General features: G+C 41.9%; 1 protein-coding gene and 1 pseudogene across 2 annotated transcripts; one reads left to right on the top strand and one right to left on the bottom strand.

Annotated features, from left to right (window-relative positions):
* Window positions 1–6,388: 6,388 nt before the first annotated feature.
* LOC103295949 (39S ribosomal protein L50, mitochondrial-like) lies at window positions 6,389–6,896 on the bottom strand (annotated as a pseudogene).
* A 16,089-nt stretch (window positions 6,897–22,985) lies between these two features.
* CAPZA2 (capping actin protein of muscle Z-line subunit alpha 2) lies at window positions 22,986–87,781 on the top strand. Of its 2 annotated transcripts, XM_054726085.1 has the most exons (10): window positions 22,988–23,149; window positions 45,563–45,626; window positions 53,962–54,013; window positions 61,078–61,141; window positions 72,455–72,661; window positions 74,865–74,944; window positions 79,697–79,775; window positions 82,258–82,329; window positions 85,621–85,683; window positions 86,397–87,781. In XM_054726085.1, exons 1-10 carry the CDS (start codon window positions 23,111–23,113, stop codon window positions 86,535–86,537), a joined length of 861 nt encoding a protein of 286 aa, XP_054582060.1. In that variant the 5' UTR covers window positions 22,988–23,110; the 3' UTR covers window positions 86,538–87,781. The 2 variants fall into 2 exon arrangements, with proteins under 2 accessions (XP_054582061.1, XP_054582060.1); XM_054726086.1 differs by lacking the exon at window positions 82,258–82,329 and having other exon boundaries at window positions 22,986–23,149.
* Window positions 87,782–104,145: the final 16,364 nt, after the last annotated feature.

Below are 104,145 nucleotides of genomic sequence, written 5' to 3'. Positions count from 1 at the left end.
TGTCCTGTAAATTTATGAAAATACTAGAGGCCGGGTGCACGAAATTCATGCACAGGTAGGGTCCTTAGGCCTGGCCAGCGATCAGGGCTGATCAGGTTCTCTGCCTCCCCGCCTCCCTGCCTCCTCCTACCCTCACTCCCTCAGCACCCCACCACTGCTGCTGGTCACCTGCCATGTTCTGCACCGCCCCCTGATGGTCAGCGCACATCATAGTGAGTGATCAAACTCCCGAGGGGACACTTTGCATATTAACCATTTATATATATAGATGGTCATCCTTATTAGTAAGTAGGGAAATAAATTAAAACAATGAAATATTCATACCACCATTGGGGTTGGGGGAAAAACAAAACATGGACTATACCAGGTGTTAGCAAGAATGAGGAATGTTGAACAATGGGAATTCACAAACACTCCTGATAGGAGTAAAACTTGTACAATCAATTTGCTTCACTTGTTAGCATTCTCTAAGAAGTCTAAGGATATACATACCCTATGACCCAAGACGTCTATTCTCAGGTTCAAGAATATTCCTAGGAAAATTGTTCATAATAGAAAAAAAAAACTGGAGACACTACAAATGTCTGTCAGCAATAGAATCAGTAACTGAATATTAAACCATTCACACAATGGAATGCTACTTTAAAGGGAAAAAAATAGCTGAGGGAGGGAGCTTAACTAAAGCTATATATATTTTAAGTTTGGGACAAACCTAGAAAAGGATAATGTGGAAGGAAAGGCCAGAGTACCAAAAGGTTGTATAATGGCATTGTTACCAGAGAAGTGAATTCCTGTCGCTCATGGAAGCGAGGTTCTTGGGGTACCACTGAAAGAAGAATGTTCAGAAGCCCCCCACAGGAGAATGAGATTGGGAAAAGGCTTTATTTGTGTGAAGTTACATTCCTTGGGTTCCACAGTCTCATATCCCTTAAGCCGGTCCTGGAAAAGGTGCAGCAGAGGTTCCAGGAGAGCCAAAAAGAAGGCCCGTGTCCAGAGCTTCCGTTCCATGTTACAGGCCAGATGTAGTTCAGCATCGAAGCTAATTCAATTTTGTTAGCCTATTGTGGGGGTCCCACATGGCTGTGAACCATGTAGGCATAGGGGAGCACAGCCCCTGCAACAGGAGTCCCAAGAGCCTGCTGCCTGGAGCCAAGAGAGATGCTTCTTTGTTTAGAAGTTTAAATATTCAGGTTTCTTGTACTTGCAGTGGCCACACCCATTCTGGCCACTGACTCCCTCCCAGGTGTGATTGATGGGCAAGCACCATCCCACATCACTTAGACTTTACTGGACATGCATCTAAACTGCCTTTGACCATTCGCTTCCCCCACCAATCAGCAGGGGATAGTGTTAATTAGCAAAACTATATAAATTGCAAGCCTAGCCCTAGCCAGTTTTGCTCAGTGGATAGAGCGTTGGCCTATGGACTGAAAGGTCCCGGTTCAAGGGCAGGTACCTTGGTTGCAGGCTCAATCCCCAGCCCTGGTCAGGGAGCCTGTGGGAGGCAACCAATCGATGTGTCTCTCTCACATTTCTCTCTCTCTCTCGCTCTCTCTCTCTCTCTCTCCCTCTCTCTCTCCCCCCCCAATCTCTCTCACACAGCGATGTTTCTCTCTCTCTCTTTCTCTCTCTCTCTCAGTCTCTCCCCCCCTGCCACCTTCCACTATCTCTAAAAAATCAATGGAAAAGTATACTCGGGTGAGGATTAAAAAATAATAATCTACACTAATAAAAGAGAAACATGCAAATTGACCATACCTCCGCTATGCCCATAAGACACACCCACCAGCCAATCAGGAGTGAGTATGCAAATTAACCCAACAAAGATGACGGTGGCCACAGAGCTGGAGAGAGCAGGAGGCTAGGGTTGCCCCCGGCGATGGAGGAAGCCAAGCTTTCCACACACCCTGGCCAGCCAAGGCCTCCACTCCAGGCTACAAAGTTTCAATTATAGAAGATAAATAAATCCCAGATACCAGGGCCTCCTCTTGGGTCACCAGGGGGTGTGACCGGCCTGCAAACCACCACAGGCCCCTCGCCCAGGCCTCCCCATGCCCCAAGGGAACCCCCACTCTGATCCGAGACACCCTTCAGGGCAAACCAGCTGGCCCCCACCTCGTGCACCAGGCCTCTATTCTATCTAATAAAAGAGTAATATGCAAATTGACCATCACTCCAACACACAATATGGCTGCCCCCATGTGGACACAAGATGGCCACCACAAGATGGCCAGCAGGGGAGGGCAGTTGTGGGCGATCAGGCCAGCAGGGGAGGGCAGTTGGAAGGGACCAAGCCTGCAAGGGAGGGTAGTTGGGGGCGATCAAGCCTGCAGGGGAGGGCAGTTAGGGGTGACCAGGCCAGTTAGGGGTGACCAGGCTGGCAGAGGAAGGAAGTTGGGGGTGACCGGGCCTGCAGAGAAGGGCCGTTGGGGGGGACCCAGGCCTGCGAGGAGAGCAGTTGGGGGGGGACCAGGCCTGCAGGGGAGGGCAGTTAGGGGCAAACAGGCTGGTAGGGGAGCTGTTAGGCATCAATCAGGATGGCAGGGTAGTGGTTAGGGGGTGATCAGGCTGGCAGGCAGAAGCGGTTAGGGGCAATCAGGAAGGCAGGCAGGTGAACAGTTCGGAGCCAGCAGTCCTGGATTGTGAGAGGGATGTCCGACTGCCCGTTTAGGCCCGATCCTGGTGGTGGGATCGGGCCTAAACAGGCAGTCGGACATCCCTCGAGGGGTCCCAGATTGGAGAGGGTGCAGGCTGGGCTGAGGGACACACACCCCCGTGCACGAATTTCATGCACCGGGCCTCTAGTATATATACATGTATATACTAGAGGCCCGGTGCATGAATTCGTGCATAGGTGGAATCTGACCAGCCTGGCCAGGGGGAGGGAACATGGGTGGTTGGCCAGCCTGTCTGCTGGTCGAACTCCTGGTCAAGGGGACAATTTGCATATTAGCCTTTTATTATATAGGATATACACTGAGTGGCCAGATTATTATGCATTCAGAGATCATAATAATCTGGCCACTCAGTGTAGATACCAGTGGATCTAGGCAGGGTTTCAGCTGGATTTGGCCAGGTTGGGAGGGCTTAGTACTGAGATGCAGACATAGCATCCAGGCATGAGAGCGTGGGGTGATAGACAGCAAGGGCTCTGAGGACTAGAGATAGCCTTACCATGGCTCTCCCTCTGACTCCACAGCAGCCCCCAGGAACTCCACCCTGAGCTCCCAAAATTGATCTATTATCACAATAGTTTCCCATGAGCACAAAAGTGAGGAATAATTAGGATCAAGATCTGAAACTTTTGTCTGCAGGTGTATTTGGAAAGAGTAAGGTGAACAGTATCAGTAGACCAGGAAGGATGTTGAAAAGTTACTCAGTTCCTTGAAGAGGCAGCAGAAGCTAAGTGAAAAAGAAAGAGAAAAGAATTTTTTTCAAAAGCAGAAAATGTCACTACTGGGATGGGAGCTTTCAAGGCTATTCCCATAGCTGAGGGATTCAGAATCAGACCCCTGAGGCAGACTGCCTGGGCTCATGCCTGACTCCACAACGGAGTAACTAGTACATAGACAAGGTACTGACACTCTCTGTGCCTTAAGTACATATAAGATGTCACCCACCTCCTATCCCTGCCAGGAAAAGTGTATAGAACCAAGCCTGACCCTGCTTATTCTAAGTATCTACGTGCTATTATTATCTCTTCCTGGGTAGCAGGACATTGTTTGCCTTGACAATTCCATTCCGGCCTTTCTATTTTTCCAGGAAATCAGGGTGTGGTTCTGGGATCAAAAGCATTCAGAATAACAAATCGACCAACCATTCTGTCTGAAAGAAAGGCAAGTATTGGCGCTAATAGGCTGGCTAATTCTATTTTAATTCTAGAATAAGCAGGCTAGTTGTAATATCTGGAAACACATGTAAATTTATTTATACTTATTTTTATTTTTGTTATCCTCACCCAAGGATATTTTTTCCATTGATTTCTAGAAAGAGTGGGAGGGAAGGAGCAGGGAGAGAGAGAGAAACATCAATGAGAGAGACACATCAATTGGTTGCCTCCTGCACTCGCCCTGACCAGGGCCAGGGAACGAACCTGCAACCCAGATATATGTGCCCTTGACCGAGAATCGAACCCAAGACCCTTTGGTGTATGGGCCAACCCTCTACCACTGAGCCACACTGGCCAGGGTGAAAATTTATTATTTTTTTTTAAAGAAGACACAATCACACTCTCTGGACTTCTGGTTTCTCATATGTAAAGTGTGGTGGGGACTGTGGGTTCAATTGGGGGCTCCAACTGAGTCCCTCATATTCCTGAGGTGTCCTGAGCCTCCAGGGAAGGATGGAGGAGAAGCTGAGCAGGCAGGTTGCCAACCTCCCTTCAACCACAGAGGCCACACTGCATCCGTTTTATATTATTGTAACTGTAAGAACAAAACACCTGGAGATGAAAATGGAGCAGAACTACAGGCCCTTGACTATAAATGTAATTAAGTTCCTCCTGCAGTAAGAGTCTCAAAACTCCTCTTTTTGTAATTAACAGAACTGCTATTAAAATATTATACCCTAGCCCAGCCAGTGTTGATCAGTGGTTGAACCCGGAGGTCATGGGCACATGCCCGGGTTGTGGGCTCAATCCCCAGTAGGGGATATGCAGGAAGCAGCCAATCAATGATTCTTTCTCTTAATTGATGTTTCTCTCTCTCTCTCTCTCTCTCTCTCTCTCTCCTCCCTTCCTCTCTAAAATCAATAAAAAATATTTTTTAATGTTATACCCTTATCTTTAATTCATGACAAATCCAAATGAGCACACAATTTGGAAAGCAGCAGAGAGGGGAATGAACAAATTGAATTAATTCCTGTGCTGGTATCAATGTAGTGCCACAGAAAGAGAGATGCTTTGCAAATTTCAGTCTGTTAAATATTTTTATCTGAATTCCAAGATGGCAGTGGATTAAGTGGAATCTACACTAACATTCTACCAGAACCAAACTAGAATTACAACTAAAATAGAAAAATCATCCTGAATATGCAACTGAAGACAAGCCGGAGAGAACCCTGAGAGCCAAGGACAGAAAGTGGAGAGCACATAGAGACTGACAGGAAGTACGGAGGCACGAAAGGGCTGGCCAGGCCTGATCCCTGGCGGGAGGCAGCCAATCGATGATTCTCTCTCATCATTGATGCTTTTAACTCTCTCTCCCTCTCCCTTCCTCTCTCTGAAATAAATAAAAAATATATATATAAATTGTTTAAAGTACCTTTTTTATCTTTCTTAGGAATTTAGAAAGCTCCATCTCGGAGAAGCTCTTTCTCATGGCAGATGTGTGTAGTTGGTCTAAAAGTCCTATAACTGCAGAGCCAGCTCAAAACAGTCCTGCGCTGTTTGATAGGGTGCCAATTGTTTCCCAGGGACAGCAGCCCAGGACCACAGGTCCTGCAGCAGGAGCCTGGGCAGAGGAGAGAACTTTGGCCTCCAGCTGTACCTGGAACCAAAGTCTCACCCCCCAGTGGACCTGAAGGAACAGATCATAACCAGAACTTGAGCACTGGGACCTTTACAGAAGCCAAGCATCCATTTTCCAGAAAGATCCGGCGTTGATGCCCCGTTACCATAAATGGCCAAGTTCGGAAGTCCTTCAATTAAAGCCTGCCCCAACAGCACTTCTGCATAGATGTTCCCCTTTTTTTTCTTTTTATAGAATCTGGTATATTTGTTACAATAAAAGTCACAGCACTTAATAATTGGCACATATTTTCTTTCATTTATAATACTTACACTAAGGAAATGGCAAGGCAGAAAAACAAATTTCACCTTTAAAAAAATTAAAAACACAACACAATTCAAGAAATCTACTTTAATTTCAATAGAGATTACTTCAGGATGAACAGAATCATTCTCTACTATTTCTAGTAGTGCAGTAAACCAAACAGGGAAACATCTTTCTAAAATATCCCCCGCAGACTTTTATGCTTCTTTTATACGTATCTAATCTGTTTCCTCAACTATATATATACTGCATATAATGCTATCTTAGATTTAAGAGTACTGACAGAATTAAAACATTTTCTTGCCTATGAAGAGTACAGCCACTTCTGAACACACCATAGCCTTATATTTTAAACCCAAGTTAATTAGAGTGTCTGGAGAAGAAAATTTTCGTAAATTATTAATGACCTGATTCTATTTTTTAAAGTTTCAGCAAATGTGAAAAAAAGAAAATCTCATTGTCAATTCATGATGTTATGAGAAAAAAAAAATAATGCGTTCTCCCACAGAAAAAGTGGTTTTAGAGAACAGTTCTGATAGTATTCCAAAGTATCAAAAGGTCTGATAGGTAGCCTCCTTGTTGGGGGGCGGGGGGGAGGTGGAGGGAGGGAATGATTACAATAATTTCAATTCCTCTTCTGAATTGCTCAGTAGCCCCAAGTGATTTTCATATTGGGAGGCAGATTACTGGCCACAAGTTCACCAAATTTAGCTCTATCTTGAACAGGCACATTATAGAACTCAAGAACATCTCTGACCCTGCACAGCTCATGGAACCTGGAGTTAGGCATGGCATGGCCCAAGTCATCAGCTAAACGTGACAAGAAACTGAACTTCAGATGATCATCTTCCAGGGAGATGTCCTGCCAATTGCTAGGAGCAGATGAGCCAAAAATGTCTTTGACGCTAGATTCCACACGACTCTGGAGATCTTCAGGAGGTATGTATGTTCGGCTTTGTAAGGGTGGACACACCAGGATAGGTTCTCTCTTCACCTCCTCTGCTGTCTCAGCTACAACTGGCTTTTTCTGTTCTCTGAATTGAGACCAAAACTCTCGACGTGGGACCCCTGCGATTATCCACATGAGGCCTTTTCTCAAAAACCGGGCACTGAAACCGCCACCATGTCTACAGAGAGCTAGGCAACGGAGCTCCATGTTCCCCTTTACCACTTAAAAACCCTTAACCTAGTCCAGCAAGTAAGATAGATTTGAGGTACCATTACATCTCCTGTCTTCTCAGTTGTCAACTTCTCGATCAATAAACCTTTCCTTACTCCAAACTCTGATGTTTTGAGTACAAAGCGTCAGGCACACAGACTTTGGTTTGGTATCAGACCCACTAAAGTTAACATATTTATTAGACACTAGAGGCCCGGTGCACGAATTCATGCACCAGTGGGGTCCCTCCGCCTGGCCTGCGGGATCAGGCTGAAACCGGCTCTCTGACATCCCCCGAGGGGTCCTGGATTGCAAGAGGGTGCAGGCCAGGCTGAGGGACCCCACCCATGTACGATCAGGGCCAGGGAGGGACATAGGAGGTTGGCCACCTGGGGAGGGACTGCCGGAGGGCTCCAGGGCATGTCTGGACCATCTAGCTCAGTCCCAATTGGCCAAAACGCAGCAGCAAGCTAACATACTGATTGACTGTCTGCCCCCAGGTGTTCAGGGCATGTTATAGCAAGCAGTTGAGCAGCCTTAGCATATCATTAGCATATTACACTTTGATTGGTTGGACTGTCGACCGGATGACCGGACACTTAGCATATTAGGCTATTATTATATAGGATAATAGATACAGTACATAGGGCCCATGATACAGTTATGCCCCATGGAAGTGTTTTAATTTTTGTTTCTTTTAAAATCAGAAGAAAAAAATATTTTTAAATAATAATAATGAATTCAGTTTGGATTATATTCATCTTTGTACCAAAATAGTTGTAAAACATAATTACTTATATTTTTTATGGAGGAAAGAATCCATAAAGGCACCATGCCTATAGCCCCTTAATGCCACAACGCAGCCCTGAAGTTTACAGCTCACAGTAGTGAAAGGCCACAAAGGGTGCTTGATGTGCAGAGCCCCAGCCCAGCTCTGATCCACTTTAAGCGTTAATCATGTCATCAGATTCCACTTTGTGTTAATCAAGTCATTAGCATTCCCTTTTTGTCCTGATGAATCCCTTGCCTAGCACGTTAGAACTTTCCTATTCAAACTGGGGTGGCAGATCAACAGTATGAGCATCGTCTGGGCTTGTTAGAAATGCTAACTTTCAAGCCCCACCCAAGACCTAATGAATCAGAATCTGCTTTCTCATAAGATTTTGAGTAATTAAGCATATTAAAGTTTGTGAAGGGCTGGATGAGACCAAAGGATTTAGATGAGGTGAACTGAGGGCTGTAGAGAGAAAAGGCTGACTGACATTGGGGCAAGATCAATGCCTGAGGGTACCTGGGGATTTCCTAAAAAAAGATGGTAGCAGCACAGGTAAAGAGATGGAATGCTAAGAGAAGAGTCAGGAAGGAAGCGGGGATGGAATTTAAGAGAACCTGTCAGGAAGGTTTTGCCTTTATGGTGCTTTCCCCATTGGACTCTGGAAAAGTCTCTTAAAAAAATTATTTTTAAGTGGTAATGGGGAAAAAATATATATATATTAGAGGCCCAGTGCATGATTGAATCATGCACGTGTAGGCTGTCTGCCCACTGGTCGGGACTGGTGTGGCCGGCAGCTCCGAAGTCCCTGGGCCCCTAGGGCGAGGCGGGGCGGCGGCGTGGTTCTCCGTGGCCAGAGCCCAGGCCAGGGTCTTGCCTTCGCCTCCCGCCCAGGAAGGCTAGGGCCACCACGCCTCCTCTGCCTTCCAGCTCCCTCATGAGCCCTCCCTTGGCCGGCCCGGGCTGCATGGAAACCCGCGTCCTCTGCGGACACCTCTGCACGCTCCTGCGGCCCAACTGCCACCAGACTCCTCCCCCGGGAGCGGCGCCGCCCGCCCACTCTGCCTCGTCAGCCAACCGGGGCCTCCAAACACCCGGCTCGCTGCCCCAGAGGCCCCTTCTATGCCGCAGCACAGCCATGGGGCAGACACTGAGCTCGTGCCTCCACTGGCGACGCGAGCTCAGCGTCCTGCTGGCCCAATCACCAACCCGGCCACCCTGAGTCCCTCCCCCTGCACCTCCCGCTGGCCCAATCATGGGCGTAGTGGAGTGATGGTAATTTACATATTACCTTTTTATTATGTAGGATATATGCCTAAGTGACTGGCCAACCGGTCAGTAGCTATGACATGCACTGACCACCAGGGGGCAAACACTCAATGCAGGAGCTGCTGAGCGACAGCAACTTTGCAGAGTGCCCTCTCACACTCCGGGACCCCTCAGGGGATGTTGGATTACCAGTTTCAGCCCGATCCCCACAGGCCAGGCTGAGGGACCCCACTGGTGCACAAATTCATGCATCAGGCCTCTAGTATATATATAATTGATTTCAGAGAGGAAGAGAGAGACAGAAACATCAATGATGAGAGGGAATCATTGATTGGCTGCCTCCTGTATGCCCCCATCAGGGGATCGAGCCCGAAACCTGAGCATGTGCCCTGACCAGGAATCAAACCCTGACCTCCTGGTTCATGGGTCGATGCTCAACCACTGAGCCACACTGGTTGGGCTGGAAAAGGCTCTTTAACTTCTGCCTGTGTTGCAAGTCTGAACTCCTGACCATACTGCACATTGGCGCTCCAGAGACTGAAGAACACAGTAGAATCCACAATAACCAGCAAGCACCACCATCTCCTGAGCTGGGCCTGGGCAACAGCACCACACCCCCTCAGAGCCTGTGTCCAGAGCTTTGAGGAGGTGACCTGAGCAGCAAAGGGAGCCCTCGTGCATATTGGAACCAGAATCAATGTAGACGAGGAGACACCAAAAAGCAGCTTCCTTTCAACCATCTTAATAGGGATGTAAGACCAAAACGTCTACTTTCCTACTGTGTCCTAGGTAAAACGGAAGCAGGTGCTAGCTCTCAGGTGATGTCTCATCTAAGTTTTCTTCTCCAAGAGGTGGTTGAACAGTAACTCTACATTTAAGGAACTCTCCAGTTACCTCCAGCTGGAATACTTTCAGCCCTATTCCTCCCCGATCTGGGAAGCTTTCAGGGGCACCACTCACAGCCTTCCTCTCTCCAGCTTCTAACCAGTTGAGAAACGCACACAAGAAGCCTGACTGTGACAAAAGGACAATTTCCACCTTAAAACTAGTGAAGCTGTTGAAAAAATAAAAACCAATTTCCACACCCCTAGGAAAAGCCTGATTGTCTTATATATACTGCAACTCACCTCGGTGCAAGGCACTTACAAACCAACCAGTCTCTGTCAGCCTCTTACTCAAAAGTCAGCCAATCACAGACTCATCCCAATAAATATGCCACAGTGACCACCAAATAGCAGCTTTATCTGAGTAACCAGGCTCCTGCAGAAGATGTCTTCACCCCTTAAACTTTCGCAAATCCTCCAGTCCCTGAACTCCATACACCCCCTATACAACCCCATCAGCAGTTTTATTGGCAGTGCGCTCAGAAAAACTGGGCCTTTTTACTATGGTTAGCAATCAATTCGATTTTGTTGTCTTATTTCAAATATTGAGTGAGGGTCACATCATGCTTTGACACCTTGAACATAAGAATATGTATGAATATAACATCCTCAGCCAGTTGCAGGGGGAGAAGTTCTGTTGGCTAACTACATAAAGGGGCCATGGAAAGCCTCGGCATCCTCTTACTAATGTGATATGCAGCAGGAAGGGGAAGAGAGATTATTAGAGGAATCCTGGTTTTCACTGTCCAATTGGCTGTGGAGTGGAATGTCCCCTGGACTCTTTCCATCTGGCCAAGCTTATTACAGTAGTTACTTCTTGGGGCAGTCACCAATGGCCGAGGATTTAATCAATCATGACTAAGTATCGAAGCCTCCATAAAAATCCAAAAGTACAGGGTTCAGAGAGCTTCCAGGTTGGTTAACCAGAACACAACCATGGGCCTCTGTGCTGGGCCTCAAACTCCATGGGGACAGAAATTTCTTGGTTTGAGACTTTACCCTATGCCCCTCTTCCTCTGGCTGTTGATTCATATCCTTTTATGCTTTGCATTAAACCAGTAATCCAGTGAATAAACTGGTTTCCTGAGTTCCATGAATTGCTCTAGCCAATTCATCGAACCTGAGGAGGGAGTTGAGGGAACCTGTGATTTATAGCCAGTCGGTCAGAAGACTGGTAACAAACTGGATTTGTGATTGGCATCTGAAGTGGGGGAGGGGGATAGTCTTGTGGGACTAAGCCCTTTACCTGTGGAATCTGATGCTATCTCTGGGTTGAAGTGTGGGACACTCAGCTAGGATTGAAGAATTGCTTGGTGGTGTGGGGAAAATCACCCACACATTGGAATTGGTGTCAGAATCATGTTTTTTATTGATTTTAGAGAGAGAGGAAGGGAGAGGGAGAGAGAGATAGAAACATCAATGTGAGAGTGCAACATCAATTGACTGCCTCCTGCACCCCCCTAGTGGGGATTGAGCCCAAGACCCAGGCATGTGCCCTGACCAGGAATCAAACCGGCAACATTTTGGTGTATGGGACAACACTCAACCAACTGAGCCACACCAGCCAGGTCTATAGAAGTCCTAATTATACAGAATCTCAGCTTTCTCAACGTTCTGGTTACCTCACAATAGGATTTTATATGTGACGATAAGCACAGTAAAATGTAGTATGATTTTCATGAAATGCAACCTCTGTGACTTATAAGGGTAGAAACACAATCTTTCGTTCCCATCTCAGACCTCAGAAGTTGCCTGCTTGATTTGCATACAATTTTAAGTTACAGTAACTTCTTCTGAGCTAGTCCCCAGATCAGTCCCCATTGCACACCCAAGTTGCAACATGCTTCATCTCAGTGGAGCCGTTGCCTTGATTTACAAAGTTTAGTCTGGCATCAGTATGAGTTTCACAATGTTTAATACAGTCTTTCTTATTTTTTCACTAAAATTAGCAAAAATAAATTTAGCTTAAGCAAAAATAAATTTTGCTTAGGTAAAAGATTGGAACACTCCAGGGTTTGCCTGTCTTAAATTATGTAAGTTTTCAAGTACTTTTCTTTCTTTTGCACTCATTACCACCTCTTCAAGAGAAGCAAAGGTGAAGCCCCAGAGTTCATTGTAGCTCTACAAAAGGATGGCTAGGGGCCATAGAAGATTAAACTTGATTAAAATATGCCTTGCAATTGTATACATTTCTTGGGCTATCTTTACCTCACGTGAGCACTACATTTAATCAGCAGGCTCATCATTCTATTAATTAACAAAATCGTACCAGAAAACAAAAGAATTACTAGATTTACACTTTAAAGAATAGGCCATGGCTGTGACTTCAAAACAAAACAAAACAAAACAAAGGGCTTATATAATTATTATCCAAAATAAAAATCAGTTTTCACTTATCAATAAAAGGGAAATTTTACTGTATGAGTCGGGATTCTCCAGTGAAACAGCACTAATAGAAGGTACCATATATATTTTTTAAACTTATTTACTTATTTATATATATAAATGTATGTATATTTGTACACACACACACACACACACACACATGTATATAGTGAGAGAAACAGAAATAGGCTTATGTGGTTATAAAGGTGGAGAAATACCATGATTTGCCTTCTGCAAGCTAGAGAACCAGGAAAGCCAGTGGTGTGATTCAGTTCCAAGTCCTGAGAAGGACAAGGGGCAAGTCTGAATGCCCAACAATCAGGAGCACCAATGAATGTCCCCAAGGACAGAAGAAGATCGATGTATCGGCTCAATTCACCCTTCCCCTACCTCTTCTTTTATTCTGGCCCATAGGACGGATTGGATGAGGCTCACCTACATTGGCAAGGAAGATCTTCTTTACTCAGCCTACTGATTCAAATGTTAATCTCTTCCACAGAAACTTCACAGACACACCCAGAAGTAATATTTTATCAGCTATCTGGCCAGAGAAAGGCACCTGAGAGTAGAGGTCATAGGGAATGAAATCTTTACCCAGCAGAGATGATAAGTACTGCCAATTAGATTCTCTTTCTTGTAAGCTTCAATTGGAGACAGATACTAGTTAACCGGTGGGATCTTTAGGCAGCAAAATTCTCAGGGACTTGGAGGAGTACCAGTTGAGTAGCACTTACCTTCTTCCAACCACATCCACTCTGGCTTATCTATTTTCTTTTTTAGATACAAAAATTTCTACTTTATTTTATTTTATGTTTTTAATTAAGATATAATTGGCAGATAACAATATATTAGTTTCAGGTGTACAACATAATGATTCAATATCTATATATATAAAGAGGTAATATGCCAATTAGGCTGGGACTCCGTAATGGGTCACGACCAGACAGGAGGAGGTTGCACGCTCAGGTGAGGCCCGGAGCAGAGATGGAGACAGAGCCAAGGAGGCCTGCCCAAGCCATTACAGCGGCTCAGATGGCCCCAGAGCAGACACAGGCAGGGGGGCCGGGGGACGCTGTGAGTCAGGTGCAGGTCCCGGCCCTCCGCGGGGTTCCTCCTCACACGGTGGGAGGTGGGGCTCCCCCTTGCGCTATTTCAATCACGCACAGGGCCTCTAGTTTGTATATATTACAAAATAGTCACCACAATCAGTGTTCATATCCATCACCCACACATAGTTAAAAAATTATTTTTTCTGTGATGAGAATTTTTAAAATTTACTCTCTTAACAACTTTCAAATATACAAACACATATTATTAACTACAGTCATCATGTGGTACATTACATCCCCAGGACTTACTTATTTTATAACTAGAAGTTTGTACCTTTCGACCCCATTGATCCATTTTGCCCACCTTCCACTCCCACCTCTGGCAACCTTCACTCTCTCTAAAAATCGATGGAAAAAATATCCTCTGGTGAGGATTAACAACAACAAAAAAGGAAATAAATACACATCTACCAACAATTATTTTATTTTATTTTTAAATATATTTTTATTGATTTCAGAGAAGAAGGGAGAGAGAGATGGAAATATGTTGAGGACCATGAAGATATAAACTGCCTCCTACATTTATATTGTCTTCATACTCTAAGGGCTGAGCACGGAGGTGAGACTGGCTCAGATCTGTGTCTATACGTCACTTGTTTGGACCATGTATGGATGAAATTCCTGATCTTTCCTCTATGCCTATGGGCAAGGACCATCTTCTTGGACCATCTGAGGACGTCCATCTCACAAAAGTACACTGCTTCAACCTAATCCTGAGCGTGGGTGGTTGGCCATTGAGAACCTAGGGTGAGAACACACAAAGAAGCACCCCTCCCCTCTTTAACTCATTCCCATCGTGTGTCTCAAACCTAGCCCACATTTTGGTACCTACTGTGGTGGCCCAGTGTTTCCAGAACTCAATCATTGCCTTGCTACCTGACTTCCCCTGACAGAGCACTTGTAAATTCACACAAATGCTGACACTAGATTATTTCCCAGAAGCCTTTGTTATCATTGGCAATATTATCCTGTCCTTACACAGTGAAATATGTACTTGGGTACCAAGGTTCTTAATTTCCTTGTACATCCATTTACATGTAAATTGTTGTTGATAAAATAATATATTTTATTGAAGAAATAAGCAGCAGCCTCTGGCCAAGATGGCAGTGTAGAGAGGTACTCTCTGCCTCCCACAACCACATCAAAATTTACACCTAACATGCAGAACTACCATCATTCTGAACCAACTGAAATCTAGTTGAAAGGAAGTCCTACAACTAGGGAATTAAAGAAGAACCACAATGAGACTGGTAGCAGGGGCAGAGATGTAAGGTGGAATCATGGAACTGGCCACTTGTGGTGGTTTAAAATCAAGAGGGATATTTTGGCTGTGGAAGTTTCCCTGAGGAGTAAAGAGTCCCTTCCCCACACCAGGTCCCAGTGCTGGGAAAAGTCCCCATAACTTTGGGCTGTAAAAACCAGTGGAGATTGTGGCTGAATGGCACAGAGGCTGCAGGAGTCCTAGGCAGTTCCTCTTAAAGGGCTTACACATGGACTTACTCGGACTCACTTCCTCTGAGCTCAGCACCAGGATAGCAGCTTGACAGGAACCTGGGACATTCAAGGAGGAACTAACTTATCTGGGCAAGAGCTAGAGGAGAAGCTTTCTTCCAGACAGAAGTGCTGGCAGTGGTCAGTGTTCATTTGCTGAGCACTCTCAGCCACAGAGCTGACAGACTGCATCATATTGAATCTCCATCAGCCTGGCTCACACTTTTTGCACCCCCCCTCCCCCCACTGGTGATTCCCTGAGATCCCACCCCACCCTACTTGCAGGCTCATCCAAGCCATTTCCAGTTGCTTTTCCATACACCCAGCCTCTCTTGCCTCATGCTTTGGACTTTGCTAAAATCTCCCAAATAAGCAGCAGCTGGAATCAGCATGCCCCATAACTCTCAGTAAGTGGAGCCAGGCCTGGCACTAGTGGCAGCCCACTCTGGTTCACAGCTTGGCCTCTCCTGGGCACCTCTAAGCTCAACACAAGTAGCAGCCATTGCATATTGCTTTGTAGCTCATGCTGGGTGGCCCTGGGTAGGGCACAGGCAGAGGCTGACATTGTACCTCCTGGGAGGCCCCAGAACCAGTGCACCTGGTGGTCAACTTCGACCATGCCAGATTACAACCCTACAACTCATGAGTGACAGACTCAAGGTGTGGACTCGTTGAGCACCAGAGTCCCAATGAAGCAAGTCCTGCTCCATAGAGTCAGCTTCTGCACAGCAGCTCTCAGCTGTAGTTGCAGCTGATCCTCACAGCTGACTGGCCTATGACACAAACAAATCAAGGCTCAACTACAGCAGGACAGTGCACATAGCTCACACAGGGGTGCACCTGGAGTGCCAAGCTCAGGTGACTGGGGAGGCTGAGCCGCTGGGTCCTTCAGGAGACCACTATACAAAGCAACTCTGGCAAGTCCAGGAGACATAGCAGACATACTTAATAGTACATAGAAACAAACACAGGGAAGCAGCCAAAATGCAGAGACAAAGAAACATGTTACAAATGAAAAAACAGAAGAAATATCCAGAAAAATAAATAAATTTAATGGAAACAAGCAATCTACTGGATGCAGAGTTCAAAATAATGGCTATAATGTTGCTTAAGGATCTTTATGAAAGCTTCACAGGACTCAAGAGAGCTTCAAGGGACTCAATGAGAATTTTAAGGGACTTAATGAGGCTGTCAAGGATCTCAGTGAGAATTTCAAAGACATGAAAAAGGACCAGTCAGAAATTAAGCATATACTGACTGAAATAAAGAATAATTTACAGGGATTCAACAGTAGAGGATTCTAAGAATCAAATCAATGATTTGGAATATTGAGGAAGCAAAAAACACCCAAACAGAAGAGCAAAAAGAAAAAAGTCCAAAAATATGAAAATAGTTTGAGGAGCCTCTGAGACAACTTCAAGAGCACCAACATTCGGATTATGGGGTGCTGAAAAAGATAGAGCAAGATATTGAAAACCTATTTGAAGAAATAATGATAGAAAACTTTCCCGACCCGATGAAATAAATAGACTTACAAGTCCAGGAAGTGCAAATAGTCCCAAGCAATAGGAACCCAAAGAGGCCCACACCAAGACACATCATTATTAAAATGCCAAGGGTTAAAGACAAAGAGAGAATCTTAAAAGCAGCAAGAGAAAATCAGTTAGTTACCAACAAGGGAGCACCCATACGACTGTCTGCTGATTTCTCAACAGAAACTTTGCAGGCCAGAAGGGAGTGGCAAGAAATATTTGAAGTGATAAATAGCAAGGACCTGCAACCAAGATTATTCTACCCAGTAAGGCTATTGTTTAAAATTGAAGGTCAGATAAAGAACTTTGTCTAGCCAGCATGGCTCAGTGTTTGAGCATTGACCAAGAACCAGGAGGTCATGGTTCGATTCCCAGTCAGGGCACATACCTGAGTTGGGGGTTCGATTCTCAGTGTGGGGTGTGCAGGAGGCAGCCAGTCAATGATTCTCTCTCATCATTCATGTTTCTATCTCTCTCTCACTCTCACTTCCTCTCTGAAATCAACAAAAATATTTTTAATTTAAAAAAGAGCTTAACACCAATCAGAAAGGATATATGCACCCCTATGTTCATAGCAGCACAATTTACAATACCTAAGATTTGGAAACAGCCTAAGTGCCCATCAGCAGATGAGTGGATTAAAAAACTGTGGTACATCTACACAATGGAATACTACGCTGCTATAAAAAAAGGAACTTGTACCATTTTCAACAGCATGGATGGAACTGGAGAGCATTATGCTAAGTGAAATAAGCCAGTTGGAGAAAGATAAATATCACATGATCTCATTCATATGTGGGATATAATAATCAACATAAACTGATGAATAAAAATAGATCCAGAGACAAGGGGCAGGGGAGAGGGGGGTTTAGAGATCAACCAAGGGACTTGTATGCATGCATATTAGCTTAAGCAATGGACACAGGCACTGGGGCAGTGGGGGCTTGCCCTCAGGGGTTGGAGTGGCTGGGGGGTGGGGTCAATTGGGGAAAAGGAGACATATGTAATACTTTAAACAATTAAAAAACATGATTTCAGCCCTGGATGGTGTGCTCAGTGGTTAGAGCATTGTCCTGAGCACCAAAGGTCGTAGGGTTGCAGGTTTGATTCCACATCAAGGGCAGGTACCTGCATTTCAGGGTGAGTCCCCAGCAACCAATTGATATGTCTCTCTCACATTGATGTTCCTCTCTATCCGCCTCTTTTCTCTCTCTAAAATCAATAAACATATCCTTGGGTGAGGATTAAAAATAAATAAATAAATAAACAAACAAATAAATAAAATGATTTCACAGGTGTGAATAGGATCCTTAATCAGTTGATTTTGAATTAATCAAAAGAGGTATTATATAGGTGGGACTGAACTAATCAGGTGAGCCCTCTCAAAGAGGGTCTTGAGGTAAGAAATAAGAAGCAGCAAGACTCTCTCCTGTTTGCCTTGAAGCAAATCGCTGTGGTGTGGAGAGGCTCATGTGGTAGCCAATGGGCCTCAGTCCTCACAGCTGCAAACAACTGAATTCTGCTAACAACTAGTGAGTTTGTAGGAGGACTCCAAGATAACATGATTATACCTTCAGCCAACAGGTTGAAGGGTTGATGTAAGTCTTGTGAGACCCTGAGCAAAGGAGCCAGCTAAACCAGGCTCAGACTCCAGATCAACAAAAAGAGTAAAATAATAAATGGTTAATGTGTGTTGTTTAAACTACTAAAAAAAAAAAAAAAAAAAAAAAAACTTCACAAACAAGGAAAAGCTAAAGAAGTTCATTACCACCAAACTATTATTAAATGAAATGTTGAAGGGTATTCTTTAAGAGGAAGAAGGAGGAGGAGGAGAAGAAGAAGAAATATATGAACAATAAAATGGCAATAAATACATATCTATCAACAATTCATTCTAAAAAATCAAAATAAATGAACAAGGATTCTAATGAACAAAATAAACTGATAATAAAATAGAACCAGAGGCATGGAAACATAGTAAAACAGACTGGTGAATCTCAGAGGGAAGGGGAGATGGGGGTAGAAAGAGATTAACCAAAGATCTTATATGCATATATGCATTACCTATGGACACAGACAACAGGGTGGTGAAGGCCTGAGATGGGGTGGAAACCAGGTGGAGGGGAACAACAGGGGGAAATTAGGGGACACCTGTAATACTCTCAACAATAAAAGGTGTTTTTTTTTTTAAAAAAAAAGAACAATAAAATGACAATAAATGCATATCTATCAACAATTGAATCTAGCCCTAGCTGGTTTGGCAGTAGATAGAGTGTCAGTGTGCAGACTGAAGGGTCCTGGGTTCAATTCTGGTCAAGGACATATGCCCAGGTTGTGGGCTCAATCCCCAGTAGGGGATGTGCAGGAGGCAGATGATCAATGATTCTCTCTCATCATTGATGTTTCTATCTCTCCCTCTCCCTTCCTCTCTGAAATCAATAAAGATATATTTAAAAAACACCAAAAAAACCCTCAAACAATTGAATCTAAAAATAAAAATAAATGAATAAGGAATCTAATGAACAAAATAAACTGATAAAATAGAACCAGAGGCATGCATGAAACATGGAACAGACTGATGAATATCAGAGGGAAGGGGGAAGGAGGACTGGGAAGAGATTAACCAAATAACTTATATGCATACTAAACACCCGATGCACGAAGATTCGTGCAGAATGGGCCTTCCTTATCCTGGCTGCTGGCACAGCCTTCACTCCACCCGGAGCCGCCTTTCAGCCTTCCCACGCTGCCCAGAGGCCCAGAGTGGCTGGGGGATGCAAAGTGTCCCACCTCCAGCCACTGGGCACCTGTGTATGCAAATTAACCCGCCATCTTTGTTGGGTTAATTTGCATACTCACTCCTGATTGGCTGGTGGGCATCACAAAGGTACAGTCAATTTGCATATTTCTCTTTTATTAGTGTAGATATGCATTACCTATGGACACACACAATAGGGTGTTGAAGGCCTGGGAAGGGGCAGGAACTGGATGGAGAGGATAATGAGGGGAAAAGGAGGATAGCTGTAATACTCTCAACAATAAAAGTTTTTTTTAAAAAAAGACTATCAGTCCCAAATTTCTACTTCCATTCATATAATGATCATTATATATTTCTACCTATTTTGTGTGACACCTTATAATCTTCCCAGAATTCCTAAGTTACATGAATTCTATTATTCTATGTAACTATAGAGTTACCAAACTCAACGTGTTCACTACTTGGGGTGCTCTATTCACGAACTAGATGTGGTTGTTGCAAGGTAATTTTATTTAAGTTGCCATAAGTAAAGGAGACTGGAGATTCATATCCAAAGCTCCTCCTGAAGGGAGGCTTAACCATTGCTTATATACATTATTTTGTTGATTTCTTCTTTGCAGTTGGCTAAATTTATCCTGTCAGGTTCCTGTCAGGCTCATCCTGTTTCCAGCTGCATCTGCAAAATACCATGCTACATTTTCACATTTAGGAAGAATAACATTTAGGAACAACATTTAGAATTGCCCAGACCATGAGACCTTGGTCCTATCTAACAATATCAAGAGAATGGTATTGGGGAAATTTTGAAAGGATTATCAGAATTGTATATAATTGCTTGTTGTATCACTATGGGAAACCACATGTAAAGTATCAACAAGGTTACAAGCAAATTCTGACTCAAATTATTGCAAAACATTAGTAGATTTGGGTGAGGTTTCTAGAGGAAGAGTGCAGCTGGTTAGTCAAGCAACAACATTTACTGAGAACCCACTGTATACAGATTATTGGTATGTGCTGCTGAGGAAACAAAAACCAAAAAGCAGAAGAAAACAAGAAGAAAGGAAGTACTGTTGATGCAGCATGTTATGGTGAATAGAAATGGTGGTTTTAGTTGGTGGAGAGGGCCTAGAATTTAGAGAGAAGATCTCAAAGTGGAAAGAACATAGGATATAGAGTTAGATGCCTGGGTTCCATTTCCAATTCAGTCATTTTGGCGCTAAGCAACCTTGGACAAATATTTAGTCTTAGTTTTGTCTCCTGTAAAATGTGTATAGTAATGCAGATCAGTCCTTCATGAGGTTGCAATGAGAACAATGAAACAATGACTTGTAAACTGTAAAAGGGTGGAGTGAAGCCTTAACAGGAGCAGAGCCTAACAGGAGCCATCCTGGCAGCAAGAAGCCCTCAGTTTGCTGAAGAACCCTCCCATCTGCCTTCATCATCCTCACCTTTTGGAGACTGACAACATCAGCAGGAGTTCTTTAAGAGAATAAGCTGTAGTTCAAGAAAGGATCTCATCAAGTTGCAGTCTGTTTTAAAGACCATAGGTGGGGCAACCTTGGCTAAGGAGGCTACTGAAGAGACGTCTGTCATTTTTTTTCTATTAAAAGGAACATGGGGGGAGAGGGGAGGAGAATGTCTGCTAAAAGATAATCCATTTTTTTTATCCACACAAGGGTTGCATTTTCGATCAAAGTAAATGTCTAGTATCTAGGAAAGAAAATATACTAAGTGCTTAGAAGATGAAGGACCAAAGGGTAAACAGCAGTGAAACTTAGCCATTGTTCTTGAGGACTTCTGCCTGGAGCTTTCTCCCTCTTTTAAGGTAAGTTGTAGGGTTCTACTTTTCATTCTTGAATACTTCAGCTAATGCCGAGCACTCCGCTTTGTAGTTAAGGCTCTCCTCTCCCTTGAAGTGAACTGTGTGTGAGAATTGTGCAGAGTCAGCATGGATTCTTCACAATAGCTGCTTAATGGGTTGAAGGCTAAGGTCAAATTCTTTCCCTTGTTTGGAAAGGAAAATATACTATTTCTTGGTTTTAAGGATGTCAGATTCAAAACTATCTACCTTCGAGGCTTTTGACACCTCCCCAGAAACAGCTTCCTTCCAACACCCAGTCCTGCGTGAGGAGACTTCATGAGGGCCTAGTCACACTGGAAGCTTGGTGTTTATTGTCTCTTGAAAATAAAATAGATGCTGTTTTTAATGTGGAAAAAAAAATAGGACCCCTGCTTTTTCCTGCATGTACCAGCAAGTTTTCCCTTCCTGCTCTCTCCTCTAATGGACTATGAGCTCTTCAATAGCATGTTTTCTGTTCACTTTCCATTTGCAAGCAACAATGATTCACACTCTATGAACATGTAGCACATTACTTAATAATGGTGCATGGGAAGTTATTTAAACCCTCACATGTGTCATTTACATGCAGCTGTCAGATTCATTTTGTAGACATATTTCTTTTTATTTCTTTTTTCTTTTTTTGTTAATCCTCACCCGAGGATATTTTTCCATTGATTTTTAGAGAGAGTGGAAGGGATGGGGAGAGATGCAGAGAGAGAAACTACGATGTGAAAGAGACACATCAATTGGTTACCTCCTGCCCACGCCCTGACCAGAGCCTGCAACCAAGGTACATGCTCTGACCAGGATGGAACCCAGGGCTCTTCATTCCATGGGCCAATGCTCTATCCACTGAGCCAAACAGGCTAGGACTGTAGACATATTTCTGATGATGGCATATCACTGCTCAAAAGTTTAGTAGAAAAGTCAATTTTCTACTAAACAAAGTCTTTTAAAATATGTATCTATGCATTTTCATTGACACATAACATTGCATTATTTTTAGTGTACAACTTGCTACTCAATATGTGATGTTCAGACCAATAATAGCATTGGCATCACCTGGTAGTTTGCTATAAATGCAGATTCTCCAGCCCCATTCTAGACCTACTCAATCAGCAAGAATCCTAGCCAAGTCATACAAGTATATACAGTTTTGACTGCATCATAATAGCTCTCTTGCTAAACTTGAAGCTTCAGATATAGGGTTGCCAGATTTAGCAAATAAAAATAGTAGATGCCCAATACAATTGGAAAACAATGGGTGATTTTTTAGTGTAAATATATCTCAAATGCTTCATGGGATATAATTATGCTTAAAATATATATTCATTGTGTGAAATTCAAATTTTACAAGGCTCTTGTATTTAATCTGGCAACCCTATTTAGAAGAATAGGGTCCATGTCTAACATAACTTTGTATTCCCCTGCAATAGTACAGTGCCTTTCCCAACTGTTCAATGTATGTTCGGAAACAGGTTTCTCTGGTTTTTGCTTAACGTTGTATATCCCCAGAGACGAACACATTATCTGGCACACAAAAAAGGCCCAATAAATATTTCTTTAATGACAGGCAGGATGAATGGTGATGGGGGAAAAAGAAACTAAAGATAATTATTTCTTCAATGAGTAAATGAATATATATCTAGAGCAATCTTCTACGGACTGGGTCGTGCGTGCATTGTAATGAAAGCTGAATATTTTCCTGGTGTTTAAAAAAAACAATGTTTAAAAAGCTTCTATTCGTACACTTTTTCAGACTGGCAGAGTTCAGGACCAATGAGAACATAATCAAGGGCTCAGAATGTACTTGTCGCGGACTGTGTCCATACGGTCCACGGTGGGAAAGCATCCCATCCTCAGGATGCCCACCAGCCCGCAGCAGGAGCGCGTTGGCACCTCCTCCCCGGCTCCGGCCCGGGCCCCGCGAGGCCCCCGCGCACGCGCACAGCGGCGCTCGGCCGACGGGCCTCGGGGGAGGGAGGCGGGGCTTCCGGGGCGCGTGCGCAGCGGCCTAGGCGGCGGGCCCCTCCCTTGGCGGGGGCGCGCGGCGCGGAGGACCGCACAGAGAGGGGAAGTCAGGTGGCCGTCGCCGCCGCCGCCGCCTCCTCTGCCGCCTCGGTTAGTAGCCAGGAGGAAAATGGCGGATCTGGAGGAGCAGTTGTCTGATGAGGAGAAGGTAAGAGCTGTGCGGGCGGCGGAGCCCGTCGGACCCGGAGCCAGCCGAGCCCGGCCTGTCCGCCCGGAGTCCGGCCGCCGGGGGAGGCATTGCTGTGCGCCCTCGCTGCCCTCCCTCCCCTTCTCTCCTCCCAAGTGCCTGCCCCTGTCAGTCACCCGCGGCCTCGGGGGCAGGGCTCTGCCGGCCTGCTCGCCCCGCTCCTTATAGGGCGTGTGCTCTGAAAACGGGGGCGGGAGCGCGCGGCGGCGGCGGCGGCGCGGGGACCCTCTCCCCCGGCGGGGGCCGCGTCGTGGGCGGCGGGGGTGCGGGGGGCCTGCCATGGGTGTGGGTGCCGGCCTGCGGGCGGCCCAAGGGCAGTGCCCGGCCCACGGCCTGGCCCGACTGTGGCCGGGGGAGGGTTAAGGGGAAATCGTTTAGGAAGCACATCTTCCCTGGGCTCTTCCAATCCCGCCTTCCAGAAGCGGAGGCTTCCTTTCCCGTGGAAGCCTCTCTTCTCTCTCCTCTCTCTCTTCCCCCTCCCCCGTCTTCTTCTTCTTCTTCTTCTTTTTTTTTTTTTTTTTTGGTCTTTTTTCGTCTTTAGCTGTAGGCTTTGCGCCTCCCGTGTTCAGCGGGAATTGCTCCCGAGAAATAGGATCCTACCCCGTCGTTGCTTCCTGCCCAGGTAGGCAGCAGTCCCCCCGCCCCCCGGGGGCTGATTTGCTGGCGCCCCGTCGTCCTGCCGGGAATTTTTCCGAAGAGGGGAGGTTGTGCAACTCCCTTTTACTGTACCTTCAATGCTGTGACAGCATTGGAACCAGATGAGCGACTCAAGTTCTCAGGCTTTTGAAACAAGAAAACTGATTATCGAACTAGTTCTCACGCGCCGTTTCCTTGGGCTGCCCGCTCCCCAGCGTCGTCTGGGGGAACTGCTGATTTTGAGTTATTTCCTGAAAGGACCTTGGTGTGGCCCAGGCTCAGAAGACACTGACATGGACACGATGGTTTCCGTTTTCAGTGTCCACTCTTAATGTAGCGGTCTTTATTTATTTTTTTGCGTTCCAAAGCAGTACAGCTGTGTAGGAATTAGGAAACACAAACTCGTCGTGGTGTTTTCAGAAGTCCTAACATAAGCCTAAGGATACTTTCAGTTGAAACTCTCATCTCCAACTATTTTTATATCCTGTGTTCTTGTATCAAAGTGTAATGTTCCATCTCCTTCCTCACGTCAGTGTGCACATCAGCCTCATCTTCAGTTTTGGGAATCTTTTTCCTCGGGGCTTTTTGGTGAAAGTGATAAACAACAAAATGGGGACAACAAGATTCTCCATAACCCAGAGACCTGGTAGGCAGATAGGTAGGTCCCTTTATACACAGAGTTGCTGTGCAGTTTTCACATGTTAATAGTGGTAAGTAACTGTAAGCTGGTAACTGAAAATGTGTGCTCCTACGCACACACATTTAAAATTAAGTAAAAGTTTGTTAAAGAGATTATCATGTTTCTAGTCCACGTTTCGTCAGTGGTGATCAGTAATTAAAGTGGCAGGAAATCTAGCTGAGGAGAGTACTCAGTGTGGGAGTTAATACAGACCTGACATGTGTTGGCAAAGCCGAAAATAGCCAAGCTTTTTCAAAGTTCCATGACAAGATTCCTTATTATCAGGCACTCTCAGGGCACATCCATAAAGGAGGTGGGGAGTATCTTATTCTCTAAGCTTGTTCAACACAGTGTTTTAAGAGTAAATGAATGACTGGAGGGTTGGGTAGGGCCCAGGGAAGGAGGGGAAATGGGAGATAATCTGTAATACTATCAACAATAAAAAAATATATTTAAAAAAAGTAAGAACAATCATTAAAAAAAATAAATGAATGAAAATTCTAATTTGAAGGACTTTGGTGTTTCTGGGTTTTTTTTGTGTGTTTTTTATATGCATGTTTTTCAGTTTTATTTCAAGAAAAACGATTTTAAATATAATGTTTCATGCAATAAACCTTAATATTTCAAGAAAAACTAAAATATAATGTTACATGTAATAAACATTAATATCTCAAGAAAAACTATTTTAAATATAATAATGTTACATGCAATAAACACCAATTATTCAAGAAAGATGATCAGTCTCTATGTGGTCTCTACCTTCGGTCCTTGGGTATCAGGGTTCTTTCCTGTGAGTTTTCTGTTGATTATTCAGGAAGTCTTTCCATATTTCAGTTGTAATTCCAGCTTGTTCCTCATGTTTTTGTTTCTAGTTTTGTAAGACTATTTTGTACGTATTTTACATGTAGATTTCACTGCTGAATTTAGTAATTTAAGGCAAATACTGACCAGACTTTTGAATTAAATTCACATAACTAGTTAAGTGAAATTCTTACACTCTTGTCATTTTAGTTATCTAAATGTTCTTTTAATCTTTTGGGAGTAGGACGTTTAGTATGGAATCATAAATAGAATTTAAAGGTGACATTTTTAAACTAATATTTAAATCATGTTACTATTCTGCTACCTTTTTTTTGTAATTTTCAAAATATGCTTTTAATACTTTTAAACTCTTGGAATTCCCATTATTGATTACAGATCTAAGGAAAGGAAGTTGTTAAGACTTATGTAGTACCACTGGAGGCCGAGCGCAAGAAATGCATGCACGGGTATGGTCCCCAGGCCTGGCCTGTGATCAGGGCCATCTTCCCTGGCTGCTGGCAGCCAGCCCTGCCCCCACCAACACCCACCCCCAGTTCCCCTTTCGCCATTGGATCCAGTCAGCCGGAGGGAAGGGACTGAGAGGTTGGCCGGTAGGCCCTGATCGGGCAATTGGGGCCTGCGGGCTGGGGCAGCTCCTGCGTTGAGCGTCTGCCCCCTGGTGGTCAGTGCGCGCATAGCGTCCGGTCATTCTGCTGTTTGGTCTATTTGCATATTACCCTCTAATTATATAGGACTTAGTGGCCCGGTGCACGAAATTCGTACACATTAAAAGGGGGACCCAGAGTCAAGTCCCCGCTCACCCACATGCACCTCAAAATCACGTGAGACCCAGACCCGGCCACCCCGCCCCCCATTGGGCTAGATCCAGACCCGGCCAGTCCCACCCTTGTCAAGCCCTGCCGGGCAGGGGGCGTAGCCTCAAATCCCCTGGCCTGGTGCCAGGATGGGGGGCGTGGCCTGAGGTCCCTCAGATGGGGCAGGGGGCATGCCTGAGGTCCCCTGTCAAGCCCTGCCAGGTGGGGGGCGTGGCCTGAGGTTCCCTGGCCTGGTGCCAAGGCAGGAGGTGCGGCCTGAGGTCCCCTGTCAAGCCCCACGGGGGCGGGGGAGGGCGTAGCCTCAGGTCCCTGCTGATTGCTGGTTAAGGCTCCTTAAGGGAACTTGGCCTCAGCTGTGGCTGCAGCCATCTTTGTGATGGAGTGATGGTCAATTAGCATATTCCCTCTTTATTAGATAGGATAGTTGGTATATGCCTGGCTCAGTTAGACAATACATTCATTAATTTGTTGTAAGGTTGAGGTATTTTATTATTACCATTTCACAGATAAGTAAAATAAGGTTTCAAAGGCTTTAAGTAATTCACCCAAGGACATTTAAGAAGGAAGTGGTGAAGGTGTTATTTAATCCTGAATTTGTCTGAATCGAAAGTTGATGCTCTTGTGACATTATGCTCCCTTAAACATTTGATGATAGGGACTCTCTTCTGGGTTTACCTCTTTGTTTTTAATTTGTTGACAGGTTATTATGAAAAAGGACAAACAATAGTTTTTAACAAAAATTATAAATACTAAACATTAAATAGTGTTGGATTATAAATTTTGTGTCTTAATCATTTTAGGACAAAGTTTATTTAACACATTTAAAAGTTTTATATTACTGGTATAGTTTCACACGTGCTCTATGGTAGGAAGCATTTTAGAAATCTGGAATTAAATCTTAGTTTGTTAAAATCATGTAAAATTGTGTTTTGAGGAAACCTCTATGAAATCAAATAACTGTATAAGTTATCTGAAGAAGCACAGTAATGTTCTTTAAAGTTGTTCATTTGCATTAGTGTGTCCCACAGACTTTTTTGCATAGACCTTTGTTTCTTAAGTCAGAAACAGTTATGTTTGTCATTCCTAGGTAAAGTGTATTGTACAGTTAAGCATTTTTGTGAATTTGAAATTATACAAAATTGTGGCTCAAGTGAGAAGAACCATTCCTAAATTTCTCTCCAGGTTAGAAAATCCAGGAAATCACTCCAAGCTCCAGAAGAAAGACAGTTATTGGTTAAAAGGGATTTTTTTTTTTTTCTTAAACCTTCCCACCTTCCTGTAATGATTAGTGATGGATCCACTACCACAGCTTCAACTTTTATATTTTTTGTTGCTGTGTCTCAAGTACATAACTCGGCCCTATACTGCTCTCCTGAGCACTAGTCACACATTTTTATCTGCTAGTCCTGTTCACAGGAGACAGTTAATGAGATGTGTTTAAATGGAACCTGTCTGAAAGTAAATTCATAAACTCCCCTCTCCTTTCCCTCTACCAGGTGTACTGGTTAATAATGCGAATTTTTTTCAATAGATGGAGTTACACATATGTTGATATATATGCGATTTGATATGTATGCTATTTTGTTGTATTGACAACAAGCTTCAAAACTTCATATGTCAAATTTGCTGAAGGCGTTAACATCATAGATATTTTTATACTTAAAAATGTCAAATTTCGTGCCAAAAAAGGAGCATTTGCGGGAAGTTTGAATTCATTACTTTATTTTGAAGAAAAGTGCTGCTGAATACTTTGGGAAGCTTATAGTGAACATGCTCCATCTCAAGATACTTGTGAATTCTGGCTTAAACGCTTTAAAAGTGATGATTTCGATGTGAAAGACAAAGGCGTCCAGGTCAACCGAAAAAGTTGGAAGACCAACAGTTACAAGCATTATTGGATGAAGATGCGTGTCAAATTCAAAAACAACTTGCAGAAAGATTAAACGTTGCTCAGCAAACAATTACCAATCGTTTACAAGCAATGGGGAAGATTTTAAAGGAAGGAAAATGGGTGCCGCTTCAACTGAACGAAAGACAAATGGAAAACTGAAAAGTCATCAGTAAAATATTGCTTCAACAGCACGAAAGAAAGTCTTTTTTGCATAGAATTGTGACTGGCGATGAAAAGTGGATTTATTTTGAGAATCCCAAACGCACAAAATCATGGGTTGATCCAGGTCAACCATCAACATTGATTGCAAGGCCAAATTGCTTCGGAAAGAAGACAATGTTCTGCGTTTGGTGGGATCAGGAAGGTGTGGTGTATTATGAGCTTCTAAAACCAGGTGAAACCGTTAATACTGATTGCTACTGACAACAAATAATCAATTTGAACCACGATTTGATCGTGAAATGACCAGATTGTGCCAGAAGACACGGCAAAATAATTTTGCTTCATGATGACGCACCATCACACACTTCAAAACCAGTTCAAGACACGTTAAAAGATCTTGCCTGGGAAGTATTAACCCACCCGCTGTATTCACCAGACCTTGCTCCTTCAGATAACCACTTGTTCCGATCGATGGCACATGCACTTTCTGGGCAGCACTTCAAAACGTACGAAGAAGTGGAAAATTGGGTTTCTGACTGGTTTGCCTCAAAACAAGAAAAGTTCTATTGGGATGGTATCCACAAATTACCTGAAAGATGGGGAAATGTGTAGCTATCGATGGACATTATTTTGAATAAAGCACTTTTGATGTTTCACTTGAAATTATCGTGTTTTCTTTGATTATAAAATCCACCATTATTATCCGGTACACCTGGTACACAAAAGGGGGCAGAAATCTATCTCCTCCTTTTCATTTTTTTCTTTATTTCTTTATTCCTGTTATTCCAGTCATCCAGGTTTTTAACTTCAGCTTTATTTTAGCTTTTTTTCTTTGTGCTCTGTATCAAAATCAGTTTCTAAATCTTGTCATGCCCCTCATCAAAATGTCTTAGACAAGTAATTTATTTCTTGCTTAAAAATTGATTTATTTATATTAGTTTTTGGTTTATTATCTCTCAGTTGACCAGACTATTAAATTTAACTTGTTATTTATGCTATTAACTATTATTGTTCAGTAACAAAATTTTATTGTACAGAATGCTAGTTGATTGTACCTGTTCTTTTGAGGAAGAAATAAAGCCAAAGGAGGAAAAGTAGGATTAGAAGAATGTCTTATATGTAGTTTTTCCCTTGTTAGTCATTTATTATAAAATTTCTAAACTAATCCCTCTCATTTCCTATATCCAAGCAATGTTTTAATATGTCACTTTTCTATTCCCAAACTTACAGTTGCTGGGTCCTTCATGGATCTCTCAGCCTAGTTTCCTCTGAAGTGTGGGGATATAACAGAAGCACCTTCTCCATTTAGTTGCTGCAAAAATAAATGGTGCCTGGCATGTACTAAATACACGGTAAATTATAGTTCTTTTTCTCTGCTCATGACTTAACCACTTTGACTGTTGGAACTGCTCCCTGGTCTGTCCCCTCAAGATTTAGCTTAGATCACATGGCAAGTGTAATCTCTCTTCTGAAAGCTATAACACATTATTAGTTTTCAACAATAGTTATTTGTTTACTTGTCTTCTCTGTTGGGATTCCTAAGTGCAGAAATAATGTCATCTTTAGCATCTGTCATTAATATTGCATGTGATGAGTAGAGTGATTCAATGAGTGAATGAACAAAGGAATCATGAATTCAGAGAATTAAAAGAAAAAATTGCATGAAAAGTATAAGTAGCATATAAAGGCAAATTTTTTGAGGATACATTTGGTGTACCTGAGTTTTTTTATTTCTAAATAGTGCTATAGATTTTAAAGATTCAGATAGTCAATGAAATTCTTGGTGCACTTTGAGTTATAGGTAATGATAATTTGTTATGGTTCAAATCACTTACACATGCTAAGTATTCTTTATAAGCAGTTTATATGCTTTTTCCTAAGTATGCAACGATAATTTGGCCTCACAAATTTTATTTGTATGTAAAAACAATATAAGCTGCCTTTATATTCCATCATAATTAATGTATGAGTAGTGTTCTTATTAATAAAAAACTAAATTCAATTCGTAAGCTATTAATGTAGAAAATAGTCATTCCTAATTATATTCTGTTGGTGAATGAATTCTGTCATTGCACCAATAAAATGTAAAAATTCCTACAGCAAGCAGAAACTTGATAGCTGCTGTAACATTAGTGGATTTTTGCAGTCTTTGCACATTAAGACAAATTTGTAGTATGTTTTTAGTGCATTTGGAAGCCATTTCTACATAAAATAATAAGGGTAGTTATATATATATATATATATATATATATATATATATATAACATTGCATTTTAGTATGAGAACACAGGATATAAGAGCACTAGAGCAGAGAGTGCAAAGTAATTTTTAAGTTTGAAAGCATGATGGGAAAACTTACCGTTTTCTTATCTGACCTACAGTTCTAATTGCCTGAAGCAGTAATTTGTTGGAAGACATTCATGTATAGAACCCAGCTACAGTTGTCAAAAAAGGAGAATTTTACAAATTTTATTTTGAAGATTAGAAGTACAATTTTTACGTTTTTCCACTTACTACAGATATTTACATATTTTATTGTGAATCTAATGGCTCAGAACTTCTTACACTTTTTAGTTCAGAATGTTTCTGGTGAAAACAAATGAAAATAATCTTTTTAAAATATATTTTTATTCCAGAGAGGAAGGGAGAGGGAGACAGAGACAGAAACATCAATGATGAAAGAGAATCATTGATCGGCTGCCTCCTGCACACACACACACACACGCACACGCACACACCAGGGATCGAGCCCGCAACCTGGGCATGTTCCCCTGACCGGAATCGAACCAGGGACCCCTCAGTTCACAGGCCAACACTCTATCCACTGAGCCAAACCAGCTAAGGCAAAAAAATAATTTTTGAAAATTATCTCCACATTCATTAATTTACTAAATATACCATACTTCATTGATTTTGGTGCTCATAATTTTCCATTTTTTTAAGGTCTTAGTTATAAGGCTGCATTGTACACTCAGTGGCTTATGATACTTAATTGGTAGCATTTTCCCTTTTTTAGTGGTACATAAAATTATGCATCTTACATTGATTATGAATCAGGCTAAACAAGGATATAATCAATAAACAACCTAAAATCTTAGCATGTGGGAGTTGGTGGCGGGAGCTTTGTACAACATCTCTTCACTCATTCTGTAAATGTCTAGTGTAGGTCAGGAGCAGAAGTCACGTAGTGTCAGACTGTTGGAGAGCTTCAATCTAAACTTAGCCTTTTTTCCCCTCAGTCCCCAGAGAAGTGGGAAGGAAATGTAGTGACTAGCACACTGGTTTTTAAAACTCTCCCCACCCCCATCCCACACACACTTAGATTCACTATACTTCTGCTCAGATTTCAATTAACTGAAGCAAGTTACATCTAAAAGCCTAATTTCAGAGGGATCACAGAAGGAAAAGAGAATTGTATTTCTGAATAGCAGTAATGACACCATAGATTAAGTTTTAGTTTCACTGAAGGTTGGTGATTGATCATCTGTTTGGTAGGCGCGATGTAAGACTAGATTCAGAGATTCATTAGATGTAGTAAGTTCATGGGAATTCAGGAGATAGAAAAATTGCTTCTGCCTAGGAGGATGGTAGATATCAATTGAGGTATAAGGTCGTGTGAAAGTGCACAACATTGGAAGAAAAATTAGGGAAATGGAGAAAAGTAGGGAATATAAGCTATGTCTCAGGTACTTTGCAAGTAAGAGATGTAGAGATGAATTATGGTGTTAAACAGCACAGGGTTCCTCTACCTCATCACTGTTGGCATTTGGGACCAAGATAACTCTTTCTTTGGGGCTGTCCTGTGCATTTTAGGATGTTTAATAGCACCCTTGGTCCATGTGATGCCAGTAGCACCCCTGTTATCATAACAATAAAAATATCTCCTATGGGACAAAATTGCCCCTAGTTGAGAAACACAGGTCTAGGACAGATTGGGGCTAGTGAGAACAGTGAGGAAGCTAGGTTAAGTGTTAGGACCCTGCTTAAAGTAGTTTCACATGATTTAAAAAAAAAAAAAAAGATTGCTAACAGATTTCAGAGTTGGAATCGAACAGGACTTGGTAAGTAAATGCAGGGGAAAGGGAAGAATCAGAGATAATGGTTAACGTTGAAATCTGGTTGACTGGAAAGTGGTACTATCACTCACAACTAGAGAACACAAGAAAGGATGCACAGCTGGGAGGAGTAATGGTGAATTTGATTTGGGTTATACTGTGTTTGAGATGATAGCAGGATGTCTACATGAACATGCCTAGCAGATATGGAAATGTAGAAATGGAAATTGGAAAGTGGTCAGGCCCAGAGACTATATCAATTTGGAAATCCCTTTATAGGTTAAAGCTGTTACGGGAAAGGGGACCTGGCCCTTAGCTGGTCTGCCTAGGTCCAACTGGTAGTATGTGGGTTCTTGACTTCATGCAGGAAAAATTTCACAACACCAGTCCAGGTGACTATGAGGGAACATTTAATGCTGGAAATGTAAAATAAGAAAGGGCTTAGCATAGAAGAAGCAATAGGAGAGCCTAGGCTGGGCTGCCCTAGCTCTCTGGGAAGTCAGAGAAAAGGCCTTGAGATCAGATTCAGGGGTTAACCTGGGACGAGCTGCTGCTGCCCATTGCTCCCCTGGTTGCAAGTCTTGTGGGGTCACTTAGAGTTTAGCAGATGCATACCCGTGGGGGAAGAATTTGAAGAAGAGGGGAAAGGGAATGGCAGGGGCTACTTCCGAGAGAGAGCACTCGTTGGGTCCTTTGTCTTGAGCCTTTACCTCTTTTGCAGGTGGAATCTTAGGGGAGGTCTCAGGAGAGTTTCAGCAGAATATTCATCACTTTTCTGGGTGTGCTCCTCCAGGGCCATGGTCTCCGCTGATTGATTGGTCAATGTCAGGGTAGGGGGTCATCAGTCATTACAGCTGGTCCTAGTGTTGCCTATCTGGTTTTGCTGCTTTTCTGGGTCTGGAGCTGAAATACAACTGAGGCCTAGATATTATTTCTAGGGAGGTAGTAACCTACTATATCTGCTGTAAATTGCTGTCTGTCTGCTCAGCTGTCTCAGTTTTCCCTATTTCACTTGTCCAGGCTTACTGTCCTGTCTCAAAGCCACGAGATGGCATAAGCTTTTTAGAAGAACAAGTTTAGACATAGCAAAGACGGCTATGCTTTCATTTATGAATAAGAGAAACAAAAAAGGGGTGGAGGTGACCCTTGACGTAGAAGTGAATACCAGGCACAGAGTAGATGCTCATGTCATAGAACTTGAAGAGAATTTCCAGAAGGAGCAGTGCCAGTGTTACAGAGAGATTAAGAAGGAATATAATATTGGGGAAAGATTTTAGGAGAAAGGGATGACAAATATCTACTACCCTAGATCCAGTATTTACTATATATAATTAATCACAATTAATTGTCAGAGTAGCTTCATTATTATCCCCATTTTACAGATGGAAAAACATACAGATAAGGCCAACTATTTGAGTGGTATACTAGAAATGGTGGCCTTTAAGAGAGCAGTTTTACTAGAGTTTGGAGCAAGGAACAGAGAGAGAAAAGCCAGATTACCGGGGTCTAAAAAATGCATATGCTTTCCCTCTTCCAGAAATGTTCTTTCAGTTTTATTTTTTATTATTATTAATATATTTTTATTGATTTCAAAGAGGAAGGGGGAGAGAGAGAGAGAGAGAGAAATATCAATGATGAAAGAGAATCATTGATCAGCTGCTTCCTGCAGGCCCCCTACTGGGTTTGTGCCCTGACCAGGAATCGATCCGTGAGCTCGGTTCATAGATTAAAGCTTAACTAACTGAGCCATGTTGGCCGGGCTGTTCTTTCCGTCTTGACTGCATTATAAACTACTCATCCTTCATGACCAGACCCAAAGACTTCCCTCATCTTCTTTTGTATCCTTGCCTGTCTTTGATGCCTCAGCAGTTTGTATCTCCTTTGTTAAAACATTTACCAATTTTAATGTGTTTACCTGATGTTCTTATTTCCTGTGTTCTTTAGGGGCAGACTTCTGATTTATTCATCTTTGTAATACCAGTAGAGTGCCTGGCATATATTAGATTAATGAATTTCAACTCTAGCTGCACATTAGAATCAACTGGAGAGTTTATAAATAAACTAGGTGCGTGAAATTTGTGCATGGGTGCAGTCCCTAGGCCTGGCTGATGATGGAAGCGTGAGCATCTGGCGTGGAAGGGCAGGTCCCAGCTGACCTCTGGGCCCTGGGCAGCACCTGGGCCCCCGTGCGCCCCTTCCACCTGAGTCACGGCACCTGAGTCCCCACGCAGAGATGCGGTGAGTGCAGCCCAACGCCGTGGGCCTCTGTGCCACAGGGAAGCCGGGAGGGCAGCATGCTCTCTCCCAGCCTGCCTCACAGGGCGGACTCCTGCTCAAACCCACGGAGAGTTCAACGGGCGGCTGCAGCCCAGGTCACCCGGAAGAGGCTGCGCAGGTGCAGGGCAGGCTCCTCTCGGGCGCCTGGCACTTGAGTGCGGGGCCTTTCCCAGCACGTGAGCCCTGGCATCCCAGGGAGGGTAGGAGGAGTGAGAGTGAGCTCAGCGGACACCCCGCATTCCCACCGCACTGCCATCCTCATCACCCCTGCCCCCAGGTATCAGGTGAGAGGTCGTAGCCCCCCACCCAGGCGCCGCAGGAGGTTGGTTGCCACCACTTACCCCCAGTTCTCTGTCCCAGCCCGGGGCCCAGCCCCGATTGGGCGATCAGGGCCTGTCAGCCCCTGGTCGCTGTCTGTGGGGTAATTGGACCCCACTCACGCCCACCTTGGCCTGGTGTCACCCGCTCACCTGCTCCACCATCCCACCACGGTCCTGCTCTTATTGGGGCCCATTGGGGCCAGCAGCGCCTCCACTGCTGCCCGCTGCCAGTGCCGCATTGTTGACGCCCACCATGGTTCATGCAGCCCCCTGGTGGTCAGCGTACATCATAGCGAGCAGTTGGACTCCTGGTCGAATTCCCAGTCGAGGGGACAATTTGCATACTAGGCTTTTATTATATAGGATTTATTTTATAGGATATGGATGCACATGCTTCATTCATGGGAGAGGCCTGGAATCTCTACTATTTTTATATTTTAAAATAAGCTGCGTAGCCCAGCCAGTGTTGCTCAGTGGTTGAGCATTGACCTATGAACATGGAGGTCACTGTTTGATTCTGGTCAGGGCACATGCCCAGGTTGCGGGCTTAATCCCCAGTGTGGGGAGTGCAGGAGGCAGCTGTTCAATGATTCTCTCTCAGCACTGATGTTTCTATCTCTCTTCCTCTCCCTTCCTCTCTGTAAATCAATAAAAATACACCTTTAAAAAAAAAAGCTTTCTAAATGATGTGAATGTGCCACCAGGATTGAGTCTCACTGTATTGTGCTCAATAAATAGTGACTAAAGGATAAGAAAGGAAAACAGTAAGTATAAATTATTCTTGAAAAAAAATTGATAGGGAAGCAAAATAGGAAAAGTGGGTATATTTCTACTATTAAATTTTTCCTGCTGTTTCATTTTAGGGATACTTCTCTTTTAAGATAGAAAAAATTAGTATTTGTGGGCTGAGAGGAATGATTTAGAGGAGAGAAAGAAAGAAAATGTAATATAAATAATAGCTTATATAACTTTTACAGTGAATAATGCCTTTGGATTCATGGGTTTCTTAATATTTTAAATAAATGATAAAAACATTTAAAGAAAAATTGATGTTGAATTCAGTAGATGACCTAGTTTAACATTAAGTGATATGGGCCCTGTTTTTTTGTGTTGTTTTTTTTTGGGGGGGGGGGGGGGGGAGGAGTTGTTTTTAATTATCATTCAAAAATGATAATTATAAAGAAAAAAATTTCTTTAAACCTTACCAAAACAGATTACCACTCAAATTAAAATAAATTAACACAGACATGCAGTAGTGATCATTTGATCATAAACTATTTAAATATGATAGAGTTTTAAAAAGTGTTTTTCTATTCTTTTTTTTTTTTTATTTTAAGCCATTTCCCTCTGATTTTTTTTTTTTTAATGAATCTTTATTGTTCAGATTACAATTGTTTCTCCTTTTTCCCCACATATCTCCCCACCACCCGGTTCCTACCCCCCCTCTGCCCTTACCTCCCCCCCCCCCCCCGCTGTCCTTATCCATAGGTGTATGATTTTTGTCCAGTCTCTTCTCATACTCCCCACACAGACACCCCTTTCCCCCTGAGAATTATCAATCCACTCCTATTCTATGCCTGATTCTATTAAGTTCACCAGTTTATTCTGTTCCTCAGATTTTTAATTCACTTGACTTTTAGATTCACTTGTTGATAGATATGTATTCGTTGTTCATAATTTTTATCTTTCTTCTTCTTTTTCCTCTTTTTAAAGAATACCTTTCAGCATTTAATATAATGCTGGTTTGGTGGTGATGAACTCCTTTAGCTTTTTCTTATCTGTGAAGCTCTTTATCTGCCCTTCAATTCTGAATGATAACTTTGCTGGGTAGAGTAGTCTTGGTTGTAGGTTCCTGCTATTCATCACTTTGAATATTTCTTGCCACTCCCGTCTGGCCTGCATGGTTTCTGTTGAGAAATTAGCTGATAATCGTATGGGAGCTCCCTTGTAGGTAACTAACTGTTTTTCTCTTGCTGCTTGTAAGATTCTCTCTTTGTCTTTTGCTCTTGGCATTTTAATTATGATGTGTCTTGGTGTGGTCCTCTTTGGATTCCTTTTGTTTGGGGTTCTGTGCGCTTCCTGGACTTGTAAGTCTATTTCTTTCATCAGGTGGGGGAAGTTTTCGTTCATTATTTCTTCAAATAGGTTTTCAGCATCTTGTTCTCTCTCTTCTTCTGGTACCCCCATAATTCTGATGTTGGTTCGCTTGAAGTTGTCCCAGAGGCTTCTTACACTATCTTCAACTTTCTGAATTCTCTTCTCTTCATGCTTCTCTGGAGGAGTGTCCTTGGCCTCTTTGTATTCCAAATCTTTGAGTTGATTCTTGCAATCCTCTAGTCTGCTTTTGGGTCTCTGTATAATATTTTTTATCTCAGTCAGTGTATGTTTAATTTCTAGTTGGTCCTCATTGAATTTATCGGCCTTTTCCATGAAATTCTTGAAAAACCTTATAACCGTGGTTTTGAACTCTATGTCCAGTCGCTTGTTCTCCTCCATTTCTTTGGTTTGTGATCTGTTTCCTTGCCTTCTCATATTCTCTGCTTCCCTAAGTTGGTAGGGTAGTTTTGTGTACAAGGTGTCCTATTGGTTCAATGGGTCAGCCTCCCAGTTACTTGAGGTGGACACTCTTGGTGTACCCTTGTGTACTGTGTGTCCCCCAGCAGGAGCTACAGCAAGGGCTAGTTTTCTCCTCCTTTGCTTGGGCGGTTTTGGAGCAGTCTGACTGGAACTGCAGTTAATTTGGTTGAGCTGCCCCAGAACAGGCCATTTATATGCAAAAGCCGCTGAGTGGAGCCTGGGCGGGTTTGTAGAATGTGCGGGGCGGGGTCTCAGGGCTGGGTGGGGTCTCAGAGCGTCACTAGGCTGGGGCGTGGCCAACGGCGATGGCTGGCGTCAGCCGTCTCTGCCTTTCCCGTTTCCAAGTCCCTGCGCCCCGTGTTCCAGCGCAGTAAAACAATGATTGCTGGGCGCACCTCTGCAAAAAAGTCACTCTCACTTTCCGACCCGATGGCCGAGAGTCCAGCTTCTCCCCGTAGGTGCCTGGGTCCCCCGAGTGTCCCCAGAAACTGGATTTCAGAGTGATCGGGAGCTTGTCTCCCTGCGGGTTGAAGAAAAGCCGCGCACCCAGCCGCCCGCCGCCGGCCCGATTCGCGTGCCTCTGTACCTCAGCTTTTCAGCGATTGTGTTCCTTTCTCTTCTTAGTTGTAAATCTTCCACTCAGCCAGCTTTCCCGTAGTTCTGGGTGGTAGACCTTTTTGTCTTTTAGTTGTATTTTTGAAATTGTTGCGTGAGGCAGCAGATTAGTTGTTTAACTATGCCGCCATCTTGGTTCCTCCGCCCAATCCATTGTGTTTTTCTATTCTTGTAACTCTCAAAAAGGCATAGACAATGTTTAGGAGTTATAGGGAAACGATGTCAAATAATTCTTGTTAAAGTGAAAAATGCTTATTATCTATTTTTATCTTTACTAACCATCTATAAGGTAGTGACCCTTTGGTATCATATTTCTTAGAATCAGGTGAACCCTATGGTTCCTTTCCTTAGAAGTCCAAACACCTCAGGTTTTGCATAGAGTTCCTTATGAGGCAGTGTAATATCTGCCTACCCATCAGAATCACTCTGGGTGGGGAGGATTTCTAGATCTTAATCCTCTGAAGATTGATTCAGTAGGTCTGGAATGGAACATGGGTCTCTGTTGTTGTTTTTCTTGTTTTCTTTTTAAAGCTTTCCACTGAATCCTGATTTGGGAAATCTCTACCCTGACGTCTTCTGCCTTAGTGAAGGAGGAGATAACTATGTGGGATAATGTTCAACATATGGAAATTAGAGGGGTTGTTGGCTGGGTTCTCAGATAAAATATAGGATTCCTGGTTAAATTTGAATTAAGATGAATTACAAATTATTTTTAGTGTATTTTCTGTGCAGTATACTTTGAGGCTACTATAGATTGCAGGACTGTTGGATTCCATATAGCTATTTTTTGTGGTATGTATGTCTGCTTTTTATACTTTCATCTCCCCCTTTTTTCAGTTGCTCAAGGCTTTTTAAAAATTCTTACATTTTTGTCAGGTTACTGTACTTATAGCTTCTTTGGTGAGGACTCCACTTCCTGCTAAAGAATTTAAGTTTTCTTCATACAGTTTTAAAATCTCCTGGAACTATAATTTTACCTTAGTGTTTGTAAAAATCTTGCCAATTTACAGTGTCTATCAAAAGCATCAAAACAATTTGGGGAATTCATGAACACAGGTAGTTGAAATAACATTAATTTTTCCAACAGTTTTTATAAATTGGTGGCAACAATTAATTGGCTGCCCATAGAAAATTCTCCCGCCCTGTTGTTCCTTCATGTTGTAGCTGGCAATCATAAAGTTGAAGTAGCACTGCCAGATGCTTACCTCTTCCAGTAACAGACACATCTTAAAGAGGCAACATAGCCTAATCACTTCTACCTGTGCCATTTCACCATGAAGCTTGGCATTGCTGAGAAAGGTGAATTCTGTAGCACTAATGCAAAGAGTGACAGAATCAAGGATTACAAGGCAGAAAGCTCTATGTGGAGTTCATGTGCATCTTCTTCCCTCGGAAGTTTTTCAGTCTTACTCAGCAGTGTAAGTTTAACATAAGATTTTAAATTTATATACATTTTCAAATTCTGTGGTCCAGGTAACATAGGATAGTAAACACTTGATATTGTGTACTAACTATTATTTCTGGGGGATCACCCAAGACAGAGCAACAATTCAATACCTTATTGATATTTGTCTGGATCATCAATGAATACCATAATGATATTAAGGATTTTGATCACAGCTTCTTATACCAAATGTGCCTTCTCTTCCATTTAAGTCTGTTGCAACACTGAAAGAAAAAATATATTGAAACTTGAGAAAAACAAAGCCTCCACAGGATTTAGCGCCAAGCAGTCATCTTTCTGGGTATTGTATCTAATATCTTCCCATCAATGTGATAAAAGTTTGCCTTGATTCAACATGACATGTCAATGCCACCCAACCTGTCAATATTATTTGCTCATCTGGAGGCACTGATTTTTGTCTGTAGGCTCAGGGTACAGGCATGGTCTGTATAATATGAGAGGCATCCTCCCTCTTGCCTGCAGCACATGAGGAACAATTTGTGGCAGGCAGCATCCCAGCATTAACATAATACTTTTTTCACTGTTTGCAGTCTGAGACATCTCTGATCCTAAATGGCTATTTCCTAGCATTTACAATAAGCAAGTAGTGCTAGTGCTTGGTAGAAAGCAGGAAACAATTCCCTATGAGATTTATCAAAATGAACTTCATCGATAAGGTGACATTCTTTCCTACAGAAAAGATTTGGGGGATTCTCTTTTAAAATAGTGGAATCAACTTCATCTGATATTGAAAAATGAATATCCTTGTTTCCCCCTTGTCTGAATAATTTAATTTACAACTGAATTCTGCCCACGTTTTTTTCTGATGTTTGTGGGAATTCTGATCTAAAGAAGGTTGAAAGAATCACAAACTACCCGGATGTCATTTTTGAGAAAGTCCATTTCACTTCCAGGTCTTCTAATTTGCTCCATCAAAGACCATTTTTCACTACTTAATAAACTAATTTTAATCTTCTAATTTTTGAACTGGCAAGGAGTTCTCTAGAGGGCAGGGAGTAGAGAAGAGTAGAGGAAGTTTGTCTAAAATTGTGGATGGAATTCATTTTCTTCCACTTGACTGGCCACATCACAGATTTTTCCCAGTTATTTTATCACTCAGTAGAGTTGCCAATAAGTCTGAAGGTTTTGAAATGTTTAATCTACATTATCTCATAATTTAAAATCCTGATTATTATTTTCATCTGAAAAGGTTATTGATGTAAGCTTGAACTTATTTTTTTTTAATATATTTTTATTGATTTCAGAGACGGGGAGAGAGATAGAAACACCAATGATGGGAGAACATCATTGATCAGCTTGATGAGAGAGCATCATTGATCAACTGCCTCCTGTACGCCCACCACCATTCAGGCATGTGCCCTGACCAAGAATCGAACTGTAACCTCCTGGTTCATAGGTCGACACTCAACCACTGAGCATCACCAGCTGTGTTTATACTTATTCTTAAACAAAAATTCATTTACTAAAAATTTTAGAGTTCTCTTTTCAAGAGGTTTGCTTAGCTTCTGAATTTCAGGACTTGATTTGTAAGTTTTTCATTCTTATAAAGGAACTTCGTTTTCCACAGTCTTTGTCAAATAGGTTCAGATTCTTCCCTTTTTAAAATGTAATTGTCACCCTAGCCGGTTTGACTCAGTGGATAGAGCATTGGCCTTTGGTCTGAAGGGTCCCGGGTTCAATTCCAGCCAAGGGCACATGCCTGGGTTGTGGACTCAATCCCCATTGGGGGGCATGCAGGAGGCAGCCAATCAATGATTCCTCTCATCATTGATATTTCTATCTCTCCCTCTCCCTTCCTCTCTGAAATCAATAAAAATACATTTTTTAAAAATAAAAATGTTATTTCAACTTTTCCTGTCCTCCCTTCCAATTCATTGGAGAATAGGAAACTAGATAAACACACTTTTATAAATTTATATGTGAAGTAAAAATGAAGATCTATGAAGAACTTTCTCATGCCCTTGTAACATTTATACTATGTATATGTATACTTATACATACACACACACACACACACACACACACACACACACACACACGCACGCAAAACTAGAGGCCCAGTACACGGATTCGTGCACCAGTGGGGTCCCTCGGCCTGGCCTGTGCCCTCTTGCAATCTGGGACCCCTTGGGGGATGTTGGAGAGGCGGTTTCAGCCTGATCCCCACAGGCCAGGCCAAGGGACCCCGCTGATGCCAAATCTGTGCACCAGGACTCTAGTATGCATATAAGATCTTCGGTTAATCTCTTCTGGCCCTCCCTCAGCCCCCTTCCCTCTGAGATTCATCAGTCTGTTTCACGTTTCCATGCCTGTGGTTTCCACTCCTGCGTTGAGTGTCTGCCCCCTGGTGGTCAGTGCACGTCATAGCTACCGGTCGGACGGTTGCTTAGGCTTTTTTATATATAGATAGATATATGTATACATACATACATATTTATTTGCTTGCTTAACTGAGTTCATTGCTTCCTAGTCCCTAGTTACATATCTTAAATTCAAGCTCCCCCTATAAGTAAGTTCTTGTTTTACTTGTCTCCTCTTCACTGTTGGTAAGGGATGTATTCCTGCCATGGGGTTATTGGATGGCTGAACACACAACCACCTGACACTGAATAGATGAGATGAACAGCAGTTTATTAATCACATATGCTTATTAGCCTGGGAGAGGGGGACAAAAGCATGCAATGCAGGGCCACATGGGAGTTGCACTCCAGGACAGAGAGAGGCCATGGGAGGCCAGCTTTGTCATATCAAGAGGCTAGAGTGATCCCTGGTCCCACCAGCTGATGTGATTGGTTTATTTTAATAATTCTGACGGCTGCTATTCAGGCATAAGCAGGAAGTGTGCCTATTCCCTGTGATAAAGAGATTTATTTATCTGGCCGGGGGACCTTACCTGCAGGAGCAGAGTAAGGAGGGGAACTTGGTGTTAGGCCATTCAAGGTCCACACAGTTTTCCCCAGATGTCAACACACAAATAATTTTAGGCCTTTATATCACAGGTCTCAATAGTATTCATCCTTTATAAAAAGTATTTGCTAATGATTGCTATGCTAAATAATACATCAAGAAGTTTTTAATAGCATAATTTGATCTTAGAGTTTTCCTTTCTGTATGAACTTTTCTTCTGATAATTTTCAAACTTTAAGATATTTTGCTGCTCTATAATTTCGCCACAGATAAAAGATGGCCAAATCATATATATACAGTAATATGGACGCTTGAAAGACAAGAGTTCTTGTTTAAGCGATGGAATGAAGTGGTGAGGCTCCAAGTACTGTGATTATGTGGGATGAGAAAAAGAGTAGATAGGTTGTAGGAGCTGAAAAGTGGCAAAAAGGTATAGCTATTATCTGAGTGTTTATCTGTGTTGAGCACTTTCCTAAAGGTCTTATTTACTGCAAATGAGAAAACTGAATTTAGTTTGTTTGTGGTCATACTGGTGATGGGCAGTGGTGCCATAGTCTGAATCCATAGTCTTATTTAAAAGTTTATGTTGTTTAACAGTTACAGTTTGTAGCTTTCAGATATGGGAAATCCTGACATGTCATGCAGTGAGGGACCATTGGATAAATTATTTTAAGCAGAAAAAAGCAAACATGATCAGAATTTACATTGAAAAATACCAATCTAGTGACCAGGTTAGAAAATGAATTTTAGAGAAAGATGTGACTATTGGCAGGGCAACTCTTGTCACAACCTAGGAACAAAGTAACTGAGTCTGAATGGAGTAGAATCAAAGATAATTGGATTTGAGCAGGAGAGCTAGACATCATTGTTCATGTGACTGACTGGGAGAGGGAATTTTATCAAGAACAGGAGTGGGTTTGGGTGAGAACTGTCTGAGAAGTATCTTTGAAGCTTTGTGATGGAGATTTCTAATAGATCAATAATAGTTAGAAAAATGGATCTTAATCTTGAGAGGGTGCGATAGGAGGTGTATAGATTGAAAGCTTTTGTTGTGTGGCAATAATAGAAGCAGAAGCAGTGGAGTTAGATGCATTTACCCAGAGATTTCTTTTGTTCCCGTTCCCATGCTGTGCTGGAAAGCAGCTCTGTGAAAAGCCTTGGACTTCTTTATTCAAATTCCCATTCTGGATCTCTGTTTTCCCTTTCATAAAGTAAGGGTAATAAACAGCTATCTCAGAGAATAATTGTACATAATATTTTATATAACAGAGGCAAGGGTTTGAGGAAGTTAAGAAATTATATATTTTATTTCCATTAGTTTACCTATTAAAAATGGAGATTTGTAGAAGTTAAAAAAAAATTAAGACTTGTATGCAGATTATTTGTTTTGGCTTACTAGTAGATAAAAACCAGATTTTAATTGTACATTGCCACCATGCAGCTAGGAATCTAGCTTTTTCTCCTGCTAAAACTAGTTTTTGAGGTGAGTGGAATCAAGTAGAAAGTGAAGTGATGATTTCCAAGTGAGGGGAAAGGAGATTAATGTGTGTGAAGTGAATGCTCTGCACGAAAAAACTAACATGTAATGTGAAAATGTCTGTGTTTTAGAGCTGTTTTTAAGAATACTGGTTTGGCTCAGTGGATAGAGCGTTGGCCTATGGACTGTAGGGTCTGGGTTCGATTCCAGTCAAAGGCACATGCCTCGATTGCGGGCTCGATCCCCAGTAGGGAGCTTGCAAGAGACAGCTGATCAATTATTCTCTCATCATTTATGTTTCTCTCTCTCTGTTCCTCTCTGAAATCAATAAAAATATATCTAAAAAAGAAAATTTGGTGGAATTTGCCATTGAAGCTGTTTGGTCCTTAATGTTTTTCTTTTGGAAGGTTCTTGATTACTGATTTAAGGTTCAGATTTTCCATTTCATTATGATTTCGTCTTGGCAGGTTGTTTTAGAAATTGCCAATTTCTTCTAAATTGTCCAATTTTTTGTCTTATCAGAGGATCATATCAGACTACTATAAACTACTAATTGTTTATAGTAGTCTGATATGATCCTTTGTTTTTCTGTGGTATCATTTATAACAGTTCCTCTTTCATTTCTGATTTTGTTTATCTGAGTCATTTCTTTTTATTCTTGGTGAGTCTAACTAAAATAAAAAGTCTTGTCAATCTTTTCAAAGAACTAGCTCTTAGTTTTATTGATCTCTATTTTATCTGTATCATTTATTTCTGCTCTAATTTTTGTTATTCTTTCTACTAACTAGGCTTTATTTGTTCTTTTGTAATTTTTTGTAATGTAAAGTTAGGTTGTTATAGAGACTTTCATATATTTTATCTACATTCAGCCTATACATTATGATTATAACTAGAGGCCCAGCGCACAAAATCATGCACGGGTAGGTCCCTACACCTAGCCTGCGATCAGGGCCATCTTCTGTCCACTCTCCAGTCCCCATTCTTGCCCTGCCGCCGCTACCCCAGTTCCCCGTGATTTCCTGTTGGCCATCCAGCAATTGGAGCCTGCAGGCCTGGGGGAGGGACCAAGAGATCTGCCTTTCGCCCACTTGCCAGTCCCGCCCCACCGCCACCCACCCCGGTTCTCCATGATTCCCCGTTGGCCATCCAGCGATCAGAGCCTGCAGGCCAGAGGGGAGGGACCAAGAGATCTGCCTTTCGCCCACTTGCCAGTCCCGCCCCACCGCCACCCACCCCGGTTCCTTGTGGTTCCCTGTTCACCATGATCAGAGCCTGCAGGCCGGGGGGGGGGGGGAGGGACCAAGAGGTCTGCCTTCCGCCTGCTTGCCAGTCCCCAATCCCGCCCTGCAGCCACCCCGGTTCCCCCATGGTTCCCCGTTGGCCATCCAGCAATCGGAGCCTGCGGGATCGGGGGAGGGACCAAGAGGTGGTCAATGCACCTCATAGCGACTGGTCGATCGGTCGGTCGTTCCAGTCGTTACGCCATTATGGTCGTTGGCCTTTTATTATATGGGATAGTAGTAAATGATTAAAACAATAATAAACTTTAGGTGGTTGGGTGAATTTTCTTAAGCCATCTTTAATGGAATTTTAAAATAGTATAATTTTGAATTTTTTGTTTTTGTTTTGATAGAGGCCTATGCTATGGGACATTTATATCTTCATTTCTATTTTAGGTGCGTATAGCAGCAAAATTCATCATTCATGCTCCTCCTGGAGAATTTAATGAGGTGTTTAATGGTAAGTGTTTAATTCATAATATTAAGACTTGATATATTAAGCACTCTTTTTAAAAAGAGTAAATGGCATAACCAAAATAATTACGCTAAGGGGAATATGTAGAGAGCTATTTTTTTCCAGTACAGTGAATATTTTTGTCAGTCTGGATTTTGTTATGGCTAGAATATAATGTTTTTACTAGTAAGCTACACATGATAATTATGTTTGAATAAATTAATCCCCTTAAAAGAAAATTTATTTTAAAAAGCAAGAAAATTTTTATTTTAACTATTTTTTAGAATTGGGAATTTCATTTTTGTACTTCTCTTTTTTTAAAAAAAATGTTTTTATTGATTTCAGAGAGAGGGAGATAGAAATATCAGTGATGAGACTCATTGATAGCTGCCTACTAGTAATCAAACCCACAACCCAGGCATATGCCCTGACCAGGAATTGAACCTTAAGCTCCTGGTTCAGGGGTCAGTGCTCAACCACTGAGCCACACTGACCGGGCCATTTTTTATCTCATAAATTAGTTTACAGTGTGCCTTTTATAAACCTCACTTTTTTATAATTATTCATCTATAAATAAAAAATTGAAACTATTAAATTTACAGGAATTCCTGGTTGCTGTAAAAGCTGTTACGATAGCTTCTCTTTAACACTAAGAATCACATGGTTAAAACAATTGCCAGGAATGTGGCCTGTAGTGATCTTTTTATAAAACTTTCCTTAAGCAGTTTTAAGATTAACCTACCGCAAACATTTTACATGTGTTATTTCTACCTCATCTATTTGGCCTTCACCATGTCTTAACCTTTTGCACTCGGATGTCGAGTGTGACTCGACACGGTAAGCATTAGAATAAAGGAATCGAGAAAAAAGCAAGCGAGTGCAAAGGGTTAAATTAAAATTAATTTACACAGGACTTTTTTATTTCATTTTTTAAAACATTCTACCCCACAGTAAACTATTTAAACATGTTTATTAGGAAGTTTAATCAGTTGCCCTGGCCAGATGATGTCAGTGGTGGTCAAGGGGTTCTCTCTGGCTAGACACAGTACTCTGTGCCCCCAGTTCTCATCTTGCTTGTAGGAATGAATTCAAACAAGAGACAACAAATGGCAGCTAAAACAGGAGAGGATTTATTTGTAGGAAAGAAATACACTCAGATAGAACCTGAGTGGGCCACTCAGCTGGCCGAAACTAAACTGAATGCCCCGATATTTGGGGGTTTACAGGATTTATTACTCCTAGGGGGGAATATCCCTAGTCAAGCAGCAAGTCACCCACTCTCTCACGTCTCAAAAAATGTGCCTTTAAACAATAAGGCTCCTTCATCTAGGTAAGTGGTTCCCAACATGGGGCACATGCCCCACAGGGGGAGCAATTTGATTTTTAAGGGGGGCAATTCAAGAATGAGTTATTATCTGACTTTTTTGCATTTCTTATGGTTCTAGGAGCCTCATATACAGTATATAAATATATATTGTGACATATTTATACATTTCAGTTCTCTATTATATGTTTAAAACTTTACTTGCTATTTTTTCATATCACTTCATATTATTTTTTTTAACAATTTCTTAGTGATTTCTTCCTCAATACTTCAACTGTCCTTTCATTCTTTTATTTTTATAGATGCCATGTTTTTAGGAAGCTTGTTTAGACCAAGTGAATGGCCTTTTAGGCTTCCTCCACGTGAATAGGAGTTCACTTTTTGAATAATAAGAATTATATGTCACAGGGTGGGGGGGGGGGGGGGGACATCAGGATTTTAGAGATGCTTAGGTGGGGCATGGCCAAAAAAAAGTTGGGAACCACTGATCTAATTGCTATGCTACCAGTTAGGCCACATCCTGGAGTGCTCTGAATCTTTCCTGCTCACATAGGGGCCTGCCGCCTCCATTGTCTCTTTGCAGTGTGTCACTTCCAGCACTTACTTCCTCTGAGCCCCAGCTACCTCTCCCAGACTCTCCCTTTCTATCTGCCTATTCTTAACAGAGCTTGTTGTCCCAATAAGCTAAGGTTGTGTGTTTGATCCCCAGTCAGGGCACATACAAGAAAGAGTCAACCAAGAAATACATGAATAGATGGAACGAGTTGATATTTCTCTCTGTGTGCCTGCCTCCCTCCCTCCCTCCCTCCCTCCCTAAAAGTCAATAAATTTAAAAAAAATTTTTTAAAGAAATTTAATCAGTTATTTTCATTCATAGTGTAAGACCAATTTTTAACCAGTGTGCTGCAAGAATTTTTAAAACATGTAATATCTATTTAATCAGGGGCACTAGCCGCTTTTCCCTTAGGTTGTCAAATTAAAAAATGACAACAGCCAACACAATAGCCATCCAGTGTGAATAAATCAAAATTATACCTATTTTTTTGTCTGATTGGCAAAAAGTATAACATTTTTTGGTGTGCCCCAGGATTTTGATAACTACTTTATATGTGCTATGAGATTTAAAAAGTTGAAAGTCATTGGTGTAACAAATAATGAAATCTCACCTCAGAAAAAATTAAGTTTGAGAGGCAAAAATTGTACAAAGTTAAAACTAGTCTTTAAAATTCCTTAAATCATCTACAAACTATAATAACATATGATTTAATGTATACAGTCACATATAGTAATTCTTATGAATTTAAAAATTTAACCACTGAGCAAAAATTAGAGGAAGAATGGAAAGTCTACATCATAAAAATGAATCTGGAAATTAAAATAATTCTGCCTTTTAAGATAATTATAAAATCTACTAGAAGCCCGATGCACGAAGATTCGTGCTAGAATGGGCTTTCTTTTTCCTGGCTGCCGGCACTGCCTTTCCACTCCGGCCCAGCCCCTTTCCGCTCAGGCCCCAGAGCCTCCTCTTTCCACTCCAGCCCTGCCTTCCCACGCTGCCCAGAGGCCCTGAGAGACCAGGGGTGGGGCAGAACGTATGCGTCCCGTGCCCCACCCCCTCGTCATCAGCGCCTGTGTATGCAAATTAACTGCCATCTTTGTTGGGTTAATTTGCATATCACTCCTGATTGGCGGGTAGTGTAGCTGAGGTATGATCAATTTACATGTTTGTCTATTCTTAGGTAAGACTAGAGGCCCGGTGCACAGGATTCACGCACTGATGGGGGACATGGCCTGTGGGGGGATCAGGCCATTGTAGGAGCACCCCTCATCCCAGTCAGCTGAGCAGTTGTGGACCCACCCTCTGAGTAGCTGCTCACTGGTCCAGCATCTTCTGTGGAGCTTGAGCACTCACCTCTCCAGCGGATCCGGTCGGGGCCGGGCCCAGGGACAATAGCACTGAGAAGCAGCAGAGTAGGCCTCAGTCCTGCAGCGGCCACAAACCTGCCTCCCAGCTTCCAGGGTCATTTCTGTGAGCCCAGCAACAGCGCTGCATGGCCTGCAGTCCTCCAGAGGAGGTGGCAGGGAGCGAGGAGGAGGAGGAGCCTAGGGCAGGGAGGCGATGATTGCAGCCCAGGTTCCTTCCTGTCAGCCCAGGGTTTGCAGCAGGAGCAGCCGTTCATCCCAGTCAGCCGAGCTGCATCCCCTCTGTGATAGTGCACTGACCACCAGGGGGCAGCTCCTGTGTTGAGTGTCTGCCCCCTGTTGGTCAGTGCGTGTCATAGCAACTGGTCAACCAGTCATTCTGGTCATTCCACTGTTCAGTCACTGGGCTTTCATTATATAGGACTAGTGGCCGGTGCATGAAATTCATGCATGGGGGGGTGGAGAGGGTGTTCCTCAGCCCGGCCTGCACCCTCTCCGATCTGGGACCCCTCAGGGGATAACCGGCAGTCGGACATCCCTCTCACAATCCAGAACTGCTGGCTCCTAACTGCTCGCCTGCCTGCCTGATTGCCCCTAACTTCTGCCTGCCAGCCTGATTGTCCCTAACTGCTCCCCTGCTGGCTTGATTGCCCCTAACCACCTCTGCCTTGGCCCCGCATCCAGGACCCAGGATTCCCTCCTCCAGCTGACCACAGGCACCCGGAATCCGGGCTTCCCTCCCTCTGGTCAGCCATAGGTGCCCAGGCCGGCTGCAGCCGCAGGGGATGGTGGGCAGGTGGCTTCGCCTGGGCTGCAGCCTCAAGTGCTGGTGCCCGGGACTGCGGGGTGGGCGGCTTCTCCGTCTCCCGGGCCACAGCCAGCTGCAGGTACTGGTGCCAGGGACTGCCGTGTGGGCGGCTTCTCCGTCTACCAGGCTGTAGCCAGCTACAAATGCTGGTGCCTGGACCGCAGGTGGGTGGCTTCTCTGGCTGGCTGCGGCCTGGGATCACGGGGCAGGCGGCTTCTTCGTCTCCTGGGCTGCAGCCAGCCTCAGGCGCTGGTGCCCGACTTCTCCGACCCCCACAGGCATGGAGCAGCGGGGGGGGGGGGGGCTGCCGCCGTGTTTTCAGGTTAATTTGCATACTCACTTTGATTGGCTGGTAGCATAGCGGAGTAACAGTAATTTGCATGTTTCTCTTTTATTAGGGTAGATAGTAGTGAATTTAGAAGTTGAAGAAAATTGAAAAGTATTTCTTCTTCCCTTAGGTTTAATTTCTGTTTTAATATTCAGCCTCTATAAACTAAATATATGTTAATACATTTGATGGTTGGGACATTAAAAAAGATACAGTTTCCTATCCTGAGGTCCAGAAGTTGGTAGATCTGTGCTGAGACTCTGAAATATGTACCTTTTATTTTTTTAAGCCATCCATCCAGTACCCTATGGTTTCATGTGTAGCTTGGCTTAGAACCACAACCTAATTCTCTATTTCACTTGACTCTCCTTATGATAAAAGCATGGGCTTCCCCTCCTCCCCCCAGAATAAAGCTAAGTTGATCAGATAGATTCTGCTTTTAAATTATTTTCCTATTTAAAACTGGTAAAGAGCCCTGGCTGGGTGGCTCAGTTGGTTGGAACATTGTCCCATACACCATAAGGTTTCAGGTTTGATTCCTGGTCAGGGCACATACCTAGGTTACAGGTTCCATCCCAGTCGGCGCGTACAGGAGGCAACAGATTAATGGATGTTTTTCTCTCTCTCTCTTTCCTCTCTCTAAAAATCAATAAAAATCCCTAGCCAGTTTGGTTTAGTGGTTGGAGTGTCGGCAAACTGAAGTCCCTGGTTCGATTCTGGCCAAGGACCATACCTTAGTTGCAGGTTCTATCTCTGGCCCTAATCAGGGTGCGTGTGCGAGTCAACTAACCAATGTGTCTCTCTTAACATCGATATTTCTCTCTCTGTGTCTCTCCCCCTCCCTTCCACTCTCTCTCAAAATCAATGGAAAAAAATATACTCTGGTGAGAATTAACATAAATAAATATTTTAAAAAACTTATCTTTCCGTGAGATTTTATTAAAAATATATTTTTATTGATATCAGAGAGGAAGGGGGAGGGAGATAGAGATAGAAACATCAGTGATGAGAAAGAATCATTGATCAGCTGCCTCCCGCACAGCCCCCACTAGGGATCGAGCCTGAAACGTAGGCATATGCCCCCCAAAGGGTCCCGGATTGCGAGAAGGAGGTTCTCGGGTGACGCACCCCAGAATCGGGCTCCCTTCTCTCTGATTCTGGGGTGCGTCACCCAAGAACCGCCACTGCCAAGTCACCACAGCTCAGTAGCTCCTGCATTGAGTGTCTGCCCCCTGGTGGTTAGTGCGCATCATAGCTACCAGTTAGAGCTTCTGCCCCCTGGTGGTCATTGCGCGTCATAGCTACTGGTCTGATAGTTGGACGGTCGCTTGTCCTTTTATATATATACTAGTGGCCTGATGCATGAAATTCGTGCACCGGGGGGGTTTCCCTCAGCCCAGCCTGCACCCTCTCCAATCGGGGACCCCTTGGGGGATGTCCAACTGCTGGTTTAGGCCCAATCCCATAGGGACCACTGGTTCCTAAACGCTCACCTGCCTGCCTGCCTGATCACCCCTAACTGCCCTCCCCTGCCGGCCTGATCACCCCTAACTGCCCTCCCCTGCTGGCCTGATCTCGCCCCCCCAACTGCCCTCACCTGCCAACCTGATCTCGCCCCCAACGGCCCTCCCCTGCCGGCCTGATTTTGTCCCCAACTGCCCTCCCCTGCCGGCCTGATCTCGCCCCTAACTGCCCTCCCCTGCCGGCCTGATCTTGTCCCCAACTGCCCTCCCCTGCCGGCCTGATCTTGCCCCTAACTGCCCTCCCCTGCTGGCCTGATCGCCCCTGTCTGCCTCTGCCTTGGCCCCACCACCATGGCTATGTCCGGAAGGAAGTTGGACGTCCGAAAGATGGCTGGTCGACCCGGTCTAGTTAGCATATTACCATTTTATTAGTATAGATTATATAGGATACGATTGCTTAAATGGGGGGGGGAGCCCTTTTTCAGCAGGAGGAGATGCTCTTTACAGACAAAAATACATAATCCCTATATCTGGACTGATAGCCAGCCATATGCACTATACTGCCAAACCGGTCATTAAGAAATTGAACCACTTTCTTACACCTTATACCAAACAGTTGTTGCCCTTAAAACCCCTCCTCAGCCCCAACCTTAGGTTCTGCCTTCACAGTTCACCCAGATTAGGTTCTGATTGGTTAGTTTCTATGCCAGTCAGCATCAAAAGCTTCGCCTCCTAGGCAGCCATTGGCTCCTCGCACTTCACCCAGATTTGGTTCTGATTGGTCAGTTTCTATGCCAGTCAGCGTCTCCGGGCCTATCTCCGGGCCTGGTCAGAGAGGCGGGGCTGATCAGCAGCCGCCCCAGGCTGCTGGCGAGCGGGCTGAAATGCTGACCTCTCGGAGAGAGAGAGAGAGATTTGGTTGCTGGCAAGGCCCAGAGAGAGAGAGAGGCAAGGGCTGATCTCCGGGCCTCGCCAGCAGCCTGGGGCAGCTGCTGAGCAGCCCCGCCTTTCTCTCTCTCCAAGAGGTCAGCAGTTCAGCCCGCTCACCAGTCCCCGCCCACCCGAGCCTGCTGCGCGTGCAGCCTGGCGTTCAGTCATCCCTTCGGTCATTTTGGACGTTACGGACCCTGGCTCTTTATATGTATAAATAGATACTGCTTGGATTTTCCAATAAGAAGTATTATTTTTAACTAGAGGCCTGGTGCATGAAAATTCATGCACTGGGGGGGGGTGTCTCTCGGCCCGGCCTGCCCCCTCTTACAGTCCAGATCCCTCAGGGGCAGGAGGCAACCCAGGCGATCAGGGGAAGTCAATGCCCCCATCACACCTCTGCTGCTGCCACTGCCGGCAGCGCAAGCCTTGACCGGCCCTGGTTACCTGAGCCTTGGGCCAGCCCTAGACAGCTGGGCAGCTGTCATCCAAGGCTTGCCTGCACCTCAGGTCAGCCCTGGGAGGCTGGGCAGCCGCCATCAGTGGCTTGCCTGCGCCTCCACCAGCCCTGCTGCCTGAGCCTCAGCCAGTGGGGGATGCAGGACGACCGGAGTCCCCCAGCAGGGCTGAGGAGACTCCGGCGGCCGCTCCACGCACCCGCCACCCCCTGGCAGGGCAGAGGGGACTCCAGCGGCAGGCGCACAGAGTGGCCCGTCCCGGCTGAGGAATGGAGGATACTCTCAATGACATGAGTTATAATTTCCAATTTGTTGGACACCACAGTCAGGCTTCAGCTTCGGAGGAGAGCGGAAGAGAGGGAAGGGCATCTCGTTGGAGGAGCCTGGGTGAGCTGTCAGTCAGTGGGGGGTGCAGGAGGACCCGAGGCCCCTGGCGGGGCTGAGGGGACTCCGGCGGCAGGCGCACGGAGCGGCCAGCCCTGCCCCACTGTGGGCGCTGCCATCTTGTGACAGTCAATTTGCATATTACCTCTTTATTATATAGGATGTTATGTTTTAATGATTAATAGGCTAACGTCTGCATAATAATTGAATATAAAATTAGGACAGAATTAATATTTTGTTTAAAGATACTCTCAAGACAGAAATGCCTACTTCTGCACTCTGCTCACAAATTTCTTGTTTAATCACATTTCTATAGAGCAAATTCATTTGAAACTTATGATAGTATTGTCCAAGTAAAGGCATGGTGCTAAGTCTTTTGCAGATCTTATCACACCGTCTTTTTGGTATAGCCTATCTCCACTTTAGTTCTTTGGAGATACATTACAGTCTGCCTTCATTAACTAATAACTTATATTTGTATTTCATCTCCTCTTCTGTTTCCTAACCAATTTTTAAATTAGTTCCATGATGTGTTTTTGTGGTTATTTTGGCCTTCAGAGTGATGTTTTTTGTTTTTCTGCTTATTTTGGCTGTCAGAGTGATATTTTGATGTTGCTTACATCTTGAGGGGGTGCTGTTAATATGTGACCAAAATAACCATATTTATTGCATAGAAATTTCAAACGGAAAAATAGTAATGTAGAAAACATATTTGTTTTTCAGATGTCCGGTTACTGCTTAATAATGATAATCTTCTCAGGGAAGGAGCAGCCCAGTAAGTATTATCTTCTATATATATAAAAGCCTAAGTGACCGAACTTAGGTCAACCGGTCACTATGATGTGCACTGACCACCAGGGGTCAGACGCTCAATGCAGGAGCTGCCCGCTGGTGGTCAGTGCACTCCCACAGCCAACCTCGCATGGCCAGCCAACTTCCCGCGGTCCCTCCCTCCAGGCAGCCGGCCCCAATCACCGGCCAGGCCAAGGGACACCACCCCTGCATGGATTTGTTGACCCGGCCTCTAGTATATTAACCTAGTAAAAGTGACTTAGAAAAAATGTTTTAAAAGTGGTTTTTAAGCACTAATCACTGAAATAGATATTTATATATCCAGTTCAAGATATATATTATTATACGTATGTACTAGGCTAGAAAAACTTTATCACTGAGAGTCATAAGGACACAATTATAACATGAAATTCTCTATTCATTGTGTGTTTGGAAGTGGCTTATATACTCAAAACTATTTTTGTCTTTTGCAAAGTTGGATAAAATTATTTTAGAATCTTCGACTTTAAAAATTGTGACTGCTTTCATTTTTATGCAGGTATTACTTTTTGTTTTACCGGTATGTTTAACCCTAATAAGGAATTTTGAGGTTTAGGAGATTTTACTCATCCATAAATATCTAACACTAGAGGCCCAATGCATGAAATTCGTGCAAGGGTAAGCCTTCCTTCCCCCGGCTGACGGCACCGGCTTCCCTCTGGCCGCCAGCAGGCACCTGGGACCTTGGCTTCCCTCGCAGCCCCGGCTTTGTCCAGAAGGTCGTCTGGAAGGATGTCCAGTCTAATTAACATGTTACGCTTTTATTATTATAGATAGTACCTGACACATATTTACTTAAAATATTTACTGGATTTGTGAGTGATTCAGAGAACTAGCAATTCTAAATCTCAGTACATCATCTTTGAACTAATTACCAGAAAGATGACGTGGCATCACAATCTTAGGATTTCAAAGAAATAAGATTGACTCTTCCCCACAGCTACCTTCCAAAATAAGGTTGGAAAACCCATATTTTTGGCTAACCAACTCCCATTACTCATTTGAAAATAATGAAATTAAACAGATTTTTATGTGCTCTACAATTTAGTATCCAACTATTTACCTACTTTCATCCTAGTGTACTGTCCAATGTATGAAATCCTAATGAGGGAAATTTGCTCTGAGTTTCTATTTGTAACGTTTGAAGGCTTTATCAAGTAAAACTGCCCTTTACATTTTAATCCTAATGAAGGTAGAGGTTCAACAGACTTCTTGGACTTATCTGATTTTGCTTCTGATTAAATTTGTTATTTTTAATAGCCTTTTTTATCGTAGGAAAAATATAAAAATTTTTACCTTTTTTAATTTTATTTTTCAGTTACAGTTTTATTATAATTTTGCTTTAGTTTCAGGTGTACAGCACATGGTCAAATAATAATATACTGTACTTTAGAAAGTGATCCCCTCGATATTTCAAGTACCCACCTAGCACCGTACATAGTTATTACAATATTATTGAATATATTCTCTATCCTGTACTTTATATCCCCATGACTTTTTGTAACTACCAATAATGTTTATCTTTTTAACCACTTTTAGGTGTACAGTTCTCTGGCATTATGTACATTCACATTGATTGTTGTCTAATCATTACCACCATCTGTCTCCAGAATGTCTTTCATTATCTCAAACCAAAACTCCATACCCTTTAAACAATAATTTCCCATACTTCCCCCAGCCTCTGGCAATCATTGTTCTATTTTCTGTCCCTGTGAATTTGACTTCTCTAGGAGCCTCATATAAGTGGAATCAAACAGTATTTTCCTTTTGTGACTATTTATTCTACTTAGCATAATGTCTTCAAGGTTTATCCATGTTGTAGCGTGTGTCAGAATTTCCTTCCTTTTTAATACTGAAATATATATCACATTTTGTTTATTCATTCATCTGTCAATGGAAACTTGGGTTACTTCCACCCCTATTAATTACTATATTAAAATGCTTTACAGAAATCAGTTTACTCTATACCTTTGACTTTAATTATTTGCTTTTGAGTGAATAGCCACCCTCTCCTAGTTCTTTAAACCTTAAATTATGTGTATATTAGTAAGTTTTTTTTTTTGTTTTCCCCAAGTTAAAAAAAAAAATGAGAAACTTGATTTGTTGAAAGAGAAGAGTTTTTTCCCCTGGCAGAATATGGATTAGGGAGGGTCAGAGAAATATTCATCCTAGATAATAAAGAGCTAATATGCAAATGGTCATCACGCTGTCATGCCATAACGGCTCAGACACTCAACACTGGGGAGAGAGGATGGGGACCAGCCAGGCACAAATGAGCTCATGAGAGAGGAATGGGGACCATCCAGGCAGTGGCCTGGGAGAGGGACAAGCCGCCTGCCCTGTGGTCCCGGCGCCAGCGGCTGCACCTGCGGCCCGGGACAGGGATAAGTCACCCTTCCCACAGTCCCAGGCGCCAGCAGCTGCATCTGCACCTGCAGCTTGGCAGAGGGACAAGCTGCCTACCGCATGGTCCCAGTCTCCTGCAGCTGTGGCTGGCCCAGGGGAAGCCAGCCCAGCTCCTGGGTGCCTGTGCCCGGCCAGAGGGAGGAAAGCCCAGGTCCTGGGTGCCAGAGGAGGGAATCCTGGATCCTGGGTGCAGGGCAAGGCAGAGGCGGTTAAGGGCTATCAGGCCAGCAGGGGAGCAGTTAGGGGCGATCAGGCAAGCAGACAGGCGAGCGGTTAGGAGCCAATGGTCCCCTTGGCGAGAGGCAGTTGGACATCCCCCGAGGGGTCCCAGATTGGAGAGGGTGCAGGCCAGGCTGGGGGAACCCACCCCCCCTTGCACAAATTTCATGCACCGGGCCTCTAGTTATTATATAAGTGGTATGAAGTGGTCATATATTTGATTAAAAAATAATCGAAGTATTAAATTTTATTTGTCCAAAGAAATGACTAACTTGATCATTGTTACATTTAAATTAAATAACTTGGCCTGACAAGTGTTGATCAGTGGTTGAGCATCAGCCTATGAACTGGGAGGTCATGGTTCAGTTCCCGGTCAGGGCACATGCCCAAGTTGTGGGCTCGAGCCCCATTGTGGGGTGTGCAGGAGGCAGGTGATCAATGATTCTCTCTCCCTCTCCCTTCCTCTCTGAAATCAATAAAAAATATATTTTTTAAAAAATAATGAATAACTTGGATTTGTTCTAAAAAAATTGGAATGTGTGTTACATTTTTATTGTGAACCAAATTTCAGGGGCAGTTATGGTCCATATTTCAAAGATATATACATTGAAATGCCTGATAGTCTGATTTTTTTTTTTTTTAAGAAAAGGAGTCTGTGAGGAAATCAATAACTAATGGTAAAGATGTTTATATTATAAACCCAAGGAGAAAAACATTAACATCTTTAGTAGAAACTTTAGATTCTCTTTCATGTGGTTATACTCTCAGTAAATGATTGTTAACCAGTTGAACAAATTGAGAAAATATTGATTCTTTTTGTTGACTTCAGTAGTCTTCTTGGTACAGAATATCTCCAAGTAAATATTTCAGTTTATTTTGTAGACATTTGATAACTGTAAGTGCAGAAATACTCCCTTGAGTCAGCGATTTTCAACCTTTTTCATCTCATGGCACACATAAACTAATTACTAAAATTCTGCAGCACACCACAAAATAATATTTTTGCTGATCTGCTCAGAAAATAGTTATAATTTTGAATCATTCACACCAGTCAACTATTGCTGTATTGGCTGTTGTCATTTTTTTATTTGACAACCTAAGGGAAAAGAGGTGAGTACCCCTGACTAAAAAGCCAGATATTGCATGTTTTAAAAATTATTGCAGCCCACTGGTTGAAAACCACTGTCTTAAATCATTGCTTGACTTTGGAAAAATATTATTCTGGTTCACAGTGTTCTTTCTGTGAAGAAATTTTCAAGCAAAAGTTGTGTTACCTCCATGTCACTGGACTTGGTTCTGAATTACTTTTGAAATAGCTCCAAACCTATTTCACCCTCAAAAGATAATTTATCACTTATGATTGAGGCTGTCCAAAACTACATCAAATAACTATCCAAATTTATTATTTAAATATATCTTTTACTGGAAAATTAATCCTAAATTTTAAGTGATTTAGAATACAGTCATGTGCCACTTAACAACAGGGACATGTTCTGAGAAATGTGTCATTAGGCGATTTTGTCGTACAAAATTGTACTTACACAAACCTAGGTGGTTTAGCCTACTTACACACCCAGACTATATGCTGTAACCTCTTATTCCTAGGCTACATACATGTACAGCATGTTATTACACAAAACAACACGATTAAATCAAGCACAAGAGAAATGATACAATCAAGAGACATGAAAGCAAAATGTCTGAGGCTGCTGGCATAATACAGCACAGTTTTACAGCAAACTTTTTATAAGTAGAAAGAGTACACTCTAAAATAATAAAAGTATAGCATAGTAAGTACATAAATGAATAACAGTTGTTTATTATCATTATAAAGTATTATGTACTGTACTTTACATAACTACATGTTACATTTTTATAAGACTTGAGTGCAGTAGGTTTGTTTTACACCAGCATTACTGCATTGTGCTATGATGTCACTGGGCAATAGGAAATTTTCATCTCCATTTTAATATGGGACCATCATCATATATATGATTCACCATTGACAGAAATATTCTTACATGGTGTATGACTGTACTTTCTGTTTCTTATTATCTTAAACATACTTTTGAGATAAATTCATTTAAGGATTATTACATGATTGGCTGTATTGAGGCTATTTCCAGGAAAATTAGAATTTTAATGAATTAAGAAAGTCAGAAGTGAATAGGTATTTCTTTCACTATCCCTCCCTTCATGTGTTTCTCTATATTTATACCCATCTTCTTTGAACACGCAGTGTCCGAAATTTATAACGGGTAATTTAATTCTACTTTGCTATTTTTACATTTACTAGTCTCTTGTTAACTCATCAGTGTTGCTTTGGTCAACCAAACATTTCTTTCTAGAGGAGACTCAGTAGCTAATACCTGAAAATTCAGTGGATGTCTTGCCATCCAGAGTAATCTGAAAAGCTTCCAAGTAGATTAGATTAGATCTCTCTCATCACCATTTCCTAGTTCTCTGCATTTCTGGCTGTAGTTGCTTCACTGCCCAATTTGTCGTACACACTGCTGCCAAATTAATCTTTTTTAGTAGTTCTAGGTTATCCTTTCTCAAAACACTTCTCTGATTATTCTTTGCCTCCCAAATGAAGTAATTATTCCATCATTCAAGCCTTTTAATTCAGTAAATATAACCAAACACTTGCTATTGTGCTAGGCGTTGAGCTTGGTGCTTTCTGTGATGTTGAACCTAACCTATTGTGTCTTTTGCTCATCTTGGTCCTTGTCATTGAAATACTAGTATTCTTTCCTCCCCGCCCCCCATCCTCCAGTTTCTTTAAGACCAGAGAGCCTACCTATTATTTCAGAGCCATTTCTCAGTATCACATCCATTATAAAGTGACTCCTAATTTTTTTCCCTTCTTACCCTTCAGCAGAATGTAATTTAAAAATATATATTCTCCATAATGCTTTACTGGTCATTGTCTTATGTGCTTTCTATTCTGTCTTACATTTGTTTATCTATTATCTCTCCTATTCAACTGCAAGACATTTTATTATATGATCAGTCCAATTGCTCTTTACTCTCTCACAGCACCTACTTTGTTCCCTGGTATGTTTTATACTAAATATATGCCTGACTAATTGGATATGTATATTATAGAGGGTTAACCTTTATTTTCAGGGTTTTGAATTAAAAAACTAATTACTTTAACTGATTTAATTTTCTTTTGCTAAACATTGAAAGCTGGATATCATTCATCAGTTTTAAAAATATAAGATCATGCACTGGCCTGTTTGGCTCAGTGGATAGAGCATCGACCCATGGACTGAAGGGTCCTGGGTTCAATTCCAGTTAAAAGCATGTACCTTGGTTGCAGACTCTATCTCTGACCCCAGTTGGGCACCTATGGGAGGCAACCAATCATTGTATCTCTCTCACATCTATATTTGTCTGTGTTTCTCCCCCTCCCTTCTATCCTCTCTAAAAATCAATGGGAAAAAGATCCTTTGATGAGGATTAACAAGTATATATATATCTATACTAATAAAAGGGTAATATGCTAATTAGACTAGATAGACCGGACATCTTCTGGACAAAGCCGCAGCGGCTGTGGCTACGAGGTCCAAGGAGGGCCAGCAGCTTTGGCGGCTGGCAGTGTCAGCAACAGGGTGGTGATAGGGTCGGCGTCTTCCCTTGATCGACCCAGTCGCCTCCCGCAGAGGGAGACCAGAGGCAGCAGCAACAGTGGGGTGATGGGGGCGGCGCCTTCCCCTGATCTTCCTTGTTTGCCTCCCACAGATGGAGGCCAGACTGCGGCTTAAGCCTAAGCCGACAGTAAAACATCCCCTGAGGGCTCCCAGACTGTGAGAGGGGACAGGCCAGGCTGAGGGACTCCCCCCCACCCCCCAGTGCACGAATTTTTGTGCACAGGGCCTCTAATATATATATACACTGAGTGGCCAGATTATTATGATCTCTGAACGCATAATAATCTGGCTACTCTGTGTGTGTGTGTGTGTGTGTGTGTGTGTGTGTGTGTGTGTGTGTGTGTTAGAGGCCTGGTGCATGAATTCGTGCATGGGTGGGACCCGGCCAGCCTGGCCAGGGGGAGGGGATATGGGCGGTTGGTCAGCCTGCCTGCTGGTCGAACTCCTGGTCAAAGGGACAATTTGCATATTAGCCTTTTATTATATAGGATATACACTGAGTGTCCAGATTATTATGCGTTCAGAGATCATAATAATTGGCCACTCACTGTGTGTGTGTGTGTGTGTGTGTGTGTGTGTGTTTGTGTGTATACACACACAGTAATGGAGAGTTATAATTTTATTTAACGTGCCATGTGACTTGTTGACAAGTGAATTGTCTGACTGTGATTTTTTAAAGGGGTATTAAATAAGTAATTTTAAGTAATTGGCCTGTTTCTTTTTTTAGTGCATTTGCACAGTATAACTTGGACCAGTTTACTCCAGTAAAAATTGAAGGTTATGAAGATCAGGTATGTTTCATATAAACATGTGATCTGGCTGTTCTTTGTTTCATTTACAATGGTTAATATCCTGTAAGAATTGTGAAGTGACATAAAAAAATGTGTTCTAAGATTTTAGAAAATAATTGCTCTAAATCTACTTTTTTGTTTTTAGAGCAAAAACTTAATCCTATAGTAATCCAAAATCTAGAATATATATTAGTAAGAACTATATATATAAAAGCCAAGCAACCAGAATGACCAGTCGCTATCATGTGCACTGCAGTGGCCAGCCAGCCCAATGGGCCCCCCCAATCTCCTGCAGCCCCTCCCCATGGCCAACCAGGCCCCCAATCACCTCCCCCATCGGGGGCGGGGTTGGTGGCCAACCTCCCACATTCCCTCCCCCCACCGGCTGGGCCCCCTTCGGGGGCCCTATTCGGCCCCCATAGGGGCAGGTGGCCAGACCCCACCTATGCACAAATTCGTGCACTGGGCCTCTAGTTTATATATAATTTGGTTGCTCTAGAATTCTCCAGTTCTTCATGTGAGTAGCATTTAGTAATTATTAAATCTTTTTTCCTGAAGTTCAAGTTAGAATTGCCAAGCTAAGAAAAGACACAAAAGATCACTAGCATTCTTATTTTGTATTTTACTAGAGACCCGGTGCACGAAATTCGTGCACTCGGGAGGGTCCCTCAGCCTGGCCTGCACCCATTCACAGTCCGAGACCCCATGGGATTGTCCAACTGACGGCCCACAGGGAGCAGGCCTAAGCTGGCAGTTGGACATCCTTAGTGCTGCCGTGGCGGCAGGAGAGGCTTCCACCAACACTGCTGTGCTCACCAGCCATGAGCCCGGCTTCTGGCTGAGTGTCACTCCCCCTGTGGGAGTGCCCTGACCACTGGGGGCAGCTCCTGTATTGAGCATCTGCCACCTGGTGGTCAGTGTACATCATAGCAACTGATCATTCTGCCGTCAGGCTGAAACCGGCTCTCCGACATCCCCTGAGGGATTCTGAATTGCGAGAGGGTGCAGGCCAGGCTGAGGAACCCACTGGTGCACGATCAGGGCCGGGGAGGGACCGTGGGAGGGCTCTAGGGCATGTCCAGCCCATCTCACTCAGTCCCGATCAGCCGGACCCCAGCAGCAAGCTAACCTACCGGTTCGAGCATCTGCCCCCTGGTGGTCAGTGCATGTCATAGCGAGCAGTTGAGCGGCCTTAGCATATCATTAGCACATTGCACTTTGATTGGTTGAACGGCCAACTGGTCTATTGAACACTTAACATATTAGGCTTTTATTGTATAGGATTGGTTTAGAGTTATTAATAATTGAACCATGGTTGTATTAATTCATATTGTGCTTATGTGAAGCACAATTTATATAAAATATTATGAAGAAGGAACTGGAAGGCAAAACATAAGAGAGAGTGGTAACAATTAGTTGTTGTTTTTTTAATCTTTATTGTTGCAAGTATCACATATGTCCCCTTTTTTACCCCATTGTCTCCTTCTAGTCCTACCCCCTACCCCCACCCCAGGCCTTCAGCACCCTATTGTCTGTATCCATGGGTTATGCATTATGCATACAAGTTCTTTGGTTGACCTCTTCCCACCCACCCACCCTGCCCCACCTTCCCTCTGAGATTCCACAGTCTATTTTATGCTTCTATGTCTCTGGATCTATTTCGTTCATCAGTTTATTTTGTTCATTAGATTCCACATATGAGTGAGATCATGTGATACTTGTCTTTCTCTGACTGACTTATTTCACTTAGCATAATGCTCTCCAGTTCCCTCCATGCTGTCTCAAATGGTAAAAGATCCTTCTTTTTTACTGCTGCATAGTATTCCATTGTGTAAATGTACCACAGCTTTTTTATCCACTCATCTACTGATGGGTGCTTGTGCTATATCCAGATCTTAGCTATTGTAAATGGTATTGCTATGAACATAGGGGTGCATACATCCTTTCTTTTTTCTTTTTCTTTTAATATTTTTATTGATTTCAGAGACAAAGGGAGAGGGAAAGAGATAGAAACATCAGTGATGAGAGAGATTTATTGATCGGGTGCTTCCTGTACATCCCACACTGGGAATCGAGCCCACAACCTGGGCATGTGCCCTTGACCAGAATCAAACCCAGGATTCTTCTGTTGCAGGCCAATGCTCTATCCACTAAGCCAAATCGGCTAGGGCCATACATTCTTTCTGATTGGTATTTCTGATTTCTTAGGATACATTCCTAGAAGTGGGATCATTGGGTCAAATGGGAGTTCCATTTTTTTTTTTAGGAAACTCCATACTGTTTTCCACAGGGGCTGCCCCAGTCTACATTCCCACCAGCAGTGTACTAGGATTCCTTTTTTCCATATCCCGCCAGCACTTACCATTTTTTGATTTGTTAATGATAGCCTTTCTGACAGGTGTAAGGTGATACCTCATTGTCTTTTTAATTTGCATCTCTCGGATGATTAGTGACTTTGTGCAGGAAGCACCCGATCAGTAAATCTCTCTCATCACTGATGTTTCTATCTCTTTCCCTCTCCCTTTTACCTCCTTGGTTAAATTCATTCCTGAGTATCTTAATTTTTTTTTTTTTTTTGCAATGGTAAATGGGATTGTTTGTTTAGTTTCTCTTTCTGAGAGTTCATTATTGGTGTATAATAATGTCATCGATTTCTGGTTGTTAATTTTGTATCCTGCTATGTTGTCAAATTCATTTATTAAACCTAGTAGTTTTTTTATGGTGTCTTTAGAGCTTTCTATGTACAATATCATGTTATCTTCAAATAATGACAGTTTTACTTCCTCCTTTCCAATTTGGATACCTTTTTTTTCTTGTCTGATTGCTATGGTTAGGACTCCAGTACTATGTTGAGTAAGAGTTGTGAAAGAGGGCATCCCTATCTTGTTCCTGTTAGGGGAAATGGTTTTAGTTTTTGCCCATTGAGTATGATGTTGGCTGTAGGTTTGTCATATGTGGTTTTTATTATGTTGAGGTATCCCTCTATTCCCACTTTGCTGAGAGTTTTTTATCAAAAAAGGGTGTTAGATTTTGTCAAATGCTTTTTCTGCAATCTATTTATATGATCATATGATCATGTTATTTTTGTCTTGCAATCTGTTTATGTGATATATCACATTTATTGACTTGCGAATATTGTACCAGCTTTGCATCCCTGGAATATGGTTATGGGATATGATCTTTTAATGTACTGCTAGATCCGATTTGCTAACATTGTGTTGAGAAGTTTAGCATCTATGTTCTTTGTAGTGTCTTTATCTGCTTTTGGAGTTAGGGTAATGCTGGTCTCATAGAAAGAGCTTGGAAGTGTTCCTTGCTCTTGAATTTTCTGGAATTGTTTGAGGAGGATAGGTGATAGTTCTTTAAATGTTTGGTAAAATTCCCCTGTGAAGCCATCCCGATCAGGGCTTTTGTTTACTGGAAGTTTTTTTGTTTTGTTTTGTTTTGTTTTGTTTTTTTACTGCTTCAATTTCATCAGTAGTTTGTCAGCTTATTCAGGTTTTCTGATTCTTCCTGATTGAGTTTTAGAAGATTCTATTTTTCTAGAATATGTCCATTTTGTCCAGATTGTCCATCCATTTTGTTGGTATATAGTTGTTCATAGTATTCTTTTATAATCCTTTGCATTTCTATGGGGTCAGTTGTTACTTCACCTCTTTTATTTCTGATTTAGTTAATTTGGGTCCTCTCTCTTTGCTTCTGAAAGGGTCTGGCTAGCATCTATGTCATTTGTTCCCGCTCGATCTTTATTATTTCCTTCCTTCTACTTTGGGCTTTTCTTGTTTTTCTCTTTCTAACTTTTTAAGTTGTAGGATTAGATAACTTCTTACAGGTTTTTCTTATTTTCTGAGGTAGGCCTGTAGTGCTATGAACTTCCTCTCATAGATTCACTGTCCCATAGATTTGGGTTGTTCTGTGTTCATTTTCATTTGTTTCCAGGATGTTTTTTATTTCTTCTTTGATCTCTTTTGATAACCCATTCATTATTTAATAGCAAGCTATTTAGCCTCCATGTGTTTGAATGTTTTTGTGTTTATTGTAGTTGATTAACAATTAGTTCTTAATCGCAAATTATATCAAAGCTTTTCTTTCTCATGAGATTTTGGTTTCTTGGGTGTTTTTTTGTTTTTTTTTAATTTAATTTTTCCCTTCACCATTTGTTCCCTCTGTGCCCTCTTCCAACTCCACGCCCCCTCCAACTTCCCTGCAACCCCACACTGTTGTCCATGCTCATGAGTTCTCTCTCTCTTTTTGCTCAATCACTTCCAACACCCCTCTTCCCCCAACTGTCTGCCTGCTCCCTAGGAGTTTTTTGTTGTTTTTTTATGTTATACACAGTGCTGTATTGAACACCTTTGTACCTCCAGGCACATTGACTATTGTTTTCTCAAGATAAATCACTAAAAGATTTCCTGGGTCCAGGTATAATGCATCTTTTAAAAATGTTGGATAGCTCCCAAACTCATTTTATGAACCTAGCATAATTTTAATATTTAAAACTAATAAAGATAAAACAAAAAAGCAAACTACAGTAATTTCATATGTGACTATGGATTTAAAAGCTTTAAATAGATATTAACAAATAGAATCCAGGAATATATAAAAAGAATTATATGCCAAAATTAAATAGAATTTATTACTGGAATGGGAGGGTGGTTTAATAGAAGGCATTATATTGGTTTCCCCTCTCCTCCTTCCCAATGGTCCCAATTTAGCCTGCTGGCTATCAGTTTGCAATCTCAATTCTAGATCTTAAACCTCTTTACTACATCATAAACTTTGTGAAAATAAAGTCTGTGTACTTGAATTCTTTTTCACACTCTCTCATTATTTGTTGTTAATTCAGAATTTTCCAGCCCATGGAAGACACATATTTCTGGAGCCTGCATGGGTTTGCAATTTCCGAAAGTGTTTATTACACTGCCTTGGAGGGTGCCTTTTTTTTCCCCCCAGAACTGATGTTTGCAGAGTGCATTATAAGGCATAACAATTTGGTTTAAATGTTTTGTACACTAGAGCCACTTTTTACTTTAAACAGATAGCAAAATCCTTCCCAAAACAAACAGTTTGCTGTCTTCCAGTCACTGCACATATGTAAAAAACAGTTTGTGATTACAGGATTCCTTTGAACAATCACATTTATAATCTCAAAGCCAACAGTTTTGCTTCCTGAACTGTGTGTCCATACTGAACAAATCAACCTGAGACTCCAACCGCCCCAAATAGTTATGGGGGCTCAGCTTGGGTCTTAAATTAGAAAAGATGGTAACCTAGAAGGGAGGAATGGTAACTTCATCAGCACAATAGATGCCCCCCAAAGAACTGAGAAATTATCCAGACCTCACAGGGTATAGAACATCACACAGATCATTAAGTATCTATATAGTCGAAAAGATATCAAACAGCAAATGAACAAGCCTGCCACAACCAGATGAATAGGATAAAAAACTCCCTGTTTTGAGCTATCAAATGGAGTCTAAAAGCAAATGTAGAATAGGATGATCTGAACAGATAATCAGTAGGGCATCAAAATAACAAACCACTTTTCAGTTTTGCATTCTGATTAAGAAGATCAGATAAAAGATACTCAATTTTACTTTATCTGTAGAGAAACCTATTTCTGGATAATTTAGGCCAATGCTTCTCAACCAGGGATGCTCTGCACATATTTGATAATGTTTGAAAACGGTCTTCATTGTTACATCTAGGAAGGTGGTGCTAGTGGCATCTACTGAGTAGAGGCCAGGGATGCTGCTAACATTCTACAATACACAGGACAGCCTCCTTCTACCAAGGATTATCTAGCCCCAAATGTCAATAGTACTGAGGTTGAGAAATCCTGATTTAAGCCTAAAATAGTTTTTCTTTAATTGAGTTAATGTAGGAGGGGAAAAAATGGGCCCTTTCTTTGAATTTTTCTATTTTTTAATTGAATTTATTAGGGTGACATTGGTTAAGAAAATTATATGGGTTTCAGGTGTACAATAATATGTGTATATTGTATTGTGTATTCAGCACCCCAAGTCAAGTCTCCTTCCATCACCATTTACTGCCCCCCCCACCCCGCCCTATTTCCTCTTCTACCTGTCTCCACACCTTTTCCCTCTGGAAGTCACCGTATTGTGATCTGTGTCTATGAGTTGTGGGGGAAGGAGCTAGTGTGGGGTTTTTTGGTCTTGTTTGTTTTTTGCTTTATCCAATATATTGGTACTAGAGGCCCGATGCACAAAATTCGTGCAAGGGGCTCGACCCTCGCAGCCGCGGTGGCTTGCCTCAGCCCTTGCAGCCCCAGCTTCATCCACAAGGTCATCTGGAAGGTCGTCCAGAAGGTCATTCGGCAGTCCAGTCTAATTAGCATATTGTGCTTTTATTATTATAGATTATCTATTGACCAACTAATGAGGGTGGTTTTTTTTATGATATATCAATAGACAGTGAAAAGGAATTTGAAAAATTCAGCAGCTAGTGCATTACAAACACCCTAAGTAAAGATATGGATAGGAAAAAAAAAACCCTCTTAAATACAATAGCTTGTTTAACAAAAAACAATAGTAAATATCATAAACTACAAACACAGATAACTTTAGTTAATAGAAAAGTTAGCCAGGTATATCTATTATTATTATAATAAAACGGAGGTGTAGCAAATATGACAAGAAAACGAGAACTTTTAAAAGCTTTAGAAAAGAAGAGAAAAACTCATAGGTGATAAGATTTATATATTTGGAAATACTGAGAGATTTGAGTAAAATTAACCTCCCAAGCAAAAAAAAAACCAAAACAACCCACTAGACTTAAAAGAATTCCATAAGATGAAGTTAAGGTAAGAATACAAAACTCATTAGCTTTCCTCTGTTTTAGCAAGTAAGTACTTTAAACTAGAAATGGTTGGAGGAGGCGGAATTCCATTTTAAATAGCAATGAAATTAGACATTAACCTAGGAAAAACGTTGACAAGAAAGAAAAGGATTTTGAAGAAAATAGTGGTTGTCTTCTTGAAACACATAAAACATGATCTGAACATTGGAAAACACACCACATTTCATTTTGAGATAGAAAGTTAAATTATTTTTGAAACATGTTAACTGATTTCAGAGAGAGGAAGGGAAAAGGAGAGAGAGATAGAAACATCAATGATGGGAGTATCATCGATCAGCTGCCTCCTGCACGCCCCCTACTGGGAATTAAGCCCGAAACCTGGGTATGTGCCCTGACCGGGAATTGAACCTTGAGCTCCTGGTTCATGGGTCAACGCTCAAACACTAAGCCACATCAGCCAGACAAAAGTTAAATTATTTAAAAATTATTTATATATGAATTTAATGTAGCTTGATTACAATCCTGATAGTTTTTTAATTAGTCAGAATTTTTATAAGGTTTATGTGAAAAAATACATGCTTAGAAAAATGTAAGAACAGTAAGAATTGCCTTACTAGATACAGATAGCACAAGAACCTTTACAACCAATATAAAGTTAAATTAGGGTGGTATTGTATTGAATAGACGAATCAGTAGAGCAGCATATAGAACCATGATTTAACTGTGTGGGAGTTGGACTCCCTAACCTCCACATTGTTCGGCTGTTATTTGCCCTCCTACTTGTGTCCTTCTATAAGTGGTACATTAAAACAATTTGTACTTTCAAAAGTCCCAAAATTTTGAGGTCCTGAGATTTAACAGTAAGTACTTACTGGTGATTTCTTCCTCATTAAGAAACATCCTGTTCTTTATTCATTCCATCTTGCTGTGGAAACACTTACTGTTTAAGCTCTAAGAAGATTTTCAAGAAAAGAAGACTCAGCCCTAACCGGTTTGGCTAAGTGGATAGAGCGTCGGCCTGTGGACTGAAAGGTCTGAGGTTCGAATCCGGTCAAGGGCATGTACCTTGGTTGCAGGCACATCCCCGGTGGGGAGTGTGCGGGAGACAGCTGATCGATGTTTCTCTCTCATTGATGTTTCTAACTCTATATCCCTCTCCCTTCCTCTCGGTAAAAAATCAATAAAAAATATATATATATATAAAAAAAAAGAAGAACCATGATTTAGTCCCAAAATTTGTGAAAATTTCTGTATGTGACAAGGTTATAATTTAGACATATAATAAAAGATATTAGCACAACCGGTTTCTATCAAGAAACAGTTAAGTTGAAACTCTGTCTCATGCAATATACAGAAATAAATTTCATCTGAATTTAGAATTTATAAAATAGCACAGGTTGGGTGGCTCAGTTGCTTGGAGAGTCATCCCATACACCAAAAGGTTGCAGGTTCGATTCCCAGTTTGGGCATATATCTAGGTTGTGGATTCAATCCCTGGAAGGCAACGGATCGATGTTTTCTGTTTTTCTCCCCCTTTCCCCTTTTCTCTCTCTCTAAAAAATCAATAAACATATCCTCAGATGAAGATTAAAAGAAGCCCTAGCCAGTTTGGTTCAGTGGATAGAGCGTTAGCCTGCGGACCAAAAGTTCCTAGGTTCAATTCCAGTCAAGGGCATGTACCTTGATTGCAAGATCCTCCCCAGCCCATGCCCTGGTCAGTGCGCATGCAGGAGGCAACCAATAGATGTGTTTCTCTTACACAGATATTTCTCTCTGTCTTTGCCTTTCTCTCCCACCCTCTCTCTAAGAAATCAATGGGAAAATATATATATACATCCTCAGGTGAGAATTAAGGAAGAAACAAACAAAAAGATTAAAAGAAAATAGCTTTTAATGTGTAAAGTGAATAAAATTTTAAAAACATGTTCAAGATAGGGACAGGGAAGACCATCCATTCTATATAATAAAACCCTAATGTGCAAATTGATCAAATGGTGGAACCACCAGTTGCTATGATGTGCACTGACCACCAGGGGGCAAACGCTCAATGCAGGAGCTGCCCCCTCGTGGTCATTGCGCTCCCACAGGGGGAGCGCCACTCAGCCAGAAGCTGGGCTCACCACTGACAAGCTCAGCGGCGGTGATAGGAGCCTCTCCCGCCTCTGCAGCAGCGCTAAGGACCCCTCGGGGGATCCTGGACTGCAAGAGGGTGCAGGCCAGGCTGAGGGACCCCCACCTCCAGTCTTAAATAAGACTGAAAACCCAGAAACTATAAAAGAGAAGATGGGCATTTTGCTGATAATAATTATTTTAACCGTAGAATGAAACAGATACCTTTAAAAAAGCACATCTATAAATTAATAAGAAAAAAGAAGAAAGATATTAAAGGCTATTTGCTTACAGAAGAGCAAATGGCCCCACTAAATGTCAAAAGATGTCTAGACCTGTCAGGAGTCAAAGAAATAAAGTAATGAGATATATTTTCTACCCATCAAACTGTAAAAAAAGAACTGTATGCCTACTGATTGTGATAATATGAAGGGAAACATATCTCATATCCTATCTAATAAAAGAGTAATATGCAAATTGTCAGTCCAACACACAAGATGGCTGCCCCCAGATGGTCAAAGATGGCTGCCCCCATGTGGACACAAGATGGCCACCACAAGATGGCCAGCAAGGGAGGGCCGTTGGGAGGGACCAGGCCTGCAAGGGAGTGCAGTTGGGGGCTATCAAACCTGCAGGGGAGGGCAGTTAGGGGTGACCAGGCTGGCAGAGGAGGGAAGTTGGGGGTGACCAGGCCTGCAGGGAAGGGCAGTTGCGGGGGACCAGGCCTGCAGGGGAAGGCAGTTGGGGGTGACCAGGCATGCAGGGAAGGGCAGTTAAGGGGTGACCAGGCCTGCAGGGGAGGGCAGTTAGGGGTGACCAGGTCTTCAGGGGAGGGCAGTTAGGGGCAATCAGGCTGGCAGGGGAGCAGTTAGGCATCAATCAGGCTGGCAGGCAGAAACGGTTAGGGGCAATCAGGAAGGCAGGCAGGCAAGCAGTTGGAAGCCAGCAGTCCTGGATTGTGAAAGGGATGTCCGACTGCCTGTTTAGGCCCGATCCTGGTGGTGGGATCGGGCCTAAACGGGCAGTTGGACATTCCTCAAGGGGTCCCAGATTGAAGAGGGTGCAAGCTGGGCTGAGGGACACACACCCCCATGCACAAATTTCATGCACCGGGCCTCTAGTATTATTCATAAAAATGTGGTTTGTTACAGTCATTTAAAAAAAAAAAACACAAACAACCTTTAACTCTATTCCCACTGTTGGGGATCTATCCAAGAGAAATAGAAGCATCCAGTGGAAGTAAAAATATCAGTGTGAAAATATATGTACAGTAATACTTACTTCAAGATTTTTAATGTCCCCTCACTTCCCCCCAAAAAGAAAACAGCTTGGAAATAAAGACTTGGCCCATTAATAGTAGAATGGCAGAATAAATTGTTATATCCACATCATGGAATATTATGCAACCATTAAAAAGAATGGTGAGGTATACCAGTTGACTTTGAAGAATTTCCATAAGGTAGTGATGTTGAATAAAGTCAGATGCAGAAAAATGTGTGTGAGCATTCATTTTTATTCTATTCATATAAAACAGTGACCAAAGAAAACCCTGTATGCCATTGTATGTATACATAGATATGTATATATTTATCTATATACTATATGGCTGGATGAAATTTAAGATACATTCTATGTTTTCATGATTTATATCAGAGAGATGGGGAAGTCCTGGCATAGATAAGGAGTTAAAAATTCAGAGACTTGTGAGGGAAATTTTTTAAAGCAGAAAATGTCTCATTTATGCATGTGTAATATAAATGTAGATAAATAAAATATATTTCAAAAATTTGGAGTCAATTGAAAACAACTGTCAATGATTAGTGTATAGAAACAAGAGGGAGGCACTTCACAGTAGATGAGATTGTGGCCCAACAACAATGTAGGACACACTGAAGAGGAGTTTCACTGGATTAAAATCGTTCTTGTAAATATCCTCATCAAAGGTTACTTATTATCACTTCCTTAGATTTGAGGAACTGGAGAATGATAACAGAAATATTAAGCTGTTCATGGATCTGTAAAGAACCTGACTCCAACAGTGTATTAGAAGAATACTTTTTTTTTTTTTTTTTTTTTTACTGGAGCTAGAAGTTATTAAATCAGATTCACTGATCCAAGATGAATGAGAGTAGCCTCATTGTCTTTATAAAAGTCTACTCATTTGAAGTAGTTGTGCCACGTAGTTAAATCAGTTGTTTGGAGTAGATCTATCTTATAGTTTTAAGGGAAAAGCTTAAGTGAATGTATATTAATATATGTCAGTACTTAAATGGTATTTTAAAAAATTTATTTTTATTGTTGGAAGTATTATAGATGTCCCTTTTTTTCCCATTGACCCCTTAAATGCTAAATACTTTTTCCCCAATATTTATTGTATCATTGAAGGTATTGATAACAGAACATGGCGATGTGGGAAATGGAAAGTTTTTGGATCCAAAAAATAGAATCTGTTTCAAATTTGATCACTTAAGAAAGGAAGCGACTGATCCAAGACCGTATGAAGCAGAGAATGCAATTGAATCATGGAGAACTTCAGTAGAAACTGCTCTGCGAGCTTATGTAAAAGAACATTATCCAAATGGGGTCTGCACTGTAAGTCATCAGTAAAAGTCACCTTTTTCTTTTGTCTTCTGACAGTGTTTTTATGGTCTCTTGAATTTTACAGTAACTTATAGAACTTGTCATTCTTTTCTTAAAGTAAATATTTTCAAGAATGTTCACTATTTTTTTTAATCAAGAAATTCTAAATAGTGCCCTAACCGGTTTGGCTCAGTGGATAGAGCATCCGCCTGCAGACTGAAGGGTCCCAGGTTCGATTCCGGTCAAGGGCATGTACCTTGGTTGCGGGCACATCCCCAGTGGGAGGTGTGCAGGAGGCAGCTGATCGATGTTTCTCTCCCATCGATGTTTCTAACTCTCTATTCCTCTCCCTTCCTCTCTTTAAAAAAAAAACAATAAAATATTTTTAAAAAAAAAAGAAATTCTAAATAGTAAATCTACACTAATAAAAGAGAAAGATGCAAATTGACCATACCTCTGTGACGCCCACCAGCCAATCAGGAGCACATATGTAAATTAACCCAACAAAGATGGTGGGTTAATTTGCATACACAGGCACGGAGCGAAGACTAAAGGCTCCAGCCCAAGCGAAGATTGAAGATGACTGAAGACTGAAGAGGCTTGGCTTCTCTGCTGCAACCAAGCCTCGCTGCAGCTGGAGCAGAGAAGCCTAGCCTCGAGGCTTGGCTTCTCCACTGCAGCTGGAGCGAAGGCCTGGGTCCCAGGTGCCTGAGGAAAACCGGTGCCGGCAGCCAGGGGAAGGAAGGCCTATTGCACGAATCTTGGTGCAACGGGCCTCTAGTATATTATGATAGCCCAGAGTGGGAAAATGCTGTGCCTTGAATTAAATTCAAGTAGGAATTCCCACATATTGATTAGAGGAGCACAGTTACGATGAGATTCTCTAACCTTTTGCACTCGCTTGCTTTTTTCTCGATTCCTGCTACCGATGCTAACCGTGTCAAGTCACACTCGACATCCGAGTGCAAAAGGTTAATCTCATGTTCATGATTCATCTCAATAAGTTTTGATCAATCTTTTTATTAAGTTACGAGATCTTACAACAAATAAAATTATTTGGAAGTGGAATTATGTCCTCATGTCTTTTAAAATAATTATGTTTTTATAATGTCCTTTCAGATGTTTAAGCTATCTTTATATTTTCAGGATGAAATAAGTTAGAAAGTAGGAGGGCTTTTTTTTTTTCTCTTTTCATAAGATTGTTTGTACCCAGATAGGCTTTTTAGTCCTCCACAGTGAGTTTGTGTTTCTGTAATTTCCATAGCCAGAGTGATCTTTTGAAATGCCAGTCAGATCATGAAAATTCCCTATTTAAAATCATCAATTTTCCATTGCACTTAGGATAGAATCTGTGCTTCTGAACATGGCTTTCAAGGCCCTATGTATCTTGCCTCTGCCTATCTCCCCAACCTAAGGTGACCGTGTATCTTGGTTTATACCTGCTGTCCCAACATAATTATTAATATTACCAAGAGAACTCTGTTTCACTCTCAGAAGTTTCCTGGTTAAGACAAAAATTCATATGGTCCCCTTAAGTTTCTAGTGCTCAATAATTATTTGAGAAATATAGCCTTCGTTTTTTGAATCATAACCTTGTAGATTAGAATTATTTTGGAAGAATAACTCAAAAATAAGGTGGTTAAATTTTAATTTGAGAGAGTTGAATTAGAGAGTCCTTACTTGTCCCAGGGGATTGAAAAGCACTATTTAAACATTACTTCTAAAGCAGTAGGCAAGAGGTAAAATAACGTTTTCATACCATCATAGGCTCTTAATAGTCTTCCTTAGTTATAAGTAAATTTCTCATCTTTTCCTGGATACTTTTTTAAATGACTAGAGAAATTATAATCCCTGAGATCGTGAAGTAAACAAAGATGATAATCACAATTTAGGTCTAGTTTTTATTTGCATGGAAACAGCCAGATTGATATCTGCATGTTCATGCTTCTCCTGATACTTGTGTTTGGAATGAAAAATATGGTATATCTAGAATATTTATGACTACTTTAGAGTACAATCAGTTTTAACTTAGTAAATTGCAATGTTATTAATTGTGAGTTCTTTTATGATCCACAAAGACTCTGTGATTAAGTGTTCATATTTGAGTATTATATGTTCCTGCCAAAGACACATTTTCTAGTATCTTGTAGATGTTTAAAGTTGAACTTTCTGTGGCCCTAAATTCATTCTTATGTTTGTTTTCTTTGCCATCAAGGTATATGGTAAAAAAATAGATGGACAGCAAACCATTATTGCATGCATAGAAAGCCATCAGTTCCAAGCAAAAAACTTTTGGTAAGTTAAAATTTTGGTGCATTGGAGAATTTTGACATTATTTATATTCTTTGTAAAAGGTTCTTTATTGAGGGGTCCTATACCTTGCTTGTATGATTGACTAAGAGCAATCTAAACATAATATAAAACTTCAGTCTTTTTATCACCCAGAGATTCCACTTCTGGGTATCCTATCTAATAAAAGAGTAATATGCAAATTGACCATCACTCCAACACATAAGATGGCTGCCCCCATGTGGACACAAGATGGCCATCAGGGGAGGGCAGTTGGGAGGGACCAGGCCTGCAGGGGAGGGCAGTTGTGGGCGATCAGACCAGCAGGGGAGGGCAGTTTGGAGGGACTAGGCCTGCAAGGGAGGGCAGTTGGGGGTGATCAAGCCTGCAGGAGGAGGGCAGTTAGGGGTGATCAGGCTGGCAGAGGAGGGAAGTTGGGGCAACCGGGCCTGCAGGGGAGAGCAGTTGGGGGGGACCAGGCCTGCAGGGGAGGGCAGTTAGGGGTGACCAGGCCTGCAGGGGAGGGCAGTTAGGGGCAAACAGGCTGACAGGGGAGCAGTTAGGCATCAATCGGGCTAGCAGGGGAATGGTTAGGGGGTGATCAGGCTGGCAGGCAGAAGTGGTTAGGGGCAATCAGGAAGGCAGGCAGGCGAGCAGTTGGGAGCCAGCAGTCCTGGGTTGTGAGAGGGATGTCCAACTGCCCTAAACGGGCAGTCGGACATCCCTTGAAAGGTCCCAGATTGGAGAGGGTGCAGGCCAGGCTGAGGGACACCACCCCCTCCCCCCGTGCACGAATTTCATGCACTGGGCCTCTGATATATCTAAAAAAACCAAAACACTAATTTGAAAGAATATATGCATCCCTATGTTTATTGCAGCATTATTTACAACAGTTAAGATATGGAGGCAATTCAGGTGCCCATCAACAGATGATTGGATAAAGAAGAAGTGGTACATATATACAAGGGAATATTACTCAGCCATAAAAAAGAATGAAATCTTACCGTTTGCAACAGTATGGGTGCATGTAGAGGGTATTATGCTCAGCACAATGGCAGTCAGAGAAAAACAAATGCCTATGATTTCACTTGTATATGGAATCTGAAGAACAAAATAAAATGGAAATGGACTCATAGACGCAGAGAGCAAACTGGTGGTTGTCAGAAGGGAGAGGCTTGGAGGACTGGGTGAGAGAGGGGAAGGAATTAACAAATACAAATTGGTAGTTACAAAATAGTCACGGGGTTGTTAGTAAAGCATAGGGAATATAATAAATAGTATTAGTATTGTGATAACTATGGTACCAGTTGGGGTACTGGAAATACTGAGAGGAACATTTTGTAACGTATATGATTGTCTAACCACTAAGCTGTACACCTGAAACCAATACAAAATAAAATAGGAGGGAAAACCTTCAGCCTTTTGATACAAAAACAGTACTTCTATAATCAGCCTAATTATTTAAAAGTAGCAGTAAACCCATTGGCAATGAAAAGAGTGTGGGAGAGTGTCCAGTGTTTTTGGAGACTAGCAAGCAGCATCCTAGGGAACATGTGTGCCTTTGAGCAGACCAGTTGGAGGCCCATATGCTCATTCTGAGAAGGGGTTGTTTCTGAATGAGACCTATATGAGGGAGGAGGGCAGAGGTGAAGAATTAGGATTTTTTGTGTGTGTGAAGTTTAGGGACTCTGAAGTAGATATTTTCATGTGGATTGCCTTGTCTCCAGTTAGCCAATGTGAGGAAGTAATGGCATATTTTATACAGTGGAGCAAATTACAATCATGCCTTATAATTTTTTTACAAGTCATTTGATTACTTACTGTAAAAGTCTAGTCCCCCAAAGCACTGACTTGCCCTTTCAGTCTTTTATCTTTGACAAGTTGGTAGGCCTTTTTAATCTTAAATAGTACTTTCTGAGATACCTCCTGTTAAAAATTTTTTGAAGCGAAGACTTTATAAATTCAGAATTAAATGAAGTCTTTATCTTTATTATCCCCCTTTTTATTTAATTCATACTATGCTCATCAGAGTAAGTATGGAGATAACATCTACCTTTTAAGTATATTACTCTTTGATTTGTTAGCCAGGTTGGCTGGTGGTGCTCCTGAAGGTATTCATAACCCCTATGAACCAGTTTGGTCTGTGTCCCAAACTTGCTCCACTATTTAACCATCTCATAAATAAATGCAAGGTTATAAAGTTAACCAAGAACATTTGAAGGAATGCAAATACATTATCCCTGAAGGAAAATCAATTTCACATGTAAACAAGCTACAGTCACTTAAAGATTTCTTCATTTTTATATTTTCAAGGACTTTTAAAAATTTTTTATTAACATTTTAAAAATATGTATGGCATGACAACTACTTAAAGGGAAGACCAGGTTTCTTTCCACCTCTAAGTGTATGAGACTGTGATACTACGGGCACCTAAAGAAGAGCTCGTTTTTCTTTTCTAGTTCCATGTTGGCCTGTTTTAACAGAATGGGGTTATGTTTGTTGTAAGATACGTGTAGCCTAATGTTAGCTCTGTGGTCTAAGTGTTATCTCTCAATCGGATTCCTAAGTAGACCAAATCTTTTGTTGCTAAAGTGTTCTGAGATACATGGTTAAGACAACTTTCATCCCCTAGGATCTACTTTTTAAGCCTAGCATCCCCTGTAGTTATCAACTGCATTTACAGCCTCTAGAAATTAGTATGATAAGCTGACCAACTTGATGGGAGTAATTATCCATAGGGCCTGACTCCAAAGAAAAGAAGTTTAGTGTAGCAGAATTATAAGCCGACCTAGGCATATTGTAAAGCCATTTGAAAGTAACTCAAAGCAAGTTTTGTGAATAGAAATGTGCTCGAGTCACATTGTGCTTTAAAAGGTTGTGGCAAATATAGACGAATTAAAAAAAAAGATTTCTTCATTTCAGTCTTAAAAACCTGTATCATTAATCTACCAGTATCCTAAATAAATAAATCTGCATAAAATCACTATTAATTTATACTATTTGTTAGGATCCTATCTAATAAAAGAGTAATATGCAAATTGACCATCACTCCAACACACAAGATGGCTGCCCCCATGTGGACACAAGATGGCCAGCAGGGGAGGGCAGTTGGGGGCGATCAAGCCTGCAGGGAGGGCAGTTATGGGTGACCAGGCCGGCAGAGGAGGGAAGTTGGGGGCGACTGGGCCTGCAGGGAAGGGCAGTTGGGGGGGTCCCAGGCCTGCAGGGGAGAGCAGTTTGGGGAGACTAGGCCTGCAGAGGAGGGCAGTTAGGGGTAACCAGGCCTTCAGTGGAGGGCAGTTACGGGTGACCAGGCATGCAGGGGAGGGTAGTTAGGGGCAAACAGGCTGGGAGGGGAGCAGTTAGGGGCAATCAGGCTGCCAGGGGAGTGGTTAGGGTGTGATCGGGCTGGCAGGCAGAAGTGGTTAGGGGCAATCAGGAAGGCAGGTAGGCAAGCAGTTGGGAGCCAGCAGTCCTGGATTGTGAGAGGGATGTTTGACTGCCAATTTAAGTTCGATTCTACCAGGGATCAGGCCTAAATGGGCAGTCAGACATCCCTTGAGGGGTCCTAGATTGGAGAGGGTTCAGGCTGGGCTGAGGGACACCCCCCCATGCATGAATTTCGTGCACCGGGCCTCTAGTATGTTAATAAAATCAATCTTATTGAAATTCAATTACTTACAAGAAAATTCTTGCTACTAAGTTTTACCTTAAAGTATATTACCTTAAAGTATGTTATAGTCAATTTACTAGTTTTCAAAAATATAATTTATTTGAACTCTAGCATATAAAAATGAAGATAATGTCTGTCCTTTAGTTTTCTGTTCTCACTATTTTACTTTACATATCTGATGAATTTTTTTCCTAAACTACCACTAAGAATACTGTATCATTGAAGTTAAAAATGATTTTCAATTTTTGGAAAAGACAAATTTTATATATGATATCCCAAAGTTTTAAACACCACGTATCACAAGAATCTCATTAAAATATAAATATTAGGTGCAAAGAAATATAATTCTTTATAGCCCTTCCCTTTCCAGATATCAAAACCTCCTTAAGAATGTTGTATTACTGCCCTGGCCAGTGTGGTTCAGTTGGTTGGGTATCATCCCATGCCACGAAAGGTTGCTGCTAGTCAGGGCACACGCCCAGGTTACAGACTTGATCCCCAGTAGGGGGTGTGCAGGAGGCAGGTGATAGATGTTTTGCTCTCCTTTCCTGTCCCTCTCCCTCTTTCTCCCTCTCTTGCTTAAAAAAAAAAAAGAATGTTGTACTACTATTCTTTCTTTTTAAATTATTTGGTACTTTATATCACTCAGTGGATGTTAAACCGTATTGATTTGCAAAAGCTCCTGATAATCTGAACATTTATTTATTCTTAATTAAAACGTGAGTCCATTGCTTATATGGACTAAAAGTAGCTTATATGTTTTAGTTTAATGAATATCCAGCATTCATCCCCCACATTCTCTCATACTATAACATTAAATTTTTTAAAAGTGGTTTTAAATAGATTTCAGAGAGGAAGGGAGAGAGAGATAGAAATTTCAATGATGAGAGAGAATCATTGAACAGCTACTCCCTGCATGCCCCAATACTGGGGATCGAGCCCAAGAAATCAAACCGTGACCCCCTGGTTCATAGGTTAATGCTCAACCACTGACCCATGCTGGCCAGGCTGTAATATTCAATTTAAATCTGTCACTTAAAATTTATTTTCCCTACCTATTTACAGCTGCTGTTTTTATTTTTAAGGAATGGTCGTTGGAGGTCAGAGTGGAAGTTTACAATCACTCCTTCAACCACTCAAGTGGTTGGCATCTTGAAAATTCAGGTATGAAATAAAAAGAATTTGTTTAGTGATCTCTGAATAGAAAAGCAATGATTCATAAGTTTACATTTTTATAATATAAAATAACCCATTTCTTCTTCAGATCCTTATGTTGAGAAAATTGGAAAAACAAGTAGTGCTGATTTCATCTTTTAAATAATGTTATAATGCATTCTCTATAGTCATCAAGAATCTGCAAGGATAACTGACAGATTCTCAAAACACAGTTAAAATTAGGTGCTAACACTTGGTCTGTTCTTTAAATAATTTGCTCATATAAGCATTTTCTTTTTATTTTGCTGAATTGCTGGACCTTTTGCCATTCCCTAATCTATTTTTCACACTGCCATTAAAGAGATGATTTTTGAAATTTAAATCTGGATATGTTACTTGCTTGCTTACAAACATTTTAGCAGTATACTCTCACCTACTAGATAGTCTAGACATTTTTATGTGGCGTTTAAGGCCCAAAGTTGACTTGTTCCCTGCTGATACATATCTTTCCAGCCACTCCTCTCCCTCCCTGACTTCACACACATTCCATCCATAAGTACCTCCAAGCCTTCCTATATACTAGGTGTACCGGTTAATCGGATTTTTTTCAATAGATGAAGTTACACACATGTTAATATATATGCGATTTGATATGTATGCTATTTTGTTGTATTGACAACAAGCTTCAAAACTTCATATGTCAAATTTGCTGAAGGCGTTAACATCATAGATATTTTTACACTTAAAAATGTCAAATTTCGTGCCAAAAAAGGAGCATTTGCGGGAAGTTTGAATTCATTACTTTATTTTGAAGAAAAGTGCTGCTGAATACTTTGGGAAGCTTATGGTGAACATGCTCCATCTCAAGATACTTGTGAATGCTGGTTTAGATGCTTTAAAAGTGATGATTTCAATGTGAAAGACAAAGGCGTCCAGGTCAACCGAAAAAGTTGGAAGACCAACAGTTACAAGCATTATTGGATGAAGATGCGTGTCAAACTCAAAAACAACTTGCAGAAAGATTAAACGTTGCTCAGCAAACAATTACCAATCGTTTACAAGCAATGGGAAAGATTTTAAAGGAAGGAAAATGGGTGCCGCTTCAACTGAACGAAAGACAAATGGAAAACTGAAAAGTCATCAGTAAAATATTGCTTCAGCACGAAAGAAAGTCTTTTTTGTATCGAATTGTGACTGGCGATGAAAAGTGGATTTATTTTGAGAATCCCAAACGCACAAAATCATGGGTTGATCCAGGTCAACCGTCACCATTGACTGCAAGGCCAAATCGCTTCGGAAAAAAGACAATGCTCTGCGTTTGGTGAGATCAGGAAGGTGTAGTGTATTATGAGCTTCTAAAACCAGGTGAAACCGTTAATACTGATCGCTACTGACAACAAATAATCAATTTGGACCACGCTTTGATCGTGAAACAACCAGAATGTACCAGAAGACACAGCAAAGTAATTTTTCTTCATGATGACGCACCATCACACACTTCAAAACCAGTTAAAGACACGTTGAAAGATCTTGCCTGGGAAGTATTAACCCACCCGCTGTATTCACCAGACCTTGCTCCTTCAGATAACCACTTGTTCCGATCGATGGCACATGCACTTTCTGGGCAGCACTTCAAAACATATGAAGAAGTGGAAAATTGGGTCTCTGACTGGTTTGCCTCAAAACAAGAAAAGTTCTATAGGGGCGGTATCCACAAATTACCTGAAAGATAGGGAAATGTGTAGCTAGTGATGGACATTACTTTGAATAAAGCACTTTTGATGTTTCTCTTGAAATTAACATGTTTTCTTTGATTACAAAATCTGATATTATTAACCAGTTCACCTAGTAAAGCTGTTCTCGAAGCTTGGTTTCCTTATTTTCCCTGATTTGTCAGTCATTTTGCTAAACACAAGTGCAGTGTTACCTTTTTCTGAAATCCTTTTTTTTTAATGCTTAGAGAGAATCTGGAGTATTACTAATTTACTTTTTACATACCTGATACGTTGTGTTGAAATCTGAGGTCAGGGACTATTTTTTTTTAAAGTTATGTGTCCCTAGAACCTTCTTAATAGGAGGCATATATAGTAATCACTCAATTAATGTTTTGTTAATAAACTAATGCCTTTGAATTTGAGGAATTAAATTATTGGTAGAAATACACAAAAGAGGAGCAATGTTGGGGGGTAGTATTGTGAGCTCACTTTTGGAAACCTTGAGTTTAGCTATCAGTAGAATATTTATGAGGTAAAAATGTCCAGCAGTCAGAACAGTGGAGGGCTTGCCTGAGTGATTGCAGGAACTGCTAACTAGTATTCTCACTAGACTGAGGGCAGGAAGTGTTGCTGGGGTTTGAAAGGTCAGGAGTTCACCAGAGAAGTTTAGGTTACAGCTTAAATTGATAGTCACATACAATGATGTGATTGTCAAAGCCATGAGGATCATGATGGTTCCTGCCTATAATATGGTTTCTGCAATTTTTTTTCAATAGGTTCATTATTATGAAGATGGTAATGTTCAGCTAGTGAGTCATAAAGACATACAAGATTCCCTAACAGTGTCTGTAAGTAATTAATTCTAAAATAAAATGTAAACAACCTAATCCTTCTGTAAAACTAGAACAGTTTGGACGTAACATTTAAGCAATATTTCTGCTTCAGATTAAAGTGTTTTCAGGTAGATTAAAGATGGTAAGTAATGGACATTAGTCCCTAACTCTTTTTAGCAGCTTTATTGAGATATAATTCACATGCCATTCACCCTGTTAGAGTGTAAATTTCAATGTTTTTTAGTATGTTAACAGGATTGTATAATAATCAACACAGTCTAATTTAGAACATTTTTGTCCTCTAAAAATCCAGTACCCATTATCAATCACTCCCCATCCCCCCTACCTCATCCCCACCAGCCCTATCAAAGCACTCTCAGGACTAGATAACCATGAATCTGATTTTCTGACTATGGATTTGCCTATTCTTGACCTGTCAAATAAATGGAATCCTATAATATGTGGTCTTTTATGACTGGCTTTTTTCACTTAGCATGTTTTTAGGGTTCATTCATGTTGGAGCAAATATCAGTATTTCGTTCCTTTTCATTGCCAAGTAATATTTCATATACCATATTTTATTCTCTTATTAGTTGCTGAACATTTGTGTTGTTTTCTACTTTTTGCTGCTATGACCTTTCGTGTAAAAATTTTTGTGCAGACATTTGTTATAATTTCTCTTTGGTATATATGTGGCAGTGGAATTGCTGGGTCATAGGGGATTAACCTTTTGAAAAACTGCCAGGCTGTTTCCACAGTGGCTGCATTATTTTACATTTCCATCAGTCATATATGAGGATTCCAGTTTTCCCACATCCTCGCCAAAATTTATGTCTGTTTTTTTGGTTATAGCCATCCTAGTTAGTATGAAATGGTATCTCATGGTTTTTATTTACATATTCCTGATGGATAATGATAATGAGCATCTTTTCATATATTTATTGGTCATTTATGTATTAAAAATGTCTGTTCAGATTCTTAATTGGTTATTTGTATTTTATTGTTGAGTTGTAGGTTATATATTCTGGATACAAATCCTGTATCAGAAATATGATTTGCAAATTTTACCTCCCATTCTATGTATTTTTTCATTTTCTTGATAGTATCATCTGCAGAACAAAATATTTTGTTTTGTTTTGTTTTGTTAAGCCTCACCCAAGGATATATTTTTCCCATTGATTTTCAGAGAGAGTAGAAGGGAGGAGAGAGGAAAGGAAAAAGAGAGAAACATCCATGTGAGAGAGGCACATCTATTGGTTGCCTCCTGCACATGCCCTGACCCACTCCAGACCTGCAACCCAGGTGCGTGCCCTTGACCAGGAATCGAACCCATGACCTTTCACTCCATGGACCAGTGCGCTAAACATGGAGCCACACCAGCCTGGGCAAAATTTCAGTTTTTATGTAGTCCGTTTGTTTCTTTTGTTGCTTGTGCTTTTGGTCCATTAATAGAAACCATTGCCTAACCCACAGTCATGAAGATTTACCTTGAGTGTTTTTTCTATGAATTTTACGTTTTAGCTCTTAAATTTACATCTCTGATCCTTTACTTAACCTTTATGTTTGTGTTGTATGCTTTTTTTTTTCTATTATGATTATAATTTAATGAAGTTTTTTAAAGTTCAGCTTTCAAATTCGAGAAACTTTGAACTTGATTTTACTTCCCTGAAAAGTTTTTTCACACATTCTTTCCATTGCACGTGCATCTATGTCTTTGTGAATTTTCATTGCCCCAAGGATATGAATAATATAATATTACTGTGACATTCTCACAGAGGCATTTGTGTTGTGCTAAGTGGTACTCTTCTTGCAAAATTTGCTAATATCTGGTTCTCCATGAGACATTGTATTCGGTATAGTTTCTATATCATGAACATGCATAAACAGGGTATTTAGTTATTATCTTCTTTGAGGAGCTTGACATTGGGCAAAGATTCTTCTTACGAGACATTTGTTGCTCTGGCCAGTTTGGATCAGTGGATAGAGCATTGGGCCATGAACTGACGGGTCCAGGGTCGATTCCGGTCAAGGGCACATATCTCTGTTGCAGGCTCAATCCCTGGCCCTGGTGGAGGTTCATGTGGGAGGCAACCCATCGATGTTTCTCCCTATCTCTCCCCCTCCCTTCCATTCTCTCTAAAAATCAATGGAAAAATACCCTCGGATGAGGATTAACAAAAAAACAGAAAGAGACATTGTCTACAAAAATTATAGACTGTGGTGGTGTGAGAAATGGTTATTATAGTAATTAAAATTAACTACTAATATCTCAATTTGTGCTGAGTTTTTTTAGGAATGTGTTTTTCACTTTATCTTATAGTTTTCATTGTTGTTTTATTGTTTTTAGACAGAGAAAAATGTATCCATTATATAAATATATATTTGTAAATATATATATAAGTTGATCCTTAAACAATATGGGGACTAGGGGTACCAACTTTCTTCATGGTTGAAAATCTGCATATATCTTGACTCCCCCAAAACTTCACTAATAGTCGACTGTTGACCATAAGCCTTACTGATAACAGTCGATTAACACATTTTATATATTATATGTATCATATAAAGTATTCTTACAGTAAAGTAAGCTAGAGAAAAAAATGTTATTAAGAAAATTATAAGAAAAATATATTTACAGTACTGTATTTATTGAAAAAATCCAAATATTAAAAAAGTGGACTCCTACAGTTCAAACCCATGTTGTTCAAGGGTCAACTATGAATGATATAGTAAGGTATTTTGAGAATTTTACATTAACACTGTTCTATACAAAAGTCTAGATTTTCATTAACATTACTGTTAGCAAAAAAAAAAAAAAAAAAAAAAAATCAAAGAAAGCCACGCATTAGAAAGTTTAAAGAATTCCGGAATATATTTCAACAATACAATAAATTTACCTTAAACTTTAAAATATGCTCTTCCTAATTGGTAATATATTAAGGTATTATGTATAGAATGATATTTAGGTATAGTCATTAATTAGGAATCTGACTTCTTACCTATAAAGATTATCTAATAGAATACATGTCAAGTGTTATAATTGCATTTTTCAGCAAAGTGTATTATTACAATTTTCTTTCTTTAACCAGTGAAACTCTGAGACCAGCCTCATTCTATACATTTTTCAATTTTTTTTTCCTAGTTCCCCTTGGACTTAGAATAATTCTCTTACAGTATTTTCCCTTTATTACAATTTCTATTGGTTATTTATTAAATTATAACATTTTTAACCATGCCTATTTAAAAATAATAGTGGTATAGTTTTAAATTAATATTTTATTCACTTTTGGTTTTGTTTTTATTCAGAATGAGGTGCAAACAGCAAAAGAATTTATAAAGATAGTAGAAGCTGCAGAAAATGAATACCAGGTATGATCTTCAAAATTCTTTTATCTATATTTCCTTATTAATAATGGCACTGAAAAATTTAATTTTAGTCATAAGCCTGAATTTTTTTCAGTGTTTCACTGCGGTAAGACGTAGTCTTTTTGTGTGTTTTTTGTTTGTTTTTACTTCAAGGGCAAACTTGTGAAGTGTAGCAAAACTCAAGTATTATTCAAAATTTGCCAAGGTTTTAAATGATTGTTTCTGATTGGAAATTTTTATTTAGGAAGTGTTTCCCAAAGCATTTGGATTATGTATCTGCTAAGATCATATTTCATTTTGTATTCTGCTTTTTACATTGAACATAAACATTTAATTTGTGTTTTCATTCCTTACAAAGTTTTCATTCCTTACAAAGAGTAATTTGTGAAATTGCTCTGAGTGAATAATAGTAAAATAGATCCAAAATTAGAATGCTCAAATGTTAACTCATTTATACACTTGCTTTTAGCCAAAAGGCCAAGAAGCGATGTGTTAACTCATTTATAATTTCATTTCATTTTAATTTAATTATTCAAAATGATAAGCATTTTCTTTTAGCTGCTTTTAAACAGCTTTTTTAAACATATTGGGATTTTGACTTTTAAAAGCAATGAAGCAGGCCGCCATAATAATGTTTTTTCCTAAAACACCTATGTGTTTTATAAATTGTTCTGTTCCTTTAATTTCTTTAAACCTTTAACCACTTTTTTTCATAGACTGCCATCAGTGAGAATTATCAGACAATGTCGGACACTACTTTCAAAGCCTTACGTCGACAGTTGCCAGTTACACGCACTAAGATTGATTGGAACAAGATCCTCAGCTACAAGATTGGCAAAGAAATGCAGAATGCATAAGATGAACATTGCATGATCGGATCATTTTAGTGTCTTTGTGTTTTTAAAAAAATTATTGCAAAATTATTCAGAATGATCAAACTACCCAGCCAGGTGGGCTGTTGCCATTTAAAGATCACTGTAATTAGTTTGGTTAGAGCACAAAGCTTAGCTAATCAGCCATTATTTTTTATTTCTTTTGTTCAAAGAGGATTGAAAATTAGTTTAAATGTCTTTCACTTTCTGTTATGTCTTTCTTACAATGAAGAGATGATTCCTCTAGTTTAATATTAAAGTTTTTGAAGTGTTTCAAAAATATTTTAATTACCATAACCCTAAAATTATTGTCTTTTGGTTTATGAAGTGTGTAACTTTTGATATTTGCCAGTTCTTTTTAAAGGGGTCAGTAATGGTGGTTGATGGATTTAGCCATATATGCTGCTGAAGAAATTGCCTACCTTTTCCCCCTCACCTCTTCCAATTATGTAAGATTGAGATTAGAGGGAAAGCATTTTCTATACCAATTGTGTTTAAAGCTTTCAAGAAGGTTATTTAGCTAGCTTAGTGTTTAACTAAACTCTTTTTAAACAAGGCCAAGGTCTAATGCTGTTTTGAGATTCTAAAATTAAATGAAAAACTTATTTCAGAATGCATATAATGCTTTTTTCTTGTGAGTTATGCAAATTAGCTTGAATTCCATATGTTCTCGAGTTATTTTTATCATGAAGCCACAAATGTATTATAACAAGGCAAATTGTAATATATATATAATCCTGAACTATGACCATGTCTCAGTTTTTTTGTTTTGTTTTTTTTCTTGGATTGAAAAGTACTGAAATTCCATGTGACATTAAGATGAAAATTTTATTTATTTGAGTAGAAAATCACTTACCAGTGAGTCATATATTATTTTAAAATACTTCCTTTAAAAATTGTGATTCTTAACTGGTTGTAAATTAGAAAAGCTGGGAGTACATAAGGTATGCAGTCACAGTCTAAATTTTTCCATCTTCCTGTGCATCATATGCATGTTTATAATATTTTTAAAAATACAATTACTGATGCTACAGGGATTCCAAGCCTGTGATGAATGTTAGTATTTAATATAGGGAGTGGATTGGATTATGGTTTCATCAATCAAGTACCGCTTATTATACTCCAGTGGAATTCTTTCCTCACATACTCCTGCAAATGTCTGGGCCTGGAAATGTTTTTTTAAAAAATACCACTTTTATTATGCACAATAAAATATTTCATTAGCTTGAGTTGTATAGATTTTTAAAATTTTCTTAATGAAAGCATATTGTTTAATTTCTTTTTAAAAATCACTGTTGGGCATTGAAAATATGTAATTTTGACATTTTCAGTTAAATCGTTTTCTCTATTTTTAAAATACAAGTTTTATCATATTGGGATTCCTTAAGAAAATGAATTGGCAAATTTAAGACATTTTCAACAGTCTGATGATGATTCTGAAGTAAATACTAGATTAATCTTTAAAGATTTTTTAATGATTTTTAAATATTATTTTATTGCAAGGTAACAGCAGGCATGCAATAGTTACTTTGTTTACAAGAGGTACAGCTAAAACCACAAACAACTTTTGCCAGTAAGCTTGAAAATTCAAAGACAGAACCAAATAATACATTTTTAATAAATGTAATGTACCTCAGAAGAAACACAAATGTGATTTAGCCAACCTGACTCAAGAAGAAACAGAAAACTTAAACGGCCATATAACATTTAAATCAAAGTGGTTTCCCTCCTCCCTACCCCCTGTCCTCTGTAATGGTGGGTAAATAACAAAAAGGTTCAAAAGGGTTCTACCAAATAACTAATTCTATCCAAAAAAAAAAAAAAAGAAAAAGAGGAAATCTTTATAAATTCATTTATGTGGCTAAAATAATCTTGATAACAAAACCAGAAAAGAAAATGACAGGTCACTTTTACTTATGTATATATGAACAAAACTAATCCAATAATATTGAGAAATTTGTAATATCACATGGTTGGATTTTTTCCAGAAATGTAAGAGTGGTTTTAAACTGCTATTATAAATTACTAGAGGCCCAGTGCACAAATTCGTGCACAGCTGGGGTTTAGCCAGACCACCCCAATCTGGGCTGGCCGGAGGAGGGGTCACGGGAGGTTTACTGGCCGGCCCTGCTCCTGATCAGGGTAGGGGTGGCCAACAGGGGTGGGGCCAGCCGGGGGGAAGGGTAAGGACGGTTGGTGGGCTAGCCCCACCCCCTGGCCAAACTCTGGGTCAAGGGGACAATTTGCATATTAGGCTTTTATTATATAGGATAATCCACACATGCAGAGAAAACAGTACTAATCACAGTTCCTAGTCGGGGGCAGAAGGGGAGCGAGGAAAGAATGAAGAGAAGGAGAAGGGGGAAGAGAGGAAGGAAATCACGGACCTACATCCCTCATGAACACAAATGCAAAACGGTGGGGAAAATATTAGCAAATGAAGCACTATATAAAAAAAATTCATCATGACCTAGTGAAGCTTATTTCAGGAATGCAAGGTGATTTAACATTCAAAGCATCAATAAATATAACTTACCATATTAGCAATACAAAGATGAAAAGCCACATGGTCATATTAATTAGAGAAAAAAGATTTGATAAAATTCTCAATTTAGAAATATAAAGAGCATCCAGAAAACACCTAGAGTTTCATATTACATTTAGTGATAAAATGACAAACACTTTGTCATAAAATCAGGAACAAAGCAAGAACACCTACTCTCACCATTTCTGTTCAACATTATACTGGAGGTCCTAGATAGGAAAGTAAGACAAGAATCAAAGTTTTGTTCACCAGCTTTCTCTGTTGGTTCTTAGGTGGCACGTCTCTGGGAAGGTCTGCATGGCGGTTTTGCAAACTCAAAGACCTCTCTGGGTCCCTGGGCAGCAGCTGCTGCTGGAGCCACTAGTGCTGCTGCTACTCTCGCCACTGCCACCCTTGGCGTTCGCGCTTACCGCTGGAGCAGGCAAGGGATGTGGGACTCCCTCGATGCATAGGGAAATGGGGGGGAGGGGGACGGGAAGCAGGGGCCGCTGATGGCAACGAGCACTGCAGTGCTGTATGGCTGGCTCTGGTAGCAGCCCTTGTGCCTCATGTGGGGTGCACCCAGGCCTTTCCAGCGGCGAACCTAAGACTTAAAGATTTTTTAAAACTATGTTTTTATTGATTTTTTTTTTGAGAGAGGGGAAAGGAGAGGAAGAGAGAGAGAAGCCTTGATCAGCTGCCTTCTGCACACCCTGTACTGGGGAATGAGCCTGCAACCCGGGCATGTGTCCTGACTGGGAATTAACCAGCAACCTCTTGATGCATGGGTCCACACTCAACCACTGTGCTACGGGGGCCGGAGGTCTGTGAACCTTTGATAAGCTCAGCTGTATCAATTGGGCTATTGTGGGTTTGTATCCCCTAAAGGTTGATTGCTTTGGCTCTGCCTTATGACCTCGAATGCTTTCTTAAAAATACATATGACTTTTTAAGGTGGTGTGCATATGAAAGGAAATATTTATCAAGATAATTCAGAACGTAGTGTGAAATAATGGTTGTGCAATAGAGTAGTCTTTTATGGTCTAAAATTAGCATTTTATTAGTGCAAAATGGGAATCCAGCATAACTGAAAGCTTCAGGGATGTAGTTTTACTAGGATCCATTATGTCTGTGTGAATAGGCTGAAATGTGGAGAGAAGAGCAAAATCAGCAAGAACTATTAGGAGGCTGTCTCAGTAATGTAGTTGAAAGAATGCTGGTTTGGTCTGGGGTGATAACTAGGCTGTGACTTCAAAAGATGGGTTGTGGAATCCTATCTAATAATCCTATCTAATAATAGACAAATATGCAAATTGACCATACATCCGACACACCCACAAGCCACGCCCACCATCCAATCAGAGCGAGTATGCAAATTAACCCAAATCAAGATGGCTACAGCCACAGAGAGCAAGGTTTCCTAGGTAACAGAGGAAGCCAAGCTTTCCGACAGCCGTTGCAGGCCTAAGCCTCCACTCAAGCTACAAAGTTTCAATTACAGAAGGTAAACAAATTCAAACAAATGGCAGCAGAATGGAGCTTGAGAGAGCAGGCCAGGGTTGCCGCCAGCAACAGGGGAAGCAAAGCTTTCCGCACATCCTGGCCGGGCCCACCCGCTTAAGGCAACAAAGTTTCAATTATAACCCCAACACAAATGGCTACTCTTGGAGGGAGCTCCAGGCTTGGCTTCACTCCAGGCTACAAAGTTTCAATTGTAGAAGGAAAATAAATTCCAGATACCAGGGCCTCCGCTTGCGTTGCCAGGGGGCGTGGCCGGCCTGCAAACCACCACAGGCCCCTCGCTCAGGCCGCCCCACGCCCCAAGGGAACCCCACCCTGATACAGGACACCCTTCAGGGCAAACCAGCTGGCCCCCACCCCTGCACCAGGCCTCTATCCTATCTAATAAAAGAGTAATATGCAGATTGATCAACACACAATATAGCTGCCCCGATATGGTCAAAGATCCTGCCCCCATGTGGACACAAGATGGCCACCACAAGATGGCCAGCAGGAGAGGGCGGTTGGGAGGCACCCGGCCTGCAAGGGAGGGCAGTTGAGAAGGACCAGGCCTGCAAGGGAGGGCAGTTGGAGGTGATCAACCCTGCAGGAGAGGGCAGTTAGGGGTAACCAGGTCGGCAGAGGAGGGAAGTTGGGGGCAAACAGGCTGGCAGCAGAGTGGTTAGGGGGTGATCAGGCTGGCAGGCAGAAGCAGTTAGGGGCAATCAGGAAGGCAGGCAGGCAAGCAGTTGGGAGCCAGCAGTCCTGGATTGTGAGAGGGATGTCCAACTGCCTGTTTAGGCCCGATCCCAGGCAGTCAGACATCCCTTGAGGGGTCCCAGATTGGAGAGGGTACAGGCTGGGCTGAGGGACAACCCCCCTCCGTGCACAAATTTCGTGCACTGGGCCTCCGTCTAAAGACGGAGCCGGAGAGGACGGGGCAGCTGAGTGCCTGGCTGGCGTTCTCTAGCGGGAAGGAGATAAAAGCTCCAGACTGCGCTGAACCCCAGCTCCAACTGCACTGAACCCCAGTTCCAGGCGAGACCCTGAGGACCCAGGCTCATACTGGGGGAATCTGGGCTGTAATGCAGAAACTCAGGGCAGCGGTGAAAGGCAGAGCTCCGGAGGCGCGCACATGAATGCCCGCAGAAGACGGACTGTTGACTGTGCCACTGGATTGCCCTGGCAGGAAGGAGACAAAAGCTCCAGACTGTGCTGAACCCTAGTTCTGACTGCGCTGAACCCTAGTTCCAGGCGAGAATCTGGGAATCCAGATTCATTGGGGGAGAGACTAGACTGGTTGGCAGCGGGTGAAACTCCAGGGTGCCTTTCTCTCAGAGGTGCTTGCAGCTAGTACCGAGGGACACTGAGGGACACTGAGACCCAGGAACCTCATAGGGCGGGGCTGACGGGAAGCCAAGGCTGTAGGCTCCACCCTGAAACTCCGCCCCATCCAAGCTGAGCACATAGACTTTTACAATTTTGCAAGTCTAGTCGAATAAGGCTGTCTCCCGGCGAAGACACAGCTGATCCTCACAGCCAATTGGCCTGGAGGTCAACTCCTCCCACTGATACCAACAACAATCAAAACTTAACTACAACAAGGCTGTACACACAGTCCATAAAGGGGTGCACCAAGAGTGTCCACCTCAGGTAACTGGGGAGGCCGAGCCACTGGCCCATATAGGACAACTAGCACACCAAGCTACCCTACCAACTCAGGGAAGCAGCGAAAATGCAGAGACAAAGAAACAGATCAAAAACCAAAGAAATGGAGGAAAACAAACGACTGGAGATAGAGTTCAAAACCACAGTTATAAGGTTTTTCAAGAATTTCCTAGAAAAGGCCCATAAATTTAGTGAGACCCTCGAGGATATGGAAAAGGACCAACTAGAAATTAAACATACACTGACTGAAATAAAAAAATATACAGACACCCAACAGCAAACTAGAGGAACGCAAGAATCAAGTCAAAGATTTGAAATACAAAGAAGCAAAAATCACTCAACTGGAAAAGCTAAAAGAAAAAAGAATCCAAAAATTTGAAGATAGTGTAAGAAGCCTCTGGGACAACTTCAAGCGTACCAACATCAGATGACATGATACTATACATAGAAAACCCCAAAGACTCCATCAAAAAACTACTAGACCTAATAAATTAATTTGGCAATGTAGCAGGATAGAAAATTAACACCCAGAAATCTATGGCCTTTTTATACACCAATAATGAACTCACAGAAAGAGAAATGGAAAAAAAAATCCCATTTACCATTGCACCAAAAAAATTAAGATACCTAGGAATAAACTTAACTAAGGACATAAAAGACCTGTACTCGGAAAACTACAGGACATTGAAAAAAGAGATAGAGGAAGACATAAACAAATGGAAGAACATACCATGTTCATGGATTGGTAGAATCAACATCATTAAAATGTCCATACTACCTAAAGCAATCTATAGAGTCAATGCAATACCTATTAAAATACCAATGGCATATTTCAAAGATCTAGAACAAACTCTACAAAAATTCATCTGGAATAAAAAAAGACCCCAAATAGCCACAGCTATCCTGAGAAAGAAGAACAAAGTTGGAGGGATCACAATACTAGACATCAAGCTATATTACAAAGCCACTGTTCTCAAAACTGCCTGGTACTGGCACAAGAACAGACATATAGACCAATGGAACAGAATAGAGAACCCAGAAATTGACCCAAGCCATTATACTCAATATTTGACAAAGGAGGCAAGAGCATACAATGGAGTCAATACAGTCTCTTTAAAAAATGGTGCTGGGAAATTTGGACAGATATATGCAAAAAAAAATGAAACTAGATCACCAACTTACACCATACACAGAAACAAACTAAAAATGGATAAAGGACTTGAATGTAAGACGGGAAACCATAAAAATCCTACAAGACTCCATAGGCAGCAAAATTGCAAACATGTCGTAGCAATATCTTTACAGACACAGATCCTAGGGCAAGAGAGACTAAGGAGAAAATAAACAAATGGGACTACATCAAAATAAAAAGCTTCTGCACAGCAAAAGAAGCCATCAACAAAACAACAAGAAAGCCCACTGCATGGGAGAACATGTTTGCCAATGTTATCTCTGATAAGGGTTTAATCTCCAACATTTACAGGAAACTCATACAACTTAACAAAAGGAAGATAATCCAATCAAAAATGGGCAAGGGGTCTAAATAGACACTTTTCGAAAGAGGACATTCAGAAAGTCAAGAGACATATGAAAACATGCTCAAAGTCACTAATAATCTAAGAGATGCAGATCAAAACAACAATGAGGTACCACCTCACACCTGTCAGAATGGCTATCATTAACAAATCAACAAACAACAAGTGCTGGAGAGGATGCTGAGAAAAAGGAACCCTCCTTCACTGTTGGTGGGAATGAAGACTGGTGCAGCCACTGTAGAAAACAGTATGGCGTTTCCTCAAAAATTTAAAAATGGAATTGCCATTTGATCCAGTAATACCACTTCTAGGAATATGTCCCAAGAAAACAGAAACACCAATTAGAAAGGATATATGCATCTCTATGTTCATAGCAGCACAATTACAATAGCTAAGATTTGGAAACAGCCTAAGTGCCCATCAGCAGATGAGTGGATTAGAAAGCTATGGTACATCTACACAATGGAATACTACACCACTTTAAAAAAAGAAGGAATTCTTACCCTTTGCAGCAGCATGGATGGAACTGGAGAGCATTATGCTAAGTGAAATAAGCCAGACAATGAAAGAAAAATGCCACATGATCTCACTCATTTATGGATAATAAAGAACATTATAACCTGATGAACAGAAAGATAGATACAGAGGCAGAGAAGCATTGAACAGACTGTCAAATTACAACGGGAAGGCTGGGGAGGGAGGAGGGAGGTAAGAGATCCACCGAAGGACTTTATGCATGCATATAAGCATAACCTATGGATGCAAGACACTGGAGGGGTGGGATGAGGGCATGTGCTGGGAGGTAGAGGAGGCCGAGGGAAGGTCAATGGGGCAGGGGGGGGGGGGGGCGGGAGTCATATGTACTACTATTGGTAATACTTTAAACAATAATAATAAATAAATAAATAAATAGGCACATACCTGGGTTGCAGGTTGGACACATCAATGTTTCTCTCTCTCTCTCCCCCCCTCCCCCACCTTTCCATTCTCTCTGAAAAAAATCAATGGGAAAAATATCCTCACTCCTTGAGTGAAGATTAAAAGTAATAATAATTACTGTAAAATGACAGAGAATATATATGTATTTAGATTCAATACACAATTTCAGCATATAAAGAACAAAAAATATGCAAGATTTTAAAATGTTGCACATGGCTTATCGAAAGTGTGCATTGAGCATTAGAAATAATTCATAACTTCTGGTTTGCCTGGAGTCACTGACAGAACACCTGCTACCCCTGAGAGTTTCCTATTTGATCATGGCTTTCTATCTTTGCTTTTTTAAAATACATTTTTATTGATTTCAGAGAGGAAGGGAGAGGCAAAGGGAGAGAAAGATAGGAACATCAGTGATGAGAGAGAATCATTGATCGACTGCCTCCTGCAGTCCCCCCCCCCCCCCCCCCCCCCCCCGCTCCCCACACACACACATTAGGAATCCAGCCCAGGCATGTGCTCTGACAGGGAATCAAACCATGACCTCCTGGTTCATAGGTCGACACTCCACCACAGAGCCGCACCGGCAGGGCCTGCCTTACAATGTTTGTAAGTTCCTTCCTAGGGCAGGTTAAAATCTTTAAAACATCCATTTTAATTAAAAAAAGTGGTAACTCATTGTACACAAAAAGAAGTTATTGTTAATATTTTATTTGGAAAAGCTTCCCCATGTAATTTCAAGCATATTAAATTGGCCTAATTAGTTTTAAATGTTTCTTATATAAGGAGAATAAATCCTTGAGGTATTCCAGGGCCCATTGAATAACTCAAAGTCTTCTCTCGGTAAAAAAGTCTCTTAAAATTTAAACTTTGTGAAGGTTGTCAAATATACTTAACCAAAAGTTTATATCATAAACATGCTGTAATTATATAAAAACAAATACATATTTTATGATAATAACTTTAAAAGACATTAATCAAACTTAAACTGCTTTTTAAAATTTATTGTTGAAAGTATTGCAGATGTCCCCTTTTATTTCCTCCATTAATCCCCTCTACCCCACTCCCACATCCTCCCCAGGCCTTCACCACACCATTGTCTGTGTCCATGGGTTATGCATACATGCATATAAGTTCCTTGGTTAATCTTTTCCTGCCTCTCCATCCACCTTTCTCTCTGAAATACGTCAGTCTGTTGCATGCTCCCATGCCTCTGCATCTATTTTGTTCGTCGGTTTATCTTGTTCATAAGATTCCACATATAAGTGAGATCATATGATACCTGTCTTTCTCTGACTGGCTTATTTCACTTAGCATAATACTCTCCAGGTCCTTCCATGCTGTCTCAAAGGGTAAGAGATCCTTCTTTTTTTACAGCTGCATAGTATTCCATGGTATAAATGTACCACAGCTTTTTTATCCACTCATCTAGTGATGGGGACTCTTGCTGTTTCCAGATCATAGCTGCTATGGAACCTAGGGGCGCATATATTCATTCTGATTGGGGTTCCAGACATCTTAGGATATATTCCTAGAAATGGAATCACTGGGTCAAATGACAGTTCCATTTTTAATTTTTTTCAATTTTTTTAATTGATTAAGGTATTACATATGTGTCCATATCCTCCCATTGCCCCCCATCCCACTCCCATACATGCCCTCAGCCCCTGCTGTCTCTGTCCATTGGTTAGGCTTATATGCATGCATACAAGTCTTTTGGTTGGTCTCTCCCCCTGACCCCCACCCTCCCCTACCTTCCCTCTGAGGTTTGAGCATCTGATCGATGCTTCTCTGTCTCTAGATCTGTTTTTGTTCATCAGTTTATGTTGTTCATTATATTCCATAAATGTGTGAGATCATGTGATATTTATCTTTCTCTGAATGGCTTATTTCACTTAGCATAATGCTCTCCAGCTCCATCCATGCTGTTGCAAATGGTAGGAGTTCCTTCCTTTTTACAGCAGTGTAGTATTCCATTGTGTGAATGTACCACAGTTTTCTAATCCACTCATCTGCTGATGGGGACTTAAGCTGTTTCCAAATCTTAGCTATTGTAATTGTGCTGCTATGAACATAGGGGTGCATATATCTTTTCTAATTGGTGTTTCTGTTTTCTAAGGATATATTCCTAGAAGTGGAATCACTGGGTCAAATGGGAGTTCCATTTTTAATTTTGAAAAATATGTTTTTATTGATTTATAGAGAGAGAGGAAGGGAGAAGGATAGAGAGATAGAAACATCGATCTGCTAGAGCCTGATGTGCCCTGACCAGGAATTGAACCAGTGACCTCTTGGTTCATAGGTTAATGCTCATCCACTGAGCCACACTGGCCAGGCCCATTTTTAATTTTTTGAGGAAACTGCACAGTTTTCCATAGTGGTCATACCATTCTACATTCCCACCATAAGTATACTAGGGTTCCTTCTTCCACACATCCTCACCAGCACTGGCAGGTGTGAAGTGATAATTCATTGTGTGTGTGTGTGTGTGTGTGTGTGTGTGTGTGTGTGTGTGTATGTATATTATTGATTTCAGAGAGGGAGAGGGAGAGAGATAGAAACATCAATGATGAGAATCATTGATTGGCTGCTTTCTGCACGCCCCCTACTGGGGATCGAGCCTACAACCCCAGCATGTGCCCTTGACCGGAATCGAACCCGGGACCCTTCAGTCCGCAGGCCAATGCTCTATCTATCCACTGAGCAAAACCAGCTAGGGCACTCATTGTCATTTGCATCTCTCTGATAAGGACATTGAGCATTTTTTCATAAGTCTTCTGGCCATTTGTATGTCCTCTTTGGAGAAGTGTCTATTCTGGTGAGTGCTCTTTTTCTTTAATTTGGGGTTTGTTTTCTTGTCTCCCTATTTTAGTCTTCTCTTCGTGCTTGTATCTGTATGTTAGATATCCTTGCTCTGACGCCCAGGCTTTGTGCGTGTGCTTTTGTGGTAAGCGTCCTGTGGGACTCGGTGCGGCAGTCTCCTTGTACCACTGAACTGTACACTCTAGGAGCGACCCTTTCCTGGGCTATTTGGGCTCTCCTGTTGTAACTGGGTCTTGATTGTTGTTGTCCTGTCCATGTATGGCTCTCCTCTCAGGCTGGCTAACTAACTTTAAGGCTCAGCCATTACCATGCCATGTGAGCTGTTGTACAGGTACTGACAGGGCAAAACAACAGAACAAAACAAACAGGAAACAAACAACAGTGAAAGGAATTCTAGGGACAAAACTGGCAGGTTTAGGGAGTCTTAGGAATAAAGAGGGTCCATGGGGGAGGAATGCATAGGTGAGGGCTTGGAGCTGCCAGAAGGCACACATTCACAGAGAATAGAAAGGAGCCACAGGATAAGGGAGGAGGAAGGCATCCATTCACAGAGGATAAAGAAAAGTCACAGAGTATGGGGGGAAAGGAAACAGTCTTTCACAGAAAAGAAAGAGGGAAACTTGTTCACAGGAGATAAGAGAAATGTTGCAAGATAAGGGGGAGACGGAGAGGGGGGCACCACGTGGGTTTTGGACTCTGAAGCTGATATTCTGCAAAAGAGTGACCAATGAGAAAAGCACAGGGTCATACAATGGGGAAGGGGTCCAATGAGAAGGGAGATGAAGAGACAAAGAACTACCGCCTTTAAAACCTTTGTAAAGGGGGCTTGGTTGGTTACCCCCTTGGGAACCCCTCCCTTCATGGGAGTCTATTTGCTTCCAATAAATTTCCACCCTTTTACTAACAAGTCTTTTTAGTCCTCGAATTTTATTCTTCAAACTTCGTGAGGCAAGAACTCGCAAGGGGGAGATCTACTCCCTGCTTCCCACGTTTCAACAGGAACATACAAAAGATCCTAACAACAAGAGCAAAAACAACAACAAAAGAAAAAGAGAATTAGTAAAGAGAAAAGAGAACAAAAATAATAAAAAAGAAAGAGATAAAAAGATAATATTACTAATACTAAAATAAAAAACAAAGAAAACACTGGAAAAGAAAAGTGACAAAAAACAAATTCTGAAAGGAAAGAAGGGAGAGCAAAAAATAAGAGTAGAAACTAGGAAAAAAAAAAGATAAAAAAAAAAAAAAAGACAAGAAGTCAGAGAAAGAAAGAAAAAGAAAATTATGCAGCCCTGGCTAGTGTTTCTCAGTTGTTAGAGTGTCCGCCTGTGTACCAAAGGGTTGCAGGTTCAATTCCCAGTCCAAGGAGAGTACCTGGGTTGCAGGTTTGATCCTCTGGCCCCGTGAGAGATTTTGTGGGAGGCAACCAACCAATGTGACTCTTTCACATCTCTCTCTCTCTCCCCCTCTCCCTCCCTTCCACTCTCTCTCTAAAAAATTCAATGGAAAAAAATATCCTTGGGTGAGGATTAACCAAAAAATAAAATAAAATAAAAAAAGTTATGCAAAGCTACAAAGAACAGAAAGAAATGTAAAGCAAAAGAAATAATGGAAAAGAAAAAAGAGTAAGAAAAGGAAAGAGGCCAATAAGAGCTATGAAAGAAACAAGAGAGAAAAGAGCTTACATATTAACAATAACAATAATAATAATAATAATACCAAAACAATAGAGAAGAAAATATTGAGAAAGAGAACAACAACAAAAACTTTTTTAAATAAATAAAAGCCAGCAAAGTGAAGTTCATCTAGCTGCTAGATTCTAGCAGATTATGTTGACAGAGGCTCGCTGTTTTGTGTGCTGATTTCCGGCCTCCCAGGAGGTACTTTTGTGTCAGCCAGTATCAGGAGCTGGCCACGAGGCTCTCTACGTCCTGCTGTAGCTGTGGTCGGTTTGCGGCTCTCTGAGGACCACCTCCTCCGGTCAGCTACTCTGCCTCCCTCCTGAGGTTGCCTGGTCTTCCTCCAGCATCTTCCAAGGAGAGTCTTTTGGGTGCAGCCAGGCTAGAGTAACAAGGGCAAGTGGCCCCCCTGCTTAGAGCTTATGCCACCAGGCACTCCCTGAGGGGAAATCAGTCTCAGTTTCAAGTCCAGACTCCAGCCTCTACAACAAAAGAGAAGAGAATTAGTAAAGAGAAAAGAGAACAAAAATAATAAACAAAAAAGAAAAAGATAAAAAGATATTACTCATACTAAAATAAAAAACTAAGAAAACACTGGAAAAGAAAAGTGACCTCCTACCATGTCCTCCAACCCTAGTTCCCCCTAAGGAGGCCTGGTGCAGATGAGGCTGCCTACAGACCGCCTCCTTTCCTGCAGAAGTTTCAGCTGCCCTGGGCTCAGTGGAATTGATAAGAAGTCTCTGATTGCAAATATTGTCTGCCAAGCACCCAGGAGGGGCCTAAGCATTTCCTCCTGGTCCCTTGCCATGTCCTGCTCTGAGCTGTTCTCCCGACCCCCACCAAACTGCGGGTATCTGTGGCCTCAGAGAGCTGATTCCAACCTTTCCTGTTGGGGGTGGTGCTCCCAGCCTGCAGGAGGGGGAGACAGGTAACACCCTCCTTCCCGGGACTGACCGGCTGAACTCGCAGGGTGCTCGGGCCAGCCTCCCCACAATGCAGTCACAAAGCCCACTTCTCGCTCCGGTCTCACCTATGTGAGCCTTCCCCGCGGGTGCCACCCCCCAAAACAACCAAACCCACCCACACAAAACCAAACCAAATCCTGCTCTGCGAGGACCCAGCACCCTGGGGCCTCAGGCCCAAGCGGAAGGAGTTCCAAAGTCAGCCCCGGGCCGGACTCCAGCCTCCGCGCGGCTGGTCTCGGTAGAGCTGGGGCCGGGAATCCCAGCTCTGTTAGCGCTCCCTGCTCCCACGATCCTCAGTGCGGGGGGCCAAACCCCAACCCGCCCTACCCCACCCCCCAACGGGACGGAGCAGTCCACGCCGCTCGCCGGCGCGGGGAGGGTCCAACCCTGCGCTCCAGGTGGAAGAATCCTCTCGCCCTGCCCCACGGTTAGGCACTATCTGAGGCTCTGCACCCAGCCTTTCAGGAAAGCAGAGGGCCCCTCCAAGTCCCTGCTGGGTGCAGCCCTCGGCACCCCCTTCACCCCCACCCTCCCCTCCTTTTTGGGGAGCCAAACGCCACAGTGCAGCCTCTCCCGCGGGGGCTGCCCATGTTAGGTGTCCTCTTCCACGGGGAAGGTCCTGACCCTGCTCCCAGGTAAACGCAGTGTCCTGGGTCCCTCGGCCCCAGGCCGCGAGGGATCCTCTGCTGCTCTGGACCTGGGATCCCTGCGTGGGGAGGCGAGCCCACACTCCCAAGGGGAGGGGGCTTTGCAGCCAATATCGCTGGGGCCTCTCAGCCGAGCACCAGCTCCAGGGGGGGCTCCTCCTTTCTGTGACCCCCCCCCTTTTAAAAATATATTTTTATTGATTTCAGAGAGAAAGGGAGAGATAGAAACACCAATGATGACAGAGAATCATTGATCGGCTGCCTCCTGCGCACCCCCTACTGGGGACCGACCGTGCAACCCCGGCAAGGTGCCCTTGACCGGAATCCAGCCCAGGACCCTTCAGACCCCAGGCTGACGCTCTATCCACTGAGCCAAACCAGCTGCCCCCCCCCCCCCCCCCCCGCTTTCTTTCCAATCTCTGCATTGTTTCCTCAGTGCTCCTTAGACAAAATATGTCCAATCAGCTCCACTCTTGTTTTTTAACTGTAAATCCAGCCCGTGGCTGGGAGCAAGGGCACCCGGCCTCCTGTTACTCCACAGCCATCTCGCCCCTCCGCCATCTGCATTTTGTGGTTGTTTGCTTTTCAAGGAATATTGAATCCCATAGGTAACACGTGCTTTTCTCACAGGTGTTTTCCATGGCTGAAGCTAGAGCGGGACTTCCTGTGCGCTGGGTGCATTTTGTTTTCCCATTTCACGTCTGGCGTCTTTTGTGCTCAGAAATGTTGTCACTGTGTATCTCACCGAGCCTTTCCAACTCCTACCGAAAAGGAAAAGCAGTCTGTGTTTCTGGGGGACTATGTGCGTGTGGGGAAGATCATGTTCTGACACTGTCACCAGAGCAGCGGTTCCCGCGGCAGTTCCCGAGAGGAGCCAGCAGATGCCCCTGTTCTCTCTGCGGGCGATGACAGCTCCAGACACGTGGGAAGGCTGGCATGAGGTCTCAGGCTGAGCTCCACCACAGGGAGCCCCTGGGCTGGTTGTGGCCTGGCGGTTACTGGGTGGAAGGACACTGTTGATACCAGGAAGGAAACTTTTCATGGTTAGCGTCCTAAGAAAGAGTCCTTATGGTGTGGAAATACACATGTATGTCTCTCTTCTTTTAAATGTAGAAATATTTAGTAGTTCATTAGGGTATGCCCACTACCACTTGTAGAACATTTTGGGTATATTCAAGCCAGTAGCACATTGTTTCTTTTCTTTTTTTTTTTTTTAATCTTTTATTATTTTTAAAAATATATTTTATTGATTTTTTACAGAGAGGAAGAGAGAGGGATAGAGAGTTAGAAACATCGATGAGAGAGAAACATCGATCAGCTGCCTCTTGCACAACCCCTACTGGGGATGTGCCCGCAACCAAGGTACATGCCCTTGACCGGAATCGAACCTGGGACCCTTGAGTCCGCAGGCCAACGCTCTATCCACTGAGCCAAACCGGTTTCGGCAGCACATTGTTTCTTAACGATTTTTGAAGTTAGGGAGTCACATGAAAATCTGAAAAAAGCTAGGATGCATCTTCTCAGAAAAATGCATATGGGCCTGCACGTTCATGCCTACCAATCTCTCTCAACACACACATACTTCATACAGTTTAAGGGAGTTCATGGCCCCTATGATCTAGTGTCTCCCGATCTGGGTAATGCTTAGGCATATTTTTACATATGTTTTTAAAAATATATTTTTATTTATATCAGAGAGGAAGGGAAAGGGAGAGAGAATCATGGATCGACTGCCTCCCGCACACCCCACACTGAGGATCCAGCCCATAACCCGGGCATGTGCCCTGACTGAGAATCGAACCATGACCTCCTGGTTCGTAGGTGGATGGACGCTCAACCACTGAGCCACGCCGGCCAGGCTAGACATATTTTATAGAAAAAAAAATATTTTATAGAACCCAGCTGTTGGTGTTAAGTTGTATTGTTGGGGGTTTTTAATCAGAATTTATTTATTTTATGAACTCTTCTCCAACTCCTTCCAGGGCCAGACACAGTTTTAGGCACTTGGGAGGGTGCCTGTGGGTCTGACAGTGAAAGTGCCTACTTCCGGTGTCACAGTGGGAATTGTGACCCACTCCACCATTCATTTAACCTTTTTCTTTTGTAAATGATGACTCTTCTCTGGTTCCAGGAGCAGGCTACGTTGTTTGGAAAGGGTTAGCTGTTTTGACATCATGGAGGGATTTTCTTACAGACCCCAGGAAGCTGAAGGGCGTGTCACAGAAGGAGCACAGGCCCTGGAGATAAGGCAGCCAGAGCCCAGAGCAAGGGCAGGGCCCATCTGAAGGGACACAGTGTTTGGGGCTGATCTTTGCAAGGACAATGAAAGAAGGCAGACCCTGGGAACTCACTAACTTTAGATATTTTCCCCACCACTAATCTTATATAAACATTTGTTAGAAATGAAATGGCAGAGCAGTTTTCCATAGTGCTAATACCTGCTGCTCTCTCAGATTGCTAGCTATCTGATTGATAAACACCCATAAAAAAATTCAACTTTGTCTCTGCTTATTGACTCGGCAACTGGCAGTAACGGACCTGTTGTCTGGTTTCACTAGGAGAAAGACAGGCCCTGAGCAAGTCAACAAGAAAATGCCAGAGAGCGATAAGTGTATGAATGAAACAAAACAGGGAAAGGGTCTCTCTGAGGAGGTAACTTGTAAATTAAGAAGTGAGACAGCATAGGGACTTAGGCCCAGGAATAGAAAATACCCAATGGCCAGGAAGTCAAGTTAAGACCAGGTGATCAAGAGGAACTCAAGCAAAAATGTCACCACCCCTCCACTCCCGACTCAAAAACAACACAGAGGTAGCAGATTCTATCTCCCTCTTCCTGCATAAACTACTGACCCTCATGCACAGTTGATCAAGGTTTGACTGTTATAGGATCTGAGGGTGGCGGTAATGATTATTGGTCTGACAACTTGCCCCCATAGCGGTTGTATTACCACCTCCCCAGATAGCAATTTCTAGCACAGGCACAACCAGAGTTACCAGGCAACACAGCTGGAAAAGAAAGTTTCCCCACCCTGAACTGGAAAAGTCTGCAAGCCTACCTTTGTAAAAACGCCTGCCTTTCTGCACAAGCCCACTTTGTATCAGCTTATAAAAGCAGCTGAGCAGAGCCAGTCCTCGAGCCGGTTCATGGGATCTTCCTTTTCTCTGTGCTTTCTCCCTTGTGCTCAAGCATCTATATATACAGTAGGTCCTCGGGTTACATCGGAGATCCGTTCCTACAGCGCGATGTAATGCGATTTTTGCTGTAAGTCGGAACCCACCTACATAAGCACCTACCTCACTCACATGGAGCACATAT

This window comes from Eptesicus fuscus, chromosome 14, assembly GCF_027574615.1.
Source record: "Eptesicus fuscus isolate TK198812 chromosome 14, DD_ASM_mEF_20220401, whole genome shotgun sequence".
NCBI classification, from domain to species: domain Eukaryota; kingdom Metazoa; phylum Chordata; class Mammalia; order Chiroptera; family Vespertilionidae; genus Eptesicus; species Eptesicus fuscus.
This window is presented reverse-complemented; position numbering and strand designations above follow the sequence as displayed.

Coding starts and splice junctions, on each gene's coding strand:
- CAPZA2 (XM_054726085.1), top strand. CDS start 23,111: ATGGCGGATCTGGAGGAGCAGTTGTCTGATGAGGAGAAG. Junction 79,776..82,257: donor TTGGCATCTTGAAAATTCAG/GTATGAAATAAA, acceptor TTTTTTCAATAG/GTTCATTATTATGAAGATGG. Junction 82,330..85,620: donor AAGATTCCCTAACAGTGTCT/GTAAGTAATTAA, acceptor GTTTTTATTCAG/AATGAGGTGCAAACAGCAAA.